At 38.2% G+C, this 142399-nt stretch overlaps 12 protein-coding genes and 1 pseudogene across 16 annotated transcripts; 8 read left to right on the forward strand and 5 right to left on the reverse strand.

Annotated features, from left to right (window-relative positions):
- Nucleotides 1–9660: 9660 nt before the first annotated feature.
- LOC112171463 lies at nt 9661–10416 on the forward strand. Its single transcript, XM_024308646.1, has one exon. It carries the CDS (start codon nt 9661–9663, stop codon nt 10414–10416), a length of 756 nt encoding a protein of 251 aa, XP_024164414.1.
- An 11215-nt stretch (nt 10417–21631) lies between these two features.
- On the forward strand, nt 21632–34622 carry LOC112172241 (chromatin modification-related protein EAF1 B). 3 transcript variants are annotated; one of them, XM_024309507.2, is made up of 23 exons: nt 21632–22035; nt 22873–23073; nt 23183–23237; nt 23326–23423; nt 23534–24977; nt 25061–25180; nt 25316–25540; nt 25763–25951; nt 26355–26435; nt 26763–26820; nt 26907–27418; nt 27527–27580; nt 27865–27922; nt 28027–28223; nt 28364–28417; nt 28517–28597; nt 28803–28940; nt 29089–29205; nt 30017–30117; nt 30248–30460; nt 30589–30967; nt 31858–33653; nt 34098–34622. In XM_024309507.2, exons 2-22 carry the CDS (start codon nt 22931–22933, stop codon nt 33571–33573), a joined length of 6033 nt encoding a protein of 2010 aa, XP_024165275.1. In that variant the 5' UTR covers nt 21632–22035; nt 22873–22930; the 3' UTR covers nt 33574–33653; nt 34098–34622. The 3 variants fall into 3 exon arrangements, with proteins under 3 accessions (XP_024165275.1, XP_024165274.1, XP_024165276.1); XM_024309506.2 differs by lacking the exon at nt 34098–34622 and having other exon boundaries at nt 22884–23073; nt 31858–33573; XM_024309508.2 differs by lacking the exon at nt 34098–34622 and having other exon boundaries at nt 22950–23073; nt 31858–33573.
- A 2279-nt stretch (nt 34623–36901) lies between these two features.
- Nucleotides 36902–37345, forward strand: LOC112169539 (egg cell-secreted protein 1.3). Its single transcript, XM_024306578.2, has one exon. The coding sequence runs from the start codon at nt 36902–36904 to the stop codon at nt 37343–37345; it is 444 nt and encodes a 147-aa protein (XP_024162346.1).
- A 3576-nt stretch (nt 37346–40921) lies between these two features.
- LOC112171464 (NAC domain-containing protein 26-like) lies at nt 40922–42643 on the forward strand. The gene has a single exon (XM_024308647.1). The coding sequence runs from the start codon at nt 40922–40924 to the stop codon at nt 42641–42643; it is 1722 nt and encodes a 573-aa protein (XP_024164415.1).
- A 9346-nt stretch (nt 42644–51989) lies between these two features.
- On the forward strand, nt 51990–53179 carry LOC112171465 (egg cell-secreted protein 1.3). Its single transcript, XM_024308648.2, has one exon. It carries the CDS (start codon nt 52145–52147, stop codon nt 52583–52585), a length of 441 nt encoding a protein of 146 aa, XP_024164416.1. The 5' UTR covers nt 51990–52144; the 3' UTR covers nt 52586–53179.
- Nucleotides 53180–53782: 603 nt separating this feature from the next.
- LOC112171466 lies at nt 53783–54652 on the reverse strand. Its single transcript, XM_024308649.1, has 2 exons — nt 54258–54652; nt 53783–54098 (listed from the first exon to the last, which is right to left on the reverse strand). Exons 1-2 carry the CDS (start codon nt 54650–54652, stop codon nt 53783–53785), a joined length of 711 nt encoding a protein of 236 aa, XP_024164417.1.
- A 6855-nt stretch (nt 54653–61507) lies between these two features.
- On the forward strand, nt 61508–71482 carry LOC112171467 (endoribonuclease Dicer homolog 3). The gene is made up of 26 exons (XM_024308650.2): nt 61508–61649; nt 63352–63520; nt 63605–63791; nt 63981–64094; nt 64234–64368; nt 64445–64514; nt 64725–64789; nt 64889–65020; nt 65155–65310; nt 65432–65561; nt 65665–65770; nt 65859–66051; nt 66153–66313; nt 66425–66643; nt 66956–67221; nt 67329–67597; nt 67687–68219; nt 68322–68407; nt 68534–68751; nt 68969–69178; nt 69401–69874; nt 69955–70227; nt 70315–70641; nt 70728–70932; nt 71037–71148; nt 71275–71482. The coding sequence occupies exons 1-26, from the start codon at nt 61508–61510 to the stop codon at nt 71480–71482; spliced, it is 5160 nt and encodes a 1719-aa protein (XP_024164418.1).
- A 1855-nt stretch (nt 71483–73337) lies between these two features.
- Nucleotides 73338–76596, forward strand: LOC112173146 (protein kinase and PP2C-like domain-containing protein). The gene is made up of 2 exons (XM_024310716.2): nt 73338–73442; nt 74236–76596. The coding sequence occupies exon 2, from the start codon at nt 74404–74406 to the stop codon at nt 76378–76380; it is 1977 nt and encodes a 658-aa protein (XP_024166484.1). The 5' UTR covers nt 73338–73442; nt 74236–74403; the 3' UTR covers nt 76381–76596.
- Nucleotides 76597–78077: 1481 nt separating this feature from the next.
- LOC112172907 (phosphatidylinositol/phosphatidylcholine transfer protein SFH9) lies at nt 78078–83562 on the reverse strand. Of its 2 annotated transcripts, XR_002925397.2 has the most exons (16): nt 83206–83561; nt 82932–82981; nt 82536–82839; nt 81740–81839; nt 81330–81596; nt 81143–81220; nt 80950–81051; nt 80818–80867; nt 80606–80705; nt 80377–80466; nt 80153–80248; nt 79827–79917; nt 79013–79401; nt 78842–78916; nt 78497–78672; nt 78078–78335 (listed from the first exon to the last, which is right to left on the reverse strand). XR_002925397.2 is itself a non-coding variant. In XM_024310411.2 (15 exons), exons 2-15 carry the CDS (start codon nt 82936–82938, stop codon nt 78619–78621), a joined length of 1803 nt encoding a protein of 600 aa, XP_024166179.1. In that variant the 5' UTR covers nt 82939–82981; nt 83206–83562; the 3' UTR covers nt 78078–78618. The 2 variants fall into 2 exon arrangements, 1 of the variants encoding a protein (XP_024166179.1); XM_024310411.2 differs by having other exon boundaries at nt 78078–78672; nt 83206–83562.
- A 6291-nt stretch (nt 83563–89853) lies between these two features.
- LOC112171469 lies at nt 89854–98310 on the reverse strand (annotated as a pseudogene).
- Nucleotides 98311–99521: 1211 nt separating this feature from the next.
- LOC112170349 lies at nt 99522–103388 on the reverse strand. Of its 2 annotated transcripts, XR_002925064.2 has the most exons (3): nt 102290–103388; nt 100919–102022; nt 99522–99883 (listed from the first exon to the last, which is right to left on the reverse strand). XR_002925064.2 is itself a non-coding variant. In XM_024307608.2 (2 exons), exons 1-2 carry the CDS (start codon nt 102888–102890, stop codon nt 101010–101012), a joined length of 1614 nt encoding a protein of 537 aa, XP_024163376.1. In that variant the 5' UTR covers nt 102891–103388; the 3' UTR covers nt 100804–101009. The 2 variants fall into 2 exon arrangements, 1 of the variants encoding a protein (XP_024163376.1); XM_024307608.2 differs by lacking the exon at nt 99522–99883 and having other exon boundaries at nt 100804–102022.
- A 9485-nt stretch (nt 103389–112873) lies between these two features.
- Nucleotides 112874–118141, forward strand: LOC112172111. Its single transcript, XM_024309299.2, has 10 exons — nt 112874–113212; nt 113508–113858; nt 114142–114214; nt 114343–114455; nt 114668–114752; nt 116166–116238; nt 116455–116510; nt 117182–117247; nt 117596–117661; nt 117738–118141. Exons 1-10 carry the CDS (start codon nt 113034–113036, stop codon nt 117825–117827), a joined length of 1152 nt encoding a protein of 383 aa, XP_024165067.1. The 5' UTR covers nt 112874–113033; the 3' UTR covers nt 117828–118141.
- A 224-nt stretch (nt 118142–118365) lies between these two features.
- LOC112172110 (probable LRR receptor-like serine/threonine-protein kinase At5g48740) lies at nt 118366–123317 on the reverse strand. Its single transcript, XM_024309297.2, has 16 exons — nt 123049–123317; nt 122427–122967; nt 121877–122331; nt 121663–121780; nt 121487–121555; nt 121314–121382; nt 121156–121224; nt 120990–121061; nt 120795–120863; nt 120477–120721; nt 120188–120393; nt 119895–120021; nt 119695–119763; nt 119386–119575; nt 119154–119286; nt 118366–118873 (listed from the first exon to the last, which is right to left on the reverse strand). The coding sequence occupies exons 1-16, from the start codon at nt 123122–123124 to the stop codon at nt 118661–118663; spliced, it is 2721 nt and encodes a 906-aa protein (XP_024165065.1). The 5' UTR covers nt 123125–123317; the 3' UTR covers nt 118366–118660.
- Nucleotides 123318–142399: the final 19082 nt, after the last annotated feature.

The raw sequence follows: 142399 nt of genomic DNA on the forward strand, positions 1-142399 counted from the left end.
AAAAATATATATATATATATATATATATATATATTTCTAAATTTAGTTTTAATCCAAAAGCATAATTATAAGTATATATAGTGATTGATCAAGAAGTGGGGCAGAAATGTGTTATTGACATCATTTTTGTGTCGTGCGACAGTGTTATTAGGATATAGTGACATTGAACTTGTAATGAAGGGAATCTCCTATGGTGCTTGTAATTATTTGTTGAAACCAGTTAGAATTGAACAACTCAAGAATATCTAGCAACATGTTGTTGATCTGGAAAAAGAATTTCTACTCTAAAGACCAAAAGAAGTTAGACTCCAAGGACCAAAAGAAGTCTTCTAATCAAGACACGGCTTGCAATGGAACTAGAAAAGGTGTACAAATAGCTTTGCCAACAAGTAGTTCATATCAGAATGGAAAACTAAACAAGAAAAGAAAATGAAGATGATGAACATGAGACTTGCACTTACTATATCATAGTCTAGTCGTTAGATGCATTGCTAGACATTGCCACGTAATTAAACTTATACATATAGTAAGTGTTTTGGAAAATAAGTCTGAAATAGTATATATCCAAAATAAGTTTTGGAACATTCTTGATCCACATATCACTAATATATAGTAGCTATGTTTTGGCAAAATATCCACATAAATGATTTAAATGCATTTAAGCCTTCAAGGTTTTAAGCAAAAACATGCTTTGAATGCATCATGATGCTATCATTGACTATATATCATTTTTCCTTCTTTTTTTTTTGAAGAAAATAAGAGATTTTATTCAACACACATGATTAATATTGTATAAAACGGCATCCAAAATAAATTATGGAGCACAAGTAAACCAATTACATTGTACATTGTTCTCAAAACTATGATTAGCTAATCGATGTCCAACTCTTTTTGTTAGTTAATGTGCAAATTGAACAACATATATAGTTAGGAGTCGCTTGAAGTAGGAACTTGATATATTATTTGTTGTACGTATGTCAAAGGGTTGACAGTATAGTATTGTTAGACAGTGATAAGAAATATTTTGTACTGTATAAGAGCGAGAGGAAGAGTGTGTGAGATGCATAATGTGGTGAGTGATGTTGTCGTACATGTAGCTTCTAAAAAGTTTGCCAAAAAGAAAAATGATCGTGTTGAAAAGAGAATTGTGGTGAGAGACAAAACAGAAACTGTGAAGTTAATGGATTAGCCTAAGTATAGCGTTTATGAGCAATCTATTTATTGCAGTTCATTGAGTATATATCAATAGGTTTTGTCAGCTTTTACTGTTCAGATCTGCATTAAGTATTTGGATTCTATTGGAGCCTCCACCTATAATTTTGAACCAAATGGAAGATCTCAAAGTTCTAGAAATTGAGTATATGTCTCTATTGTCACTAGCGCCATCACTTACAGTTTTAAAAAACCTTCAAACACTGCGTTTGGAATGGTGGAATCACTTGGGTGATGTATTTGTCATTAGGGAGCTAAGAACACTCATGATGCTCAGTTTGAGTAGCTCCAACATCAAGCAATTGCCTAATATATTTAAAATTTTGTCTAATATGAGATTGCTTGATTTGTCCCATTGTTGGAAGTTTGAAATAATTTCACTATGTGTGATATCAAGTTTATCCCGACTAGAAAAATTGTACATGTGGGAAAGATTTGACAATTGGATGGTTGATAAACTAACCCAGACCGAAACAACTAATTGGATCTCTCAATTGGAGGCGGAGGAAAGAGCTGGACCCAAACAAGTGGATAAGTGGAAGAGAATCAACAGATTGGCGGTTGAACAACCTGCAATCAATGACAGACTAATTAAATTCATAGTACGTATAACTTGTTTATTAGTTCTTAATTTCTTCCTCCTAAAAATACACACACACACACACATATATGTTAGCGTCATATTTGTGTAATTGGCATTTCCTAGCTAAACAATCAAGAGTCATATGTATTGTAATAGTCCTTAATTGTGGAACTCAGAAGCTCGGATCACATACAAGACTCGCTAATCAACTCATCTCAGCATCTTCAAATGGTAAGTCTGCATTCATGTGTGTTATGTTACTTTTTGGAGTGAACAAGTTCTTCTATCCTAGATTAGGATAGCATAGTATTCTATTTATTGAGTTGCTGAGTCAGATATGTTTTTAGTATAGTAAACGGGCTTGCTATGAGATAGTGTTTATTATCCATGCTCATTAAAAATCGTTTTTTTAAAAAGCCCATGCACAATAGGAACCCTAGCGTAGCTCAAGTGTCTTATTAGTATAAATACATGTTTGTTTATCATGCTAGGGTTACGGCGTCTTTTCAGAGAACTTTAAGCCTAAAAAGTTTTTCGATAATTCTTCATGAGTTGTTCCATGTTTAACTCTTGAAGGATTATTAACATCTCAAATATCCTCTTTTCAAAGCCTTGGTTTTATGCTTCCATGTGTGTTGCATTCATGCATGGTTCGTGCCTTGACGTGATTGACAACCGAGTCTCGTGTTGTGACATTTCAAGATTGACGAAGGTAATCAGATTCAGTAGCAAAGACAAGATCAAGCTGCCTTTCTAGTAGGGTTCTAGTAAGTAGAGTTTGTGTGAGTTTTTTATGTACTAATCTTTTACTAGTGGATTTTTTACCGGCATAGTACCCGCAGTTGTTTATCTCTTAGGAGGGTTTTACTGCGTCAACATATAATGTGTTGTTGATCTAATCTTATACTTGCTTTGTGTTAAATGTTGGCCTCCTGACAACATCCCATTAGGTTGAGTAATTCTGTTTTTGCAATTTCAATAAATATATATATATATATATATATATATATTTCAAAATTTAGTTTTAATCCAAAAACATAATTATAATTATATATAGTGATTGATCAAGAAGTGGGGCCGAAATGTGTTATTGACGTCATTTTTGTGTCGTGCGACAGTGTTATTAGGATATAGTGACATTGAACTTGTAATGAAGGGAATCTCTCATGGTGCTTGTAATTATTTGTTGAAACTTGTTAGAATTGAACAAGTCAAGAATATCTAGCAACATGTTGTTGATCCGGAAAAAGAAGTTCGACTCTAAGAACCAAAAGAAGTCTTCCAATCGAGACAAGGCTTCCAATGGAACTAGAAAAGGTGTACAAAAAGCTTTACCAATCAGTAGTTCATATCATAATAGAAAACTAAACAAGAAAAGAAAGTGAAGATGATGAACATGAGATTTGCACTTACTATATCATAGTCTATTCGTTAGATGTATTGCTAGACATTGCCAAGTAATTAAACTTATACATACAGTTAGTGTTTTGGAAAATAAGTCTGAAATAGTACATATACAAAATAAGTTTTGGAATATTCTTGATCCATATATCACTAATATATAGTAGCCGTGTTTTACAAAATATCCACATAAACGATTTAAATGATTTAAGCCTTCAAGGTTTTAAGCAAAAACATGCTTTGAATGCGTCATGATGTTGTCATTGACTATATATCCATTTCCTTTTTCTTTTTTTTTTGAAGAAAAGAAGAGATTTTATTCATCATATATGATTAATATCGTATAAATATATGGGCATCTAAAATGAATTATGAAATACAAGTAAACCAATTACATTGTACATTGTTCTCAAAACTATGATTAGCTAATCGATGTCCAACTCTTTTTGTTAGTCAATGTGCAAATTGAACAACATATATAGTTAGGAGTAGCTTGAAGTAGGAACTTTATATGTCCTTTTCTGTAAGGGATTAACTGTCACGTCCCGAATTTTGAATAACAAATTCAAATCCGAAACATGAATAATAACCAATGCAAATAACGTCTTTAATTTTTTTTTTCTTAACCAACGTCTCACAAAACATAAAACAAACCTCGTAGCAAACTATCTCTCGAGTCAAATATTACAATTCCACCATAAATAAAATTTACGCTCAAAAGAGTCTATAAAACACACCAAAATAGACCAAGTGCTGACGTCAACCCCGCTGCCCTACTCAGCTCGCTCTCCACCCTGATTATCCTGACCTGCAGGATTATCCACTACACCGTTTGAATAGTATACCGGGATTGCAACAACACAAAACCCGATAAGCTTTTTGCAAAGCTCGTGAGTAAATAAGAAATGAACGATTGATTTAATAAATCACAATTCTTTTAACTCAAGTAAACAACCAACAATCTTAACAACCACAAAGAAAACGTCAAACCAACTCACGGGAAAACAACCAGGAATACAATCTCAAAATCCTCAAATCACAAATATCACCACTTTGGTCCTATCCCACCACACGTTAGAGCTCTAACCACATCGTCACCTGTCACCTTGGCCTAGGTTCAAGTAAACGACCCAAGTTAACTTGATAACCCTCGAACTTTGGACCTCCTTGTCCTCAGAACAATATACTTCGGTTAACATTAAACCGTTGCTCTTTGGACTTTTCCCCTGTCCTCAGAGCACATACACTCCGGTTATCATTAACCGAAGATCCTTAGACCATTCAGTCCTCGGAACCCTACATTCTCTACCTTTTATTCAACTCACAAGATTGTCATGAATATCACAACATTTATCAATAATCATTATCACAATTAATCATGGCAATATCCAAAATAATATCATATCATAACCAAGTTATCACAATTCCACACACACCTCAATGTCACACCATTCCATATATAATCACGTAAATATATATATACGTAATCATCCACTCAGGAATGACCACTAATACCAACTATAGTTCACACGTCAGAAAACCGTGAAATTCATTTTTTTATATATTTAAAAACTCATTTTCTCAAAACCATTTTTCACACATAGGAATTGAATGTAAATAATGAAATTCGGTTCGTAAATGAACCACGTGAGATTTACTCACCTCTAATCCCATTGCGTCTTCTCAACAGCTTAAAATATGGTTCCCAATCGTACACCAATTCAAACCGTCAATCACCTAACCAAATACGATAATTAACTTAGAGTACATTTCAAGAACGCACTTATATGAAGATCCAACGGTCGGATCTTCACCCGTGACCACACAAAGTCTTCGGGACAGCCCTACGATCATTATATCAAAACTATAAGTCTATCGGATGGTCCGATCTTCACATATCACAAATCGAACGATCGAAATCGATCGAAATTGTAAAATTCATAACTAAATCATACGATCTCCAAAATTCACATGCTATATATCGAAATGATTGTATGAACACGTAGAACATAAAAATGGGCAGAAACTGCCCCTGGGATCCCGGAGGTGGCAGGAAAAGGCCGCCGGAGTTAGGGACAGATCCGCAGCTGACCAACACCTATGGTGTCGGGGCCGAGCTTTTCCTCTTCGTTTAATCATTTTGAGCAACTTTCATAACTAGCTCGAAGTCAGAAAATGAACGCAAGTGATCGAAAATACCTCAAACAGTATGGTTTGGCCGGAAAATTTGCAGAAAACGGCGAACTCCAGTTCGTCGTCAAAACTTCCACCACTCGCCTCGATCCCTTCTGGATACTTGTTCAGAAACTCAAGGCGAGTTCACCAGGCCAAGAATCACAAGGAATAGTGGTCTGTAACTTGAGATATCCTGATCGAAAGGTTGTTTTTCGATCTAGAAGGGTTGAGCTCCGACGAACGTGAAATCAATCTATCCAGGTCCGGTCCTTCTTGGTGCTTGTTCAAGAAGTTGAGGCGAGTCCAATGAGCCAAAAATCAAGAGAATTGGTGGCCTGTAGCTTGAGATATCGAGATTGACTCGAAATCGGTTCAAAATGGAGCCAAGTCCACCGCCGCCGCTTCCGGGCTTGTTGCCGCGCAAGGCTACCACTGGCAGCTACGCAAGGTCGAGGCGAAGCTAATGGAGGTGGTCCGATGTCTTGAGGTGGCCTGAGGAGGGAGAGATCGGCTGGTGAAAAATCGCTCTGTTTTGAGCTCGTTTCGGCCGAGAGAGAGAGAGAGAGAGAGAGAGAGAGAGAGAGAGAGAGAGAGAGAGAGAGAGAGAGAGAGAGAGAGAGAGAGAGAGAGAGAGAGAGAGAACGAAGGTGAAGAGGAAGAAAACGGCTAACAGAAATGGAAACCCTAAATGGGGAAAGTTTCCAAAAATATATATACTAAACTTGGAAATTTTTCTAAATGCGATAACTAATTCACACAAATTCCAATCCTTATGTTCCGCATAAGCACGGACTCGTATCGACGAGCTCTACAACTTTCATGAAGGAAGTTTTCCCAAATTCCATACGTATCAAAAGTCAATTTGTCGTAATTCTAAATAATGTTCGGTTTCGAAAATAAAATCGTTCGAACTAATTCCACAACTTCTCCAAGCTTCGTACTCGCTCCCACTACTGCAAAATCATTTCTAAAAAACCACGGAATTTAATTTGGATTTTTCGGGTTATTACATTAACAGTATATATCTCTTAGTTTGTAGGCACGAGATCTTTAATAGGAATGAGTTAATGAAAATAGTACTGTGGCTTAATTAGTGCACTGTCACTAAGTTGGTAAATAAATCTATATCTTATAATGGCGGAGGTAAAGCAAGTTATAAATGCAACACATTTTATTTATTTATTTTGTTTTTCCAACGGAGAGCATGATTGGTAAAGTCTCATTCACATTTTCATATGAGGCCTCCAAAATCTGAGGATAAGCTCTAGTGAGATCCGTCATTGTACAATAAACCAAAGCAAGCTTTGACGCTAAGTTCTTTTTCATAGTTGATCTTCTCCAAATATGATGAAAGCTCAGTGGTTAGAGCACCCACTACCTATGTACGAAGTCTTGGGTTTGAGTCACCATGGGGGTAGGAGTGAAACCCTTTGATCATCTTTTTAAAAAAATGAAAAAAAAAAAAACGTAAGCCTAACGTTTTTCCCATTAATTAAGAAACCCTATATCTCTATCTCTCATCGAGACCCAAAAGACTCAAATATCCATTATCCATAATCAAAGGAGAAAAAAAAATTATTGTTGTTGATAATTCTTAGGGGATATCATATCTGAATTAGATCAAAGATTCACCATCATATTCTTGAATGGAATATGTTATTTGATTAGTTCCTCATCATTCTAAGGGTCAGTGCTTGAAGCTCACCCAAGTCAGTACTGGTGTATGCTCTCTTCTTAAAACAATCTTGGAATGAAAACTTCTCTAATATGTTGCTGCATTGTGTCTCCTGCATATAATTCATAGCATCATTGCTGATGTGGTCAAATGAATCCAATGAGCTCTGAGGAGAAATAGGGTTCATGTAACTTGGATAACTCGGCAAGTTTATGACTCCTTTCATATTCCTTAGCCATTAATTGACTATCCAAGGTCCTTAAATACATAAGGTTTCGATGAGCCACGTATGCCTTCACTTGCATCAATTGTGCTTGTAAGCATGCCACCGATATCTATGAAACTAAAAACACTAAAAGTTAGTATGAGACACCACAGATTTGTAATCATTTTTGACATGTTATGTACTTGGATATTACTATTAATGCTATTGAGTATTGATAGTCTTAATTTGTTCATAAGTTTCCCCCAATATAAACTAAAAATGTTGTTTAGCATGAAGAGAAATAATGGATGGATAAGCTTGTCCTGTTTAGTTTGTGGACAAAGGGCACCACCAAGATCACTAAAGTCTATGCAGAACTACAAAAGGTCGCATAAACACAAGACACCAAAAGTAGTGAAACGATTTGTGACTTCCTTCCAACCATTACCACATGCATCACATCTTCTGTAATTTTTTTGTGTTCAAACCAAAAGAAAAAGCAAAAAGGAAAAACAAATCAAGCTATCTAAAAATTTTGAATTTCCAATACTTGTGAAATGGTACACACCCTACTTTTTCATTCCACAGTAAATCATTGGTGTACAAAACTGTGAAATGTACTTTCTAAATTTTGAATTTCCAATACTTGTGAATGTACTTTCAATGTTGCTGTGTTTCTTGATTCTGCAAAACCTTGGATGTTGCTCTGATTCTTGATTCTGCAAAGCTTTGAATGTTGTTCTGATTCTTGATTATGGAAAATGTTTTGCAAAGGATGAACTATGAAGGTTTGTAAATTGTGAAATGAAAAGCCTACATGTGAGGTTTTAAAGAAGCGAGAGTTCAATTAACCAACTAACCGATTAGAGCTTGGCGGCAAAGTTTGTTATGAAACCAGCAATAATTTCGGGAAACGGCACGTGCGATATATAATTCTATGAAGTTTTGGATGTTGCTCTGATTCTTGATTCTGCAAAGCTTTGAATGTTGTTCTGATTCTTGATTATGGAAAACATTTTGCAAAGGATGAACTATGAAGATTTGTAAATTGTGAAATGAAAAGCCTACACGTGGGGTTTTAAAGGCAAAGTTTGTTAGGAAACCAGCAATAATTGCGGGAAGCGGCACGTGCGATATATAATTTTGTGAAGCTTTAAATGTTGCTCTGATTCTTGATTCTGCAAAGCTTTGAATGTTGTTCTGATTATTGATTATGGAAAACGTTTTGCAAATGATGAACTATGAAGGTTTATAAATTGTGAAATGAAAAGCCTACACGTGGGGTTTTAAAGAAGCGAGAGTTCAATTAACCAACTAACCAATTAGAGCTTGGCGGCAAAGTTTGTTAGGAAACCAGCTAATTTCGGGAAGCGGCACGTGCGATATATAATTCTGTGAAGCTTTGGATGTTGCTCTAATTCTTGATTCTGCAAAGATTTGAATGTTGTTCTGATTCTTGATTATGGAAAATGTTTTGCAAAGGATGAACTATGAAGGTTTGTAAATTGTGAAATGAAAAGCCTACACGTGGGGTTTTAAAGAAGCGAGAGTTCAATTAACCAACTAACCGATTAGAGCTTGGCGGCAAAGTTTGTTAGGAAACCAGCTAATTTCGGGAAGCGGCACATGCGATATATAATTCTGTGAAGCTTTGGATGTTGCTCTGATTCTTGATTCTGCAAAGATTTGAATGTTGTTCTGATTCTTGATTATGGAAAACGTTTTGCAAATGATGAACTATGAAGGTTTGTAAATTGTGAAATGAAAAGCCTACACGTGGGGTTTTAAGGAAGCGAGAGTTCAATTAACCAACTAACAGATTAGAACTTGGCAGCAAAGTTTGTTAGGAAACCAGCAATAATTTCGGGAAGCGGCACGTGCGATATATAATTCTGTGGAATTTTTTTCTTTTCTTCGGTGAATAAAACTAAACACAAATAATGAACACATGACATTCTGATTTTTCAAATAATGACACTTTTTTTTTGTTGGAGCTGGTTAATAATAACAATTGACATAAATTTTGAAAAATATTTCTATGTTATATATTTTTTAAAAGAACATGTTAAATTTTTTGTGCTTTTGAATCTTACTTATTACACCTGATTTTTCACCTTTTTCCATATTTTGCACATTATGTAAGAAAAAATGAATAAATATTAATATTTCAAAATCTAAAATTTAATTAACTAAATAAAAATGTTTAGCCGAATTTTTCAACAAATTATTGGATGAAATCAAAATAATACACATCCCCTATTTATGGTGGAATAATTAATACATGAAGTGATGGAACGTGCGTCATTAGTACAAGAAAGAAGAACGCCGCTCTCTCTCTATCTCTCTAGGGTTAGGGTTTTCACGTTCTGTTCAAGTTTCAACTGCCTCATCATGAGTTCCGTTGATGCCATGGCTGCCCGACTCGCCTCCTCTCTTGCACTGGCAGAGGGGAAGAAGAAGGTAGATCTCCATCCATCGCAAGGCAAGGGCTTGCGACAATCTGAAGTTTTTATGGTTGGAAAACTCCTCACTGCTAGGGAGTTCAAGGTCTGTTCCTTCCTAGGTATGTTTCGATCTGCCTGGAGGGTCAATGGGACACTACAAGTTGAAGAAGCTGAAGGAGGTAGGGTTTTGTTCACTTTTTCAGATCCTACAGACCGAGCTAGGGTTTGGAGGGGCGCACCATGGGGTTTTAACCGTGCTCCTGTGGCTTTGGCTGAGTATGATGGGGTTATGCCAATTGAGAAGGTGCTATTGGTGAAATCCTCCTATTGGATCACGCTGCAGGGTATTCCACCTGCGTTTAGATCTAAAAGGCTGATGACGATGATCGGATATACGTTGGGCGACTTTCGGGAGATTGATAAGCAGGGGAAGAAGGTTGGAAAGTACCGGATTCGGGTTGAGATTCCTCTGCTCAGGCCATTGTCCTTTCAACGTTGGTATTGGGTGGAGGACACGGTGAAGTTTCTATGCAAATTCAAGTATGATAAGTTGTTTGGGAGGTGTGGAGTGTGTGGATTGATCACCCATGTCGGACTGCCGTGCTTGGGGCCGCCGTTGCACGAAGAAGATGATGCTGCAGAGAGCACAGTATTAGGGCCGCCGCCGGTGGCGCAGGATACTGCCATGCAGGTCGGCATCACCGGCTTGACTACGGGGTGAGGTTCTGAAGGTTGCAGCCATGAAGCTGCTTTCAATCCTAGGGTTTCTTTCAATGAGCACAGTTTGATCTTCAAGACTCAACTCCCTAGGATGATCCCGGAGCAACTCCTGTGCAATCCTACATATTTGGTGCACAAACCACGTCGTAAGGTAAGCATTAGAGAGATAGATGAGTCTGATGGTATGGTGGAATCATTAACAGGCAAGCGTTGTTCTAGGGTTGAGGCATAAATCACCATATCTCTAAAGAAACTCAAATTGAGTTTGGCAGTTGGTAAAAAAAATCTGGAGCCTGCTGATATGGGGCTGGTCTCACTGCCACAAAATGTTCTAGGCATGGTGAAGAAGAAGAGAGGGAGGCCGGTGGGAAGCAAAAATAAAATCTCATCTGGTACCGCGACAAAGATGAAGGACTTGAAGATAGATGGTGTTGGGAAGCGGCAGTATGCTAAGAAGAGTCTGTTGTCTAACTTGAATGGTGCAGATGCTACTGCAAGCTCTAATCAGAAAGGAAAGGAACTAGTTGTGGCATAGATCTTCATTGCCTAGGGTTTCAAGCCTGTGTAGGTTGGGAGAGCTTCTATAAGTTTTCTGAGACGTTTCTGGTTACTTGTTTGTACCACAATTGCGTGATTGGCAGGTAGGGACTAGTTGAAGGATTTCCTTTCCTTAGAAGACGAGGTAATCCTTTCTTGTATAGGCTTGCATCAAGCAAGCGCTTTTAGAACTTTAATTGTTTGCATTTTCTTAGATAGGTTGTATCGGTTGTTACTTACCTGGGTTCTTATTTGAGGGTTTGTAGACTCTGGCCTTTTCATGGCTATTGATTCTAATGATATCAATTTCTATTCAAAAAATAAATAAATAAAATGAAGTGATGGAACTTCATTGTTATTTCAAATATCGAAGTTAAAAAGAAAAGAAAAAAAAAGATTTTTTGATCGAAAGAGGTCAGCCCATTCATTAAGTTCAGCAAGCAGTATAAAAACGAAACACCCTTGTGGGGTCGGCAGAAATAATCGTTCCTCATAGCATTCTAACATCCTATCCTAAAAAAAAGAATAAGAATCCAATATACCCCCAGTACACCCACCTTTTAGAAAGTCCACGAACCATTATTTTAACAAAAACCTAGAAGCATCGAAGCGGACATAAAATGATTTCAACTAAAGCTCTGATTTTTGCGACCTAAACAAAATTTAAATAGTAATATGGGTCATATAGACCCATTCCATTCTACCTCACAACAAAGGGGGATTCCAACTCCCTAGTCCAAAGAGCCCAAGGAAAAAGCCCACAAAGTAGACCAAGGCCCAGGTGGTCCAATCCATCCAGAGTAGGCCTCATCAAAAAGCCCGCGGATCAAGTGGGCCGATGGAGGCCCGCCGGCCCGCAGGGCTTTTGGCCTGGCCCGGCCCGTAAAAAAACCCGCAAAAGCCCGCCTTGGTGGGCCGATGGAGGCCCGCAAAAAAGCCCTCAAAAACCCGACCCGGCCCGCCAAAAGCCCGCTAGGCCCGGCCCGTAAAAGCCCGCAAAATATTATATATATATGTGTGTGTGTGTGTGTTATATATATAGATATATCTATATATGTGTGTGTGTGTTTATAAATATATATATATATATAGACACATATAGATATATATTTGTGTGTGTGTTTATATAGATATATATATATATATATATATAGAGATATATATATATATATATATCAATATATCATATATGTGTGTGTGTGTTTATATATATATATATATATGTGTGTGTGTGTGTGTGTGTTTATATATATATATATATATGTGTGTGTGTGTGTGTGTTTATATATATATATATATATATATATATATATATATAGAGAGAGAGAGAGAGAGAGAGATATATATATATATATATATATATATATATCAATATATCATATATGTGTGTGTGTGTGTGTGTGTTTATATATATGTGTGTGTGTGTGTGTGTGTCTAGAGAGAGATATATATATATATATGTGTGTGTGTGTGTGTGTGTGTGTGTTTATATATATGTGTGTGTGTGTGGAAGTTCTTATGCTATTATACTTCTATATAAAATATGTGCATATATATATTCTAAATATCGGTTGACCAATCCGATCGTATTCGAAAATATGGTGAAATTGGCTAAATTTTTTACCACACTCATAATTTATTGTAATAAACTAATCCATCGGCCGGTTTTTCCATTTTCTTTGAATTAATAGGGGTTGCTATTTGGAGTGTTTGATATATAAATATAGGTTTATAAGAGTAACTACGTTTGACCTAGTTGATCGAATTCGAAACGAAAACCAAATTGGCTGGATTTTCTACAACCACCATAAAACATTACAATCTCTCCATCGAGCGATTGGTTTGTCTGAATTCATTTTCCACTTCATAGTTGCTTTAGAATGAACTTAAACAATTTAAATGCAATGTATAAGTCATACAACTTTAGGAATAAAATTGGTATAGTCCAATGTGTTTGTAATTAAAATTAATTTTTTTTATCTTATGTCCACGCACATCCATCAATGGAATATATACAAATGTGATGTGAAAAAATAAGCACGTTTTGCTGTTGTCACGGCATCGGTCAACCAATAAAACATATAAGTGACTACGGTTGACCAATCTGATCGGATTCGAAAATATGGTGAAATTGGCTAAATTTTTTACCACACTCATAATTTATTGTAATAAACTCATCCAATGGTTGGTTTTTCCATTTTCTTTGAATTGATAGGGGTTGCTCTTTGGAGTGTTTGATATATAAATATAGGTTTATAAGAGTAACTACGTTTGACCTAGTTGATCGAATTCGAAACGAGAACCAAATTGGCTGGATTTTCTACAACCACCATAAAACATTACAATCTCTCCATCGAGCGGTTGGTTTGTCTGAATTCATTTTCCACTTCATGGTTGCTTTAGAATGAACTTAAACAATTTAAATGCAACGTATAAGTCATACAACTTTAGGAATAAAATTGGTATAGTCCAATGTGTTTGTAATTAAAATTAATTTTTTTTATCTTATGTCCACGCACATCCATCGATGGAATATATACAAATGTGATGTGAAAAAATAAGCACATTTTGCTGTCGTCACGCCATCGGTCAACCAATAAAACATATAAGTGACTACGGTTTACCAATCCGATCGGATTCGAAAATATGGTGAAATTGGCTAAATTTTTTACCACAATCATAATTTATTGTAATAAACTAATCCGACGGTCGGTTTTTCCATTTTCTTTGAATTGATAGGGGTTGCTCTTTGGAGTGTTTGATATATAAATATAGGTTTATAAGAGTAACTACGTTTGACCTAGTTGATCGAATTCGAAAAGAAAACCAAATTGGCTGGATTTTCTACAACCACCATAAAACATTACAATCTCTCCATCGAGCGGTTGGTTTGTCTGAATTCATTTTCCACTTCATGGTTGCTTTAGAATGAACTTAAACAATTTAAATGCAATGTATAAGTCATACAACTTTAGGAATAAAATTGGTATAGTCAAATGTGTTTGTAATTAAAATTAATTTTTTTAATCTTATGTCCACGCACATCCATTGATGGAATATATACAAACGTGATGTGAAAATATAAGCACGTTTCGCAGTTGTCACGGCATCGGTCAACCAATAAAACATATAAGTGACTACGGTTGACCAATCCGATCGGATTCGAAAATATGGTGAAATTGACTAAATTTTTTACCACACTCATAATTTATTGTAATAAACTCATCCAACGGTCGGTTTCTCATTTTGTTTGAATTGCTATATATAGCTCTTTGGAGTGTATGATGTATAAATATAGATTTATAAGAGTAACTACGTTTGACCTAGTTGATCGAATTCGAAATGAGAACCAAATTGGCTGGATTTTCTACAACCACCATAAAACTTTACAATCTCTCCATCAAGCGGTTGGTTTCTCCGAATTCATTTTTCACTTCATGGTTGCTTTAGAACGAACCTAAACAATTTTAATGCAATGTATAAGTCATATAACTTTAGGAATAAAATTGGTATAGTCCAATGTGTTTGTAATTAATTTTTTTTTTTTTTATCTTATGTCCACGCACATCCATCGATGGAATATATACAAACGTGATGTGAAAAAATAAGCACGTTTCGCGGTTGCCACTCCATCGGTCAACCAATAAAACATATAAGTGACTACGGTTGACCAATCCGATCGGATTCGAAAATATGGTGAAATTGGCTAAATTTTTTACCACACTCATAATTTATTGTAATAAACTCATCCAACGGTCGGTTTCTCATTTTGTTTGAATTGCTATATGTAGCTCTTTGGAGTGTATGATGTATAAATATAGATTTATAAAAAATTAGTGTCTTTAAAAATTTATTTATCAATAAATTAGTATCTATATATAAATATAGATTTTTTTTGGTACAATATAGTTATATAAATCTATTATCTTTGGTTGTATTTGATCATTATCCATTGAATTTCCAAAGCTTGATTAAAAAAAAAAAAAAACTTGTGTCTTTAAATATTTATTTATAAATAAGGCCCGCAAGGCCCGGCCCAAAAAAGCCCGCAAGGCCAAGCCCAGCCCGGCCCGAAAAAGCCTGCAAGGCCCGCTTTATATGGACGGGCTTGGATCCTTTGATTTTTAATAAAGCCCGGCCCGGCCCGGCCCACAATTATTTAAAAATATAACAAGGCCCGGCCCAAGCCCGCTATGAATGCCCGGCCCGGCCCTTTGACGACCCCTAATCCAGAGTTTGGGTGGAGGAGAGGACGCAACGACGCTGCCGCCGGACTAACCACCACCTCCACATGCATCTTCACCATCAATGCTGCCATTTCCGACTCCGTCATCAGTAGCCACATCGTCGCCGTCATCACCACTAGACGCCGCATCAAACCTAGGGCCACATGCTTGCCGTTTTAAGCCAAAGAAATTAAAGCCATGCTCACCGCCACCATCACCTGCAGGAAGAAGACCCAGACGCGCACCACCCATAGCGACGCCGACAACATGAGTCGCGCCACCAATCCTCCACAAACCATTGCTGGCCTTGGATCCATGCTCCCCATCGTTGTCACGAGGCAACCACTCCGATCGGGAAACCTGAATACCACAATCGCCAGTGCAACCAACCTCGCTGTCACTCAACATGGTCACCATTCCAGGATCCCGATCCGGCAAAATCCAGAACGGATCCAGAAACCATCCCAAATCAATAACCTCACACATAGCCACCAGATCGGCTGTGCTTCCTTTCGAAACCGAACGGACCACAACGCCTCCAACACTGATCGCTCCACACATACACATTACATAGTATAAGCAAGCCGAAGCCTGCCATGGACACATTGATAAATTAACGGAGAAGGTTCAAGAGAAAGCAACACCCAAAAGAGAGACTCTCTCAAAACCCTAGCAGAGCGCTGGGTCACTGTTTTTTACTCTTTAGTATAAAAGATGGCAAAAGGCCTGTGAAGAAACAACTTCTAACTTAGAAATAGTCTATTTGACCCATCATCACTAGCGAGTCATTGATAAAAAAAGAAGAAGATAAATACATAAGTAATAGAAAATGATATTTGGATATGGTCTCACTTTACCACGCATCTGAAATAGGCGAAACTTTAATCGGTGAAAGTCAGTCTATGATTCTCTCTCTTTTCAAGTTCCCTTTTCTAGTAAGGGGAGCCGTCATCAGGGCATATGATCCAATCGGTGCAGATTCAAGATTGAGGTGGGCTAGATTTATTAATTTTTTTATTTTTAATGAAGTGATAGGAAAATTTAGCGCAACGTCTATATTTAATTAAGATGAAAAAAATAAAAGGGTCATTGCCCAAAAGCACCAAAATAAGGAAAAATTATCCCATTTACTCCAACAACAGATTTTTGTTCCCACATACACAATTTAACTTCAAATAACCATTTTGCCCTCAACTCAATTAAAAAATTACAATCACTGCCACTTAATATGCTCTCTCATCCCGCACAGACTCAGAGCTCGTCGCCAGTCGAAAAATCTCTGGTAAGTTTATCCTCTCTCTCTCTCTCTCTCTCTCTCTCTACCTTTTAGTGTAATACAAAAATTTGCTCACTAAACTTTCTTTTGAAATCCTCAAATAACCTTAGTTATATTATTCACATACAAAAAAATAAAATACTCATTATACCTCTAATTCACTAACTACACCTCCATAAACGAGGACCTCCGCATTTTCAGGAGCAATCTTGAGAGGCGAAACCCAGCTAGGGTTTCGTTTAGTGGCGGCAGCGACCTAGCAGTCCCCAAACCAGGCAGCAAGGACTACAACGGCGAGGGGACCAAGTGCAGACTTCGTTAAGCAGAGTCGCTGTTCGGGTGGAGTGCTCGACGGAAATCTAGTTGAGATAGTAAGGCTTCAATCGCAGCAGCTCTCGGCTACGGCGGTTGAGTGTGTGTGATACGGATCGTGCTTGTTGGGGATGGTGATTTGATCGTGTTTAGTTAAGAAGTCGAGGTCTTAGAGTTGCTGTGGGTAGATTTATGAGCGCCGGGTAGTAAACAGAGGCTTCGGTGGTCTTTGCTCGAGATGGTGATGCACAGTTGGAGACGCTGGCTCTAGGGATCTTCGAATGGTGCGTCGTCGGAGAACAGAACGGCGGTGGCGACAAAGGAGTAGGGAGTAGTAATGCTCCTCCCTTGTTGGTTTGGGTTTGGGCCTGGGCTCAACATTAGGCTGATGGGGCAGGGGATTATTCCTGCTAGGCAAGATTTGACTTGGGCTTGGGCCTACGGGCTTGGGGGCAAGCCAAGGCAATCTGGGCCTTAATGTATTAGGGTATGAGTCTGTGTGAGGTTGGATTAACTTCTATGAGTCTTTTTTTATGTTTCTAGTTTCTTGTTTGTACCATAATTGCGTGATTGGTAAGTGAGGGCTAGTTGAATGATTTCTTTTCCGTAGAAGGCGAGGTTTTCCTCATTCTTGTATAGGCTCATTTAAATGTGAGCGTTCCAGTGATCTTTAAAGGTTTGCTTTAGCTTAGGTAGGTTACTTTGGATTTTCTTGTCAGATTGCTTATGTAAGTTTTGGTGGACTTCAACCATTTTGTTGTTGATCTAATGAATTCAACTTCTATTTAAAAAAAAAAACTAACTACATCTCCATTCCTTTTTTTTTTGTTTTGTTCTTTTTTGTATGCAAACCTAAAAATGCTCAAAATAAATGTTTAGAACTTTAAATCATGAATCAAACGGTCATAACACATAAATTGATCAAGCAGTCATAAATCAAACGGTTAGACAATGATTCCTATGTTTCTGTCCCTTATAAAAAATGAAAGGTTCTTCAACAAAAAAATGAAAGGTTATAGAAATTGATATAAATAAATAAAAAATCCGGAACAAAAAAAAACAAAGAAAGAAACACGCAACTCATGAAGGTAGGGAAAAAAAAAACACCAAAAACCACAGTCTCCCACCCAAAACTCATCATCCAACCAAACCTTGAACGAAGTTTAGACTAGGAACTCAATAAAAGTTTGGAACAATTTCTTAGTCTTTAATTTGTGTTAAAACTAGGTGGAGAGGTTTGTAAAGAAAATATATATTAGTTGATTATAATTCATTGTCTATATTTGTTATTTTATAAGGGGATATATATGTAATTCAATAATTCAAAAGATATAGAGGTCAAATGAGTAAATTTGGAGGTCTCAATAGAAATCCTCAAGAAAACCTTTTTTGTGTTAGGAAAGGGTTTATGACTTTTTGGAGAAGTCTGGTTGTGTACTAGTAAGCATTCTAAGCATTATTTCTCTTATTTCTAAGAGGAAATTTAATAATGTTTAAGTAAATAAGTCACCTTAAAGTTGGTTTAAACTAGTAAGCATTCTAAGCATTATTTGCTCGCACATTCCATTGCACCACTCATAAAAGTATAAGACTTTCAGGCAAAGATTTGTGCCTTAGAAATGCAAATTATGTATCTTTATTTGTGCTTTTAGCAGTTCATGTCTACTTTTCTAATAAAATTTAACCTTTTTTTTTCTTTTGTGTGCTAAGAGCAACTCCAACAGCTTCCCTATAATTTTTGTATTATAGAGAAGCAAAAGTCAAACCTTTAGCCTATTTTTCTTCTCCAACTCCAACAGATTCTCTAGTTTACAGTAATCTATAAAATCTCCATATTCTTCTTTAAAATTTTGGAGTTTGCTGTAAATATAGGGAATTTGGTTTTCTCTCTCCTCACTTTCCCTAAAATAGAGATAATTATAGGGAATCTGTTGGAGCAAAAGAGGCTTATTTTTCCCTAAAGTAGAGAAAAATCAAAATATAGGGAATCTGTTGGAGTTGCTCTAAGAACAATTGACATCCTTGTACAAAAAATGCTTTTAAAAATTTTTGACAAGTGCTTTTAGGAATCTCAAAAGCAATTTCAAAGAGACCCCAAAATTCCTTCTAAAGAATAAATAAAAATGTAAAAGATATTTTAGTAGAAATGACAATTTTCCCCCACCCACTCTTCCATGATTTTTCAATGAGATTTGAACATTTGACCTCCAAGACATATAATAGCTCACGTGGTGAAATGCAAAAGATATTACGAAACCAATGAGTATGATTTGAGGTTAATCTAAGTCAATCACCATATGTAGTTGAGTTGGTATGAGCCTCCAGGCAGTGGCGTAGCTAGAAATCTTAGTTAGGAGGGTCAAAATTTAAATTATAATATTAAACAAACATAAACTTCATGAAATAATATAAAAATTATAAATCATCACAATACTTAAAAATAACAAGTCTATCAAAAATAATTATAGTTGTCCACGACGATTACTCATTTCTGAAATATCATCATTTGATGTATTTCTTATTTGAGGAGCTTCGGGTGGTGTCAACTGTTTTGTTGCTTTTCTCTTATAATACCTCTCTAAAAAGGCTTTCATATTCCAAATTTTCAATTACGAAGATTTCAACTTGCTGTTCAGAGAGACAAAAGACGAAATTGTAAGAGGAAACGACTTAAGAGAATGAGCAGGAGACCAAAAAAAGCTATACAAGTCTAAATATATATAGCCATACATAGGAGAAAATAATCATTAATTAGGAAAATATATTAAAATATTAAAAGAATGTGGAAGACCGTTTTCTGTCCAAATTGGGACAATTTTGATTAGGAAAATATATTAAAATATTGGAGATTGTGGGATACTAGGAGTATGACTGTAGGAGAACCGTCCAAGTTGATCATGATAAAATAATTAAAAGCAAACGTTTTTTTTCTTTGTCAAAAGGGTCAATTATTGGATTAAAAAGTCACTATCACATATTTCGACCAACCATGGCTCAGTTTGGAAAATTGAGACCCTTCTCGCCCTACTATAGCTACGTCCCTGCCTCCAGGTGTGGAACCCCCACACTTGGGTTCGAATATTGCTGACGTTGATTAGAGTTTAAACTCCAATCTATTCTTTGTGGCCAAGAGAGTGGAAACATTTTGACATGAACCCTCAGCACGAATTAGTCTCTATGTAAAGAAAACTTTTGAGGATACCGTGTGATCTCGATAAAAAAAGAAAAGAAAAAAGATTAACCTAAATTAAAACAACTATCAACCTCAAATATGTTTATAAACAGAATGTCAAGACATGATCATATTTGAATCATTAAAAACCGAAATCGGATCAAACTAGATTTTAACAATAATTACTTGAGTCAAATTTTGAATAAAATCTCCAATAATTACTTGTGTCAAATTTTGATTAAAATCTATTCAAACTGTACTAAGATATCTTGACTTGGCTTGTGATGAATGATATTATTGCCCCTCGAGCCGATTCAAAAAAGAAAAGAAAAGATATCTTGACTTGGCATCAAAGCTTGCCTAATGGGGCTTCTAGTTTGGTCTTCAATTTGATTGGACATTTGACCCATTTTGGTTCTTTTGTCGATTTAGGGAGATGCTGCAGTGCTTGGGCTGCTGGGATTGGTTTTCAAGGGTGGTGGTGCGACTGTGTGTCTACTCTTGGCGGAGGTCCTTGGGGAGTGCTAAGGTTTTGTCAGTTGTTGGCGACGTGGGTGTCCTAGATCCGAGCTTTTGGCAAAGTGATATGGAGTGCGGCATGGCTGTGCCGACGTTATGATGGCAGGATAAGTTTCAATCTGAATTGACGATGATGTTGCTTGCAAAGTTCTGGAGACTTTTCACCACCGGCGACAGCGGTACTTCAGCTTGGAACCTACCTTTGGGCTTTGGGTGCTGGGCATCTGATGTTTGGGCTTAGCTGTGGGCCATGGGCCACCAATTTAGTTTAGTTGTTGTTTTTTTTTTCCTTCTAATAATTCCCTACTTGTGTAGAGACGTAAGCTTGCTTGTTTTAGTGAGCGTAATTGGTGACTTAGCCTATTTACTATGTGGTTGTTAACATAGTTTATAGACTTGTTTTAATTAATCACCACAACTTATTGTCTGTCTGTCTGTATATGACAGCGAAAAGTATGTAATGATTATTTTGACCTTACATTCTTATCAATGAAAATATATGTGATGATTTATTCAAAAAAAAAAAAAAAAAACTTTACTTGGTGAATTAATTTGTCGGATTCTCTCATAGAATTTGATTGAGGCATTTAAACCATTATAGAAACTGAGGGCTATTTACACCAAGTAAGGTTGGATTCATTAAATCCTCGTGGAGCATTCACACAATCTTTTGCACTTGGATAGTAAAACATAACCTTTTGCATCTACCAACCCCCCAAAGTCCTGTCATGCATTTAATTATAATAGCATCAACCAATCAATAACTTTATTTAGATTCAACTAATTGTGATATAAAGACATACAAAAAGTCCTCTCTAATTTTAGTCTCCCAATTACGGTATCTTATCCGTAAAAAATAAATACAATTAAAATCGTATACTTTTCGATACTGTTCATTATTCTTTTAAATCATGTCACCTAACATAACCAAAATTTTCGAACACATCGGTGCATATCATCTAACACTTGACCAATTTCTTCACATGTCAATCTATTTTGATTTTTGATTTTTTCGCAATAATTAATGAACTGCTATGGTAAGGAGGATTTAGGAAGATGTGTCCTTCTCGGCCTGTTTCTTCTTCCTCATCGAACCCCAATAGGTTTTGCTTGGAAAAAAAAAAAAATTGGAAAAAAAAACGTAAAATAATAAAAAGGCCCAAAATGGACGTCCAATTTGTGTAAGCAAAGCCTAAAGCCCTCTTCTTGTTCTTGTTCGTGTTCGTCTTCTTCCCCATGCGTAGCCCACTATTGTTCTCAGAGGTCGCATAGTCCCAACACACACGACCAAACCATTCCCTCATATTAACACAAACCCCAATTTCCAGGGAGGGACCAAAATTATACGCTCACAGTTTCGAGATTCAGACTCTCTCTCTCTCTCTCTCCGCAACCCTTCCATGTCTGACATTTGCACCCAGGTATTGCGTTCTAGGGCAAATTCGTCCCCTTTTCATTTCTGACCCGCTGCGCCCAAAAAAACCCTAGGAGAGAGAAATTTACGCGCAATTCAACTCCCCCACTGCTGCCCCTGCTCTGCCCTAGCTCCCAATTTCGCTACCCTATTCCTAATTTCAGGTATTTCCGTTGCTCCTTTTCCTGTCCTGCAAACCCTAGAATTTGAAATTGGGCGTTTTCAAGGGGATTGATGGAATTAGGGTTTCGTTGGTTGGGGAATTTGTGGGGAGGTGTTGTTCGTTCGTGATTGTGCAATGCATTGTGATTGAATGGTTCTGGTTTATGTGGCAAGTCATGGTTTTTGTGCGTTTATTGTGTTGGCATGGAACTAGGTGCCGGAATTTGACGTGAGCATTTGTAGGTTGTGTTGAGTTGTGTGTGTGAGTTGCATGCTGGTGGTTTTGAAGCTGTAGTGGATAAATGTGAGGGTGCACATGTGAGAGTTCAGAGAAAACTATTGGCTGCCAAGCCTCTTGTGTGTGAAATTGCTACTCATTCATAATCATAGTAGTACCAGATCACCTGGTCACCAGTGTCTTCGATGCAAATTCTGGCAGTTGCTTTTCGTGTTCCTAAATTTGACAGAACGCATATCTCCTTTTTCGTACTTAGCTGTTCGAACTAGGTTGCACTCTTCATTCTTGAACCTGAAAAACACTGTGCCATGCAGTATCTTGCTATATTCTGAGGGGCTTGATGGATCAGTAATGTGGCTGTTTTTGTTAACCTTGTACTGTTGTTCGAACTTTTTAGGGTCTTGTATACTGATGCAAATTTTGATATACCTTTGTACCCTGAAACTGTTGTTGTCTATATTGTTATTCTAACTAGTGTATGAATAATTTTATTCTGGATTTAGTTAATAGTTATTATTTGTGTATCAGTTTTGAAGCATCCTTATTATGATGTATGTAGTCAATTCTTTAGTCTAATATGATACTTTTACTTCTATTTTAGAGATTTTATAGAATTTGGATTAGATGGGAGATTAAAGGTTGTGGGCATTAAAGTCGGAATGCATGGATGTGGCTCAGGATCTGCTCTCCTAGTAAATGCAGAGGTGGATTCCATGGGTGGAGTGGTTGACGGCGGAGTTGGTGTTGGTTTGAAAACATCTCCGCGCCGAGCAGCAATTGAGAAGGCTCAAGCAGAGCTTCGGTATTCTTTTCTTATTATTTCTTTCAATTCTCACGCCTTGTAACTTCTGCCTTTGATACTTTTCCTACGTGCATGATGTATATAATGACCTGTCATTTGCTGCTTACAGACAGGAATATGATGTGCGGGAGGAAAGGAGAAGGGAGCTAGAATTTCTTGAGAAAGTATGCAAATTTGATCTCTCAGTGGTTATTTATCCTTCACTTCTATCTGTAGTGATCATCATCATGTGATTTATCTCCTGAATTTCAGGGTGGCAATCCTTTGGACTTCAAATTTGGGAATGCAGCTTCTGTTAGTGTCCAGTCTACTTCCCTCACTGATCAGCATCCAGAACAGTTTGTGACCAGGTAGGTTCAATGGTACATAATTGGATCATGTTATTGCATGATTTTTTGTTGATTGGCTAAATTGTATTCACCTTTTCTTTTTTTTCAAATTTTGGTTGCTATTTTTTCAGTGAAGCAAAAGGTAGTTTTGCATTGACTGCATCACCTCGTGGGGACTCTGTTGAAAGTAGTGGTCGACCAGAGGTTCCTACACTTTGTGAACCCAACAGTGCTGATAATCTCTTACTTTTTGATGGGGACAATGATACACCGGAAGGGGAAAGGAAATCTATGCATATTAGTAGAAGAAATAAAATTGCTCCATCAGAACAGTCTTCCCAGATGGATGGGACTCAAAATGCCAAGGAATCAGAAGACTCAGCGATTTTCCGTCCTTATGCTCGAAGGAACAGGTCCAGACCAAATCGTGATGGTACTCGTTCAAGTTCAACTGATGTACAGGGCCGTGGTGGTCAAGGGTCTTCATTACCTTCTCGCGGGACGTTAAAGAATCCCAAGGGACCGGTATTTGAAACAAACAACCAAAAGGACCAGAATATACCTTCGGTCACTAATCTAAAGTCTGTGAAGTCTAATGGTGATTTTGCTTCTAGGGTTGCAACTTCTGATAATCAGTTGGATATGGACTTTGATGGGGTGCAGGCTCCTGAAATATTTACTGGTCCAGCAAAAGATAGTGCTGAAAAAAAATTGGATGTTACAGCTACTGAAAGTTTGAAAGAGAGCCAACATAATCAACCATCTCAGACTGATACTCAGGAAATTCCAATTGCTGCGGTTTCGGGGAGATCTGATGAGAGGGAGCCGTTAGCTTCGTCTGTTCTTGAATGTCTTCGTTGTGAAGCTACTACAAAGACCGAAATTGATATTAGTTCTGTCCAGGTGAATGGATTTAGTAATTTAAATAGAGAGAGTAAAAGTGTACCAAATGAAGGTCAAATTAGCAGTGCAGCGGGCACAAAGGGGTTAGATTCAGAATCTTCTTGTACCCAAACTAGTGTAGGATTAGATGTAAATAATGATACTGACGTATGTACTACAAGGAATGCTGATAATGCAAATATCATGGAAACATCAGATGTTGATGGGGCACAAAATCCAGCTGGTGATGAAATGTTACTAGAAAAGAATGAAAGCAGAGCTGTTGACAGTAGTCCCATGATTAATGATCCTCATGCTTCTGATTTTCAGAACAATCGGTCAGGCAATACTGAAGTGAAAGTTGAGGAAGATATGAACGAAAGTAGATCTGAAGTGCGTAATGAAGTAAAGCTTCATCCAAACACTGAGGGAGAGCAACAAAGTGGTTGTACTGTATCAGAAGCTGAAAAGAAACTGGATGATGTGGTGGATAATGGTTCCAACATCAAGAAAGAGAACTCTTCTGGCAGACCCCAGACTCCTCAGGATTTATCTATGTGTGAGCCTCCTGAAACTATTTTGCCAGGGATAGACTCTGCCAAGGGTTCAGACTGTCAGACTTCTAGTAGTCACTTTAAAGTGGTAGACAAGGCACATGAAGATTCTATTTTGGAAGAGGCTCGGATGATAGAGGTTAGTTACCCCTGCGATATTTATGATGTCTTACTTTCAAACATTGAGGGAGCACCTTACTTAATTCATGAAATGTAAATCAGGCCAAGCGTAAGAGGATTGCAGAATTATCCGTTCGTTCTTTACCCTCGGAGAATCACCGAAAGTCTCAGTGGGATTTTGTCCTTGAGGAAATGTCATGGTTGGCCAATGATTTTGCTCAGGTATGACCTTGTGATTATAGCCATTTTGTGGAATTTGTCCATGCATTATATTCCTTCCCTCCTGTCTTTAATTTTTGGGAAAGATGATTCTGCAATGAGATCGTAAATGTATATCCATGTTCTTTTTGTTAATAGGAGCGCCTTTGGAAGCTAACTGCTGCTGCTCAAATATGCCATCGTGTCGCTTTTACATCACGGTTGAGAATTGAAGAGCAACAACAACAATGGGGGATTAAAAAAGTGGCTCATACCCTGGCAAATGCTGTCAACCAATTTTGGCATTCAGCTGGGACCCTATTGTATGCTGATGATTCAAGTGATTGTCACAACATCACCAAGAGCAATTTGAATTCGAGCAAAGTAAGATTGCTTTCTTTGTCTTAGGTGGGAGTGAATACGCTAAATTATTTGATTGCTGCTTAATGTTGAATTCATTTGCTAAAAATGTTTGGTCTATAATAGTTTATACGCCATTGATATTGTGCATATGGGGCCAGAAGATATCAAAACTTATGTCTTATTCCTGTGTTCATATGCTGGTTATTTACCTATTCAAAAAATATGTTGATCTAATCATTGCAGGAGCCTTGCAAAGAGTTGGAGCTACAATGGAGCAACAACTTTTCACTTTCTATGCAGCGGTATGCAGTGAGATTTTTGAAGTATAACAGCTCTCTTGGTCCTCAACTTCAAGCACAAGCTCCTGCTACTCCTGAGAGATTGTCTGATTTAGGCATTACAGAAATGTCATGGGAGGACCATCTTACAGAAGTATGGTCATGTTTCTTAATGTTCTTTTTGATTCAGTGAAAAATATAAATGTTGACATTTACCAGCCATTCTCTCCCCCTCTCTTCTTTCTCCTCTCACACACAGACAAAAGCACACAACAAAGGTGATTATTACTACAAATAAAGAACAATTAGTTACTTATTTCAGATTCCTATGTCTTATATCTTGGAGAAATTGTATTGGCGTGTTTTTGAGCTGTACTTGCGTTATATAAATTGGTGTTTAAAATCTCATTAATTTCACGGGGACTTGTACCTCTAACGCGTTAGAGGCTAGCTATCCATCTAAACCACTAGATAAACCTAAGGTCTGCTTTAAACTTATATGTTTTTCGTAGATTTGTAAGGTCATTTTAAAAAAGTTGAGCTTTTCCCTTTGGCAGGAAAACCTCTTTTATGCAGTTCCATCTGGGGCACTGGAAACCTACAGAAGATCAATTGAATCTCATTTGGTTCAGTGTGAGGTAAATGCATGACCATCAATTTGACTTATGTGTTGCCTTGATCTGGTTCACGAGGGAAATCTTTGGAATTTCAAGTAGCTGTTGGTGCATGATCTGTATGGATAGGTTGCTGGTGTCTAGGAGTACTATGTACTCTAGAATTTCTCTCATATGTTTTGTTTATTAAAGGAATATATATATATATATATATATTTATTTAATTTATATATTTTATGTTTCTATAATATAAACCATTGCTTTTGCGCACAGTTGCTTATGATGATTTGATAATGTTGTAATTATTTTATTTATTGTTATGCTTACTGATTAGTGACCTGAAACTTTCAGAGAACTAGCAGTAGCATGCAAGAAGAGGTTGATACATCCACGTATGAGGCTGGAGCTGGTACGTGCTCGTACAATTTTGATATAATTAATTTTTTATTGTGTAGCGAATCTTGTGCTCATTTTAGTTTTAACTGTCAATGTCAGAGTTTGATAGTCGAGAGACTTCCGCATACGATGAGGATGAAGGAGAAATAACATGCACCTATTATTTGCCTGGGGCCTTCGAAGGTAGCAAGTCATCAACATTTAATCAGAAGAAGCGGAAGTATTATAAGTCATATAATCCTAGGACACATGAAGCAGGAGCTGATTTTCCCTATGGACAAACAGCAAATCAACAGTTCATGTTGATGGGGAAAAGGCCTGCTAGTCTTAATGTTGGTTCAATCCCAACAAAACGTGTGCGCACTGCTTCCAGGCAGAGGGTTGTTAGTCCATTTGGTGCTGGAGCTACTGGGAATGTTCAGGCTCAAATTAAGACAGATGCTTCTAGTGGAGATACTAATTCTTTTCAGGATGATCAGAGTACCTTACCTGGCGGATCCCAGTTCCCTAGAAGTATGGAGGTGGAATCTGTTCGTGATTTTGAAAAGCATCCACAATGTGACTATGCAGAAACATCAAAGCATAAAAAGAAGAAGAAGGCAAAGCATCTGGTACATAACTGCTCATATTTCAACTGTACTAGCTTATCCTTGGAATAATATTGAAGCTTCTACAGTTGTTTGCCTACTTGAAATTATTTCATTTGTATATGGTTGCAGGTTTCCGCTTATGACCAAGTATGGCAGGTGGATTCACCTACTCATAATGAGCAGGTAATTCCTATATTCGGTAGAGATGATCTGGGGGTCTGCTCTCTTGATTTTTTTTTTTTCGGTTTTCCTATTATTTCTTTTTTATTTTTACTTTTTACTGTTTACTTTCTTTTATGTTTTACTATTACTATATGTTTCATGTTTTATATAATAGGCATCTTTTTGTTTTGTAAGCCTACTCAACATTTTTTATATTCTTTTTTCATTCGTTTCCTTCAATCAAGAGTTATTCTCTGAACATTCTGAGGTGGTATAAAATAATTGATGGTGCCTAAATCATGCAGAGGGATCATTCAAAAAAGAGATTAGAAAGTCATCATTTTGAGTCCAATGGAACATTTGGTAAATGCCTTGACCAAGATATATTTAATTTTTAAAATTTATCATTTTATATAACAAATCGCGTGCTATTCTCTGTCACTTATATAATACTGTGTTCTTTGTAGGTTTATATGGGCAACATAATGCAAAGAGGCTGAAGATATCAAAACAGTCTCTAGACAATACTTATGACGGTATAACTCCAATGACTGGGTCCATTCCTTCTCCAGTGGCGTCCCAAATGAGTAATATGACCAATCCGAGTAAATTGATGAAGTTGATCGGTGGTCGGGACAAGGGACGGAAAGCTAAATCAATGAAGGTACTCCTGGTGATTTCCCATTTGAGATTCTGCTAATGTGCTACTTTTTAATGATATGGTTTATTTGTTAGCACTATGTTCTTACCTATAGTCTTGTACTGCTTTCTTATACTCTGAGTTTGCATTAAACTTGGTTTCAGATGCCTGTTGGGCAGCCAGGTTCTGGAAGTCCATGGTCACTATTCGAAGATCAGGTTAATACATCATTATTATCTTTTCTCAAATCGTTCCTTCTTCAGTTGTTTTAGAGTTGCCAGTAATACTCTAAAACCTTTTTGTCTTTGCTACATTAGGCACTTGTTGTTCTTGTACATGATATGGGTCCAAATTGGGAACTCATAAGTGATGCTATCAACAGTACTCTGCACCTAAAGGTTGGTATTACTACTCCAACATCTTCTTTAATTATCTTCACTGATGATGATCTATGATGTATATGAAGAGTCTAGAGCGGAATACTATTTTCTTTATAGCGAAATTGTTCTCTATTTTTATATTCATCATTTTCCCTTTGAAGTAATCCTGTTAGTTTTTAGTCTAATTTTTGGGTGTCTATCTGATTGACTTTGTAAAATACAGTGTATCTTCCGCAAGCCCAAGGAATGCAAGGAGCGTCACAAAATTTTAATGGATTTGAATACTGGTGATGGGGCTGACAGTGCTGAAGATTCAGGGTCATCACAGCCTTATCCATCTACAATCCCTGGCATTCCAAAGGCAAGAGTTTTTAATTTTTCTTCCACTTCAGTATTCTTCCTCTGAAGTACAAATCAGCTAAATGTTGGTCCATGTTGAGCATGAGAACTACATACTACAGATCTAATTAAGCTACGTTTGCTCATTGGTGTTTCTGCACTTAATGCAGGGAAGTGCTAGACAGTTATTTCAACGCTTGCAAGAGCCAATGGAAGAGGACACTCTCAAGTCTCATTTTGAAAGAATAATTAAGATTGGGCAGAAGCATCATTATAGGAGGAGTCAGGTTCGTGACAGTAACTATGGATTTAATCTCTGCAGATCCTTTTGTGGTGGCTCGTTTTGATTATAATTTATATAGGTGTTTCTGTGTAGCCCATTCTTAAGATCATAACTTTTCACTGTGCTACCCAGAAATCTCCAAACCCTCTTTGCATTCTTCTGCTGGACTCCAATAATCATACAGTCTTTAGGAGACAGGAAACTCTAGCAAGTAGCTAGGTGGGTACCTTGGAGGGGTTCAGACCCAGAATACATGGGAGCAAACCTTGGGCCTGACCATGCACTAAAATATCAGAAATATCCCATAAATGTCATAAAGGGAAAACTCACAGCATTTAGTTTTCTAATATTTGGCTGTTTGTTACACTCAAATTGCATAATTGAAGTTTTAGAACTTTGCCATGTTAATCTTATGGTGGGATTACATTCTACATGTGAGATGTGAATTGTTTTAGTTTCTGTACTCTGACCTGGTAGTTCTCTATATTTTCTTAATCAAATCAGTATTTATAGAATCCTAAATAAAGTATAAGGTTTGCTATAACAATAAGGAGTAATGTAGCATCATAAGTAAAGTAAAAATGGCATTGTTGTTGGTTTCCTGTTAATTATCCTGTTTCCAAAGAAAAGGTGCTCGCGTTGACTATAATTATTTGTTTGGAGAAAGAATTAGTTGAGCATTGAGATAACATAATGTTGAAATGTCGAGGAGAATGCTTCATTGTTGAACCCGGAAGCAATTTAGTTACTGTTTTTTTACGAGTATTATAGATCTCGTTCCTGACTACAGTTATGTATGCGTTTTACTTGTGAAGAGTGATAACCAGGATCCAAAACAAGGAACAACAGTCCACAATTCTCATGTTATCGCTCTTTCCCAAGTATGTCCGAATAACCTGAATGGAGTTATTCTAACGTAAGTTATTTATTTAAGTCATTCTTTGTTTTATGTTCATATTCATGAGTAGATTTCTTGCATATTTCTAGTACGTATGCTTGTTTCTCATTGGTGTCCGTGATGTATAAGTATTTGAATTTGTGTGAAGGCCTCTTGATCTCTGTGATGCCACATCATCAAGCCCAGATGTTCTTCCGACTGCATATCAAGGTTCTCACACTAGTGGCTTACCAATGGCAAATCAGGGCGCTATGGCGTCATTACTGCCCTCTGGGCCAAATGCCTCATTACAGGGAACTTCTGGTATGGTTCTTGGTAGCAACTTGTCATCACCATCTGGCCCGCTTAGTGCGACAGTCAGGTAGTGTGTAGCTCAAATTGTGACTTTGCCTTTGGGGACCGGTTTATGTATTTATTTATATTGTATTAATATTTACTTTTAATTTATTTATTGATGATTCCCGTGGTATTCATTATTCATGGTTATAGGGATGGTAGGTACGGTGGTCCAAGGGCATCTACTTTACCAGTTGAAGAGCAGCAAAGAATGCAACACTACAATCAAATGTTATCTGGTAGAAACATTCAGCAGTCCAGCTTGTCCGTACCTGGGGCTCTTCCAGGAGGTACTGATCGTGGTGTTCGAATGGTACCTGGTGCAAATGGTATGGGCATGATGTGTGGGATGAATAGAAGCACAATGTCAAGGCCAGGGTTTCAGGGAATGGCTTCTTCCTCGATGCTGAATACTGGGAGTATGCTTTCATCCAGTATGGTTGGAATACCAAGTCCTGTAAATATGCACTCTGGAGCTGGTTCTGGTCCAGGAAATTTGATGTTAAGACCTCGCGAGGGTCACATGATGCGGGTGAGTTATTGATACTCAATAGTGTACTAGATTAAGGTTGCTTCTTTAATACAAACATATGGTATGTTGCTTTCTACACTGACTAATTCGAATTGCAAGAATATATCGTCCGAGTCATAGTCTGTACAGTCCTCCTTTAGAATCCAATTGTTAGATATGGCAATAGTCTTTGCAACCATCTGTTTTATTTTTATGACTTACTTTTATTCCCACCTGTGGGGTGGGAATTGAGAGAAAGGATGTTGCAATCAAATGAGCAAATCTCTCTCCCTCTTCAGTTAGCAACTGCATATATGAGTTTGTAGTCCATTTCATTTGGCGCTGTTGGTTTTCCTGCATTTAAAAAGTTGCTCAGACGCACACAAGCGACACTCATATTTTTGTTTTGAAAAAGATACAGATACTTGTGCATATATGTTTTATCTTTGATTGTGGAATGTGGCGTGCCTTTGCTGCGAATCAATCAAATTAATGTCATCCAATAGCATTCAGCTGCATTTGCATCACTGAAGTTTAATGGTTTGAGTACATGCTGAAACATGAGACTGAGAATAGATGAGCCTCGGTGTTTTGAGTGGAGGCCTTTTCTTTTCCTTGCATCAAAATACAACTCGAATTCTGAAGTTTTGGTATGTACCCATTTACGTGCTCATTCCAATGGAACATAATTGATTTGTTTCATGGATCAAAACCTTAGCCCCAGACTAAAGTGTTGATTCAGTTACCCTTTTAAGTGAGTCACTTAAATAGTATCTCGCCTATTTGGTGTTTCTAAAATGTTATTGTATGTGCTGAAGACACTATTTTGGAAGGTCTCCTTTTTGTTTTTGCTGTTACCCTTTACTGTCTAATTCCGCTTATTTGACGTAGAGTTTTTTTTATTATCACAGCCTGCCCATAATCCGGATCACCAAAGGCAACTTATGGCTCCAGAGCTTCAGATGCAGGTCACGCAAGGGAATGGCCAAGGTATTGCTCCGTTCAATGGGTTGAGTTCTGGCTTTCCTAGTCAGACAACTCCATCAGGTGCACAAATGTATCCAGGCCATCCCCAGCAGCAACATCAGTTATCCCCACAACAATCTCATGCAGTCGGCAGCCCTCATCACCCTCATCTTCAAGGCCCCAATCATGTGACAGGGTCGCAGCAGCAAGCCTATGCCATGCGCATGGCTAAAGTGCATCAACAGCGGTTTTTGCAGCAGCAGCAGCAGCAGTTTGCATCATCCAATTCTTTGGTGCCGCATGTCCAACCACAGGCCCAACTCCCCATTTCTTCAACTTTGCAAAATAGTTCCCAGATTCAGTCACAAAGTTCACCTCACCCAGCATCTATGTCCCCTAGTACACCTTCTTCCCCAATGACTCCGGTATCATCCCAACACCAGCAGAAACATCACCTGCCACCTCATGGGATGAGTCGGAATCCTGGTGCAAGCGGGTTGACTAATCAAATAGGGAAGCAACGACAAAGGCCACAACAACATCTTCAGCAATCTGGGAGGCACCACCCTCAGCAGCGGCCATTTGGGCAATCTCAGCAGCAGGCTAAACTTTCGAAGGGAATGGGAAGAGGGAATCCAATGGTGCATCAAAACCTTGCCATCGATCCTATAAACATCTCCATTGATCCATCTCATCTGAATGGGCTTTCGATGCCTCCGGGAAGTCAAGCTCTGGATAAAGGAGAACAGATCATGCAGTTAATGCAAGGTCAAGCTGCATATTCGGGGTCTGGCGTCAACCCAGTAACATCAAAACCATTGGTTCCTCAATCATCAAACAACTCTCCGATGCAGCAAAAGTTGCATTCTAGCTCAGCTACCTCTTCGACGAAGCAACTCCAGCAAAAGCCATCTCATTCTGATAACAGCACTCAAGGCCAGGCACCAGCTGTTCCTTCTGGTCATGCAATATCAGCTTCACATCAATCTGCATCTCCAGCAATTGTGTCTTCCAATCACCAGCAGGTGCAGCCACAGCAACAGCAACAGCAACAGAAGCAAGCTAATCAGACTCAACCATATGTTCAGAGAGTCCAGCAGAATCGTCAAGTGAATTCGGAGCTTTCAAGCAAGCCTCCAAATGATTTAGCTTCAGCCGAAGAGCAGCCTGTGAATAGTACTTCTCTAATCGGTTCGAGCATGGCAATTCCTCAGTCCTCTATTGATTCGTCTAATGTAGTACCGGTTTCTTCTGGCATTACTCAATGGAAATCATCAGAAGCAGTATATGATTCTAATCTGCCAAATTCAACTGCTCAAGAGGGTTCACTTGGGAGCCCATCACCAACAAATTCATCTGGGAATGAGCCAGTGCCCCCTTTTAGTCAAGGTTTAGGCCCAAGGCAGTTATCTGGTAACTTTGCCTCTCATGGACATATTGCTGGTGCGCAATGGCAGCAGAAGCAGCTACTGCAAAAGCCTCCTTCGCTACCACCCCTGTCCCAACAACTCTACGAGCAACAAGAGCAACAGCAGCAGCAGGAACAAGAATCACCCCAACATCAACTGCCTTTGCCACAGCAGTCTCAGCAACAAATGCAGCATCTGCCAGCAGGGCAAGGTGGTTTGTATATGATGCCTAGTAATTCAAAATCAGAATGAATGATTCTAAGGAATTGAGAAGCTGCAGCAACTGGTACTGCCAGGGTTGGATCCGCATGCCCTTGTTACACAGTGTACAGGTAATTACTGCTCTTTAAGTCCTCGTATCTTCACAATGTTTAGCCTGATATGTTCCAGTGTGGTATAACATTCAAGAAATAAGATGGTTCTCATATGGTAGGGATTGCAATGCACTTGAAAGTGTAGCTAACGTTATCAGAGTATCAAACTTCCTCTGGCTTAGTAGTTCTTGATTATTTTCAAATGTTTGGCAATGAAGTGTCATAGGTTTTTTTTACCTCCTGTCGAAAGGACATGCTTTATTTTGGTTGTGTGTGTGTGTTTCTCCATAATAATTTAACTTTGATTCATCTTTGCTTAGTTTTGCATGAGGGCTTGGGTGTTGGCTCATATTGCATTATGTTGGTGCAAATACTTCCCCGGATTGCCTAGTTGATCATATGGGATATATGGTGCTCCATCTCAGTATAAAGTATCTGATTTAAGGGTTGGGTTTAATGCAGATGAAGCTGATTATTCCATGAGGGCATCAACGGAATTAGGTGGTCATTGCATTGGCAGGTTTTGTTATGGCTTTAGCTGAACTGCTGAAGTGATACTGCAGGGCATTTCCCTTTGTTTTGGGAATCATGTAAATTACCACTGGGCTAGAGCTCTGGGAAGATAGACCAATATAGAGGTATGTGTACAGGGTCTTATCTTTCCCTTTCTAGTTTCTAGTGCCTTTTTCATTTATTTTTTTCTTTCTTTTGTTTATTTTCCCTGGTCTCCTTGCTAATTTGTGAGGGACCTTATTTCTTTTTGGCCCAGTAGATTAGTGCATGTATTATTACCCTTTCAGATTAAGGGGGTGCAATCATTTTTATGGGCAAAGCCTTTGGAAATTTTGTGAATATTAGATGTCTGGTGTATACATTGGTCAATGGAATTAGAAACTGTCACTGCCATGCGCCCCTGTGGAACAATTGTAATCTGTACTGGTTCTCAAATCTATAATGCAACGAGTCTTTATAGTTGGTTGATCCAAATCTGATACTTCTTTTTGAACACCTAATTGTTTCTGTTGAGGTTTATGTTGGGAGCACATGCAAAAACATTGAGGAAAACAAAAGTAATAATAATAGTGGATCCTCTTCTGGCGATCGGCATTTATTTTCCTTGTTCATCTTTAATGAGCAGTCGAATGTTTTGTATCACTCATCTTAAACGGAATCTTACGCTGTGAACCAAAATCATTTCTAGTTTCTTAGAACTGCTTAGTGCATAACAAAAATGGGAAACCAACTGGTGTCTAGCAGACTCTGCCCCAGCAAAGCAAACCTAGCAAATAAAACAAGGAAAACAAACCCAGCAAATTTTGTTCAAACTTTTATATATTTATTCTTCATGGAAAACCATCAATCTTTAGAAATGATTCAGCTAGGCACACAAAATAGCAAACCGCCCGACAAATGCACTACCAATGTACCTGTACCTTTCTAGCAAAAAAAAAAAAACGTAGTAAAACACTAAAACCTAAAAAGTAGAAAATAAAATTCCCAGGCCTGAAAAAACAGAGATCCATTCGGGACCCTTATATGCTGTTCTACGACACCACCCTACGCAGAGAGGGGAGTCTGTAGATACCATTCTCACATTACCAGCCCCTCTTGCTTTTGTCATGCTGCGCAGCAGCTTGCTTCTTTCATTTCCCTCTATCCTTTGCATAGTTCACGCAATGGGAAATCATCATCATTCTTGAACTTAGTTCTTGACTTAAACGCTCTCAGGTTTTCTTCTTCTTCACCAGCACGATGACAAGTGTATCTGCAACTAAAGGAACAGCTAGTTGTGGTATGAAAGGAAGAATCATGGATTCGGTAGTAATGACAGGTTCGCCCGTTCTGGCCTTCTTGTCCATGTTCGGTAGGGGCATGGAGTCCTTGTGCACCCCCCCAGAACTGAAGCCCTAAACAGGGCAGGAGCTGCAACCACTTGGAGTGGTGCCATGTCAGGCATAGGCTGGAAGATCTGTGATCGGAAAGCAAGACATTGGACTGTAAAGCACGAAATACATAGTAAAGACAAGGTTTCAGTTTCCCAAGATTACAGACCCGTGCTTGAAAAACCAAGTTATCGTCGGGTGGGAAGGACTCCCTGATTTGTGTCGCCCTTTAGGGATGATGAAGCCGTTGAGAAATTGAAAGTACTCAGGGTGGCACCAAAACATGGGATATTAGGATCCAAATCCCCGAACAGCCAGAAGGATAATGCTCTAAGAGGCTGCAGGTTTTGCAACCTCCAACAACAAACTTAAACTTGAGCTTGACCACTGTTTTAACCGCCCATTAGCCGTGTTTCAGATAAATAAGGGAAGAGCAACTTTACCTCTTCCGATGCTAGGATGAACTCACTATGGTACGTAGCTGCCCCATCATCATCAACACCGGGATAAGGCCATAGATTTGCACATTGCACACTTACTCCAAAGCCTTGCAGAGGCACACTGCAAAGGGGTTGCGACCGTCAAATGGAGCCACAGCTAAATTAAGTACGTTAAAAAACCAAGGACCACCATTGATGGTGTCGTCCCTTTCTCCCTTGCGCTTAAAATCAAATACGTACATAGAGGCCAAAACCATGATGTCGGTTTAAGAGCCTGTTACAAAAGCTGCACAAGAGATTGTAACCGTGACAGCTTTGTGATCCACCTTATGAGAAGATGTTCCACATCAAAATCGGATTTCAGAGCAATCGCGGTGGCCCCAAAATCAATGACGCCATTATTGGAGATCGCAAGGGAAATAGCAAACCTAACATATGTATCTCTTCAACCATGGTTTCGTTAAGGAAAGAGTTGCTAGGCAACCATGGTTTCTGCGTTTTTTAGATCAAAGTGGTCCAAATGTGAGATAGTGCTAAATTTTTAGGATGAAAGTCTTAATCTGCACTAATTTGAGGTATTTCTTGTGCAATAAGTGATTATTACTATATAATTTTTTTTATTTTTTTTGAAAATGTACCATATGATCTATTTAAATGCCACTAGTTCTTAGACAATGATATGTGCTGAGCCGGTTAGCCCTATCAATTTCCCCTGTCGTTATGTTAACCACATAATTATTACCATATTCATTAAATTTTTTTTTTTTGAAATGACCATATTCATTCATTAATTGTCATGAATTATGAATTGACATGAGCCTCTTCATCTCCCATTCACTAACGTTTTTGTAACGCTAATTACTTCCCACTCTACATAAACCCTTGCCTCTTCTTTGCCTTTACACACCGATCTCTCACTCACGTACGAATCTGACAACCGAAAATGGCTTACACATCTAAGCTTTTCCTTCTCACAGCTCTGCTTGTTCTGACCATGTCATTTGTGGTCAGTACTTCTCGATCATCGAATTACCCAACTGGGAGAAAATCAAACCTTGCAGCCAGATTGAACTTGGATGAAGAATCATCAACCTGCTGGGAGTCTTTATTTCAGCTCCAGGCATGCAGTAAAGAGGTTGTCTTGTTCTTCCTCAATGGTGAGACTTACTTAGGAGACGGCTGTTGCAAAGCCATTAGAACCATTGAGCACCAGTGTTGGCCAGCCTTGCTCGGGTCCCTAGGGCTTACCACGGAAGAGACTGATATACTAAAGGGTTACTGCGATGAAGCTGATCAAATCCAATCACCTCCGACATCGCCTTCACCACCATCTGTTCATCAGCCTACTGGAAAACTTGTTCCGGATCTGGACAAGTTGATTCCGTGAAGATTTTACTTTTGGTTTATGTTATGTAGGATGAGTAGGAGCCTAGTATGTATGCTCCATGTCTTAATTACTATCACGTTTAGTTATATGTGTACTTGCAACTAATTAAGACAAAGGAAATAATGAAGTGTTATGATACAAGGTGTCCGATGTCCGTTCAATTCTTAAATCTCCCTTCAAGATCGATCATATGTGCAAATTGATCGGCTAATTTGAAGTCGTTTAGTCCCACTGTGATTAAACGACAGAGTGTTCCGGATAAACATTGAAACAAATTTGATCATAAAAAAAAGGCTGAACGATTAAAAATGGACGTGGTGGAACCAAAATGGCCAGGGGGCTAGCTTCGAATGCAAAAGCTAAGTAGTCACTCCAGAGTGCAGCACACCATATAAAAGAGAATACCAAATGTTGATTATGCTCAATATGTTGCCGCACGTATGGAAAAACATCCGGCGACACTCCGTTTCATCTTGCCACTAGGAGATAGCTCCATCTAACAACAGTACTCCACCTCACTAAGCTAGACAAGGCACGTTGAAAGCCCATTTAGCCCTACTAAACAACGGTAGAGGGATTTCAATACAAGGTTAAGAATTGAAGAGTTCTTATTGGGACCTCTTAATCTACTTACTACTCCCCCATTTTTTTAATTATTAAATGACCTATATGTACTTATATGAAAAGACAGACAATAAAATATTAAGAAATTTTTTTTTTTCTCTCTCCACAGCTTTATATTACTTTTATCATTTATTTCCATTTTCAAATCTCATTTATGATTTTATTTGTTCATGAAAGCTTTCGAAGAAAAAAAAGATTCAAAAGATAATGCATTCAAAATTACTTGGTGGATTATATAAGAACAAAATTATGATGCAATAGAAAAAATATTAGATAAATGGTTTTCTCATTAGTATTACAAGATCATGAAATGAGGGATATATAGAGAATCATTGTGTAAACTAAACCAAATAAGCTTGTGAAGCGGCATATAAGATAAAGTTAAATAAAAATAATTAAATGAGCAAATTTAATTTTTGTAACCATAAAACATTTAAAATTAGGCTTGAAAACAATTATGGTAATATTTTTTAATTAGTTTTTTTTTTTTTTTTGAGTTGAAGAGGTCAATCTCATTATGCATTTCAGCAAGCAGTACAATAATGGTCTGCCCATAGGGCCGTCAGAAAAAGCCATTACACAGAGTACACCCAACAAGAGGCATACCACTAAGTACACCCTTAGCACACTCACCTTTTAACCATGAAGCACAAAAACAAACAACAAATAAACTCCGAATTTTTATTTAACTACCTACGAAATCACTTGTTGTTTGCCGATTCCTTCCACTCAATAGAAGATAAAGTCACCACACTTCCCAGAGTTGAGGTTTTCACCTCCCCAATTGGAAGTTGGTCCTCGTGAATAGCTGGAGTCACCTCCGTCTCCTCCATCGAAACCTGCTGACCTTCAGGCTTCCCCATCACGGCAATTGAAGTCATCACCTCTTCACTTGAAGCTTTCCCCACAGCTGAAGTCATCACCTCATCAGCTTGAGTAGGTTTTTCCCTCCCCGGAGAGGAATCACTCCCTTCCTCCTCCTCAAGAAGCTTTAGAAAACGCTTCCGCCCTTTCACTTTGACTCGAGCATCCTTCTCTGCAGACCTTTAATCTTATTCTTTGATCCCTTAGGGCGACCTACCTTCTTCTTTTGTGGCGAAATGATCAAGCGATCATCCTTCTGAGGTAGAGCCAAGGACAAATTCTCAATCCCATCGAAAGCAGGAGAAGGTAGGGCTAGTAACTTCTTGCCAGGCCGCACAAGAGAAAGATCAGTACCACGCTTATGGCCACTAATAACATCAGAAGCTTCCTGTGTCTTGGTAGTCTCAAACGTTGGCATCTGAAAGCCTCCTTGTTTGCATGCTTGTAAGAACCGATCCCCAGGTGATCCATTAAGCATACAGCTAACCAGACTACGTTTCGGTTCCACCGAAGGACCCGGTTTCACCAACTTTTGAAGCAGACCCGTAGCCTTGAGTCCGGAATTGAGGTGTTCCGAGAAGAAAGCTGCTTGACCACGATGCTGTGCCGCACGCTCAGCCACCTCCGGAGACAGGAGCCCAGCCCTAACATCTGTATCTCTTTGCACCATACCAGTCCGAGCCCTAGAAGTCCCAGTAGAATTGAAAAGAGTCAGCCCCACCATTGCATCCACAGCTGCAGCAGACTTGCGGGCTTCCTCCTCCTTAATGAACAGACGATCGCAACCTTCCATTGGGTGATCAAACAACCCACATTCACGACAAAGCCCTCGGACTTTCTCATATTGGATTGTGACATCCACTTCAATCGAGGAAGAGAAAGAAAAGCTTCTGAAGGCCCTAAACCTTCTCCTGGTGTCAATAACCATCCTGATCCTCTGTTCCTCATCCTTATGCTTCAAGGCTACCTTATCAAGCCTCAAAACCCTACCAATAGCAGATCCGATTATGGATAGGGATAGCTTGTTCCGAAGCGTAGGAGGAAGCCCTCGAACAGTAATCCACAACTCCAGATAATGAAGAGGGATTGAATCCACATTAGCTATCCCATCATACGGGGCTAAGAGCAGCATTCTGGTAAAACCACGGGCCTCCGCTCAAATAAAGGTTTCGATCTTCTTCCCGATCAAACTGAAAAACAAATCGATTTCCCACCGCTCTGATGGAGAGACCCCCCCTTCATGTGCCATATGGTGGGCATCGATCCAATGAAACCTGCCAGATTTGGCTTCCGAGTAAGCAACTGTCCCACCATGTAATGGTGAGAGTCTTGCAACGCCGCTTCCCCAGCTAAGATCAACATGAGTGTCGTCGTTGAGAGTAAAAGCAGCCGCAAGGCTGGAGATCGGATCCGTCATGATTTGAAGGAACAAGGTTTTTTGAAGCAGAGCAAAGGAGCGGCTAGGTTTTTTGTTCACCGTAGTTGGCAGACTATATTTTTTTAATTAGTTATCAAGATATGACTTCCTCCTTTTTCTTCAATAATTATTTCAATTTTTCTTTTTTGGCAAACAAACAATTATGGGAGAATTAAAACTCACCTTTAGTGCTTGGAACATTCCATTTATAAGATTAAATTAGGTATTTGAAAGAGGTTTAGATAGCAAATTTTCAGATAATAGGACTATTTTTTCATTGTAAAGTTATTATTTTACTGCAGAGCATTTTACGGGTCCAAAGTACAATCATAATCAGACATGGATTGGAACAGTAATACCTATGTGAGCTGGATTGACAGATGTACTAATTACACACGGGTTACCATATGAACGGTGAAGAATTAGAAACTACAAATTTTAGTCACTTTGGACTATATATACCCCTCCAATGCCAGTAATACGGTGTTCTCTCAAAAAGCCTTAACAATCTCTTGGATTGAAAACCCTAACAAAATCTTGTGGAGTCTTTCTCAAGAATTCTCTAAATTCCCTAAAAGCACTCTTCATTGAATTTCTTCTTTAGAATTGAAAGCATCCCATCAAGAAAACCGCCTGCTCCTTTCTAGAGTGGTTTCCCGCTTCATTGGCTTATGGCGTCTTCATGTGTTCCTGGTCTTAATCTTCCATCGGGTTTTAAGTTTCTTCCAACCAACGAAGAACTATTGGGATATTATCTTCTGAACAAGGTCCGCGGCAAACCATTCAAGTATGACTCTAGGGTTATGAATGAGTTCAATCTTTACAAGACGGAACCCTGGGATCTTTGGACTAGGTTTGGCGGCCCAAGACTGAACCAGGGTGAAGACCTCTTTATCTTTACCGAATTGAAGAAGGTGAATGATAATGGATCAAACGTGTCTCGCACGGCAGGTTCTGGCACCTGGAAAGGTGACACTGCAGGGGCCAAAGTATATGATTCAGAGGATAAGAAGAAGATCTTAGGATCGTGGAAAAGGTTTCATTACGTGCCGAATGAACCAAATGAGAATGGTTCTTGGATTATGTTCGAGTACAAGCTTGATGATTCACTGATCCCCAAATCTTGTATTGGTCGTGATCTTGTGCTGTGCCGGATTCGGAAAGACCGAAAGAGAAAGTTGATTGAAGATCAGATGAATGACACTCCTCAGTCCTCCCGTAGAAAGGTTCCAAGGGTAGACAAACATGATGTCATGTTTACTCATAGGAAACATATTATGAATGATGATACTAATCTGCCGGCTTCTTTTACTCAAGGCTTAGGTAGTGAGGATGAGGAGCAACAATCACAACAACGACAACAACTTGATTCTAACAAGAGCTTTGAGGAACAAGAAATACAACAAGAAGATCCGCAACCGAGAAGGCAACATTATTCTCATTTTAATGAGCGGCAGCAGCAGCTCCTCGTCAATGATCTGATGATCTCAAGTGATCAATACATATTTGGAGAAACTTATGATCCTATGAATATTGTTCGACCTAACCCTAATGCTGTCATCAGTCATCAGCCGAACAATCTTGGCATTCCTTCTTATTTTCATGAGCAGCAGCAGCAGCTCCTTAGTGATGATCTGATGGTTTCTTGTCATCTTGACAAATTTCAGAGGGTAGACAAACATGAATCTTATGTTATGTACACTTGCGAGAATCAGATTTTGAATGATGAAGATTATAACCTCATGGCTTCATCTGTTACTCGATGGTTATCCAGTGATGAGGAAAAGCAACATCCACAACAACAACAAGAAGTCGAACCTAACAATATGTGTGCCGGACAGCACTCCTCGGTGAGCTTTGAGCGTGAGGAACAACAACTACAACAACAAGATCAGCAACTGCTGCCCTCTACCTCTGATTTTCATGAGAAACAGCAACAGCTCCTCGGCAATGATCTGATGGTTTGTAATGATCATGACATATTTCGAAGGGCAGAAACATACGAACCTATGAATGTTCAACCTAACCCAGATACCCTCATCAGTCATCAGCCTAACCATCTTAGCATTCCCATTGACATAGATGCAATCCAATTTGATGATTATTGGACGCCGAATGAATTACTTTTGGTTGACACCAATAATGATCCTTATACCGCGGCACCTGATTCAGTACTAGACACATCAAAGCCGTTGCAGATGCAAGATTCTGCAGCTAACGATAACAACGAGATGATGAGAATTGATGAGAGTCATGATCAGACTCAACTGGGTTTCCCTCAAGACTCAAACACGACGGAACTTTCTGACAGTGCTGCCCATAATGAAGCGCTCAACTTTAGCACCCTTGATGACAATGTGTTCAATGCAATTGATCTTGACAACCTTTGGTAGAGGAAAGCCAGTTTCAAGTGTTGGCCTATTGTACCTAGCGTTGGTCTGTAAAAGTCAATGATAAGGAATTTCAGTCTTTGTATTACTGTTGCAATTGTGTTATCAATTTCTAATTGGGTTTTTAAGTTGAATTTTCTTATTATATATGCTCATTGCACCAATTTATGGAACTTGTCATGCATATATAGTCGTGGAAGTTTGCACGTCTTGGAAGCATCTTTTTGCATATCATTGGCCAAAGGAAGATGGGAGACAAGACAATAATATATAAATATACATTATATCTATGTATGTATGCATATATATATATATGTATATTTATAGGGATATGCAATAGATACTAGAGGTGTGTAACAATGAAGTTTTAGGAGTAACCCTGACTTTCTAGTGTCTTTTATGACTGACAGCTGGTTCCTAAAGAACTGAATGGCTATGACAAGAAGAAACCATTCTGTTCTGTACGATCGAGAGTATGATGTCTTTGGAACCTTTGTGTAGCTTATTAGTCATGTCATAAAGCACCATTACATGCATGCATGATAGTGGGTTCTTGATGGGAACTGGGAAAGGGGTGCTATTGCAATGTCCTCAAACAGTAACTCAGGCATATAACTTCAACTTTGGATTCTATCTGACTTGCTTTAGTACTCAAAACAAGGGAGTTCAAGAGAATTCTATGAAACAAGAGAGTTTTTCATTGTTACCTGCACTGTGTAATTTCTTGAGTACAGTTCTTAGGTAGAACGAGTCATATGCCTCATAAGTTCTCAAGAAATGTGAGGTGCTACTATACCATGAAGAACCATGATTTATAAATCTGCATGAAACCAAATATGGGGCATTGGTCCCCTGCTTAGGGTCAGCGAAAAGGTTTTAGCACCAAGAAACTAATCCTATCACTGTTTTTGACGAAGAAGTCCACGCTTTCGCTTCATTTGTTAAGTGGCAACAAAATTCAAATGAGAGAACTATTCAAATAAAGTCGGTATGACCGGTGACAAGCAACTCGTCGTAAAAGGTGCTCCATCCAATTGTATTGTTCTCATCAGTATTGCTGCATCAATGGTGCCTGTACTATCGATCTCTCGGAGACTCAAGACAATCATGATATAAGATATCAAGTAAATATGTGCTTGCTTTGATAGCTGCTCTTTTCGACATGTGTTTAGAGAAGTGAATTTTCCGGCGGGAGACAATGCGAGAAATCAAGTCAACTTTGCATTCATGACCTTAATTATTCAAATATAAACTTATACAAATCTCAAGAACTTTTTGGATAAAATTTTCATGGTCGATTATTTGTATTTGGGATACAATGGTCCTTATAATAAGAACTCAATGTGCAATTAATGCGAATGTAGAAGGCAAAATGAATTCTTTAAAGTATTGGGAGGGTCAACTTTACCATATATAATTTTTTTTTTTTGAAAGGGGTCCCCCATATTTTTTTTGCCAGAAAAGTTGTTCATTTCCTTATACATACTTAAGAAAAGCAATGAGTTTTCTTTTTTCAATGACTCAATTCTGCGAACCAAACGAGTTATAAAAGTAGAATTGAGAAGTAATAAGGAGAACCACAATAAGGCTAAAAGATTAGTTCATGGATGGTGTTTTTTCAACAAGTATAACCATGACACGTCCTCAAATTAGATATTAGACTAGTGAAACAATAAGTACTAAAAACTCTGATGCAATAAGAAGAACGTACAAAAAAGGATAGAGGACATGGTAAATCAACCAACAAGAATAGGAGTAGACCGGGTGTTTTGGCTACAATTTAATTAGCCGATTGTTTTATAAATCAAATCCATAAATGATTGTCATTAATACTCGAGACAAAATGACCATTACATACCTCTCTGTTGCCATTAACTAGACAAACAAGAGATTGTGGGGTTATCATAATGATACATAGGAATAGACCACTCATTATACATCTAGTGCTCACTAAACAAAAGAGAGTCTATAAGTTATGATAAAACTAAGACATTGCAAATAGACAAATTACTACACTCAATAGCACTCATTAAGGACTAACAAGTATCCTTAGAAAAGTAGAGAATTATTACAATAAAAAAACTAAAACTAAATACGGGCCACATCACAAGGGCCTGAAGTTTTCCCTAGCCCTAGCCCTAGCTTGAGCCCAATAACATCCAGCCCTAACCTAGTTTGTCCTGCACTGTGAAAATTCATCGAAAGCAGCACCACTCGAAGCCACCGCCTTGAGGAACAAACCAGCGAGCGAACTCGTGTAAGAGAAGACCCGAACCAAAGGACACAGATTCCCAGCTCACCCAACCACCAACTGAAAACCACGCTTCTGACGCTGTCGCTGCCACTGCCACCTGGATGTCCCTTGAATTGCTGCTGCTATGGCTGCCATGCCATCGTCGAACTCCATGATTTAGCGCAAAATTGAGCCAGAATCTAGCATTGATGCCGTCAAACTCCAAGCAAAAAAAAAAAAAAAAAGGGAACAAACCCGAAAAACCAAAAGCCTAGAACCCAGCGCTAGTAACTAGATAGATGCCAGCTGCCGCGGGACGAGCAACTCCAACCATGGTGTCAAAAGCCAAAATGGCTCTCCCAATCAAAATCCACCATCTCCAACAATAGCCAAGGTAGAGTCATTTTGGCTTTTGAGCTAAAAGGGGAGTCAAAATGACTACACATTGTAGAACGAAAGCCATATGTGGTGAGACATGAATTGAGGTGGGCTCCAGCAGCATGTGATGAATTTATGAAATGACTTTAGCTTTTGATAAAGATGGTTGAAGATGCAAAATATGAATGAATAGGGATGACACTAGGAGGGGAGTGTATTCCATGCACTGTCAGTGCATGGGTACTTGCAATATGAATGGATGTATTTTTTTGATATTAAAATATATAAAGGAGTGGATTAAATGAGTGGCTGCTATTTTTTTAGAAATTAAAATAACCGTTAGTGCACTTGCACTGTCGGTGCATACAATCCTCTCCACACTAGGAGAGCCAAATTTTGCAAATGACTTTGACGTTTCACTCCATTGTTGGAGACGCTCCTAGAAGCAGGCTAAAGGTAACTTAAAACTATGAGAGAGAGAGAGAGAGAGAGAGAGAGAGAGAGAGAGAGAGAGAGAGAGAGAGAGAGAGAGAGTTTTGTTGAACGTGCTTTAATGTAGCCTTTTTTTTTTTTGTTATCAGATAAACAACTCAAATGCTACAATTAGTCTTTCGTGAGTCGAACTCACAATCTCTCACTTATAGTGTAGCCTATTTAATTAGCCAGACTTTTTTTTTTTTTTTAACAAAATAAAAAACTCATACAACAACTAGTTTTTTGTGAGTCGAACTCATGACCTCCCACATATAAAGGAGGTTAGGAGAGACTTATGCCACTAGACCAAATGGTACTGAACAATTAGCCAAACTTAAAGTCTTATATTTAAACTAATTTAATTTTTTATGAATAAAAATTATTATTATTATTTTTTTGAATAAAGGAATTATCTTCATATAATAGAAAAAACTCAATAGAGTTAATTACAATCGTATTGTAATACATCCAGGAAAAATTCATGGAGTATTAACAAATGATAAGAAATTTGTGCTCGCCTTAAACCAGAATGGCCATTACATATCATTCCGCTGTCATCTAAGGACAGAACAAGAAGATATGGTAGTACCCACGGTGGTACATAGAGATAGGTATACTCATTGAACATCCAGTGCTCCGCTAATAGTCTAATATAGAATAGTTCGAACCCTCATTTATTACTATTCCAGAAAATTTGCTAGTATCACTATCACCTATGTCAACCTAAATGAATTTTGATGGATCAATCCTCCAGGATCTCAAATATGAAACCCTAGAGAAATAAAGTCCATCAGTTTGGTCCACAAATGGGCTTGAATCCAACATAATTTGGAAACCCAACTCCTTCCAACTGATCCGGGCCTCTGACTTGAGTTGGGCCTCAAAAGTGATCTGGGCACGCCACCCAAATTGGGTGGTCGCTCCCTTGCACCGGTCACCGTTGCACATACGGGAAGTAGCCGTTCCCATTTTCCAACCCTTAAGCACGTAGCCCCGGCCCCCACGATCTGGTAGCTTCCTGCCGCCGCTGTTGTCATAGTCACGAAGCCCATCGTCACTTTCCTCAGCCACTTCGTCGCAGATCCAACCTCCCTGCCACGGTATTCCACCACCGCTTCTACAATTTGAATCCCAAAACCCCCCGACGCTGTACGCCGAGCGTAGGAACCTTGAACCACTTGCCCCATCATCCCTCACAGCTCTTCAGATCTGCTTATCATCTGCAATTTTGACTAATCATTCTTGAGACGCCCTCGTTGTGGTCGGACCTGACCCGAACTATCCTTCCCAGCGATCAAGCACGGGAATGCCACACCCCAACACCGAAGGCCGGTTTTCCGCTGAAATTCTCCATGAGAAAAGGGGAGTTCTGGGTCGAGCGATTCAGTTTGATAGAGAGGCTGATCTGTTTGGGAGTTTACCAACAAGAGGCAGCATTGGAGGGCTGAAAAACTATTAAACATAGAGAGAAGAACTCCCCTTAGAGAAGAGGACGGCGTTGGCCGCCATGAGAGAACCCCGAAACCGGGGCGACTAGGTTTTACAGAGAACATATTCAAGTTCCAAAACACTGAATAAAAATTATTTTGAAAGCCTCAATTAGTAAATAAATACTGAAAAATAGTTTCTTATTAAAAAAAAATATTTCAAAAAATTAAAAACCCAAGTTTCTAGTAGTAATTTTTACAATTTTTGCTTTGACAATAATAATAATAAAAGCTAAAATCATTTTATCACCCTGAATTTTTTCTTCACTTCCATACTCATTTAAAAAAAAAAAATTTTTTTATCAAATAAACAACTCATATACAGCAACTAGTCTATTGTGAGTCGAACTCACGACCTCTCACTTACAAAGGAGACTTATGCCACTAGATCCAATGATACTGCCTAGACTTGTAAATAGACCGGATTTAGAGCGAATCGACCTAAATTCAAATCCGTTTAGTAGTAAAAAAATTCAACCCGACCCGCTTTGTTAACCCAGTGGATCGTTGATAGCTCAATCCAAATCTGTATTCGCCAGATTAACGGATGTCTGATCCGCTAATTCTATCTGTCTATAATTACGAATATTTGTTAATTTTAAATAGTAATATTAGATTTTTATCATGATACCTTATAAGATATTAATAAAATATTAAAACAACATGAACAGTATCGCCAAAAGTTGTACTGCAGTATCAAATATTCCCTAGAACAATAAACTAAGGTAACTAAAATACTAAATTTTCAAAGTATTCTTAATATTTTATATTTTTGAAAACTCATAATATATAAATAAAAAATAATATTTTATTTGTTACGTCCCGAACCTAGATTTATCGATTTGCTCACCATTTAGACGGTAAAGGTCGACTATTACTAATTTCAACTTTTACCGATACTTTAGTAGCCCTAAAAGGTTGACTTTTTGTTCGGGTCAATTTATGAGAAAATTTCCTTCATGAAAGTTGTAGAGGACTTTAAACTGAGCGCGTGTATATGTGGTACGTAAAAATTGGGATTCGTATGTGAAAGTTATGAGTAGAATACGAAAGTTACTGTTCATGGTAACAATTGGTTATAAATGAGAAATTTACTGTGGTAGGTTTCCAAAACCGGAAACCCACCCTTTTCTCTCTCTTCTCCCCCGAACTCTCTCTTTCCCTTTCGGTCACTTCACCTCCCCCTCGATTCCTCGCCATCCGGCCACCAACCGGCGTGTAGCGGGCCACCATAGGAGCGCCACCCTCCTCTCTTTACCCTAGTGGCCTTTGATTGGGACGATTTGGCCGAGAAATCTTGGATCGAAGCAAAGTTCTTCATAGCTGCAGTTTGGGGTTTTGTCGATTTCTGGCAATTCCGGCCACCTCCGGTCACCAAACTGCTGTCGAAGGTTCGGTTTTTGCCAGAGATCATTTCCCCTAAGGTATTTCATTCCAATTTGCAGTGTGGAGGCCGGATTAACAATTGCAATTTCTAGGGTTCTTGAGTTTTCTGGGTTTTTCTTCACCGGCCTGTTTCGACTGTTTTAAGGTAAAATTGGGTTGTGTTGTAGTTGAGATAATGATCAGCGTGTCGAGTTGTTGTCGTACATGAAATTTGGCAGCTGGTGGTGGGGGTTGTTACCGGCGCGTGGGCGCCACTCGCCGCCACTTTGGGTGGCGCGTGGGATGGTGTAGGGCAGGTGTTTGACTTCTATTGTTTAGCTAGATATTCACTTGTGCATTGTAGTTTTTATTTTTACGTCTTTGGGTAGAATTGGAGAAGTATGAGTATGGATTTCGATATATCGTTCCAAGGGTGGAGTTTGTTAATTTAATTACGAGGGATCCATTCATCGGATTTCCTTGATTCTGCCCTAGAACCCTTACCTTAGATTAACGGAATGACGTTAGTGGAAAAGATTTGGAGGTTTTGGGCATATAAAGAAAATGTTGGGGTTTGGTTTTTATTTGTCGTAATTTAATTTTTCATCCGCTAATTATTGGTTTACGAACGTTATATTGTACAGGACGTGAAGAGGATTCCCTCGAGGAGGGTTTGAATCGACGGCAAGCTTAGCCGTACACTGTGAGTAGACGTTTGATTTTTAAATAATGCATGCAATTAAGTTCCTTAAGCAAGAATTGTGTTATTTATCAATAAGCTATCGAGCATTTTATTTTTGGTCTTGATTACTTGATATAATTGACTTGGACTTTTGAATCGAGAATTATTATGCTTGATTTGAGACTCATAATTTCTGCTGAAAATTTTGGTTGAGTTATTATGCCTTGGTAATTTTCAAATATCAATTCTTGAGCTTTTAAGAGAATTTCGGGAATGGGGTTTTCTTCAAGAGAATTACGTCTATTTATTATTTCCGCTTAAGTTAGTTGGATTGAGAATATTTTGGGTGTGCGGGGTCACACCATTAGCTTCTATATTCTCCTTGTGAAGTATTGGGGAAGCCCTTTTGTTTTCGATTCTTTTTCGTGATTTTAACCCACCATACCTGGGTCGCTATATTATATTGCTAGCTAGCCTATTAGTACTCCTCCTCACTTACTATGTGTTTTTGGGTGAGTAGAGCAGAGCATGGGATGCTCAAGAGTGTGGGACACTCCGACCCGAGCCTAGGAGGCTCCCTTTCATATGTATGGTGAAAACGCTTTCCCCATACTTTTTATTTATCTTTGACTAGCGGGGCTAGTCCAGTTTTCACTTTTACCAGCGAGGCTGGCTTGGTTTTACTGGGGGCTTATTTATTTTGAGATAATTATCTTTATTCACATTGCATGCATCGGTTTTTAATGAAATAAATGTGGGAAAGTATAAACTTTCTTTTCCGTTGTGCTTATTTATTTTTGTCCACTCACGCTAACGTGTTTTTATGTACTTTCCCCTGGGCCCTTTGGTTTCAATTGCCCAGATCGCAGCGTTGCTGTCTAGCTTAGGAGTTGAGGCCTAGCACCAGCATTGCCATCTATCCTCAGTAGGTTATCTATTAACCTACTTTATGTATCACGTTTTATTTGTTTTCTATAGCTTGCTCTGATGACCTTGGGAGGATTTATTTAAGCATTTGTATAATTATGAATGTGACGGAGTTGTATAATTTGGAGGAAGTTAGAAGATTTGACTTGCTGGGTTGTAATTTTTATAAGTGGTTATGTTTGTGTATCTACGGTGTTTTTACTTGGAATTTTTGCGGATTGTTTCTGGGAAGCAGGGTGGCTTCAGGAATTGGAATTGAGTTAAACTTGGAAGTGTATTTCAACAGGTTTTGGGTTGTCCACTTTTAGGAGAAGTTCTGTAGAATTTTCTCGAAAAGTGGGCCCCGCAGGTCCATCTTGGAGTTAGGGGGTAATTCCGGGGTGGGTCCTGACATTATTATTATAAAAACAGACAAGATTATTAACGGATCAGATTAACCTAAATCCGTGTTTGATCTATTAAATAAACGGATTAATGGATCCGGATCATTAACAGATCAAAATTTTCAATCCAAACCCATTAAATAACTACGGATCCGGATCAAAATCCGCTTTCTTTACAGGTCTAGGTACTAGGCACATACCCATTCCTGATTTTTTTTTTTTTTTTTTTTGAATGAAGGCAAAGCCAATAAATTGATCAAAAGTCAGAATGACTATTATATACCCTTCCGCTGCCATCGAGATAGACAAGAAGATGTGTTAGTACCCATAGTGGTATATAGAACTAGGTCACTCATTTGATATTAAATACATCGAAATAGCATGAATCCTCCATTTGTACTACTCCGGATGATTTGCTAGATGCACAAAAGTGTGTAGGTCCATAAGAGACGTAGAAAATTATTGAAAGTAAAACTAATTACTAACCTAGAGTTCCTTAAAAAAAGGAAATAAAATAAAAATAGTAAAGTAGGTTGGGCCCAAAGCTAAGCCCAAAGCAACAAAAACCCTAGCCCAATCCCATGTCAAGAAACGGCAGCCACCGTACCAGCGCCTCGCTTGGAATCCTATCGCCAGCCTACCACCATCCACACCCCCACCTCCGCTTGCCACTATCTAGGCGGACCAACCCAAATCCAGAATGGAGCAGGCAGAGCCCGGCGTGCCACTGCAACCTACAAACATGCCGAGCCAACGGCAATCCAACCCATGTCTGCTTCCATCCATGTCGGTCGCTTGGATGTATCTCCACTGGAAAGAACCCCGAGATGAAGGCTACAGGACCTCGTCCTGGAGACCACGACCACCGTTGCCAGCCACTGACCCACCACCGGCCTTGCCTACCATCGCGTCTGGATCCCAGTGAAATAACTCTGATGCCGGCAACACCCAATCTCCACATTGACTGGGATATTGAAGGACCAAGGATAGGCATTTACACCTTGAAGAGCGCGTCCAACACCGCTGCCATTAGGGCGTGTCGTCGGACAAGGCAGTACAACGTTGTGAAGAAAATCAAGCGCTTAGGGTTCGCTTAGGAAAGAATTTTCTTTTTCTCTTGATGAGGGACTTGCTTTAATACAGTTTTTTTGTTAGTGTTTTTTTGGTATTGAGGATAAATCCTCCAAATTTGATACGCTCTAGCAATTCTGAAGTAGGTATACACGAGAGAGGAAAGAAGAAGACAAGTTACCTACTCACCAACCCCTTAGGTTCATATATTAAGTTCAATTAATATTAATTGCATGTACGTACTACTTGTGTTATTACTTATTAGTGGGCATTCTTTTTGTGATCTCTAAAAATTCCGTGTAACAGTGATACATAATTATATATACATGAGCCCCATCAACTTCTCCTGTCTCAAGTTAACCAGAGTATATTCATTCTCATGACCCTCTCCACCTCCTCTTGCACATGACGTTTTTGTGACGCTAAATACCTTCCCCTCTATATAAACTGTCCTTCTACGTCCCTTCATACATTCTCACATATTTACAACTTTAGAAACCAAAAATGGCCGACACTTCCAAGCTTTTTCTTCTCACGGCTCTTCTAGCTCTGACTATGCCATTCATGGCTAGTAGCTTTCGGCCTTTGAATAACCGAATTGGCTCTAAATCGAATCTTGCAGCCAGGTTGAAATTGGTTGGAAAATCGTCAAATTGCTGGGACTCATTGATACAGTTGCAGGCATGTAGTAGTCAGGTAGTTCTGTTCTTTCTCAATGGTGAGACTTACTTGGGACATGGTTGCTGCATAGCCATTCGGACCATTGAGCACCAGTGTTGGCCTGCCTTGCTTGGCTCCCTAGGGTTTTCCGCAGAAGAGGTTGACATTCTCAAAGGTTTTTGCGATCAGGCCATTCAACTCGAAATCTCACCGCCGCCACGACCACCATCCATTGATGAGGCTACTGGAAAAGTTGTTCCTGATATGAAGAAGTTTATTCCTTGAAGATCACCAATCATCAAGAAATGCTACATTGGGTCAATTGTAACTTTACTCGATCGTGACGGTGTTTGGTTCATGTAGTTAGTATAAGTCAGTCAGTGTTCTATGTGTCTCAAATGCTCCCGTATTTAGGGTGTGTTTGGTTCATCTATTGGGACTTATCCTTTGGCCATAAACATTATGTATCTTCCCTTGTATCACAAAAGGAAGAAGAAAAGAAACAAACTGAGCATTGACACATTATCGCTTTGATTCGGATGAGGAAGGAATAAAAGGAGTTTGGAAATTTGAAAACTACAAACAAAGAAGGGAAAGGGATCGAGAGGAGCCTTGGGACTGAATCCTAATCTTTCACAACCAATCCTAATTTTCTTGGACTCTAGTCTTATGGCAATAACATTGGAACCTAGCCAAATGCCGTGTAATCCAGTTCCACTAGTAGGAATGCCCATGTCTTACACTTAGGTCACAGTGTTTTCCTAGATTTCCGAGGACACGTCTAAAGATCCCTCAGGCTTCAGCCTGGTACAGCTGCATTTCATCATAACTTTAAGAGAAAGCTTTCTTTCAGAAATAATAATCGACCATATGAGAAGTGACCAGACGATACATTTATTGCTGTGGTACAGTGATCTTAGAGCGAATTTGACACTAAATCCAAAAAAGGTCTGCTATTCGTAAAAAGCTTCACCAATGAAAATGTCTTCTTTCTCAAATCTCTATTGGATGAGAGAGGTGCAATAACCATGGCCACTCAAGGTACTATAAGCAGAAGAAGAAAGACAAAGGAATCCTAAGCAATGTGAATGTGCAAATAAAACAAAAAACAGAGAAGCTCTTCAACCCAAAAAAAAACCAAGAGAGAAGCTTAGATCCAAATGAAGCTGTTTTATTTCAAATCCCAAGAGAATTTCTGACTAAAGCATGAAACTTTCTTAGAGAAATTAACACTAATCACTAGAATTGAAGACTATCAGTTACAAATACTTGATCAATGGAAAAGAAAAGATTGTAATTGCTTCTCAGAGGACTGAATCTTCAACAAGATGAACCAGAACTCGTTGGGTTCATGGGTTCAACCGTTAACTATACAAATCCAATTTGAACAACACAACAACCTAGTTACTGTACATTGAAACAACAAAACCCAGAGACAACAATTCAGATCGAAACAGAACAGAACTGAACCGAACACCCCTTTCAATCAAGCCCAAAAGCCCTGTCGATGGAATCAACAATTTTGCGCTGCGATTGAAGAATCATATCAATCCGTTTATTCTCCATCTCTAATCTACACCTCTCCGTTTCCCTCATGATCTCCATCCTCATATTCTCCACCCCAATCAGCCTTTTCGCAAACCCCCTTATCTCCGTCGCCAGCTCCACCACCATCTCTGTTCCTCTCTGCCCATCCACCACATCGCCGTAGTAGCCGTCGTCGTCTGCGGCGGACTCCCTCGGCCTTTTCGCCGCCGTCGAGTCCCGAAAGTGGCCCTCTTTTGCTCCGGAAGAAAATCTGTTCACAATTGCGGGTCTCCTCAGAATGTAATCAAGACTCTGCAACTTCCTGTAGTTGTCTTCCTCCTCCTCATCAACCTCTTCTTCTTCGCCGCCATGATCCTCCGCTTCTTCTTCTTCTTCGGCTTCTTCGTCCTCTTCCTCCTCCTCCTGGTACGGCCGTCTGGCGGAGATGGGCATGGGGCCCTGTTCGAGCCGCTCCATGAGATCGAAGTAGGGCCAACCCGACCCGAAGCTGAGGCCGAGGCGCTTCTTGACGGAGCGGTGACGCTGGCGGAGCTTCTCCATCTTGTGGCGGCACTGGGTGGCGGTCTTGGAGGGCTCGGTGTATTCGTAGCCGCATCGGGCGGCGACGGTGACGGCGACCTCCTCCCATTGGCTGGCCTTGAGCTGACCTCGGCGGAGTTCGTACCATTTGTCCTGGTAGGACTGGATTAGGTGGACGGTTTCTTCGTGGGTCCAGGGGATCGGGTGGGGCTTCTTGGTGGCGGTGGCGGTGGCGGAGACCGGGGAGGCGGAGGGCGAGGCGGTGGGTGAGGGTGGTGTGGCCATTGAAGATGAGAGTGGAAAATAATTTAGTGTCAGGGTTAGGGTTGGGGTTGGGAGGGGAGTAGGGAATTTGGTGATTTAGAGGAAGGGGTGGTGGCGGTGGCGGTGGTTGTGATGTGTGAAGAGAGTAGTAGGTTTATGTCGGTCAATGGACAACAACCCGAACCCGATTTTTAAACCTGCACGTTTTATTTCCCATTGCTTGTATATAAAAAATAGTATCTTCTTCCTATAAATAATAAAAATGAAAAATAAAAAGGCATCATCTGTTCTACGTCTTTGGGGTTAGCCTAAGTGGGAAGGGAGGTTGAAAATTGGATTAATAGTTTAATAGTTAGAGGTTCGATTTTTCTCCAATATAACAGAAAAAAGAAAAATATATATTTTGTAATTTGATCTTAATGCCAAAGGACTCATTACCATATGGCATAGTGGGAGAGGACATAAGTGTCTATGATGTAAAATTGATTTTATTCAAAAAGACATATTTGGTATAAGTAATTATGGGATGCAATCCTAATTTTATGTCGCATTACAGTTTCGTGATGTCAACGAGTCTTGACCGATTTGTTTGTGTTGTATCTATACAACAACTTTCTAAGAAAGAGCATAAGCAATTTTTATTATAGCATTTTTAGTGATAGTGTTAAATGAGAATGTATATTTTAGACACTTTGAGTTTGAGCTTGATTTTCAACCAATTTATACGTATTTTTGGAAGGAAGCATAAATTTTACTCAATTATAGATTCAGAATGCGAAATTGGTCAAATTACACAATTTGATACGGATGATTTAAAGTGGGAGTGGGACCTGCTCTAGCTTAAACTTCAAAACAACATTAGTTATACGTTGGATTTAACATTTTAATTGGAGCAACTATATATATTTGTCAAATGTTACCGTTGGAGCTCCACCTTGGCACTTGACGTCTCACGTGAAATTTCTTTAATTGGCTTGTTTCTACTCAAAATGATTGATAATTGTATTAGAATGCCGTTATAAAGTTCACTATTTTTGCTATTAGAGACCTAAATACTGACAAGTTGGTATCACTCAAAAACCAATTGTGGCTTTAATTCCTGCTATTAGATTTAGTTTTTGAGAAGAGATATCATTAACTTAGGTGTTTTTGAGTGTTTAAGGAAGGACCGAAAGATGTTATTAAGCACGAGCGACTCTAACGTATGGTGCCAAGTTAATAATCGGACTAACATTCTACCAGAAAGGTATATGCTCTTCGGTTTCACATTAAATGGATTCAGAATGTGAAATCACACAATTTGAGATTCATGAACCAAAGTGGGAGTGAGACCTGCTCTGAAACTTCCAAACATTAGTTATATGTTGGATTTAATATTTTGATTGGAGCAGCTATATTTGTCAGATTTTACCGTTGGAGCTCCACTCTAGCACTTGACGCCTCACGTGAAATCAGTTTAATTGGCTTGTTTCTACTCAGAAGAATTGTTAACTTTATTAGACCGCCAACATTTTCATTGGAGTGGCTATATTTGTCAGATTTTACCGCTGGAGCTCCACCTTGGCACTTGATGCCTCACGTGAATCGCTTTAATTGGCTTATTTCTACTCAAAAGAATTGTTAACTTTATTAGACTGCCAACATTTTGATTGGAGTGGCTATATTTGTCAGAATTTACCATTGGAGCTCCACCATGGCACTTAACGCCTCATGTGAAATCACTTTAATTGGCTTGTTTCTACTCAAAAGAACGCCGGGAGGGTCGAGGTTTTTTTTTTGAGTGAAAAGTATGGCCTGTATCAATTATAGGTTGTTTCTGCTCTGTATCAATTAATTTGGTATAATGATTGTTACAAGAGCTCTTGGATTTATTGTTAGCTTTTGAAATCAGTCTCGATCTTGTACTGATTCCATTATTATCTGTTATATTGTGATTGAGAGTCTTACCAAAAGAACCTACCAGTATATGTTGGTTTTGTTGAACTCCACTGATATTGAGAGTGTAATCATACTCTGAAACTTTTGAATGTGTGTTAGAGTACCGATGCGATTGTGTATATTTATGGGTGTTTGATGACCTATGAATTATATTGTAGGGGCATCAAGACCATTCTGATATTGTTTCTATCTATTAGTTCTCTAGCCAACAAGAGAGGGGATGTTGGCAATGTGCACATTACTTATGACGTGACCATGATTAGTGACACGGTCATTAGGCTTAGGTAGCCTGGGCTTTGATAGTTAAGACATAGCTAACGGGAGTGCACGGCAGCCCAATATAAGAATCAAGTGTGCAATGGCAACTCAGACATAGCTAAAGAGCATTCTTTAGCAGCCCAAAGTATTTATTACTTGAGTGGATTTGTAGTGGCATCATGATTTGATGTATGAGCTTCTGGCAGCAACGTTTTACTTTAGTGGAATTGTTTGTTTCATTAACAGCTTTCGCTTGTGATATTCTAGAATGGTATTTGTTTTGACTGGGTTAATACTTAAGTCACTCATTGAGCTTGAGGTTTGCTCATTTCTCATTTGATTGTGCTTGCAGGTCCCTTTAGAATAAGGATGACAAAAATCCTCATCAGGGCGGAGCTCCACTGGATACCCGCCCCTAATGGGAAGAGAATTCGGGGACAAATGGGGAATGAGGATGAGAATCCCCAATCCTCGCTATCTAAGATCTCCAATCCCCGCTATCTAAGATTGGGGATGGGGTGTGGATGGTATTGAGATCCTCATCCCCAAATCTGCCCCAATAATATATACATATATTTTAATTTATTTTTTATAATATAAATCACAAATATATACATTTACTACTTTACTTTAATGGCTACACTTTTAGTTTAATGGTATTGTGACTTTTGCACTCACTGAATTATGATTTATGAATTTAATCATGTTTTAAATTTAGTTGTTATAGATTTTGAATTTAAAAAAGGTAATATGAGAAAAAATTATTGTGTTTATTAAATTTTTATTGGGGATTTGAGGCGGGTTTGGAGGCTTGGTCTCCAGTGGGGATGGAGACGGGGAATCCCCAATATATTTTTATTGGGGATGAGGGGAGAGAATGACCCCGGGGATGGGGATGGTATTGTGATCCTCATCCCCAACCTGCCTTATTGTCATCCCTACTTTAGATTTATTTTCAAAGGAATTTGGAGCGAGTATTAGAGAGTAGAAGTTTTTTTTTTTTTCATTGTCTTTTGTTTAGGAAAAGGTTGTAAACATTATTTGGATTACTTTACATGTTTTAGTTGGTGTTCTTGTTATCTTTATGATTCTTTTGTCATTTTCTCACTTGTATTACTTGTTTTACTTTTCTAATTTAATTAGCAGTAATAATGCTTTGGTCCAATTTCGGGATTGGGGAGTTTCATAGCAATCACTAAAATTTGTAATTGATTATACGTAGCATGGTAGATAAAAAAAAATGACGCAACCAATCATGTCAAAATATTGTATTTGGTTCAATTAACTTCGAGTTCATGATATTATTCAAATTACTTATATATTCGACACAATACCTATGAGATACTAAAAATTTTATCCAATCATATTGGGGTTACTTAGTATGACAATATTTCAAATTCGGTAACATGATGAAACCTCATTCAGAGCTTGTTTAGGTGCTTGATTTATTATACATAAATATTCATGGAGCTGAAATGTACTAGATCTGGTACGTGTCACATTCATCAATATTCATGTAGAATAAATCAAAGTAGTTTCACCTCACACCCACTTCAAACATATTGGATGTGAGGTGAAACCCTAACCCCATCCTCAAACCCTAATCCTTGATGAATTGTCTAGTTCATCAATTTTCATGTAGAATAGATCCATCAATGTAGTTTGATTTTTCTTTTTAAACCCTAACCCTAATATGCTTTTCTAATTACTTTGTTTTCTCTTAGTTTTTACTTCTTTAACTTTGCAACTATGTCATTTCAAGGTTACAATCCTGGGGATCGTAACAGATATATTTGATATGCTTTTGAATGAATATCACAGCCATGCGAAGTAAACTTTCTTCACATTATGTATTGTGACTGTTATGCATTACTCTAGCACATTTACCTCTTAAAGTGATAGCAAGCCAACAAAATGTAGTTTCTATATATTCTCATTCTAATCACATTTCTGTTGTGGCCATGCTATTACTCTAGTTTTAACCCTAATCTTTTAATGTGATTGCAAGCTTAGAAAACGTAATTTTTATTAAAAAAAAAAATTATCGATTGTGAGGAGATATTGCTTTAATTTATTTTGCAAAGTAGTACCTTGAACTATTGTCCCATTAACATAATCCGACAACAATTTTTTCAAAACAAACTAATACTTAGAAATACTAATCCAAAAAATCATTCAAAATATTATTCTCGTTGCCGAATTCATTCTCTATATGTAAGTGGTTAGTGGTGTCACCAATCATTCATCCCATTATAGCAAATGAATTTTTATCTTTAATATTTAAGAGGGTGTATTGTATTTGGATTTGTGCAGATTTTTTTTAAATTAATGACAGACTTTTTGAAAAGTCCACAGACTCTTTAAAAAGTTGATCGACTGCTATTGATTTCTTAAACCCATTGATTTTAGCAACAGACTTTTTATTGATTCTTGAAAATCTATATACTTTATTATGAATGGCTTCTATAGATTTTCTAATAAATAAAAATAAAAAATAAAAAACACAACCAATGCAATCCAAATGCAGAGCAAGATACTAACTCATTGCCTCTTCAATAGTCAAGTATCTTCTAGTAGAACTTGACTCAAATGAGATAAGTCTAGCTAGTTTGTTCTCATTTCTAATCTCTCAATCAACTTAAAGATACAATATAGATCACTTGATGTTTATGGTTAATTATTCTCATCAATTTTGTTTTCACCTATTAACATATAACATAGAAATATTGATCAATATCTGGATCTATAATCAATCAATCGAAATTCAATTGTTCAAGCTTTCCTTGAACCATGATATAAATTCAAATCGATGAGAATAATTAATAAGACAAAACTCAGTATTTCATAGAAACACTATTCAAGGTTTTAGGGGTAGACCACAATATTTGGGTCTTAGGGTTTCATAAATCATTTTTTATTGCTATTAGGGTTCCACGTATCACAATTGAACCAAAAAAAAAAAATTCACATTCTACAATGAACATGTTGGGTATCAAAAAATATTGATATCATGAAAGATTAGAGAAAAGATAAGAAGAAACAAGAAAGAAATATGATAGATAACCAACCTCTTTGCGCGCATAGAGAAAACTTTGATAAATTAAAAAAAAAAAAAAAAACTTTGATAGACATTTTCAAATCTTTGGTTTGGTGACTAGAAAATTATTGGAATTTGGTATGTATAGTTAACACTACAAAGTCCATGATTATCCTTGATTTTCTAATTCTATAAGTATGAATGAAATTTTGAATACCTCTGAATTTTTATTCATTTTTAAAAGTCCTAAATGAATACCCCTAGATTTTGGTGGAATTCATAAAGTCTTTAAAAATCCTAATCGAATACCCCAAGACTTTCATGGACTGCTGAAAGTCTATATTGAATACACCCAGACTTTTAAATTCCATAGATTTCTTAAAAAGTTCCACTAATTCTATATACAATACACCCCCCTTAATATCTTCACATGCGTAGTTATTATTATCATTTTTATTTTCAAAATTTTTTTGTAAGATTATATATGCTAATAGGACCAAGTGATTAAACAATTCAATCAAGGAGCTTTAACCCAACATTAATATGTTTCAAGGAGTAAAGTACTGAAAGCCATCATCAACAAACTTAAAGATACGTTCCTTAAAAAAATATCTCCAGTAGCTTTATATCACTTTGTATTAACCTGCGTTCTGTCTTATATCTGCAGCCCAAAGCATCTGCTGCTACTATCCAGGAGGATCCACCAGAAGCTGTCTATGAAGCCCTCAAGGCGTTCTCGCTTCGGAATCCAGTTATGGTACACTGAGTCACCCCCGATGATTTGGTCTATTTCCTTGGGAAAGTGTATCCTGAGATTTGTGGAAAAGATGTTTTTATTTTGCATGGCTAGGTCAAAGATCTGCTAATAATAAGACCAATGGAATAGGTCAGCACCCCACCCCAGATGTTCAAGATAACTACCTTGTGTACTATCATGACCCGAAAAGAGCAGATAGGCGATTGATCCGCCTGGAGTGTCTAGTGCTGAGTATTGAGTGGGACTTGTTTGATTTGCTTTTAGACGGCCTTCGAGCGTATGACATGGATCTTGTTGATGAGCTAGTCTTAGATAATTTATAAAGAGAAATATGGATGTCTCACTGAGTCATTGTTATCAATTTGAGATTTTGGGTTTAGAAAGGTGTTAACATCTCAGTTGTAATACCCCGGAAATTCGTTATTATTTTTTTGAGGATTTTTTGAAATTAATTCAGTGGTTGTTGGTACGAGTACGTAGTTCGAGGATGAGGCGGAAGTATTTCGGACGAATAATTACTCGAAACGTTTTATTTTCGAGAGGTCATAGGGTTGACTTTTATTTGTTGGGTTCTCGAAAACTTCCTTCACAAAAGTCGTAGAGCGCGTCTACACGAGTTCGTAGATATGTGGAACGCGAAAGTCAGAGTTTGTATGTGGAAGTTATGGTCATTGGAAGTTTCATATTTTTTTGGAAACCGTTATAAATAGAAATTTCCGTTTTCGGCCTAGAGGGAGGGTTCTTATAGGGTTCCTCTTGTGTTTTTTTTTAAGTTTACTTTACTTTTGTCTTCTCTTAGTTATGGGAATCCTAGGTTAGTATTACTCCCTAATTTTGTTAGGGAACTACGCACTTTCGTGCCTCTAACAAATCCTCTAGAGTAGTAATGACAGAGGATTCTCGAGATAAGGGCAAAGGGAAGCTTTTGGTTCCCGGGTCTCCTTGCCAAGTATTTGAAATTGATTCTTTTACGAATGGCTTCTTAGTTCTCTCTAGTTGTACACCCATTGAGGTCTCTAGGCGACTAGGTTTACTTTTCATTAAGAGGCTAGTGAGGATTTGATCTCTTGTATGTAGGCTCAATAAGTGAGCGCATGTGTTAGCAGTGAGGGTCACCTGTCCTTTGTTTGGTAGCTTATACCTAGGGATGGCAATGGGGCGGGTTGGAGATGGGGATCACAATACCATCCCCATCCCCATTCCCGGGGTAATTCTCCACCCCCATCCCCCCCCCAATCCCCAATAAAACCCCATCCCCACTGGGGATGAAGCCTCCAAACCCGCCTCAAATCCCATATAAGAATTTTAAAAATAGAATAATTTTTTTCTCATATTGCCTTTTTTTAAATCAAAATTTACAACAAGTAAATTTAAAACATGATTAAATTCATAAATCATAATTCAGTGAGTGCAAAATTCAAACACCATTAAAGTAAAAGTGTAGTCATTAAAATAAAGTAGTAAATATATATATATATATATATTTGTGATTTATATTAAAAAATATATATATATATATATATAAATTATATATCATTGGGGCGGGTTTGGAGATGGAGATCATAATACCATCCCCGATCTTAGATAGCGGGGATTGGGGATCCCCATCCCCATTCCCCATTTGTCCCCAAATTCTCCCTCCATTAGGGGCGGGTATCCAATGGAGCTTTGCCCCGCTGGAGATTTTTGTCATCCCTACTTATACCATTTATGCTTTTGGTGTAAGACAACATTTGATGTACAAGTCATGGATAAATGAATGAAGTTATCTATTTAAAAAAAAAAGAATTGTTAATTTTATTAGACCGCCTGTTATAGAGCTCACCATTTTTGCTATTAGATAGGACCTAAACACTGACAAGTTGGTGTCGTGCACTAACCAATTGTGGCTTCAATTTCTGTCATTATATTTTGAGAAGAGAGATCATTAGTGAAGGTGTTTAAGAGTCTAAACACTGAAAAGGAAAGACCGAAAGATGCGGCTAGTATGGTGCTAAGTTAATCATCGGATTTACATTCTACAAGAAAGGTATATTGCTCTTCTATTTCATTTTGCTCAATCGATGTTTTTTTGGGAGGAAGCATAAATATGACTCATATTAAATAGATTCAGAAAGCGAAATTACAAAATTTAATATACATGAATCAATGTGGGAGCGAGATATGCTCTTAGAAAAATTCTACGGTATATTAATGTACCAATACATCGTTATGACTAGAAAGACGGACTCTTTGTTACTTTGTATAAGTAGACTAACTTAACTTGATATAAAATTCTTTAATTTCAAAACATGCAGATACTACCTTCCATCTTCACAATGATATGACTTTGTTTTGTTCATTCGTTTGACTTTGACCATTAGACATTATTCTTCCTCCTTTTCTTCTTTAAAAATACTTGATGCATTCCATTTTTCAGCAAGAATTCTTTCCCCAAAATAAAAAATTAAACAGAATATGCAGTACCATATATACAAATAACAATAAATATATGTGTATGCATCCTTGACTCACACATTTTGGCTTCTTTTTTCTGGGTGGCATGCACAATTCACGTTGGTTGCATTTGATTTTTGAACAATATTGCTCTCTCTTTCTCTTGTTTTAGGATATAATTTAAATTTTGATCCATTTCATCTTACCATGCCATTATACTGAAATTGTCAAAGTCATACAGCTGAGAGAACAGTAGTGCCAGTATATAAATGAACCATTTTTTGTTTGTTACAGAATCTCACTCACACATTATTGGAGGAAGTTCTACATATCTTTGGAAGATCAAAAGCTCCAAGCTTGAGCTGGAAATCGCCTCCAACTCCGATATGAGTCTCACTGCTCTTGACATTTCCCTTGAAGGATCACAATCTCCCCATGATATCAAGCATTTCGTCCCCAGAAGGTTAGTTCTGCATGTTTTCACTTTTGTTGGTTTGTATACCGCTTTGAAAATTTAGTACTGAAAGTGTGTTTGCACTTTGTACAGGTATCAAGTGAAAGTGTTCGAAGTCGCAAAGCGTAAGAACATAATTGCAGTGTTGGAAACTGGTTCTGGGAAAACTATGATTGCTGTGATGCTCATCAAACACATTGCTGATCAACACATCATCAAGTCCATTGGCCACAAGAAGTTGATAATTTTCATGGCCCCAACAGTTCATCTTGTCATTCAGGTAATTACTTCAATTGAATTCTGAACTTTTAGCTATTTTGTACACATTCTCCTATGATTACAGTTTATCTACATTCCGAGAAAGACATTGCTTTTATGCTCAGGCATTTGGGGAGTAAATGCATGTTTCATGGCATGGTACTTTTTATTCAAATGCTGAAATATGTGTTTTTTTTTCCTTATATAACAGCAATATGAGGTTATAAAAAAGTCTACAACTCTTGAAGTGGGAGTATACTACGGAGCTAAGGGCGTTGATGACTGGAGTCCAGAATATTGGGAGGTGGAAGTGAATACACATAATGTAGGCCTCGATTTTGATCAGCTAGTTCTCTATCTGTGCCAACATTCTTTGCTTATTAAAGCCAGAATTTCGTGTAATATTTTTCTCAAAGAATACAGTATATTCAAACTTGATGACTGCTATGTTTCTTCTTTTGTAGATAATGGTCATGACACCTCAAATTCTCCTGGATGCTTTGCGGAATGCATTTTTGAAGATAGAGATGATTTGCTTGATGGTCTTTGATGAATGCCACCGTGCCACTGGCAATCATCCCTACACGAAAATAATGAAGGTACACAGTCATACAGAACATAGCTGCTGTAAATTTCATTGAAAACATCTGAATGTTAATATCCTTCTTTGAAAAGGAATTTCATCACAAATCAGGAGACAAGCCAAAGATTTTTGGAATGACAGCATCACCAGTCATTAAAAAAGGTAAGGTGTTAAAGGTTCTTAATACTTAACACTGTAAAGCATCATCATTCTCAAGATGCTTATGACCCTTTGGCCAGGTCTAATCACTTACTGCAGCTGGACTCTTAGCTAGGCTCAATGAGAATTTCAGAATGAAGTTTGTTAATCTCTGGTAGGCTTTAGAGTTATGTATATGTGCAATTTGTAAGACAAAATTTCTATGCATACCAGGTGTCTCATCCGCCACGGACTGTGAGGATCAGATATCACAACTTGAAAGCATCTTGGATTCCCAGGTACATACATTTCTTCATGTCATGATATTTTTTCATCAATTCTGAGAATTAATTTATTTCAATGCTATTGTTGGTATGAATGTGTGTCTGCTGGTGCAGGTTTATACAGTAGAAGACAGGACAGAGATTGAAGAGCATGTTCCCTCAGCAGTCCAAATTTGTAAATTTTATGACCCGACATGGTTGATCTCTGTGGATTTGAAAGCAAAAATGGAAGCTTTATGGTCAAAGGTAGTTGATCTGCATCATATTGAATGGAATTTCTTACATGTTTTTGCTCAAACAACGTAAGTCTTAATTGGCTTTGGATTTTACTTATGGGGAAACTAAGATATATATAACCATTAAACTGCATGGTCATACAGTTTGATGCTTCTATCATGTCAAAGTTGCAAGGGCCAGAGAAAAGTGAGTACGAAGACATTAATGATAAAATCAAGATGCTACGAAAGCGGTTGTCCAATGACTACATGAAAATTTTATATTGCCTTGATGATCTTGGTATCGTATGCGCATATGAGGTATAGTAGAACTCTAGCTAATTAAAGTAAAATCTAGTGAAGATTTCTGTAATCAGTTACTTTCTGATCTTTAGTTTCACTTGTGATTTGTTTCTTCTACAAAGTGACACCTCTTTTATAGGCTGTGAAAGTCTGTCTGGAGAATGCCCCTGATGTCAAAGAGGAGTGCACATTTTATAGAGAAAGCTCTTTGCAATGCAGATATTTTCTTGATGAAGTCTTAAATATGATCAGTGAATTTCTTCAAAAAGGTAGGCAGCTATAAGATACAAATTAGTTTTGGGCAGTATGATGTCTAGTTTCTGTTTGTAGTAAAATACTGATTTCTGATACTATTTGCATCGCATTTCTCAGGTTATATACTTCATACAGATCTTGAGTCAGACTATATAAAGGCACAAAAAGTGGGATACATATCTCCGAAGTTACATGAACTTCTTCAAATTTTCCACTCATTTGAGTAATACATTACTATACTAATAGTTCACTGGTCAAGTTTTAACATTTATGTTACAAGTTAACTTATAGGGCCTGCTTTGCCATTGCAGGAGGGATAGGCAAGTTCTGTGCCTTATTTTCGTAGAGAGAATTGTCACAGCCAAAGTAATGCAAAGATATGTGAAGAAACTGCCATGTTTATCTAATTTCACAGCTTCATATTTGACCGGAAGTACCACATCAGTTGATGCACTTGCACCGAAATTGCAGAAGGAAATTTTGGAGTCATTTTACAGTGGGAAGGTACCGATCGAATCTTACACATTATATATAGTAATCAGTTGAATGAAACATTTTGTCATTTGAAAACCACATAATCAGTGAGGGATCTCTTCTGTTATTAGGTCAATCTACTATTTGCCACTGATGTAGTTGAAGAGGGAATTCATGTCCAGAACTGCTCCTGTGTGATCCGGTTTGATCTTCCCAAGACAGTTCGTAGCTATGTCCAGTCTCGGGGACGAGCACGAAAAAATGATTCCCAATATATCATAATGCTTGAAAGGTGAAGGCTTCTCTCTGTTTTTTTTTTTCCCACTCTCTCTTTCTGTGCACAAAAGTCACTGAAAACTTACCAAGTTTGGGAGAATGATGTTTTTGACATATTTATTTATAGGGACAACAAGAAGCAAAGAGACCATCTCTTTGACATAATCAGGAGTGAGTACTCAATGACAGATACGTCGAGAAATCGAGATCCTGATGGATGCAATTTAAGAGCTTGTAACTTTGAAGATGCAAATGCATACTATGTAGAAGCTACTGGAGCATCAATTACTCCAGACTCTAGTGTCAGCCTCATATATCGGTACTGTGAAAAGCTCCCTGGAGATAGGTATGGAGATATAGTTCATTGTCTTCTCTCTTTCCTCAAGTCTTCATTCATTTAAGGAGTTGGTACTACTTTAAAAAGCTTAGTTTGGTGGGACGTGACTCCTCCATTCACTGTTTCGACTTGCAATAGTGACTGTTTAGGTCTTCCACAATTTCATTTTCGTTAGCTAGTTGTTCTTTAATGTTTGGTGTGTTCTACTATGGAGGTCTTGGCTTCATCCCCCTCTTTTTGTATCTATTTTTTCTTTACTAACATGGGGTGGTAAGGAGGTTTGGTTTTCTACATTTTCAAAATGTTTACTGCAAAATGTAGGTACTTTATTCCAAGGCCAACTTTTCATTTCAGACTATTTGAAGGGTTGCATCAGTGTGAAATAACATTACCTCCAAATGCGGCATTTCAAACACTAGTTGGTCCTATGAGTAGAAACGGTCATTCATCAAAGCAGCTTGTATGCTTGGAAGCTTGTAAAATCCTGCATCAAATGGGTGCTTTGGATGATCATCTTCTCCCACTTGTCGAAGTGCCTCTTGATAATGAAGTGATTGTGAAAAGCAAAGAATTATCTGCAGGTGCTGGTATGTAGGATTGATTACATATTGTTTTATGTCCAAATATTGAGTTTAAAATATCTCTCATCTTCAATCTACTGACGCTTTTCAATTTGACATATTTTTGTTATAAGGAACTACAAAAAGGAAAGAGTTACATGGGATGACTTGCATTCGTGCATTAAGTGGAACTTGGGGAGAGAAAGTTGATGGTGCTAGTTTTGAGGCCTACAAATTTGAGTTCTCCTGTAATGTTGATGAGACATATTCAGGATTCGTACTACTAGTCGAGATGAAACTTGATGATGACGTGGGAAATACTGAAGTGGATCTCTACTTAATTGCAAAGATGGTCAAAGCTTACGTTTCTTCATGTGGAAAGGTGCATCTCAGTGCAGATCAGGTGAGTTACTTGGCAAAAATCCTGCTGCAGTTTCTTCCATCTTTTGGAAAGGACTTCTTCTAATTCTGATCTTTCATTTTTGGAACCAGATAAAGGAAGCCATGTGCTTTCAGGAATTTTTCTTTAATGGTTTGTTTGGGAGATTATTTCTTGGATCCGAAGCAAAAGGGACAGAAAGAAAATTTCTACTTCAGACAGAAATAAAATCACTATGGTGCTCATCGTACAGCTATTTACTTTTACCGACTGAGGCATCTGACAGTTCAAATAAGAAATCTTGGAACATAGATTGGATGGGAATCTGTTCCTGTGCTAATGTGGTGGAGTTTCTTAGGAAACACTATTCCAATGGTCTTGAGAATTTCAAAGGCGGTAGAGGAAATATATTACTTTCTAGGACTGGTTCATCCATGACAGATTGCAAGGCTGAAAATTTAGTCCAGTTTGCTAATAGTTCAATTGATGTCAATGATCTTGGAGATATGGTAGTGTTGGCTATTCACACAGGAAGAATCTACTCTGTTATTGAAGTTGTTAGTAGCATTTCTGCTGAGAGTCCCTTGGAAGAAAATGCTGATACTGCCTCATCAGATTATACTTATGTTGAGTACTTCAAAACAACGTCAGTGATTATTGATCTTTTAAAATGTCTTTGGAGTTATTCTGAAATTTTGTTTTATCTCAAATACATATAGAACTTCATAAAAACATGAGCCATTTGTAGGTATGGGATTGTACTCAAGTATCCTAGACATCCTCTATTGCGGTTGAAGCAAAGTCATAATGCACATAACCTGCTTGTTGATCAAGGTTTTTTTAAGTTTTATACATGGATCGTTTGTTACATGTTTCTGCTTGCTTTTTTGGTCTAATGATATTTAGCTATTTAACATGCATGATGGTTTAATAGTGACTAATTTCTTCTAATTGGATCAGGTGTGTCATCACCAGATGGTCTAGTTCAAGAAAAGCAACAAGCTCATGTTCATATGCCACCCGAAATCTTAGTCAGTATTGATGTTCGAGTTGACGTTCTAAAATCATTTTATTTACTACCATCACTAATGTGTCGTCTGGAGTCCCTAATGTTAGCTAGCCAGATCAGGAAAGAGATCAATGGCCAGTCTAGCAACTTTTATATATCAAGCTCATTGGTAAGTAGTTTTCAGTTATTTGGTTCAAGTGTTCATTTCAATTCTTTGTTTTTCTAATTCCAAATAAATCCTTCGAGTGCCTGCCATTGTTCCTGAGCTGCACTCATAACTGAAAAGCACCAAACGAGACTCTTTATAGAAAGACAAAGAACTTGACTTCAGATAGAGTGAGAGTATATATTTTTTTATCTGCAATATAATTCGAAATTGTTATCAGATTCTAGAAGCACTCACAACACTTAGATGCTGTGAAAATTTTTCATTGGAGCGTTTGGAGTTGCTTGGAGATTCAGTTCTCAAATATGCTGTGAGCTCCTACCTCTTTCTTAAATATCCCGAGAAACATGAAGGACAATTAACTGCTCGACGAACAAGAGCTATTTGCAACTCAAACCTGCATAAACTAGGAACGAAAAACAAGTTACAGGTATGTGACCTTATATATAAATATAAGCAGGCAGAAATATTAGTGTTGTTCATGTGACACAAATCAGTTTCTCCATAATTATGTCAAGTTGTTGGAAGATCCTATAATGCATGAGCTTGCGTTAGAGTCTGTAACTTAAACATTGAGACATGAATATTGTTCTTCAATACTTGACTGATCAATCACCTGGAAACATGAATGAATTTATATCACATTTGACAGGGATACATACGAGACGGTGCATTTGAACCACGACGTTGGGCTGCTCCAGGGCAGCTTTCTAGATTCCCAGATCCATGTCAATGCGGAGTGGATACTTTGGAAGTGCCCTTGGACAGTAGATTTCAAACTGAAAAGGCTGTTAAGGTTGGAAAATTCTGTGATAAAGGTCACAGATGGATGAACTCAAAAACCATTGCTGATTGTGTTGAGGCCCTCATAGGAGCTTATTATGTTGGTGGAGGATTGTTTGCTGCACTTCATTTGATGAAGTGGCTCAGCATTGATTCTGAAACTGGACCCTCATTTGCTGATGAAGCCATTACAAGGGCATCACTTCGATCCTACAATCCCAAAACTAATGAACTTGCTAACTTGGAGTTGAAGCTTAGCTATGAATTTGCAGTCAAGGGCTTGTTACATGAGGCCATCACACATGCTTCTCAGCAAAAACTAGGTGCCAGCTACTGTTATCAGGTTGCAATTGATCTTCCCTTCAGATTTTAGTTTTTTTTTTTGTCACATGATGGTATAGCTCATTTTTACTTCTTGGACAGAGGCTTGAATTTCTTGGAGACTCTGTGTTGGATCTGCTAACTACACAGCATCTCTATCGCAGCCACACAGATATTGATCCTGGAGTGTGGACTGATTTGCGGTCAGCTGCTGTTAGTAATGAAAACTTTGCTCAAGCTGCTATTAGACAAAACCTTCATCTACATCTTCAACATTGCTCTGGGTTACTTCGGAGTCACATAACCGAGTATGAGAGGTTGCTTACAGAAGCTGAGCACAGTACCAGCTCAGTGGAAGACATTAAGTGTCCAAAGGCAAGTCTATATTCCAAGTTTCTAACCACCTGCATTCTATTTTTAACAAAAAACTAAACTAAATGGAGATTCATTTTTCTGGTACAGGCTCTTGGTGACATGGTGGAAAGTATAGCAGGAGCTATACTAATTGATACAAAGCTTAATCTTGATGAAGTATGGAGGGTTTTTAAACCAATATTGTCTCCAATTGTGACCCCTTCTAGTCTTCAATTGCATCCGCTACGTAAACTGTCTGAATTATGTGATTCACTTGGGTACTTTGTGAAAGAAACATGTACTAAAGATGATACACTAGTGAATGTGGAACTAAGTTTGCAGCTGGAAGATGTTCTTTTGGTTGGAAACGGCTTTGACCGGAGTAGAAAAGCTGCGAAACATAAGGCAGCTCGTCAAGTGTTGAAGGCGCTCGAGGTCAGTTATTATGGTACTTCTCTTCTAAGTGCCTGAATAAAATTTGTTGATCAATTTTCTCACTCCAAGTATATCACTTCATGCAGAAAAGCATAGAAAGGAGAGAGCATTATTCTGATATGGATAGTGACCACTGCAGCAACCTAACTGATGAAGATTTTTCAGAGCCAATGAACCATGGAAAGCAGAATATGACAACAATTCAATCATCTTCAGAGTCAAAAACAATAGATCCTACCCAATCCAATGACTGTTCTAATGAAGTCTTAAGTCACAACATTGCAACCCCAGGTTTAACTATATATGTACCCTATTAATTATATACATTATCTATAAATATGAAAATAAGCATCCAAGTACTTACGTGTTTGCATGCTTTTGGTTTTTGTTGCCAGTTATTGGTCCAATCGATACGAAAAAAGGTGAACCTCGAAAATCTCTCTTTGATCTATGTAAGAAATTGCAGTGGCCAATGCCTGCATTCACAACAACAGAGCAGAAGTCAAGGTGATTTCAAAATTCCGATGAATCAAATTGCTGGTCTTTTTAAAGAAATTTTTTACTTTTTGTGTAGTGATTTTCATTGTTCGATTTCCTACTAGGCTAATAACTAGTGTACTCCTCTTCCTGCAGAACTCCAATTGAATTCGGTGAGGGTTCTGAAAAGAGAATAGGTTTCAGCAGCTTTCAATCAAAAATCAGCTTGCACATACCCAACTCTTGCACTATTGTATGCACAGGAGATCCTAGAGCCGATAAGAAGACTTCCATGGATTCTGCAGTTGTTTCCATGCTTCACGAGCTTCAACGACGGAGAAAACTTGTCATTCTCCAGTCTTGATATGGTATGTATAAAACTACGTACTAAGCCTCGATCAGGCTCAGGGTTTCATCGTAGGACGAGGATGATGCATGGATTAGTTTGTAAAATCTTATACTCTGCCATTGGATGGGTTCCTCAGTATAGTAGTATAGTTAGTTAGTTACTGATTAATCATAATTATTGTAAATAGTTAATTATTTATGGGCATTCTTATAATTAGTCAATGAGGGCTGAAATATACTTGGTACTTAAACTCTAATCCCACTTCTATACATAGAGTGTACTAATTTTAATTTCTGTTTATCAAGCCTTGATTTTATGAACAATAATCACCATAAAGCATGAATCCTGTTTTGTTTGTTATTTCAAATTCTGTAATTTCATGCTTATTAAAATGTGATTGCATGTAAAAATCCTTCATGATGCATGAACACCAAATCTATATGATTGATTAATTTGGAATACATATATCTATCACCTACCCAGAAGGTGTGAAGTTGTGAGCCACACAAAAATCTGAGCACTAGGCCGAAGTGCAAATTATTTTTGCTCTTACTCAGTTCCGAACTCAGGAACACACGATGTGTTATGATAAATCGATATAATATATGTCTCGAACTCAATGAGTGAACCTAATCTATGTCTCGTTGTGGTACCACCACAAATTTTTTATCTGCCCCGTGTTGGTAAAAGGAGAATATGTAATGACCTATTTTACTTTGAGTTTAATGATAAATTGATATAATTTTATTACAAAAGAAAATACAATTCTATTCTGGCCTCTCTTTCTCTCTTCCTCTAAACTCAATCTTTTACGTTATATTTTACTACAATAATGTAAATATACAAGGAAGCACATACATAATGAATAAGCTTGACTTGACTATTAAACAGTAGTTGTAGCTGCAGAATGCAAAAAGTGACATTAGGTCATACAACAAAAAGGGGTAGGAAACTGGTCATGCACAAGCACAATGAAGCTAGCTGCTAGGAAACTGCTCAGTTTCTGCATGTATCACGCAGTTTCTCATTTCAACTTCATCACTGCATGTATCACGCAGTTTCTCATTTCAACCTCACTACTGCTTCCAAAATAGTACAGGACAATATTCTTCCTTGGATTCACACGTAGAACCAATTTCTTTCGAGGATAAGATTATAGTTGGGATAATTTGAAATCTCCGAAAGATTTCGGTTTTTGCATAGGCCTCTCCTTAACTTGTATTAAAGTTCCCCCCCCCCCCCCCAAACACCGTCTCACACTTAAAACTTTGTGCTGAGAACATGTATAAATTCCTTAAAAGAAAAAGAACAAAAAGGAGAAATTCTCAATGAAATTTGAATCCTCTACGTGTAGATGTGATTACAAAGAGGGACGGGAACTCTCAAATGATCGGTCTATTTTTTCGAGTTTTTAGATTTTTTTTAACAATGTCATTGGGCAACGCAGTTACACAGAAGAGCTAATCTCCCATAATCTCTTTCTTTCTTATTTCTTATTTTCGTATTTTGAAAAAAGAAAATCACTTGCTCTTTCGTTTTTTTTTTTAAATGGCATAATCTCTTTCTTTCTTATTTTCGTATTTTGAAAAAAAAAAATCACTTGCTCTTTTTTTTTTTTTTAAATGGTGGCCGCGTGAGCTACCACTCAGGAGTCAGGAACAACTGCGGTATGACCTCTCCTCAAGAGATATTTTTCACAAGCTGGAGTTCGAACCAAGGACCTCCTATTACCAGGAGAAGTCCTGCAACATCCGCCCTAGTCTAGCATGCTTCCATTGGATCAATTACCAACGTTTTAAATAGGTCGTACACACTAAATCCAAAGATCAATAAAATGCCACATCAGCACTTGGATTCCATATAAGGACGCATTTAGTTCATGCTTTCAGTAGTATCCAGAAAAGAAAAGCAAGTAGAGAAGAAGGAGAAGAACTGAGAAAATCAGCTCGTTTCAAATTCTGAGCGGGATTTCAAGGTGAGTTCAATCCTGGAAACCCATTTCAATTCTCATTCATTCTGTGTTTAGCTTACTGAAGTTTCTATATTGTCTACCATTGGCTTAGTTTTTGAAGTTGGGTATTATCTGAGTTTTGATTCGATTTGGTTCCCAACATAGAATTTACACACAGAGCTCTTCAAAAGCTCCATGCTTTTGTAGATTTTTAATTAGGATTGATTGGTTAAACTTAAGGTTCAAAACCAGAGGTCTGCATTGCCAATAAGTGTTCTGATTTTCTGACCCAGTAATCTAAAGTTGTGCCATTCTTTCCATTTTTTGAAGTCTCTGTATTCTGAAAAGTTGTTATATACATGTCAATGGGTATTTAAGACTTTGGACTCACATGAAAAATCAATTTTGTAGAGTATGTTATGATTCTTCAAAGTTGAAACTCAGCTGTAGGAACTGTTGGGACCTGCAACACTGTCGTGATGTTTAATTGTTCAAATGTGTTTAGGGCCATTAGAAATGAAATGGGCATTTTAAAGTTTCAAAGAATGAAATAAGCAATCATGTTCATATGAAAGAAAGAGTTGGGCCATTGCAAAATTGGCGCATCAGAACTTCTGCAGCATATACACTTTGCATCTTTATTTGGAACTTCATATGATCTTTAAACGGCCTTAGGTTTTAGATAACTTTTTCATAGAATATGTCGTATAGCAAACTGTGCAAAAAGTAGGATTGTGCTTTTCAATATTTTGTACTTGTCAATTGGAGCATGAGTACTAACTGTACTATGTCAAATGTGTTTATATCTATTTTGCAGGGATATGAAGCTACACTATCACTTGGAATCCAGTTATGGACCGAAGCTTCCAATAACCTGAGCTCCTTCCTGTACACTAACACTCGTTACTCTTTTCAAGCCTGTGTTTCCTACCTTAAGTTGTCAGTTTCATCTTTGCCACCCAGAGAGAGGCAGTCAGAGTCAGAGATGGGGCTAGAAATTATGGAGCCAAATACTTGCATTAGAGGTTGCTGCCACAGCAATTCCATTCCTCTACATCTTCCATCTTCCTCTTACACTATCCTCAAACCTATTGCTCGAGGGGCAGAGAGTGTTGTATATGAAGCAGTTTTGGATGGAAAGAAAGTTGCTGTAAAGAAACCCATCTTGTCTACTTCTGAAGACATTGATAAGTTCCACAAGGAGTTGCAATTGTTATGTAAATTGCATCATCCCGGATTGGCAAAACTGGTAGCTGCACATGCAAAGCCACCCAACTACATGTATTTCTTTGAATATTTTGAACCTCCCAATTTATCCGAGAAATTACACGTGGAAGAATGGAGTCCGAGTATCAATCAGGTGCTCATGATTGCTGTCCATTTAGCATCGGCTTTGCAATATCTGCATAACCTTGGGATTGTGCATAGGGATGTGAAACCGGCAAATATTCTTCTTGACAAAGATCTTTGTCCACACTTAGCAGACTTTGGTTTGGCGGAATACAAGGAAGATCTTAAAGGAGTTTCTGTTGAAAACTGGAAGTCATTGGGCAAGCCTACTGGTGGTTTTCACAAAAGAAATATGGTTGGCACCCTATTGTATATGGCACCTGAGTTACTAAAGAAGGAAGTACATACAGAAAAATCAGATGTCTACAGTTTTGGTATAGCAATCAATGAGCTTCTTACTGGTGTTGTTCCATATACCGATCTTCGTGCAGAAGCGCAGGCACACACTGTGCTAGAGATGAACTACACCGAGCAGAAACTTACAGCAGCTGTGGTGTCTGATGGTTTGCGACCGGTTCTTGCTGGTCCTGAGTCTGGTGTACCATCAACTTTAATATCACTGATAGAGAGGTGTTGGGATGCAACTTCTCAAAACAGACCTTCGTTTGATGCCATAGTTGCAGAACTTGGTACAATTTTGGAACATAGAAAGAGAATAAAGGAACCTGCTATTGCCGATGGCGAAGCTCATAATTCTGTTGGTGATCAGCACGCAGATGCTGCAAACAATTATCATGTTTATCAAGAAGGTGTTGATTGGTATAGCCGGGCAGAAAAATTCACCAAAAGAGCTCATGAAACTAAATCTGGTACGACCGTCTGGCTCGATGCTTCAAATGATCCTTTGGCATACCGTCCAGTTCTTTCATGGGGATCCTTTGCTACATGTGGGAGAAGGGAGACCATGGAGGATACACATTTCCTGTTGCCCTATATGGATAATGAAGAGGATATCCATTTTTTTGGAATTTTTGATGGTCATAGAGGTGCAGCCGCTGCCGAATTTTCTGCTCGAGCTTTGCCAAGATTCTTGCAAGCTGTAAGTTCTACTAGCAGTCCAACTGATGCTTTAGTGGAAGCATTCATCAAGACAGATGTTGCATTTAGAGATGAACTTGATTTTTGTCGTAAATCCAAGAGAGTCATCCAGAAGGATTGGCATCCTGGTTGCACTGCAGCTGCTGCTCTTATTGTTAAAAACAAGCTTTTTGTAGCCAATGCTGGTGATTGCAGGACGATATTGTGTCGGGCTGGCATCCCTGTTCTCCTAAGCAAGGATCACGTTGCAAGCTGTCTTGAGGAGAGAGAGCGGGTTATTAATGCAGGAGGACAAGTAAAATGGCAAGTCGATGATTGGCGGGTTGGCCTAGCTGCTCTTCAGGTCACTCGTTCCATAGGTGATGATGATCTAAAGCCTGCTGTAACTGCAGAACCTGAGATAAGTGAGACTATTCTATCAGCAGAAGATGAGTATTTGGTTATGGCAAGTGATGGACTGTGGGATGTCATGAGCAATGCAGAGGTTATAAGCATAATCAAGGACACTGTGAAAGAGCCTGGAATGTGCTCTAAGCGATTGGCAACAGAAGCTGCCGAGCGTGGCAGCAAAGACAACATAACAGTCATTGTTGTCTTCCTTCGTCTTGTATCCACCGCTGAGAGAATTTACTAGATTGGTTGCTTGTTTTTTTACTCAGAAGTGCAGGTTGTGCGGACATTGATTCAAATGTAACAAGAAAAATTCCTAGCCAATAAAAAGAAGAAGGTTATGTATCGGTAACACCTCATCTGGAAGTTGTATGATACCGATAATATTTATAGAATGAACATTCAATTCATTGGATAATATACATAAAATTTGCATTCAAATTATTGGATTCTTCTGTCAGATTCTGGGTTGGCAATTGATCTGGATGTGAGCAGTTTAGCTACTGACCCTAGTTGTATTGAAAGAGATGGTCTTGTGCAGGAGTTTTGGAATGATACTGGTTGGGATTTGGTTATGCTTCAGGCTTGTGTACCTGTATTTCGGAGGTCTTACAATGGGGATGCTGATAAAGTTATATGGACTCAAACTTGAAATGGTTTTTCACGGAGAAATTCTGCCAATCAACAGCCCTCTGCTGTTTTCTGATATCCTTTCACCTTTTACGCCCCCCCCCCCCCCCCCCCATGAGCACGGATGGAAAAGAAATTTGTTTCTGACCCTTGTTGTCGTTATGTGGGGGTCCAGCAGGAGACTTCAGTTCACTTGGTGTGATTGTTCAAAGAATGGCAGATACTTTTTATTTAGCTCGGGAAGGTTGCTGCTGATATTAAGCAAGGATCCTGCAAAGTTCAATGTCTGCAATGGAGTATTCTCTTCATTTTCTGTTGCTGTTTATTTGGAAATGGAGGTGTAAAAGGAATTTTGCGGGTGCTTTTAATGTCCCTTGTTCCACGAAATCATTGTTGGGTATGCTATGGAATGGATTACTGCTGCTCTGCAAAAGGGTCAAAGGATTGAAATGTTTTCTTAGTGTAAACCTAGCACTGGATCCTCTAATGGTCTAGTTGGTGCTGGCGTGTCATCAGAGATGATTCTGGAGGTCGGATTAATGCAGAACATTGGCACAGGGGAGGTGCTACAAATTGAGGCTTGTGGTTAAGCTTGCTTATGATTTCCCATTTTAAAGCTTCAGGTGGAAACTGATTCTGCGGTCTTGCTTAACCTGGTTCAGAGTGAGGATGTGGACTTTCATCTTCTTGCTTATGATCTTCGATATATGGCAAAGGGTGTCGGCTACTTTTCCCGCCCCTAAATCCAGTCATCGATGCTATTCGTGATCCTGAATTATGTCGAGTCTGCAAGGATAATGTGTTTTGCATTAGCTGCTTTTGGGTTTCATAAATATGAGATCTCTCTCGACTCAAATAAAGTCGAACAGAAAACAAGAATGCAACGAACGAATCTCTTCTCTTTCCACGTCAATCTCTGAGTTCAAATATCTGTCCAGGATACTTGCTTCAATTTTTGTTATGCAGAAATGGTCGAGTTCCGAGTCTTCAACAATTTCCTTATAATTTGTTTTTCCTTTAGTTTAGAGAGAAATGTGCACTTTTTTGGTCCAAACATCTTTTCTATATCTATTTCAATTTTAGAGAAAACGAAGGAAAAGAAAGAAAAAAAACATTTATATATTCACAGCAAACTCTAAAATTATAAAGAATTTTTTTTTGGAAGTTATTACCCTCTTCTGTTCTCTAAATCTGTTCCAAATTATTAGTTGACCATAAATGCAAGGATAAATATAGACCGAGAGATAGCACATTGTATATAATCAATATTTTAAAAATTTAACATTGACTTCACTCACAGACAATACAGTATGTAAAAACTTTGTAAACTTCTATTGATATATAAAGCAAAATTGCAATTGGACATGTATTATACTGTATCAGTCACAGAGCCAAGGGGGCAAAAGAAAGAAAATTGGTCATACTATCTATGTACACAAACAAAAAAGAAGGTTTATACACACGTTTTTCTCCATTCTAAATGAGTTGGATGGCCTGATCACCAGCATTATTCTGTTTATGCTATACTCAGTTGATCACTACTTTCAACCGGCAACTACAAAAGACAACCTGAGGAGAAATAAGAACATCACGGTTAGATGATCTTCTGCAAATTTGTCTCTAACTGAGAAGACAACTGTACACTAACCGGCTTTGTGCGCACACGCGCACAAAGAGGGTAAGATGGTGGATAATTCTGTATCCAAGACAATATAGAAGAGAGAAGTCACCTTAAATGACAACTCCATTAAGAATGGATCAATGAACTCAGATGTCGTAATGATTTCAATTGTTGAGTCGATATCATGGTCAGCAATACCAGTAGGGTTTTGTCACAAGAAACTGGTGCTGATCATAACGGGATGTTATTATATCTGCCACTTCTTGGCCAACAAGAGTTTGCTCCCTGCAATGGAGAAAGCCTGATGTTAACAAGTGTATCCAAGTTGTATGCGACATAAACTAGTCATGAGAGTGCATACCCCATTCCCATACACATTAAAAGAGATTCAAAATTTATCCATATTTATTATAGTAAATAAATGAATGAATTTCCACATGTTATAAGGACTTACGTTCGAGTTGTTCTCCTTTAAGCTTTCTAGTGACTCAGCAAGCTCCACTTGTTTGGATGCAGTTGCAAGCAGTGCCTGCAAGAAGAACTCTTGTATTACTAATAGAGAGGAAACAAGAAACCTGATAGAAAAGAACTAAAGTATCCACGGCTAAGAAGAGGGCTGTCTTACTTTCTTCGTCTTCTGTAGGTCATACTCTATAGATTTAATACGGCTCAAAGATTCACAAAGCATGTCTTCTTTCTCTTGAGGAATTTTTGTAGGTTTGTTAGTCAACTCGGTTACCAAACCTTCTAATTGCTTCAGTCTCTGCACTAGTGGGTCGATTTCTGTTTCTTGGGCAATCTGCTGTTCTTGGGAACTCGAATGTGCAATTGGCGGTGGTTTGCGTTGTTTTTTTAAGTTGTTCTCTGCATTACAAGCAGTAAATATTTTCCCCAGCCTCGGGAATACAAGATATATGCATGCTAATATATTGAGTATGAAGTGAATGATTTGGCTCGCTGCATGTGGAATGGATGTCTTCAGTGGCCTTCTTGGAGTGAACATGGTTGAATCACCTGTTAAGAAGTTCAAAAGATGTAAAACACTCCAAGGACGAATGGTTTATAATACATGAGCAATATATGGAAAAATCAGCATTGAAATATAAAAACAGGGTAGAATGAAAAACCACTATAATGTCTTCGTCGAGGGAAGCTCTTCTTTTTCGTATTTAAAGGAAAATTCAACTGGCAGTCAGTACCTAAAATTTGAATTGGCTTGGGAATTCAATGCCAGAGAAGTGCTTGTGTCTCTACAAATGTACCCCTGATAATATATTACTACTTTTTTTGTAAATGTTATTGTTGTTGTTTATCACCAAATATTATGATCCTTATTACCACAAAAAAGATGTTGTAGACCTGTTCAGGTCCCAGGCATGAAAGAATCTAGTAAATGCTATGTCCTGAATAAATGCAAACAGCCATGATAGATGACGTACTTGTTGAATTTGAATTAGCACCATCCACTCTTCCAGCAGCACTAACAGGTTCAACGAGGCTGCAAATAGATGCAGAGTCACTTGACCTCTCCTGAGACAAATTAGACGAAATATAAGAGCATGAATTACACAAATAAATTGATACGTTATCATGTTGGTCTACAGTAAAGGGACAAAGATTACATAGACAGACATAAAACACTTGAGTATATCCTTGGCTTAATCATCAATAAAGTCATTATGGTCATCTAGATGTTATTAATAAATTAGCTGTTAAAGATGCAGTCAGGTATAAGATATCCTCGAAAAGAGACTTGAGAAATTACATTGTGAAAATGAGAAATTGGTAGTTCCATGATGCCAGAGGCACTTGACCTCATATCTGATCCAGACTCTGTAGATATTATTTCACTGTCTGTGACCTGCGTAGAGAACCAAAGAATATGTGATACATAAGCAGAAGATGATAAAGGACAGCATCCATGATAGACTTCCCTTAGAGGCAAGTCAGTAGTAGTAGTAGTAGTAGTAGTAGTAGAATTCAAGTCACCTTAGAGGCACGCAGCTTGACTCCTAAATCATCGCCATCAGAAGAACCATTGATTTTCCTCAAGTACATTGCTTCTCCCATATGTACGAGCTGCAAAATAGAAGTGATATGAGTAATGACGCAATTTTCAGGCAATAAAAGCCCGTAATACATCTACCAATTAGTTCAAAGTATTGATATCTCAAGTATCAATATTTGAGACAGCAACATTACTCCACTAGAATCATACTTTCATAATTTCTGGATCATTCCAGGGTCCCTTGCCAGACCTAAGGCACCCGCCTTCATTTGGACACGAGCAATCTCCCCCAAGGAAGTCAGGAAGTTGACTGTTTAAATAGAAAGTTGCTAAAATCAGTTCAGTAACTGGAACAAAAAAATCCAACCATCTTTCTATCTATTGCAATATAACGACATTAACAGTTGGTAAGATGTCCCAACCTTGAGTCTACAACTTCCAACAACTTGTTTCGATATCTGTTGCCCAACACCTGCAGAGCAAATGCAAAAGTACTTATGAGTGATTCATAAAACCTTCAAATGTGAAAGAAAAAACAACAATTACTTTCATACATGTATCTTGCTGGTAGTTCTTGGATCAAGAAAGCCTTTTGCTGTGTTCCAAAGCAGCTTGAATCCATTACCAGCATTTACCACAAACATCTGATGCAATGTCTGCGAAGAATGAGCTAGTATCAGGAATGAATTGATAGATTCTCATATAAAGTTATCGCTTATCAATTGGTTCATATAATTTTGAATCCACCTCAGGATAATTATCTCCATCAATTTTCTGCATGCGCATAACAAGGTCATGTGCAACCTTGCCAAAACTCACCCAATTCTGCAAATTTATTAAAAAAAATAAATACAATGAGAATAATTATTGCGCAAAAGTACAAAAAGATATGATGCACAGAACAGAGTAACTACATTTGTAAGTTAAGAATTACCAGCCCCTGGACATCTAGTATAGTTGTCGTAGAATCTATATGCCTTTTGGCTGCAATAGAACATGCTGGGAACTTCTCAGCAAAAGCCTTCTCAAAACCTTGGACATGATATTTTAGAAATCGATCCACTGTGGTGACATTCATTAGCTTGCTAGGTTCAACTTTGCCAAGTCTTTCAATATATACAGGCCGTCCCTCCCGGTCTACACCATGATAACCATGAGGATAAAAACGTTGAACCTCTTCACACTCACTGTATGTAAAATCCTGAGAATTTGTCAATAAATTGACACTGCCATTAGAATGATGGAAATCAAATTAAGTTTCTACTAAAATAGGCATTAAAAAGTTTAAATCTCACTGAACCAAAATGCATCAGTTGTTCATCACAATATAATTAAAACAGTTACCTTCACAATATATTCTACTCCAAACTCTTTTCTCCAGTTGAGCATTTCTGCCCACATGTGAAGGGTTTTATCCATGTCAAACTTCCTTGCCTTTAAGAATCTGCATAAACAAGGCTTAATTACAATTCAATGCAAAAACTAAACACGTACGGTGTATGATGCCTCTGGAAAAGACAACTACATTAATAAGAGAAGCAAACACCTTCTTCAACAACAAGAATAGATAGAGAGTTAGAAGAACTATAACTATAAACATTCTTTCCTGGTCCTGTTCATTCGTGGCTTCAAGAATTTGGATTCAATTAATTTCTTTCTTCTTAATAGACCTTCCAGATATCATAACCCGAACGGTTTTCTACTTTGTTGCATCAACTGAAACTGAAGTTAACATCCTCAGAAAAGGTTGAGTGGTTGAGGATTCACCTAATCAACCTAGATTAGTGAAACTTTGAAAGCAAGTTAAATTGGTATACGAGACTTTCCAACAGAAGACTGCACCACTGCCTACATGGAATGACATATATTCTCATAGACTTGTGCCAAAAGCCACTAAAGTTGCTATCTTGAAGGCTTTGACTTTGGCATCCGTCTACACCAAGGTCTAATGTAGGTCGTGACAGATATATCAGCACTCAAATTGAAGGTTATTCCAACGATATATTGGAATATCAGCGGATATGTCAAACCTTGCATCTAACTAACCAACTTCATTCAAAAAGAGCCAAGTCATTAACAGATAATATGGACTAATTATAGTGTAACAGATCTCATGATAGACATAGGATGATCCACTTACCTCAGCATTGTATGATAATCATCATAGTTTACAGGTAGCATATTCCTAGCAACCAATGCCTCGCGAAATGCGATGACAGCTTCTTCCTCCTCAGCATCCCTTACATCATCAACTGATATCAATGCATATCGACAATTGGCGACACGTTTGCTGCTGCGCCTTCTAAGAGTATTTGTTAACCTCGTAGAAGCATTGGCAGTCCTTTTCTTAAGAGATCTGCTACGAGTCCTCCGCCTCTCGTCCTCGGAGGTTTCAATGTCAAAAGTCCTAGACTTGTCATCCTCTTGAAATGAAACTACTTCACCTACAATACCATACCGTATCACATAAAATGAAAACCGAAAGCTAAGATCTGATTCGAAAAAGTATATCTACATAGGCATTGAATTATCATACCTGGCATTGTTGCTAACCAAATCACTTCAAAGTTTGAGCTCAGATTTCATCTGGATCAAATAACAACAATCAATCAAACAAAAATTCACAACTAAAACTGTGGTGATTGAATGCTCATCTCTTACAAATCACTCATCCTCCAAGAAAATGACAAAAAGACCATCAAGATTTCACACGCAGAGACGGCAGAGTCAATACAACCGACAAAAACAGATCGAAAATCCAAAAAAAAAAGCAGAAAATTCAAAGCCACAGAAAATTCAAAGTCCAATACCACAAGCCGTGATCAGCAATCGGCAGCGAATCAAACGGCAAATTGCGGTTGCAGCAAAGCACATTCGCCTGAATCGAGCCGCAGCCGCGGTCCTCCGGTTCAGAATTCCGACTTGGAATTGGAAAATTTTCCCTTCCCTTTCTCTATCTCTCTCCAAATTAGCCGAGCACGCGAGAGAGAGAAAGAGAAAGCGAAATGGTGTTGCTTTCGGTTTCAAAACGGCATTTGTGATTTGCTGTGATGCTTTCTCTCTCTAGAAACCTGAAGAAGAAGCCGAGAGAGAGAGAGAGAGAGGAGGGGGGTAAAGAACGTAGCAGCGGAGAGGAAGAAGGGAAACAAGGCAAGTCGTTGTCCGAAGCATTTAAGTAAAAAAGACGACGTAGCGTGCGACGGCCGCTTCCGCTCCGCTCCGTCACCTTCTTCTTCTTTTGGAATTCTTGAATATATATTTATTGGCGCCGTTTGTTAACGGGAGACGGTGGGGGTTGAGATCCGGTGCGGTGGAGTTTACGCTACGAATGGAGCATTTAGTTTTTTGGGGATGGCGGTAAATTTTGGAGATGCACACGTCAGCAGGTGACACGTGGAGGGGGCGTCGGTGAGGGAATTGGATGCTGATTCTAGAGACTAGAGAGAATGAGATGCTACTGCTAGCTTTAGTGAAAGGTGTAAGGGCGGCCTCGTGTGCCTGGCTATTAACGTCGTCGGGTACAAGTCACTATTAAGGCACATTCTTTTCTTCTCTACTATAGGAATTAGGTGAATTTCCTCATATGTGAGTTTTCATTGGAATCATGAATAACTTTTTGGTAGGAATTTTTAGGGTAAATTTGTTTCGTTGTTAGTGCGGAAAGTCAACATTTATACATAAGTGCGTTTATAGATTCGGAAAGTTATAAGATCAGATTAGCAGAATATGTTCACTTATGTTTAATACGTAGGTTTATAAATAGAGTATGTTCACTTATGTTTAATACGTAAGTTTATAAATAGAGTATACTTGGGAAGTCCGAGAGTTAAAAGAGTGGAATGCATTCACTAGTACTTAGAGTTCAATGCACTTGCATACATACACATTGTTGTTGTGCCAAAAAAAGGAATTCAAATAAGTATAATTCTTCATTTTAGGTTCTTAGCGAAATTCAAATAAGTAGTGACTATAGAACAAAGCAAAATATGTGATTCTCCTCCTATGTTTTTAAAAAAGTAAGTAAAGCCGTGAAAAAGAATATAGTGGTATTTGTCAACTTTCATACTCACTAATATATTTACTTCAAAATTTCTCGTCATGCAAGTAATATGTTATGGGGAAAGTGACATTATGCTGTCCAAAATTAGATTCTCTTAGGAAGATATTGATCGTCATGATGATGCTAGAACGGTAACGATCATGCATTAGAACCTCTTTCAATCTCATCCACTTGTTAGTGCTTACCAATAATTGTCATTTGGTTGGTATTACTCACCCTATCATTAGGGGTTTGTTTGAGGTTCAAGTTACATGAACACGAGGTGGTCTATAAACAAAGAGGAACTTAAAACTTACCCCTCAAGGCCTCAATTGTATACTCAAAAATTGCGACCTTGATAAAAAATTAAAAAGAAAAAATTTCTTCTTGTTTTCCAGATAAGAAAATCTAGAAACTCTCTTTGCACCTAAACATCATCGACCAGCTCCTTATTATATATCTTAATCTCAAACAGCACTAAACCAGTATAACATTATTTCCATCCACATGGAAAGACAAGAGGACATAGCCACAGAAGTCTGTTTCATATATGGCTAAGTTAAAACTAGCCACACTTTGCACTTTTACAGTGCATCACGCGTACTGTATTCTCCCTTATTATTATGTCGACATCTAAACCCAAGTCTGCCATATGATTAGCCGATTGGGCACTAGTTTAATTCGTAAGCATGTTCCTAATAGGGAATCATTGCCCCCAAAGAAACTGGTTCCGTTTTTTGTTCCATTCTCAGAGTCAAAGGTCGCAGAGGGTCTTGATCTTCATTGTTTTATGAATATTAATCTCCCTTTATCACGGGTCAACAAGAAGAAAAAGAATCTAACACGATTAGTTTGAAAGGTTCTTTGGTTTTATTAGACCAAGTATAGGCTTAGGGTTTGTTTATTGGGGGTGATCTTGTTTTACTGGTTTCTGCAGTCTTTGCTAGTGTTTGTTCTATTTTGATGGCGTTGAAATGAAGTTAGGTCAAGTCATTTTCAACAAGGTAAAATGGAAGAAGATGGTACAGGTAGTCTGTACGTACGTACCTTAGGCCTTGACCCATAAGAGTAATGGTGCCTATTGTTTGGGGGGCACTTACTTTGCCAAGGGCAAGACAAGGTGGGACAGATCATTACCTGAGACCATTGTCTGTGATTGTGAAACCCTTTTCACTAAATTCAAAAGCCTAATGCAAAAGTTAGCCACTGCAGGCCACCAACAGCAAAATTCGAACTATACATTCCTGTGAGGTGAGCGTTTAGATCTCAATTATGACTCATTTCAACCATCAATGAAAAATAAATAGACTTTGTACTCCAGGCCTCAGATTGTTCATGTGCTTCCCGGGACATACTTTGGCAGCCAGGGCCGTCCCAATGGTAAGTGAGGCCTAAGGCGAAAATCATAACCTGTTTTTTATTTTTCTGTATTTTTAGCATATTCTTGCTCCTTTTCAAACAAAGTATTTGGCACAAGAATTTTGGGTCTCTACTATGAATATAAGAATAACATAACCTATAAATGGAGCCTAATTTCAATTAGTTAACTAGTTAAGTTCAAACAAATCGAGTATATATGCATTAGCTAAAGATAGACAAGTACAAAATATACAAGAAAGTTTGTTGTAGAAAGAGAGAAAAAAATTGACGAAAATGTATGAGGCCTAGTTCTACAAGATCTAGATAAGTTCAAATGACTTGGTAATATGTTGGGTAATTTAGAAGTTATATTCAATTTTTGTTGGGTTTTAAATAGTATAAAGTACAAAAACTTGTTTCAAAGTGAGGTCTTCACCCAAGTGAGGCCTAACTGCCTAATGTAGTTGCCTTGTTTGCCTTGGGCTAGGACCGGCCCTGTCGGCAGCACCCTTTTGTTCAATTCCACCTGTAAACATAAGGGAAAATACTTTCAGTGGTGTCTTAGTTGTTTTCTTGATATTGTACATGCTGATCAAATAAGTGAGAGCATTTTTCTTGGAGCACATGATACTGTCCAGTGAAAACATGAGGTCACTACAGGACAAAGCTTAGTTCAGATCTGATGCCAGTATACCAAGCAAACAGTCATGGGGTTGATGCCTCATCTAGTATAGTTGCTTACCTAGCTTGCATTTAAATTGACAAGCCTTGTAGATGAGAGCCTTACCAAGGGGTGGGGTGCAATGTAAAACTCACCAGACTCTTATCCTAAGCAAAAGGGATTGAGTGATGAGGATATAATATACAACAATATCGCAACACAAAAATAATCAAATGGAAAAGTATCATCACTTGGTCTCTTTCAGTGACTGAAGATTCTAAAGGTATGTCTATATATAGGTAAGGCAATATATTCAATGAGTTTCAGGTTTTTGAGTTTTTCAATGAATACAACAACAATTAGGGTCCTTAATATTCGCAGTCAACGCCAAAAAATCTATTCTAGACATATGTTATAGCATGCTGCATGCAACATAAGTTGGCACTGAGAGAGGAACAGATCAGTAAACATACAAATTTTCCGAACTTCAGATTAGAATATACTTCAGCAAGATCTTGAGTAGGGCATGTACAATATCAAAAATATAATTAAGATGTACATCAGCAGATCGAATACCTGCAAACCATAGATACGGGCTTTCCTTAAGCAATCACTAAACGAATTATTAGACAAAAACCCAAAAAATGAAGCTCCTTTTAAGGGAAACCCAATCATATGTTTTCTTTTAATCTACACCCATTCACATAATTAAACCTACCATATAGGTTTTAAGTCTATAATTAAGTTTTTTTCTCTTTTTTTAGTTTGACTATTTTACCCTTCTCGTCGAAGAAGGAAAAAATTCCTTAAATATAAGTGTTTTTTTTTTAAATTTAAATATGACATCAGTTATAAACACAAATTAGAATTTAATACCATCAATTTATTTTTCCTGATTTAAAAACGATTACTTGCCTTAATTATTGCATATCTCTTCCTTTTTTATTTGACCTATATATTTGACATTTTTTAGTAGATATGTTTGTGTAGATAATCCTATTATTAAATATGACAACGTGATCAATTGCCTTAATTATTGTATGTAACTGATGCCATATTTTAGGAGATATGTTTGTGTAGATATTCCTTATTTAAAAAGATTAATTGTCTTAATTATTGTATATCTCTTCCTTTCAGATTTGATCTTTATATTTGCTATTTTTAAGTAGATGTGGTTGTGTAGATATTGCTATTAGATTTCGTAGATTTCTCAATCTGATTAAACATCCTTTTGTGGAGGTATTCCTATCATGTAGTGATTAAACATCCTCTCATCAAGGTATGTCATTTTGCTTTTTTTTCTTTCCCTTTTTTTGAATGAAATTTGATTCCCCATTCCAATAGGCGTAGGTATAGAATCAATATTCCATGTTCATTAATTTTCCATAATAGGGTCCATGTTATTGTAGATGATGGAGGGTGCAATCAGATCAAGCTTCACTTCAGTAATTTCAGCCCTTAACTCGTCGGTCATAACACGTCCAAACTTGAGAAGGTCGCACCTAAATTCCAGGTGGGTGTACTCTTTAGCCATCAAAATTAACTTGTAGTATCTATTGAGAAACAAGAAGATGAAACAAAAACCTGCAATCAAGAACTTGTATAGTCTATCATACCTACTCAATATCAAAAACCTAGAATCATCACAAAACAAATACCTCTTCGTCAGGAGCACACACACCTTTTGAATAGATAGCAATCACAATACTCATCAACCGTTCCCATCGGATATGTTGTCGAACACAGGCAACCCACCAATCTCTGATTGTGCAATCCATTTATATCACAAGCTTGTAGAGATATTGACACCAGATTTGAATGTGCAGATTACACTTTTCAATGTGAAGTTACGTAACCTCCAACCCAGAGGAGAATTATCAATTGCTGAAATCAAGGGTTAAGTAATTCTGGGCGACGTCTATGGGCAGCCGTTTCATGATCGACTTCCATAAGCAACATTACTGGATTTTATTATCAATCCTATTTAATAGGTGAATGGGAATTTGAAAGTGGCAGATTCAGTAATTCTTAACAACATTGGGTTTTATTATTTAGTCTATTTAATAGGTTTTTTATTTTGCATAAATCTAATTAATTGGTTTGGGTGTATATTAAAACACTCTTATGGATGGGTTTATTCTAAAAGAGGTGTGTCAATTTGGGTGTAGAATCAAATTCCCCATTAATCTATTCTTCTTCATCAGCCTTAATTATCATCCTATAAACGTACGGGTCAAGAAACAGTTCAAACAACAGACATGTATATGTATTATTTACAATTTGAGAGACTCTAAAACAATCTAATATTTACCTCATAGTTAGACTCTTGACCTCTGTTGCAGTAGTGGATATGAGCTAGATCACCAATTGGGTGCACAACAGTATATAGGAAAACAGCTGATGAGGACTGGATGGACTCCAACTTGATCATTTTTTATCCTTACTCATTGTAGGGTACTTCACTTTTTCTTTTTTCTTTTTTTTTTTTTTTTTTTTTTTGTGGGTGTGTGGGGGAATCTATATCTTTTACATTGTCATGGATCTTGGATTGGATTTCGCAATAGTGAATGGTCATTTAATTTGCAACTAGGACTACTAAGAACTGTCGATGTATAACAACTTGAAGAGCTTATCAGCCCTTATTGGGAATCTATACCTTGTTAACTTGTAACAAGCTGTGGCTGTCCAGGTTCATAGGATATCGAGCTAGGAAATAAGCCTATAATTTCAGAACTCATTTCCCTGAAACATGTCATTGTTCACCCTGGCATCATTGTCAAAGCCCCAGCATGATCATTGGCAGTTCTTTGACTCATGAGAAGAAGATTGGCAGTGGTTTTGTCACCTTAAAGTTTCCCAGGGGCAAAGACAGATGTTGAGATGTATATGCTATTCAATCTTTATTTTAAGTCCAATTAATAATCTTTTATATAGTTCAAGGTATTGAAATGCATGTCTCAAAGGCTGTCAGTTTAACTATGTCGCCTTGAGTTCTCAAATTCTCAGGGTCAGCCATTGCTTTATCCTAAGATCTTGCCATTTGCTACAGAAAATATCTTGGAAATTAAAATTCCTGGTTCAAGCAGACTTAAAAGATCCTACTTGGCTACTTGAAAGTATCATTGGAAATAGCAGCATAGTCAAGCGTGTTTTCACAAGTCATCAAGTATATATCTATATATCTTCCGATATATAAACACCTACACAAGTAACCGACTAATTCATGAATTTAGGTGTGGCATCTCGGCCATTGAAGCTTGGTCAACTTTAGCTATACCTTCCAGTTCTGCAATTTGCAACCTGGAATGGCTCGGCCGTTGGATTAAAAAAAAAAACAAAAAACACGTGTGTGTGTGTGTGTAATTTCGAAACTTTATTAATATCTATCACAGAGACCCCAATATTAATACAGAATTTACATTTGTATCTACTGATCTATTTTCTTTTCAACAAACACATCAGAATTTTTGAAACGAGAAGCCAATGGAACATTACAGGAAGGCATGTAAGCTGGGGGTTCGAGTATGCTAGTTTCAGCGGTGTCCCCATTCTTCACTATGAATGCAGCTTCCATACCCAAAGTCAGGTGTCTCTCCATATGACAGTGCCAAAACCAAACACCTAAGAAAAAAACACATGTTCGTATTCATGGCAATGCAATTAAGTACGTTCTTAATATGAACATTGGGAGGAAGACATGCATACCAGGATTATTCGCTATGAATCTGATCGCCAACCATCCATTTTTGGGAATTCCAAATGTAGTGACATGAGGAGGATCAACAAGATTAAACCCTTTTGGGTCGGTCTCATTGTCATAATTTCCGAAACCATATCCTACGACATAAAACTTATATCCATGCATATGCAGTGGATGATTCACAGAGCCTCCTTGTACATCAGTCCCTTGGAACACAATCTCAACTGACTCATTATAACTTAACACCTTCACCTTTGTTCCTTGTACTGTTAACACGGTATCATTCGAGTAAGTTTCGTCTGTAAAGTTATAATAAGTAGGCGGTTGGTCTGGAAAATCAGTTGAGTAAACCCCACTTATGTTCCTTCATCATCAATAATGAATGTCCAGATTAATTTGCGGTACAGTGTTAACTGTTAGTATACATAAAGTTATAAACTAAAAGCATGCATCTACCTATATTATAAGAATCAATCTATTGGAGCGCACATGATAGAATTTTGTCAATTACTAAATTGTAGAACTAAAGTTATTTATAGATTCAGCGATTGTTTAACATGATATATTACTTCTAGGGTCCACTAGTTGTCTAGCAAAGAGAATATAGGGAAAGTGTTTGGGAGAACCTGTAATAAGCTTGCAAGAGATCTGTATTCCTCGGGTTCACCCAGCTAATGTTATTTACGCTTGTAGCGATTGGTATCTCTGTGCAGCTCAAGAAGCCTGAATCTTCACAGTAAAGTGAATTCATGGAAGCTGTTATAAACATTCTGGTAGTAATGTCATTGTCTGGTGGGACATTTATTGGATATTCTGGGGAAGCTAAGCTTTTAATTTGGTAAGTGAAGTTTAATGCTGCTGAAAAGTCTGAGTACATAGGAAGTGTTTTGGGAAAGAGAGGTGATGTTGGATAAGTGTAGTCGCCATTGTATTCCAAGATTGCAGTAACATCATGGCCAAATTGAGAAACTTTGGCATTATCACTAGAGAAATGTCTACCAGCCATGTAATAGCGCCCGAGAACCTGATCAGTTTTGAGCAAAACATCCATAGTTTGTCCAGGGCTTATGACTATGTAGGTTGTGTATATGGGTTTGATATAGGCTCCGTCTAGTCCGACAACTGTGAGGTTGTGTTGAGCAACTGCAAAGAAAAGGGATGAATCTATGTTTGCATTGACTATACGAAGAAGATAGGTCTTGGCATAATCCACTTTTAGACGATATGCTGTCCCTGCAATATGAACATTGAAATTTGAGCTATTAATTATCAAATAATCAAACCAAACAGTAGAGCAATTAATAGTCCATTTATTTAGCAAATATACCCTTGGAGCATGGAAAAAGATCCCCCGGCTGCCCATTTATTGTGTATGCATCAGAACGGGGTAAAGATGTGGCTTCTTTCATAGCCTCATCAACCCGTACTTTCAAATCTCCTAAGTACCAGGATGCTGAATGCAAGGATCAACATGTCATATATAATGAAATTGCAACAAGAATAAGTTAATTTGAGAAAAAAATGATCTCATGTTTCATACATAATATAATGACCTCATCTTCATCGGTTTGAGGAAATGGATATGTGCTTCCAACAGTAGGCAAGATGACAATGGCCCCATGAACGCTAGCTCGTGTCCAGTCACTATGAGCATGCCACCATACGGTTCCTTCTTCCGTAGATAACAAGACCTCGTATGTGAAATTAGTCCCTGGTTGGATTGGACACTGTGTGATATACTCAGGACCATCTGACCATGGATTTCTTAGTTGCATTATTCCATGCCTGGAACATTGATCATTTTTGTGTTAAACAGCATCTTAAAGTGCATGTACTGAATTGAAATTAAAGTATGTACCGGTAAATGATTACCAGTGAATAGTGAGACCATAATATGCTTGATTATAAACATTTACATAGACCATATCCCCTTTATGAACTCGTATCTCCGGTCCTGGGAAAATGTCGTTTACAACAAACATGCTCTTTGTTTCGCATAATCTGGTGAAGTTTTTCTCCCTTAACTATATAATTAAATCAAGAAAAGAAAAGAACTAGTTAATACAAGAACAATGCATGGAATTAGAGAGTTTAAGTGGAATGGAACTAAGCACTTACTACAAAATCGTAGACATGTACTTCGCCTTGAACCAGAGAGATCATCAAGAACTGCAGGACAAGAAAGATATCAACTAGAATAGCCGTCCTTTTCTTTTGGGATTTCATTATCACGTTTATATACTCCTTTCAGCAAGTACTATGAATGTTTTGGACTTCCCCTCAGAAGTAGTCTTCACGTTGCGGCGAAGCACATTCGCCGGATTCGAGCAGCCGCCGTCCGGTTCAGAATTCCTACGGGAATTGAAATTTTTTGCTTCCCTTTCTCTATCTCTCTCCGAAATAGCTGAGCAAGAGAGAGAGAGAAAGAGAGAGAGACAAGGCAAGTCGTTGTCCCAAGCGTTTAGCCGTCACTTTCTTCTTTGGAATTCTTGTGTATTTATTGGCGTCGTCTGGCAGATGGTGAGGAATTGGATGCTGATTCGAGAAAATAAGATGCTACGGCCTTCGTTTTGATTCGGATCCAACAAGAAGAAAAAGAATCCAACATGAATAGTTTGAAAGGTTCTTTTTTGTTTCGTTAGATCAATTAGTAGGCTTAGGATTTGTATATTGGTGGTGATCTTATTTTACTGGTTTTCACTTCTTTGCTAAGTTTCTAGGATACTGTTCAATCAGTCTGAGTCTAAGGGGAAATGTCTATTTACTCAAATTTGAGCTATATCAACCCCATTTATCCAAACATCTTATAAGAATGCCCACTTACCAAACAGATTACATATTTTTTGTTCTAATACCCAATTAAGTTATTTTTTTAATTAATTTTTGGGACAATTTTGTCATCTCTCCCTTTGTTACTTAGAGAGAGACTTCACCGGACTCCGGTGCCTGCAGCAGTAATCCGGTGACAGGCCGCAGGACTCTGATCACCGGTCACCGGAATCCTATCACCGGCGGCTGAAATCTGGCCACCGGTATCCGGTTTTATTGCCCCCCAATAAACTTTTTATTACCCTCCAATAATATCCAACAAACTTTTTATTGCCCCCTAATAAAAATTTATTAGGGGGTAATAAAAGTCTCCGACGAACTCTTTGCAAACTTCCGGCAACCTCCGGTCCGGTGACCAGAGTCCGGCATCCTATTTTATTGCCCCTCAATCAACTTTATGAAAATTTATTGGGGGGTGATAAAAGTCTTCGGCAACCTCTTTGGAAACCTTCGGCAACCGGTGATCGGATTCCCGCGGCTATTGACTGGATTCCGGAGGCCGGTGATCAGAGTCCCTCAAAGTCTTCAATGACTTTTTAATTATTTAAAGGGCAAACTTATCTTTTTACAATTAAATTAGATAAGTGGGCACACAAATCTTTTAGTGGAAATAAATAGACATTTGTTGGGCCCAAATCGAGTAAATGGTCAAGAGCCAAGTCTAATTCAAGCAACGAACCCTAGATGGCTCTCCGCCTCTCTCTCTCTCTCTCTGGTAAACCCTAGCCACCATGTCTTGGGACTCTATTAATGGTGTACGACGCCGACACGAAGCACACCGTTTATCTCTGCCTCCCACTGACTTCTTACGGTAACCCAACGTGGATTTTGTTGGATGAATTTTCGTTCAGTTTTTCTCTCCACGAAGACTCACTAAAGTGAATTTGAAACATACAACGGGGTTGTCGTGGGTACGTAGCCTCTCGAATTGGCTATCAGATTAGAACCTGGATGGTGTTCGGCCATGCAGGAAGTGACTAAAGGATCTAATCAGATTGGTGATGCACAAAGGACGGCTTCTAGCTGTTGCGAGACTAGATTTGCAGTCGATGATCAGATCGATGCAGACGATCCAATCATGGCACAAGCAAGGATTCCGTGCCCAGAGAAAGGTGGTGGACGTCTTGATCCTACCTGCAGATGTGGCGACGCTAGGCTATGGGCTCCACGATTGGGTGGCGGTGATGCAGTTTTGCCCCCAACCAAGATGTGTTTCCAGTACCCAAAGAAGGAAAGAGAGAGCCTTGGCGCTCACATGTGCATGAGCACAGGCGGCGGTTGGCGTGGCAGATAACAAAGTGCAAGGGGCGGCGGCAGTGTTGGCCGTGACTAGGATAGGGGGTGCCTAAGTGCAAGGTGCCCAGATCATTTTGAAGGCTCAACTCTAATTGTTGGCCCAATCCAACCAGGGTGCTAAAGTCAATTGGGCTTTGGGTGTCCAAAATAGATAAGAGTGCTTTTTTTGACGTAGCTTTTTGTGAACCAAATCAATGAGCTCTGGTTTTCTAGGATTTTGTATTTGGGATCCGGAAGTAGCTGGGTCAATCATCACACTTATGTTTTTATGTCTATAGTGAGTCTATGTATGTACTATGTTTACGTTTCATAGTTTAATAGGCTTGCTAGAAATAAGTGAGAGTTGAATGTTTAATGAGTGTACCTATACCTATATACCACCCTAGTGGTACCACAACTTCTTGTATGTCTATTGCATTATACTAATAGCAGTGGAATGGTATGTATTGGCCATATTGTCTTGAGTTGAATGAGAAATCGTTTTGATTTGATTCAAAAATAAGCCTAATTCTAGCTAAAATATTATTCCCAACAATTTTTCCATAATTCTCTTCTTCTTTTTTCTCCAACACTTTTTTTTCTTTTTCAATTTATGTTTTATTTTTTGACTGTTTTGTGCTCTCCCCCTTTGGAGAGAGAGAGAGAGAGAGAGATTTTGTAAATTCATAATTGAGGTTATTAGAAAGGGGAATTCAATTCATATTGAGAAAATTGGAGGTTTTATGTAAAAGTTAGGAGAGGAGGTCCAAACAACAAATTTGGAGGTATGAATGGAAGCACTGTATTAGAAAATCATTTTACTCTGTTTTTAGATTAAATGGGCTCATGGGAAAAAAAATTTCCTAGAATTAGACTTATGAGTCAAGGACCCTTGTTCTATTTTGATGGCGTTGAAATGAAGAATTAAGTCTTTTTCAACAGGGTAAAATGGAAGAATATGGCACAAGTAGAGTCTCTGTGGAATGAAATGTTCTTTCCCTGTGCACCCTCCCATCAAAATTTTAGTTGAAATAATGTGCTATCCAATCTTTATTTTAGGTCCATTTGATCATTTTTTTATAATCGGTTAATTAGTTACAAAGATAGCTCAATGTATGCAAATGTCTCGATCAGTTTTCTCAGGGTCGGCCATTGCTTTGTCCTAAGATCTTGGCATTTGCTACAGAAAATATCGAGGAAAACTTCTTGTTCAAGGAGACTTACGATCCTAATACAACAAAGTATCATTGGAAATTGTAGTAATCCTTGAAGCATTAAAACCATATATAGTCAAGCGTGTTTCACAAGTTATGAAGTATCTATGAACACCTACCCGAGAACCCAACAAATTCATAAATTTAGGTGAGGCATCTAGGGCATGGCCAGACATATATTGAAGCTTGGTCAACTTTAGCTATACCTTCTAGTTCTGCAATTTGCAACCTGGTGTGGCCCGGCTGTCGGATTATTGATTGATTTCTCAATCTTCTTATCTGAGGCCGTTGCAGGTTCAGATGATATGGCATGGCAGTGTGCATGATAACATGATAAGCCATGTACATATAGTTGGCCTGTGGAAATGTAGTTGGAGGCTCCTTTTATTAGGTGATGAATATATAGTAGCTCGCACAATTTCCAAACTTAATATGTGATAGAGATACCCCCAATGTTAATATATAGCTCGCACAATTTACAATTGTATGTATCTACTGATCTATTAACTTTTCAACAAACTCATCAGAATTTTCGATACGAGAAACCAATGGAACATTACAGGAAGGCGTGTAAGCTGGGGGTTCGAGTATGCTAGTTTCAGCGGTGTCCCCATTCTTCACTATGAATGCAGCTTCCATACCCAAAGTCGTGTGTCTTTCCATATGACAATGCCAAAACCAAACACCTAGAAAAAAATTACACAGGATGCATGGTAAAAATACTCAAGTTATTCATCCTGTAATTAACATTTTGTTAATTAAGTTCCTAATATAAAAATTGGGAGGAAAATGTACATACCAGGATTATTTGCTATGAATCTGATAGCCAGCCATCCATTTTTGGGAACTCCAAATGTAGTGACATGAGGAGGATCAACCAAATCAAACCCTTTCGGGTCAGTCTCATTGTCATAATTTCCGAAACCATATCCAACGACATAGAACTTATATCCGTGCATATGCAGTGGATGATTCACAGAGCCTCCTTGCACATCAGTCCCTTGGAACACAATCTCAACCGACTCATTATAACTTAACACCTTCACCTTTGTCCCTTGTACCGTTAACACGGTATATTTCGAGTAAGTTTTGTCTGTAAAGTTATAATAAGTAGGCGGGTGGTCTGGAAAATCTGTTGAGTAAACCCCACTTATGTTCCTTCATCATCAATAATGAATGTCCAGATTAATTTCCGGTATTATTGTTAACTATTACTATATATAAACTAAAAGCATCTACTTTACTACATATATAGCTATATTATAAGAATCTATTGGATTACACATGCATATCATGAGTTTTTCAATCAGTAAATGCTAGAACTAAAGACCTAAAGTTCTAGAGATTGACCGCTTGTCTAACATGATATATTACTTCTAGGGTTCACTAGTTGCCTAGCAAAGAGAATATATGGAAAGCGTTTGGGAAAACCTGTAGTAAGCTTGCAAGAGATCTGTGCTCCACGGGTTCACCCAGCTAATGTTATTTACGCTTGTAGCAACGGGTATCTCCATGCAGCTCAAGAAGCCTGAATCTTCACAGTAGAGTGAATTCATGGAAGCTGTTATAAACATTCTGGTTGTAATGTCATTGTCTGGTGGGACATTTATTGGATATTCTGGGGAGGCTAGGCTTTTAATTTGGTAAGTGAAGTTTAATGATGCTGCAAAGTCTAAGTACATAGGAAGGGTTTTGGGAAAAGAGGAGATGTTGGATAAATATAGTTGCCATTGTATTCCAAGATTGCAGTAACATTGACATGGTCAAATTCAGAAACTTTGGCATTATCACTAGAGAAATGTCTACCAGCCATGTAATAGCGCCCAAAAACCTGATCTGCTTTGAGTAAAACATCCATAGTTTGTCCAGGGCTTATGAGGATGTAGGTTGTGTATATGGGTTCGATATTGGCTCCGTCTAGTCCAACAACAGTGAGGTTGTGTTGAGCAACTGCGAAGAAAAGGTAAGCATCTATGTTTGCATTGACTATACGAGGAAGATACGTCTTGCCATAATCCACTTTTCGACAATATGTTTTCTCTGAAATATGAAAATTGAAATTTGAGCTATTATCTTCCACTACCGTAATCAGATAATAAAAACAAACAGTAGAGCAATTAGTCCATTTTTGTTAGCAAATTTGCATACCGTCGGAGCATGGACAAAGATCCCCTGGCTGGCCATTTATTATATGCATCAGAATGGGGTAAAGATGTGGCTTCTTCTATAGCCTATCATCAACCCTTGCTTTCAAATCTCCCAAGTACCAGGATGCTGCATGCAAGGATCAACATGTCATATATAATCAAATTGCAACAAGAGTAAGTTATTATCAGTGAAAAAAATGATCTCATTTTTCATACATAATATAATGACCTCATCTTCATCGGGTTGAGGAAATGGATATGTGCTTCCAACAGTAGGCAAGATGACAATGGCGCCACGAACGCTGGCTCGCGTCCAGTCACCATGAGCATGCCACCATACAGTTCCTTCTTCCGTAGATAACAAGACCTCGTATGTGAAATTAGTCCCTGGTTGGATTGGACACTGTGTGATATACTCAGGACCATCTGACCATGGATTTCTTGATTGCATTATTCCATGCCTGCAACAATGATCAATTTTGTGTTAATTATAACAGCATCTTAAAATGTATATACTGTATTGAAAAGTATGTATGGGTAAATGATTACCAGTGAATAGTGAGACCATAATATCCTTGATTATGAACATTTACATAGATCGTATCCCCTTTATGAACTCGTATCCCGGCCCTGGGAAAATGTCGTTTACAACAAACATGCTCTCTGTTTCGCATAACCCGGTGAAGTTTTTCTTCCTTACCTATATAATTAGATCAAGAAAAGAAAAGAACTAGTTAATACGAGCACACTGCATGGAATTAGAGAGTTTAAGTGGAATGGAACTAAGCACTTACTACAAAATCATAAAAATGTACTTCGCCTTGAACCAGAGAGATCATCAAGAACTGCCGGACAAGAAAAAGAACAACTAGAATATCCGTCTTCTTTTGGGATTTCATTATCACGTTATATGCTCTTTTTAGCAAGTACTTTGAATTTTTTGTAGTAGTCTTTATATAGCATAGTGTTTGTAGATATATTTCCCAAACCGTCATACAAGCCTAGCTATAAACATGCATGTTTGACTGTTTCTTGTCCTACTGTATTTTCTAGCTAGTTAGCTCCATAATTGGGCATGAAAAGACTGAGTGATCGAGTGATGAAAGCAATGAAAGAAAGGTGGGTGGTAACCATTTACGTCACAGAGAGAGAGAGAGACCGTGCCTCTACATAGGATAATAATTTGAAGATGCTGGTTACTGATACTAATGCTTCAGTACTTCAATTTTAGTCGGTTGCATTGTGCAGTACCGTAGGGTGCCTTTTAAGATATAAGACTGCAAATATTGTGCACCACATCTTCGTCATCAAGAGGATTCAAACTCAGAGACTTAATATTTGAAAATAAATAGCTGGAGGTTGAGCCCAAGTGTGATGGGGAAGCAAACTCAGATCTCAACAGTAGAAAAATAAATAGTTGGAAGTTGAGCACAAAGTCCCTGAAAAAAATGTGGCTTTCTACCCAATGAAAAACACCAGCATCCCGAGTTAATTAGGCACTCCACGTCACAAGAAGTGAATTCTCTTAGTGCGACATCAACATTTACCAAGCAAAATTGATAGATCAGCTAACAATATTGGGGTAGGGATCAAATTGATCAATATAAAGGTGTTGGAGTAGGGATTAAATTGATCAATATAAAGGTGTTGTTGATAATATTGGAAGATTATGGATTGACATGATTTTCAGTAATAAATGGTAGAAAACTGAATTTAGTCCTATTTTTAAATTGTACATGCTATAATCACAGGTCCAGAAAACCCTGATAGTCAAATTATTATGAAATCTTATGTGATTTAAGGCATTCCATCCTCAGAGAGGAAGAATCGATATCTGATCAGTGAGGAACTCACATGATCCACCCAGCTTTTACAACCAGACATGAGTGCAACGAAAAGGTGTAAGGAACAAAGAATAGTATATCCATTTCATAAGAAGCTAGCTAAAAGGCAACACTTACATGCATCTACAACCTTTGCCCGTACAATTCGAGGTAATTTCCTTTTTCGAACTTTTCCCAGGAAAGACGAGGTGGGGGACAGATTCATCACTTGGGAACATGGCTCTGAAAGCCAATTTCACAGAACTGAAAACTACGATACGCAAAAGTTTATGTGCACAACTGAGCACCTAGGGGGCATATCCTATTCATTCACCCTTTCAACCATCAATGAGATACAAATAGACTTGGAGCACCAGCCCTCAGATATTCACACATCTGGGGGTGTTACATACTTTGGCTACGTCTTGTCTTCAAATGCACCTACAAAAGAGTGAATTATGAATGAACATAACGTTTAACGATGATAACAATGGCCAATGAGACGGGAAGATGACATGGATAGATGTCACTGTCAATCTCACTAATCAAATGCTTCAGTCAGTCCAATTCCTAGAACAAATCATCAAGCAAATATGATAATATGCTTGATGACTCGATCATGATACATTGGTTTCCTAAACTGTATTTTTGATCCTTAACATGACAAGTCCCTCCTAAGTGTAGAGCTTTCAAGGGAAAAACACAATGAAGAAACTGTGTAGGTATCTGTAATGTATAACATACCAAACCTTTTCCTAAGCATAAGGGGTTGAACAATATAACATGACCACATTACAAATTAATCAAATTTTAAAAAATACCATCAGTTGTCCTGGTCATTCACTGCTTGCCATATATATGAAGTGGGAATCTCTGCTATATCATCACAAAATTTTAATAGCAATTATAAACCATGATATGATATTGACTTCACATAGTTTCCCTCTATCATAGTTAGCCATAATGAGCAGCCATTTAATTCTCCAAGGGGACTGAATGCATTAGTTTTACACCTTTTGTCGCTTTATTTGTTACAGATTCTTACTCTTCAGACCTAAGCATCTGTAGATTGTTTAGATAAAAGCAGGCTATAAATGAGTTTATAGCTGTTACTTGTTTATCTCCTTGGTTAGGTACGGACACAGAACCATGAAGAGGTTCTACAAGGGAAACCTTAGAAGCCTGTATCCACTCTTAGTACACCAATCTCTTTCATCTCAATTCTCAAGTGATGAGGATTTACTAGTTTTGTCTAAAGTCTAAACACACTCTCCTACATCAGTGCATCTTTCAATTTTGGATAGGTGTACCAAACATTATGTTTCTTAATGTAATATAAAATAAACCTGTTGCTTCCGGAATGAAGAAAACAAAAAATCACTGCACAGACTTTGTCATAACTCTAATGCACTGACAAACACATGTTGATAACTAAAACAAATGTATGAGGGGCAACTTGGGAACACTAATATTTACCTTAGAAGATAAAGCCAGTAAAGAAGCAAGTCACATTCGATCTCTTAGCTTTAGAATTACAATAGCTGATTCCTGATCTCCTCCGAAAGTTTTAAGGAGGCGTTTTGCCTTTCCCCATGCTCAGCAGAGGTTCCAAGCTGCTACAGACTCCAGAAGCCCCACATCTCGGATCTTGGAATCCATCCAAAGCAGCATAAATTGATGGCCTACTTTCTCCTCTTACTATTTCAGTTTTACCATCTATGACATGAATGTCATGAACAGCTGGCTCTGTATCAAGCAATGGACTATGATAATGGCTTTCAAGATCCCCACCTTGCTGCAGCTCTCCTCCATCACTATAGAAACTTTTCTCAATCCCTATCTTAGCTTGGACTGCTTCAGTAGTCATTCCTGGGCACATTGCATTATCTGCGTATTGTTTTCCTTCCCATCCTGAAAGGACACTTTTCTCAACAACATCATGTCCATTGGAATGGATTTGTTTTTTGACAAATGAAGCGTCAAACTGAGAGGTACTGTCTGCAATATATCCCAGTTCCATATGATTAGATTTAGTTTCATTAGTCCACGGCATCATCAGTTGTGAATCTATATTCGAAGAAAGTGCAGTTTGTCCCCATTCACGCAGCTTATCATTTGAATCACCATTACACTGTTCATTTCCTAAAGAATTCATCTGTCTATATGCTTCAACTTCCTTCTCCAAATAATGATTCTCCTTCTCCCTCCTAAGAAGTATCTCTTTCAGAACATCCATCTCTTCTTCATCATAAACAAATTTCTCTTCAATCATCCTTTGGTACTGTCTCACTTCCATTTCTGTCGATGCTTTATCCTTCTGCAGACGACTTATCATGGCCATTGCTTCATCAGCAGCAGTTGCAGCAGCAGATCGCTCTTTCTCCAGCTCTAAATAGAGAGCAGCACAAGCAGCTTTCTCTTTTTCAAGTGCTCCTTCCAACATCCTGATTGTATCACTTTCATTTTCAAAAATGGGAAACTTTTCTTCACCGTAACTTGCATCCAGACCTTTACTCTCAGCAGCTGATTCACTCAACTTAGAAAGTCCACATATTCCTTCCCCTCTATCATCTCCGGATGCTGTTTTGACATCATCAGAAATGAAAAACGACACAAACTGAGTAAGTATTATCCCCAATATGGTACATCTATAATTAATCATGCAACGACTCCCAGTTTTTAAGTAATTTTCGAATTATCCTCTTTGATAATAAAAATGTTAAACAATACATTCTAACAATTAAACTAGTAAATTAAATCCAAACCTATAGAATAATGCAGAGTCTATCAAATACATGAACTTAAGTAATCAAAACCACTAAACAAGTTTATATCTTTCTCTCTCACCTTGAGGCTCATCGTGTCTTGCAGCTACAGCAATTGAGCTTTCACCAGATATCTCTCCTGTACCTCTTTCATCAAGAGGAAAGGGGAATATACGAGGAGATTTTGAACTATCCCTCCTAGAACGCCGAATTCCAGTCCTTTTCTTCAGAATCACAATTCTCTTCCCCTTAGCATCATACCCACTTTCCTTATCAACCAGACTTTGCAATCTCGGGCTCGAAAACGGACTACAACATGACTCACCTTCCAATTCAAGAACACCATTCCCTCCATTCACATCCCTAATCAACTTCTGACTCAAGTTGCATGTTTGATCCTTAAACCGAATATCAAAAGGGAACCTACTCTTCACCAACTTCTGAACAGCATAAATCTTGGCAACAGGCCACTCATTAAGCAACTTATGCAAGCAAAGATCACGATTTCTATACCCGAAAACCCCATTACAAGGACAAGGCAAATACACCCAGAAAACCTTCAACAACTTCGATACGAAAAACACAAAAGCTGATATGCATAGCAGGAAATAAGCAAGTAAAAGGTCAAGAAATGCTACTGTAAGACCACCAAAGCTCCATGATTGAACTTCCTGACAAGCCATCCTTCCTTAAACAGATCAAGATCCTAGAATTCAACAGAATCGTGGGTAATCAACTAAGAATCCTAGAAGCTTCTGATGATTTAGGCACAAGTTGTTCGCCAGACAAAGTAGAAGAACAGTAAATTAAAAAGCTTCAAGATGGTTCTAATTGCACAGTGGATCCTGATGATTAGAATTCTTTTGAGGTTAAAATAATCCAAGATTCTCTAGAACTTGTGGGCTTATGATCTCATCCTAAGAAACCACCACGTAATTAATGATCCAATAACTAAATACAGGTCAATCATGTAATGCAATGATACAAGCTTAGTCAATAAGGAAGGAAAATAGAAGAAAAGTAAAAGGTGTCAACTTTTACAGAGAAGATTGAGGATTTAACTTTTGGGGAGCTGATATGGAAAACCCACCAAAGCCCTGGTTGGATTAGCTGAGACTACTGCAAAGGTCGGAGCAAGGAGACGACTTTTGAGTTGGGAAAGAAGAAAGACAGAACGTGAAACTTGATGAGTAGTATGATGTTACGGCGTCGTGTTGAAGTTGAAAGCCAACCGCTTTTGGGTTACGCGCACGTGATTTAACAATTGCGCGCCAACCGCCGCCGACCACATCATTAGCTCACAGTCTCACACACATTATGACACTCCTACAAATGCTACGACGTCGTGCTGAAAATAGTACCCCCTCTGTTGGGGTCAGGAATTAGAGTACAAGGAATATGTTATTAGGCTTCTCAAATTGAAAGGACTTGAAACCAACTTTGGTAGGTTTTTAATAGGGTATATTTGATCTTCCGGCTATACACTAATGAGTGTTTCTATTGAGACATCTAAATCTGATCAGTTGATCTCACTCAATTATGAATTATTAAATGACATATATAACATCTTATAAAATAACTATTAAGGACAATAATTATACCCAAAAAAATATTATATTTAATTTATCTAGACTTTCCAATTCAATAATATTATATTGCATTCTTTATTATTTTCCTTATATATTTTCATTTTCTAATTTCACTACATATTCATTAAAGCATTCATATATATATATTTAATAAGAATTAAAACTACAATCAAGATCATGCACGTGACATAAAAATTCCTATCATCATATACTAGTCCCTTAACATGTGCTCCGCACATGTCAATTAATTTTTATTTTTTTAAATTAAAAAAATTTACAACAGTGAAGTTTCTATTTTTTTCATGGGAGGTATTGCAATATTTTGAAATATGATATACTCAATAGACTATCTTATCCTCATATAGAAATAATTTTTTAATTAATATCTATATTATGTGAGGGCATATATGGTAGTTCAAAAATTTAACCATTCCCTCAAGAATTGGCTTAATTATATAAGATATTGAACACATATTGGTGAGGGATGACAAAAGAAATCATATTATGACCTAAATCCCAGCCTATCCATTATATTTGCAAAAAAAAAAAAAAAAAAAAAAGCAAGCAGGAAAAAAAAACATAAAAACTATTAAATAATTAATCATGATTTAGAGAAAATAATTAAACATTAAGAAAAATTACTCTTCAGTTTTTTTTTGCACATCTTCAAGAGAAAAAAAAAGTAAAAAAAACAAAAATTCTTTTTTATTAGAAATTAATTTTTAAAGCCCAATACCTTGTGTTTGAGTTTTTTTATTATTGGATAGGAGATTTATGTAATCTGGTTAAGAAATGAATATGTAATTAATAGTTTGATTACAAATTATATGAGTGAGGTTTATTAAGTAAATTTAGTATTTGATAGGAGGTGTAAAAAGCAAAGAGATCAAGTGAGTAAATTTGGAGGTTCCAATAAAAAAAATCTACATAAATTCACAGTAGAGAAGCTAATTTTGATTGTCTACGAATCTTCTTAATATCTATAATATTTTTAGTGATGATTGTAATCGTAGAATAAATGATCATTATCTTCAAAATAAATAAAAATGCCGGATCCGCAATATAAGACAAGTTTATAGGACAACAGTGAGAACTCTAGTCAACTAGTCAAGTTGGTAAAATAAACATTTTCATTTTCTTTAGAAAACGAATCTTTAGCAAGCTTGAAATTGTTAACTTCTAGAGTGTTTTATGGGTATATAGAATAGGTAGCGTCACTTGTGTACAAGGATCTATATCACAGTTATCACTCGCCATTGGTCCTCCTTATCCACTAGAAGCAGTGAATGACTAAGCTGTTCTTTTTTCTTTGTTGGGATTGTTTCTCTGTTTGGCCTGATCTATGTTGATTAGTTTCGGAGGCTACTTTCTTTGTCCGTTCTTTTTCAAGTACTGGGCATGTTCAGTGCTTTGGTTTGGCAGACAAAAGGATCTATATTAATAGTACAATAATCCATATCCTTACAGTTTTGAGATTCATTATACCTTCGAGATTGAAGACACTACCTCTTTACTTTGTAGGTCAAGGCGTGAATTTGGTCCGCACAAAATTGTCACTGCTATCCTATTTCTTAGTGAAGGGTGGAGCTGCTTGTTCTTTTTGGTGGCGAGTGGCGACCTCTTTGGCGTTCAATTCACAGTGTAGATGGTGTTGCAGGGCAGATTGTATCCTACTTACGTATATGGGTGATGGTCCTTGGAGGTATCTACCATCGACTCAATTAGCGGTTTTCCGACATCGATGACTCAAACTACTAGCCATCTATTCTTTTTTAGGGTAACTACTAGCCATCTTTATCTTAGGAGGAACTTTGATTTTGGACTCAAGTTACTAGTATCAAGCATTGTCCTAGGAGAAACCATAGACTTAAGGCTCAAGATACCAAATTAAGGAAGAATCATAGAATTTAGGATCAAACATAACTTTGTTTGGTTTGCACATTTGGGCTTAATTGGCTTTAACGTACTTGAGCCGCTACTTTCAACACAACATCTGTATTGAACTCTTGTCACCTCAGTTGCAAACGGTTGGCGGTGTCAAGAATTGCTAAAGACCTTAATTTTGGGACTAGTGACCTTTTCTTTTCTTTAATAGGTGAAACGACACAGAAAATTCCAAAACCTGAATTCAAGATTTCCTTTTTTTTTGTTATTGATCGATGGTTCTAACTTCTATGTCTTTTATGTACTGGCTGTGTTAGTGAACAAAGTTAGGTGATGTCATCCATTAGCGTATATATAGATTTAATCACCATAGGCGTATATATAGATTTAATCAAGAGTGAAGTTTCGCTTTGAAATTAAAGTGTGCATTTAGAGTTTAAAGTCACTTTTCGGTCGCATATTCACATCTCGACTGTTCAGTTTTTAGGTATTAATGTATAGATCACCTCTGCAAATTTTCAGCCAAATTGATGATCGTTAAGGTATCTGACTCGCTTAAACCAATGGACGAATCTGTCCAACCTGAACCGTACTAGCTTTAAGGCAGTTATCAATGCCGTAACGATCATCAATTTGATTGAAAATGTGCATAGATGGTCTATACATTAGTACCTAAAACTGAACAGTCAAGATGTGGATATGCGACTGAAAAGTGACCATAAACTCTAAATGCGCACTTTAATTTTAAAGCGAAGTTTCACTCTGCATATGATCTGTGTATGTATGTATATATATATATATATATATATATATATATATTATATACAGGCCGGTTCTGAAGCGGACGTCCGCACTTCACTAAAGTGTGAACGGCAATGCAGCAGCGGCGTTCCAAGAGGCGACGGCGGCTCGGGGCTTGGCGGACGGAGGCCGGAGGCTTCCCAGACTGTTTTGGGCAGCGATCAAGGTCGGAGGAGGTCGAGATTGCAGGTTCTGGGCAACGACTCAACCTGCAACTGCTACTTTCTGGGCAGAGCTGCAACCTCGTCGCCGGCGACTCCACCCGACTACAGACTAGTCCGTCCTACCCCTGGCCTCCTTCCAGCAAGCGGCGCCGCACCATCAAAGCTTGATCGAGGCTGCTGCGTCGACGTCCGCACTTTAGCAACACTGCAGACGTCCTCTTTGGAACATCTCCTTGTATGTGTGTGTGTGTGTGTGTGTGTGTGTGTGTGTGTGTGTGTGTGTGTGTGTGTGTGTATCAATTTGAGAGGCTGTTCCTAAGGGGCCTAACAAATTTGTAATTTGAATTAGGGAATCCCTATCTCTTTTAATTGATTCTTTTATCCCATCGTAATATTTTACATCGTTGAATGGACTCATTTGAAAACAATTATATGATGACAAAATTATCAAAGATTGGGATTCCTTATTTCTATTCAACAACGTATGAAAAGTTCCTTAATTTTGTCTAAGAGATTATATATATATATATACAGATCCTATCCAGAGTGAAGTTTCGCTTTGAAATTAAAGTGCGTATTTACAGTTTAGGGTCACTTTTCAGTAGCATATCCACATCTCAACCGTTCAGTTTTAGGTACTAATGTATAGATCATCTTTGCAAATTTTCAGTCAAATTGATGATCGCTAAGGCATTGATAACTACCTTAAAGCTAGTACGGTTCAGGTTGGACAGATTTAGTTCGCCCATTGGTCCAACCTGAACCGTACTAGCTTTAAGGTAGTTATCAATGCCTTAACGATCATCAATTTGGCTGAAAATTTTCATAGATGATCTATACATTAGTACCTAAAAACTGAACAGTTGAGATGTGGATATGCAACCGAAAAGTGACCCTAAACTCTAAATGTGCACTTTAATTTCAAAGTGAAGTTTTGCTCTGGATAAAATATATATATATATATGGAATAAACATTCATAGATATGTTCAGGACTACACTAAGTCACTATAACGATATTACATACACCAGAGCAAAAGCTCCAGAAGCATAACCTTGCTTTTGCCTATTCGGCCTAACGGGGAATAGATCCTTAGCAAATAACATTCATTCTAACAATACATGCTCATTTATTTCACTATTAACTACAACGAAAAAGGCTCACAAGTTTAAAACAACTGTCAGAAGAATCACCAAGCCTTTGCCTAAGAACACAATTATTTTGCGATTGCTTGCCAATTCAACCAAATAGCCTACCATGACGTCTAGGATCAGACTTATCAACCTGAACATGCTAAATTTTACTTTTACCCTTCCCCACAATAGTTGAAGGGTTAGTAGGAGTGGTTGCTGTTGGGCCAGAGTGTTAGGATTGTGGCTCAATATCTAATTCCTTGTCTGTTTTGGATTCTTTACTTCTGAAGGCTTTAGGTAAACTATTCTAGTGTGTTTAGGATTTATGGAGTTTTTCCTTGGAAGTAAAGGTTTAGGATTACCTTCTATGATTCTGAATCCTATTATAAGTCTGACTAATTGTGAGCCTATAAATAGGACCTTAGAGGCATAGCTTTAGGTGTGGATCAATTGAGAGTTCTGATAATTTCAGAGATTTTAGAGAGTTGCAAGCTTTGGAGATCGGGTGTATTTGGGAATTCTCTATTGAGAATTTGGGTTGTGAGGAGAGAGGTTATTTGAGTGGAAGAACCAAAACGTTCTTCAAGAGTTTGTAATCTTCTTCTCGTTTAGTGGATCCACCATCATCATCACCCGGGGACGTAGGTCAACTGTTTGACCGAACCTCGTCAACAATCTTGTGTTTGCTTGCATAGTTTGTGATTATTGTCTTGATTCAGTTTCGGTATTGGGCTAGGGAATTCGGAAGGTGACCTGAATTTCCTAACAAGTGGTATCAGAGCCAGGTTTCGAGAGCTAGAGGAAAGATGGGGATTGAAGACGTCGAGACAAGAGTTGATAAATTTGATGGGCATGATTTTGTTATGTGGAGGTCTCAAATAACTGACTATTTGAATCTGAAGAAATTGTCCAAGCCTTTGCTAGGAGTTAAGCTGGAGGGCATGAAAAAGGTGGATTGGGAGGAGCTTGACACTCAAGCTTTAGGAGCTATTCGACTATCGCTATCAAACGAAGTTCGGCGCGATGTGATTAATGAGAAAACTACTAAGGGGTTAATGGATACTTTGTCTGAGATGTTTGAGAAACCAAGCGCTGTTGAGCAAGTACACTTATTAAGAAAGTTATTTTCAATGAAGATGAGCAAAGGTGGTTCTGTGCGAAAACAACAAGCAGTGGTTTGCGATATTGTCGAACAATTGGCCACGGTAGATATCATAATTGGAGAGCACCTCAAGGTGTTGGTACTATTGACCTCCATGCCAGATACTTGGGATGTTACAGTCAACTCTATTTGCAGTTCAGCTGGGAAAAATAAGTTGGTCTACAACGAAGTTCGGGATACCCTTTTGAGTGAGGAATCTAGGAGAAAGAAAAATGAAGAAGAGACATCTACAAATACATCTGCTTTGGTTGTAAGGGGAAGATCTAATGTGAAAGAGGGTTTGAGTCGTGGTAGATCAAAGTCGAGAAATTTTAGAGATCAAGATAGAGACAAAGATAAGGAGTGCTATTACTGTCATGATTTTGGGCATATCAAATATAATTGTCCAAAATTGAAGTCAAAGAGAGTTATTACTGCAACGGTGGCGAGTGAAGATGATGGGGAATTTTATGGAGATGCACTCATGGTCACATCATGTTTAGGAAAGCCACAAGATGAGTGGATTTTGGATACAGGTTGTTCTGAACACATGTGTCCCAATAGGGATTGGTTTTCTTCCTACAAGTATGTGAAGGAAGGTCTAGTAAAGTCGGTGGGTGCACATACCTACAAAGTTGCTGGTGTTGGAACAATCAAATTGAAGGTACATGATGGATCGGTGAGGACTTTAGAGAATGTTCGTCATGTTCCTAAGTTGGATAGGAATTTGATATCTCTTGGCACTTTGGATTCGGAAGGCTACAAGATTGTGGGTCATGATGGAAATATGAAGGTTTTGAAGGGAGCACTCGTAGTGATGAAGGGTAAGAAGGTAAATGGTCTCTATCGTTTGGAAGGGAGCTGTGTTCAAGGTGGAACAATTGATTCTGTTGAAAGTTTTGTTCAAGGTGGAAAGATTGGCAATCTTGGTTCCTATAGGCATTCAGGGAAGATGAGCAATAGTAAATGTGGAGGAACGAAATTTGCTTCTAAGAAGGTAAAATTTCAAGAGCAACTAACATTGTAGCAGTCCTTAAAGGAAGGCAGACCCATAAGGATCCCAACACAAGTTTGTGGTGGAGATATGCTAGCTCATGCATATTCCACAATTAAGGTGTCACCTACTTTGGAGAGTAGATTTAGTAAGGACAATGAGAAGCAAACTTGGTGTTATGAGAATGATGCGTCAAGAGAAGGTACCATTTATGGTGGAGAATTCGTTCAAGGGGATGTTGCTCGAAGTGAGTTGTGCAAACCATTAAAGATCGCTCCTCTTAGGTTTGGCAACTTTGATGGAGACTTGGATTGCATGCAAGCGGCTGCACAGTGCATGTTTGAGGGAAAGGGTTGTTGTCCAAGGGTCAAGTTTGAGTGCTTCTCAAACTTGACTAACTCATCTTAATATTAAGCGCGCCAAGAGGCGCACTGAGGTGTGGTGGTGATCGCGGTTCGTTGAGAAGACCCAAGGAAGCTTGCGTTCAGTGAAAGTTCAGAGATTTTGAGCCGAGGTGGAAATTGTTAGGATTGCGGCTCAATATCTAATTCCTTGTCTGTTTTGGATTCTTTACTTCTGAAGGCTTTGGGTAAACTATTCTAGTGTGTCTAGGATTTATGGAGTTTTTCCTTGGAAGTAAAGGTTTAGGATTACCTTCTATGATTCTGAATCCTATTATAAGTCTGACTAATTGTGAGCCTATAAATAGGACCTTAGAGGCATAGCTTTAGGTGTGGATCAATTGAGAGTTCTGATAATTTCAGAGATTTTAGAGAGTTGCAAGCTTTGAGAGATCGGGTGTATTTGGAAATTCTCTATTGAGAATTTGGGTTGTGAGGAGAGAGGTTATTTGAGTGGAAGAACCAAAACGTTCTTCAAGAGTTTGTAATCTTCTTCTCGTTTAGTGGATCCATCATCATCATCACCCGGGGACGTAGGTCAACTGTTTGACCGAACCTCGTCAACAATCTTGCGTTTGCTTGCATAGTTTGTGATTATTGTCTTGATTCAGTTTCGGTCTTGGGCTAGGGAATTCGGAAGGTGACCCGAATTTCCTAACACAGAGACCCCAGCACCATTATTCTTTGCCTCGTTAAGACTACCCATAGGCCTGTCTCGAGACTTCTTCTTGCCCAACACACAGAAATATATTCTTCAAGAGCCCCTCCGTAGACCAAGTCAACCCCAAGTTCTCCTCTTCTAGCATTTCAAGGGCCAATAGTGCATGGTGATTGCGCTTGGGCTGCGGACCTTCCTCATCTTCTCTTGTCTGATGCGCCCCCGTAACTCAGGTCATCGTCCCCTTTGCTACTGCCGCTGTCGAATTTTCCTCCACAACAACCACCATAGCATGAAAAAAAAAAAAAATTCAACCAGAGAGACAACAATGATTTAAGTTATCAACAAAACACTTATGTTTGTCATGTATCTCTCTATTTAAAGAATGTATAGTTTAAGTCCCTATCTGTTGCGTCACCTTGCTCCTAGAAATCTTCTCCATCACTTCCCTTCCCTAGAACTCTTCGCCTTGCCTTCGATGTCTCCTCACTCTGCTCCGATTCTTTGTTCAACCTCCTCTGATAAACCATTGGCTTCCTCCCTTTACCATCGATGCCTTGAAATCTGGGTCCTAAAAGACCTAGAGATGATGGACTCGAGGAGTTGGCGCGGAAGACCAAAGATGGTAGTCAGGGGCGGAGACCAAAATTTTTTTTTAGGTAAGGCAAGACAATGGTAGGAGGGGAAGAGAGGAAAATTAGAGGGAAGCTATAGATTCTGGATGCAATTATGAAGATTTTGCCATGTTTTTGCCCAATTTCTGTCATTTTCACATACCTTGCCTACACCAAATCAGTGTAAACTCAAAAACCCAGTCTAGGCAAGTGCCTAATATGGGCTCTATGTGAATCCGCCCCTGACGGCAGTCTGGTTGCAACCCTTCCGCACATCACCGTCGCTCCATTTACACAGTCGTCCGACCTAGAATCCGCCACTAGCTGCATGGGGCACACTGCACCCACATGGTTCAAAGGACAACTCTAGGGTTTCAGATGCCGAAACCCTAAACTTCTGACTCAACCTCACTATCTCGTTCACGCACAAAGCAACTCACACCCGTGCCCGCCCCTCACAGAAGCCACGCCGATCCCCTCCAGTACCATTCCAATCTTTTTTCCGATCAATGATACAGCTGCCGACATGAGAAAAGCCGATGACAGTCCATGAATTCAGATCCAAATCTAGATGTGGTCTAAGTGAGCCCTGTTGAAAGTCCATGGACCTCCTTTTTTATTCTTAGAATGTCCTTGGCATTGCTAGAGATGAAAAGATACCTCTCCTCTAGGCGTTCATGCATCTGTAGCGTTCCATTCAATCTCCACATCGATTGAAAAGTACCTATGAATGAGTAATGATTGAAGGCTCTGCAAGTATTAAGCCTTCCCACCATGTATGTGTTGTTAGCAACAAACTCCTCTTTTTTCTTCCTCAGGTCACCGAAATCCACAGGTTCATCATCGCCTTGCAAAGACAAAGCCTAGGCCAACCAAGTAGTTATGGAGGCAAGGGCGCCCATTAGAAAATCTTGGTGTGTTGCGCAAACCCTAGCCACGCCATAGATAAGGGCGACTAGAGCAAACGCCTGTCTCCTTAACTCATTTTTCTATCTAAGAATCGTAACGCATGAAGTCTTTTTTATCTTATTATTATTATATTATTATTATGATTATTATTTTCATAACATAACATAAATAAATCATGAAGAAAAAAACATTTGAGTCAACTATTCAGTGTCACACAAATATGAATGCTCATAAAGAATGATAAATTATTTGAAAATCCAACTCATGTTTGCCCTGAATCAGGTTGAGAAGTTAATCAAGTTTCTGACTCAAATAGTTACTTTTGAAAACTATAAATAGTGCACAAGAGTCCACGGCCCAAGTCTCGACCTTTCTAAGCCGCAAGAAGGTCGCCTTCAATGGAGAGTATCTAAAGTTTAGATTCTAAATTCTTCCTCACTAGCCACTCACAGCCAGGCACATGGAGCAAGAACCGCCAATCTCTCTGGTTCAAACCCACATCCAAACCCAGTTGCCCATAGCATCATCAATACCTCCAAATGTCTCTAATAGCGGATTTTGCACCTGGGTCTTGTCTATTCCCACACACCCCAAAACCCAAATCTTCAAACCGACTACTTATTAGGCATTCAAGCTGTTTCAATGTCAAACACAGATTGCTGGTGAATGGGAAACAGTGTGGGCTAGTTTCCCAGCTCTTCAGACCCCAAACGTTCAGGTAAGTTTAGATGTAAAGGAAGGTCTAAATGCTATAAAGTTCACTGAAAAGGGTGTTGAAAATAAAAACCCAGTTCATAATAAAGCCAATATTTGGAGTAGAGGCTCCAAGCTTCAGGCTTTGTCTTAGTCACAAGCACTTTCTCTATTGTTATTTTGTGTGCTCATAGCTTAATGTGTAAAGTTCAAGATTGCTCTGTATTGCATACTCATAATTGAAGGTCTGATGTTCAAGATATTCAAATTTTCAATATTTCCTGGTTTTGTTGATTGTTAATTAACTTTTTTACAAGCAGGATTAGAAGCTTTTCAAAGGAGGAGGATACAGAAAATGAAAGTGATGAGGCTGCAATGTCTAATGACATTCTGAATGGGCAAGATGGGATTGATGATGAGCTGCTTGGAAATGTTAAAGTTACTCAAACTACTACAGAAAGTTCATTTCTGGCTAAAATAGCAATTGCACTGGGAATAGCTGCAACAATCACATTGATATCTATTAGCACCAAGGGTCCCACTCTTGGATCATCGAATGGGCTTCAGTTCTTGCCAGAAAGCTCATCCTCTTCAGCAATGGCGGCGGCCCCAGTTGGTTTCACTTTCAAAGCTTTTGGCTACAGCATTGTTCTTCCAGAATATGCACCAGGGTATATGATTTGTTTTGCCTCTTGCTTGTTGGAAAGTAACAATTTTCTTTTACAGTTGCCTGATGGAACTGTTCTAACATATCTGGTTATAATTGATTGAAAAAATTGATGTTTCTATCTCGGTTAAAAGTATCAGTAGTAAATGGAATATATCTTTGTTAGTTCCCTGTTCTTCACAGTGCAAGCTGTGGTTCTTGGTGAGTTGGGCTAAAATAGAAAATATGTATGCTAATTATTTAAACTCTAGTTGTATCTTAATAGATAATCATCTGATGCATTGCAGGTGGACCTACTTTTGGTTGCTTATGGCTGCAGGGTTTGGGCTTTTCATCAGTGAAGAGGCTCTAAATATATGGGTCTGTCCTCTAATCTGGTATTTCTGTTTCACAAGCTTAGATTTACCATGTTGAATTTATTACTGTTTGATTTCCATGGCTTCAATGCTACTTAGAACTTGTGAATACTCATTTAGAAGACAATATAGGTTGGCATATCTTTGGCCCGGAGGCTATCTTTGGATGGGACCTGGCAGTCATTTGCTGAATCTTTCTCGAGAAATGCTCCATACATTGTATCTACAACTCTTTGGGTGTATTGGTAATTGACTAAACATGTGATCTTTAGCTATACAACAATTCATGCTTACCATTTCTGATTCTGAAAAAAGTTATGTACGGGTTAGTAAGGCAATGGAGCTTTTCTATAAGATTGTAGGCATAACTCTTTAGAATTTTCTGGTTTACACGCAGTCTTTGTATTGGTTGACCTTGTCGGTTTTAAACGTGACCCATGATGCATTCATATTTCAGGGGAGTATGCATTAATGATCTAATACATTTTTATATGGGGAAGCTTTTTAGACAATCCAGGGCTTCTGATGATATTTTTTCAAAGGTTAGTCCTGCACTCCTGCTCCTACCTTCTTGCTTATGGGTTATTTTTCATTATCATGCCTAAACATCAACGATACGTACACATTCTGTGCTCATTCTTGGTGCCAGGAATATGAATGGGGTGGGCTCACTAAACTTTTTGTAGGGACTTAGTAACTCACTCTTTTTTTTTTCTTTCTTTTTTTAAGTTTTCATACTATTAAGAATTGTTAGTTTTATCTTATTGCATATCATCTTATTCCTCAAACTGAAGGGAAAATTTTTTTTTATAACTGCTACCTTCTTCACAGTGGTGAGAACTAAATAGCAATCAACCTTTGCCACTTCGTGACTGATGAAATGATTCTTTGTTGCAGAGAACAACATAGAGTTTGACTCATATGTGTGATCAGTTAATTATAATCAATACAGTTTCTATTCCTCATAATTAAAGGTCTTAAATAACTTCAAAAACACCCAAAGTCTGCACCTGTCATCCCTGAGCTACAACATACAAACCCAAGTAAGTCACCCAACCATAACACTTAGCACTATGGATAGAGTTCCAAATGGTGACTGCAAACAGCAGAAGTGATTCTCTTGAGGAGAAATGTTTGGAACTCATGAAGAGATTCTGGAAAGAATTAGGGATTGAGTTCAATGTGTTTCCTTAAATTTGTGGGGGTAGTTGTTTAGGAAGGCTGGATTGGGATGAGAGATAGCAGGAAGCTAAAGTTCTCTCGATTGCATTGTGTTAGCTGTCATTTGCATGCTTTGGATGGAAAGAAATAGAAAGATTTTTGTCTTTTTAAAGACTACAGAGGTGCCGTGATGGCGGCATAGAGTATAGTTTTGTCAGCTTTATGGGCTTCTGTTTCGATAGATGTCAGAGACTACAGATGTTCTTGTATTTTGCTTGACTTGAAGGCAGCTGTAGTTTTCGATCATTAGGGTGCTTTCTCTGCAGCTGTCTATGTGCATTTGGTGTTGCTTTCTAGTTTTTGCTGTTGTTTCTCTCTGAAGTGTACCTCTTGTCTCCTTTTGTAGCATCATTTGTTGATATTGATATACTGTTTCTTTCCCAAAAAAAAAAAAGATAAAAAAAAAAGATAAAAGAACTGTTCTCTATTATGTTTCTTATTTCAACATGCTGTGTCTTTCTTTTGGGATAGAACTAAGTTAACAATGTTTTTGGGCTGGGTTTTACGAACTTTCAGTTTATTTTAAAAAATTTATGGAAAATAGGGTGGACTACTTGGCGCACATCCTCGGCATCATTTAGAATAGCATGGATGTATGTTATAAAAACAAAAAAAATATTTCTGAGCACAGGCTACCAGGCTACTTGGTACTGCCCAGGGTAGTGTAGCTCCACTTGTGTTAACTACCAATTTGAGTGTTTATTTAATGAACTTGATCTTGATGATGGATGCAGTTAGGGATTGGCAAAGAGAAAGCTTTAAGCATAACCCGTGCAGTGCAAAGATATGGCAACCTCATTGGTTTTGGTGAGTTGTAGAGCTTAGTTATTATATATCAGTGCGGTTCTATCATGAGTGTCTGTATATAACTAGATACTTGCTCAACCTAAAACAGAATTTGTTGCTTTCATGTATGTATATAATTATATACTTTGCTAGTTCTCATATGCAGTATACTGAATCCTAGTTGAACTCACTATTCTGCTACTATTCAGTAATGCTTTTGTGCATTTTAATTTGCAGTTGAACGCTTTTCCCTTGGAATGAGAAATCCAACAGCTTTTCTAGCCGGGACCTTAGTAAGTTATCTTGAATACATGCACACATAATCATTCTGGCTTATATTGAAACTCCCTTCTGTTTGTTATGAAATCTTGTTGAGAATACATGTCCTGGTCTGATCTTTTTTATTTGTGATTGTGAGCATGGTGGGACATGTACATGTTAATGATTGTGAATCTTTGTCTACAAGAGCATCAGGTGTGGCATTTGAGTGTTAAATATTTCCATTTAGTTTATTGTGGGAAGTTCTACTCATGACTGGGGATGGATTCTAAGAATTTTCCAAGTTCATGCCCAAGTACCCATTACTTCTTGGGTCATAATTGTGGTTTAGCCATTATACGGATCCACAAAGGCACAAAACCTTCCACAAAGGCACAAACTTCAACTTGAGCTTTATTATCATATATTATCAGTGTTTAACTTTTGATGAACAAAAAGGTCATATTGTTTGATGTCAAGTTATAACATTATGTGGTCAAACCGTAACTGCAGTGAAGCTATGTAGGACATCTGAACTGTTATATTTAGTTACAGAAAAAAAGGAAGAGGCTAGAAAGTGAAAATGACAATCCATCCTGTAACTTGACAAATATTCTACTGCTCAAGTCATATACACACATGTACTCAAATATGAAATATCACTCATTTACTGCTGATTGCTTGTCATGCTTTTTTCTGAGTACAGGGTATATCTCCAGAGTGTTTCTTTGCTGGAGTTTGTTTGGGTGGCTTGATCACCCTTCCGATCCAGGTCAGTCCCGTGCGGTTACAAATTATGCTGCCTTGTAATACATTCATAATCTCGTGCTCAACTCTAGTGTAATCTGAATTTATTTTGATACATTTGCACAATCTATGCTTAGCTAGGGAGAAGACAAGTCATATGTAGCTACCTAGAATGCATCCACTTATTAAACTGTGTAGCATTTTGGAAATTTCATACGTTATTGGTTTCTGAAGGGTTTCCATACGAAAGATGTTGGAAAATGTGACAACAGTTGTATAGACTTTGTATTTTGCGGCTATAAAGAAAGAAATTGATAACCAACTTTCTTATTTGGCTACTAATTTTAGTATTCTCTTTGCTTCATGACCTCAGTTCGGGATAGGATTCTTCTTGAGGGAGCGCCCTGTCTTTGCCATAGCTACTGCTACAACAGTTGTGGTATGCAGAGAAACTCTAAATCATATATGAAATCATAATTTTGTTTTTACATGAATCTAACATGGAAATTATCCAGGGCATTTGGACTATTTTCCCTTATGCAGTGGCTGCATTAACAGCATTGTTCCTTTACCTTCGACAACGTTACTCAACATTGTCAGAATAGGATCCCAGAAATAGTAGACAAAAGTTATTCGTATTTGTATGTACAGAAAAGTTACTGTGATTTAGTTATGGGAAAAGACCCAGTAGAAAATTTTGATATTTGACATCACTACATGTGTAACTCATCATTTAGACTTTTCTTGGAGTCCCGTTTTGAAAATGTAATTTACATCCCCACATAATGCAAAAAGAATTTTAGAATTTAGCCATGGAGTGTGGATGATGAAGAGCAACAGCATTCATATTGGTAAGTCATTCCATTGTCCATGTATCTGAAAACTAGCCTGATCTATGTTCGTTACTTAGCACGTCCTGATCTCAGGAATATTCTGAGTTTCATGTAATACATACATAGATCTTGTAAATTCCGGAAGAAATCGAAGAATTTCTTTGGAATCCTACAAGATCAATTCGTTCTTTGTTTTCTTTGAGAACTTCATCTGGGTTCGAATCCTTGGTCCACTAGAGATCTGAAGTTGTTGAACAGGGAACAAGATGTTTCTTTTGTCCCTTTGGGATGAACATCTCATGAAATATTGTTTCATTCCAAACCGAAATATTGTTTCATTCCTAACCAAATGCTTTCCTCATAATAATACTGGCATAGTGAGGTAAGCAATAAGCTATATCATTTGCTTCTCCAAAAAAGACGACACACTTGAACTTCGTTAATCTGAGGAAAATACATACTGTCCTAATCTCCGAGTTATCATGTTCCATCGGAGTGTGGTACACACGAAGGGAGCACTCATTCTAGTAGTAACTTAATCATGAGATGAACTTGTGCAACAAAATGCAGCTCAAAAGAAATACTGTAGTGAGCAGGATTCATATTTATATGTCGCGAGATTGGAGATATGATAGCTGAATGATATAGGCTTCTTTCAGCTCAGACAAAACCTCTGCTATGGTTGGTCTTTTTGATGCATCTCTTTCGACGGACCTTACAGCAACCAGGGCTGCCTTTCTCATGCTTTCAACATCAAATGTTCCCTCTAGGCTCTCATCCACTATTTCGTAAGCACCTGCTTGTAAATAAGGCTTGGCCTGCACACGTAAATTGAAGAAGGGACAGAATAAGACTAACAATGAAAATATATTTTCATGATCAAAACCATTCATTTTCAGCCTCTCAGTAATATCTACAAAAACAATCAATGAAGTTGAAGTAGTTTAGTCATCTAGCTCTTAGCAAACGTTGATCTAGAAACTGAAGGGCGACAACCATGCAATTACTTCGCAGATGCGAAGAAGAATGAACAAGGTTGCAAGCATTTCTCTTACTAAGGCAGGGAATTTTACGAAAACGATAGAAAGTTTGCTTTACCCATAACACCAAATTAAAGGAGTCTGGAGTGCCTGAGTGACTTAATGGTTCTCTTCCACAAATGAGCTCCAGAAGAACAACTCCGAAGCTATAGACATCACTTTTCTCAGTAAGCTGTTGTGTTGAGTAATATCTGCTCATTGAGTTCAAGTACAAATCCAGCCATCAGTCAATGAAGAAAGTGATCCTTCAGAATCAACAATATATATTATGCAATGTTTTAAAGACCTACTCAGGATCAAGATAGCCAGCAGTTCCCTTGACAACAGTGGTCACGTGGGTTGCATCTGCCTGCGTTACTTGCTTAGAGAGGCCAAAATCACAAACCTTAGCATTCATCTGCTTGTCCAAAAGTATGTTGCTGCATTTTATATCACGGTGTATGATTCGTGGTTCATTTCCATTGTGTAGATAGTCCAATCCTTCAAAAGAAAACAGAGTTATAATTCATATAGAGCTGTCAGAAAATTAATAATATAAGAACCTAAGGAAAGGAAAAGAAAGAAGGATTAATATGGATGAGTAGCTGAAACAAGCACACCTTTTGCAGCATCAACAGCAATTTTCAGTCGGCGAACCCAGCTCAGTGAAACTTTTTTACTCTTTGGACCTGAAGTAGAATTTCTTCATAAATTATAGAATGGGAACACCCCTTGGAGTACTATATTGGACGAATATAAAGGGTAACTTTGCAGCAAGGAATTAAAAGTTCTTTAATAGGTGCACAATGTTTAAACATACCATAAAGGTGGTCAGCCAACGAACCACAATGAAGATACTCGTAAACAAGTATTTGCTGCTTTGATTCATGACAGAATCCTTCCAAGCATACAAGATTTTGATGGCGAATTCGAGACAAGAGATGCACCTATAACAATGAGAGGCAAGGATAAGGAAGCAACACTGCAAGAACTTCACATTTCTCATGCATCTTTGCCAAATGTAGCACTTCCATATAGACTCAGAAGTTATTAAGGGCTAATGAGTGTCATAATAATTTCTCTTCATATGCTAATAGAATCAGAATAGGAAACCTCATTGACAAAGGAATCAGCCCCAAGTTGGCTTTTATCAAATCGCACTTTCACAGCCACCATTCTTCCATTGGGAAGTTTTCCAAGGTAAACTGAACCAAAACTTCCACGGCCTAAAAGTTGCTTGAAATTGTTGGTGGCTGCTTTAATTTCTTTGTGGCTAAAAACCTTTGCTGAATTCCAGTTACGCATATCTAACATTGCCCCTAAACAGCCAAAAAGAAAGTAAATGTAAGATCTAAGTAGTGTCCACTGAAGTCCCACATACATAATCGAAATGTCTACTTACTCTCCATTGATGTGACATCAGTTCTTCTTTTCTTCACATACAACATTACAGAAATGGTGGCAAGTATCAGCAGGGCGAGTAAGGCTCCTCCAATAGCACCAAGTATAACTGCTATATTACTGTGCCTCGTGTGTTTCTTTCCGGGAAAGATAGTAACTTGTGGTGCCTCAATAGAAGAGTTGTCTGAGCCTGAGAAATCATTGCATGTCATTGTTGAGAAAGATAGGCACAGATTTCCGGATGCTCTGCACAAATTTGGTGCGTCAGAAATAGAGGAAAATAATGCACAGACAATGACAATTCTAATTTCAATATTACCTAATTTCCAAGCTTTCTGTGTTCAAAGACTGGGGAAGAACACCTTGCAGTTTGTTATTTTCTACATTCCTGATGAATGCATGAGTGTATATAACTGAGTGAAACAAATGATCTTATCCAAACGGTAATCGGAAGATTTACAATTCATCTCCTCGTTAATATATCTTAAACTTGTTCTTCCAACGTTAGACTTACAACAAGTGAAGATCCTCCAACTCTCCCAAGCTATCCGGAACCATTCCCTGTAAAGTATTGTTTTGCAAGTCCCTATAAGGAAGAGAGAAATGAAACTACAAGTATCAGCTTTTGGATCCGAAGCTATCTTAGTAATAAGAATGCTGTTGTAGAGAATTAAACTTACAGAATTTGAAGGCTAACCAAGCTGTCCAACTCAGTTCCAAAGGAAGTTAACTGATTGAAGCTCAGATTCCTGAAAGTTTTAAGCAATGTAAATCTTGATGTCTTGGCAAAGGAAAGAAAATAACTTGAGGCCATGAAGGAAGAGGACTAGTTGATTACAGTTTCTCAAGACGTGTCAAGCTACCCAGATTCTGTAGTTCACCGGTAAGCGATGTGTTATGCAAATCCCTGGAGCATAAACATATGCAGACATAATTGATTAATTTTGACACTTTACCATGATTAAGACTATTAACACCAGTCCTAACTCCTAAGCAGTCTCAACGGCTTACAGTGTTTTAAGATCCAGCAAGTCACCAATGGCTGGACTAATTGACCTCAAGTTGATGTCTGAAAGCTTCCTGAACACACAAACAGTTAGACCATATCAGAGATGCCTAGGAAAAATACAAGACACCATATTCTCCAATAAGAGATGAAATGCACATTATGTTCCTTGTGACCATACAATGAGGTAACTATGTTTCCTTCACATTCAACTTGATCCCATTTTGTCGGAGAGCAAGGGTCACCTTGCCATCCCAAATCTAAACCAATTGACTGTTGGATAACCTGAAGGGCTGAAACTGCAACATCATGTAGGAAGCGAATAAGTGACGTGTAGTCAGTTACAGAAATTAGAGTGGACCTTCATTATCAAGTAAGCAAATCAAAACTGTTACCTGTGGTGGAGGAGGCTTCTTCTGGAATATCAAGAATTTCATACACCTCAATTGCATTGATTTGAGGATAGAAGCTGATGCTCTTAAGTGTGATGTTCAAGCTGTTTATTCCTCTCTGCGTGAAGTATAGTGCACTAACTTCTGAGCTTCTTACAGTATAATCCGATTGTGCAACATCACCATTAATCAAGATGTCGAATGAAGGAAACACAGGCAGAATCCCAGCAAAGTAGAGGACAATGTAGTAGTCTGCCAAGGTGTCAAGAGATAAGTTATATGTCAAGGCATCCCTCCGTGCCAAAACTCTTGCAGTTTGAAGGATATCAGCTGGGAGACTCTCCTTTAACCCCAAAAAATTGAAGGTAATAAGTTGAGTCTTAAAACCAGTTGATACATGAAATGGTGCAAAGCTTTGATCAGCATCCCATATACGATCATATGGATCCAACGGATACCTGAATATAAATAAACCAGTGACCAAAGCTCCTACAAAAGGTTCAAAGGTATATCAATAGTAAAGAGGTCTGAAGTAACTCTAAACTCTACATACCTCAAGGATCCATTTGTGTTGCCACAATCTATTCGATAACTTTTCCTTAGTGACTTATGTGGGAAGTCTTCCATGCCACTTGTGTAAGCTCCTTGGGGAAGTGGCCTAACTTCAATTGAAGTAATTACAGGAACCCCACTATCTGGTATATTATGCAAACAAAAAGAGACTGTGTCCTTATCAACTGGCCATAAAAACTCTTCTATCCAAGGATCGGTTTTTCTGAGATCTATAGTACTAACAATGGCTGTGCCAAGAGATACAGAGAATGATGGGGGTTTCCCAAGTCCATCATAGTCTTTGTACACAAATTGAGCTCTAACAAGAACCAAAAATGACACATTACTCACTGGTAGCCTATAACAGTTGTGAGATTGGAGAATTGGGAAAAACCGAACCGGGACACTAAATGAGGAGGTCCCCTCAATGTAACTGATGGTAGTGGTCTTTCCAGTGGCTATGAATTCATTGTCTGGAATCCATGAGATATTGGAGGAATCGGTGTAATTCGTAGTTCCACCACAAGTTAAGCTCAAGAAACCTGTTACATATGCATGAATAAGCAACACTGGACTGCATGAAAGAATACTATAAACCAAAACTCTGTACTTGAAATGCATACCATCTTGATCAGAGAAAGCAACTACCCAAAATCCAAGGAACAGAAAGAAGCCAACCCAAAAACACAGAAGGTCCATAAATGGATCAGCACCAGGAAAGTTAACAATCTTGAGAAACCAGAGAAACCCAAAAGCATTGATACAAGAAAGAAACTAAATAGACTTAACTTGGTTTGTATACCCAACTGGTCCATCATTAAAAGTTAGAGGAGGATCAAAAAGGGTGAAGAATTCAAAAGATATTGGAAGAAAAATGATTATTCTTTGGTGGGGGAGACAAATTGATGAGTTGGTAATGAATAAGAAGGGTAACTATATTACATTGAAGCTGTAAAAAGGAGAAAAACAAAACTGTGATTGAGGTCCATGGCACAATGTGATGATGAAGGCGTGGTGAGGGAGGCATATATAACTAATCATATGCTTTATGCGTATATATACTAGGGTGATAAAACAATAATTTCTTTCCACCATGCACGAATAGTGCTAATGGTTAGCACCGTAGTAGCTGTTGAAAAGCAGCTTTTGAAGAAGTTGACCACTTTCAGTTGAAGAAAACCAGTAAAGAGCATGACCTGAATCTGGGTATATACCAAAGTATTAATTTGGAATAAATAAAATTAAACGTGGAATATCGCTATTAGAGGGTAATAGTAGGGAATGCTCTCATGCTAGATTAGTGTCAGAATGCGTATAATACACTATAAATGTTTTCTTGGTAAGACACATATCTGACGATAACAACATCAAATATTTGATGATCATAGATGCCCCTTCTGCAGGTTTTAGCAAGCATAAAATGGTTTGAGGTTGGCCCCATCAACAAGCAACACTGAAATGAAATAGGTCAAATGCTTGAAATGCAAGGTTCAGTAGTCTTTAAGGTGGTTTAGTGGAAGATGATTATGCATAGGATGCTTAATGGAGGGTGCATCAAAGCAATGATCTTTTTTAGTTCTCTTTTTATGTTGCTTTGCTTGCAGATTCAATTTCATTCTGCTCCAAATGCTATCTTTAGTGAAAAGGAAAGGTGCTTTGTGACTTTGTGGTGGGAACCAAATCGATCATTCGGGATATAGTGACATAAAGATGAACCAATACCTCATGTACGTTGCTCATGCATCGATCATGTATGTTCCATTAATATACGTATTTAATATTTGCAGATCCAAGGATGGTAAGCCCTTCGTGCCACATAGAGGTGGAATATAAGAACTGCATTAGGGCCATTACGTATCCGCTTTGCCCATCTGGAAATCCTACGATCTTCAATTTTTAGTCTATGGGGATATCAAAAAACTTTCAAGCCTCAAACTCGACGTCCTCCATAATCTCTGTTGCAATGCCGTGGTCTTTCGAATGAAAAATACTCCTTGTCTCACATGCCTCAACTATGAGTTTCGAGGAATTCAGATCCATGAGACCATGAGATCGATAAAGGGTATGGATACCCTTCATCGGATGGAATGGCATTGGATTGAAGCCATACAAACGAGCCAGGCACCGACTTGACTGAGTTAAATTCAAGGGGGATGATGTGCTAGTAGGCTTGATCCGATGGAGTTGCCATGTATGAGCATTACTCGGGAGAAAAAGAAACTTACGCTGAGCAAATTAGATTAAGCAAAAGAAACGCTAGCTTCCTACACTGACTGCACTTTGTGAACTTGGCTAGAATATATGCACATTTTCAGGGCAACCTGCCAATGTCTCTTTAATTTTAAATAATGAACCTTTATCCCATAAAATAGGTTGAGTTCGTGCTTAATGCCATATCCTAGCTAAGCATAGTGCATAGTTTTGCACTCGTCCTTGTAGAACAGAAGGCTTCAATCACCTCCACCGCTATAAAATATGGAACTTATTTACCAACGCAGCGGTAGTGCACGAATTAAGCCTCACTTGTTTAAGTATAATGTATTTGAGAGAGATTGATGAGAGAGATGTGTTCTTATTATTGAGAATAGGAGCCCTATATATAGGGATTACAAAGTGCTAGTTCTAATGTTACAAGGAATACCAATCCGTGTAGGATTGGGAAATCTAGAACCTTCTCTCCTATTGCTACTCCTAGTTTGATAAGGCACACTAAATCGATATTCCTTCAACACTCCCCCTTGTGCCGCTTCAAACTTGGTGGTGACGCTTCATCCGTTGCCTCGTTAAAAACCTTGCCAGGTAACAAAAACCCTGTGGGATAAAAATAACCCTGGTCGAAGGACAAAAAGAGCACAACACGTCCTTCACTCTTCGAGATCGAACATGTAGACATCATAACTCCCCCTGATGTCGATATCTCCCCCTGATTGCTATAATCGTGGGAGTTCGGATAACTTTCTCAATCCGATGCTCTTCACATGTTTCTCGAAGGTGGATTTAGGTAACGACTTAGTGAATAAGTCCGCTACATTATCCTCTGATCGGATTTGATTCACTTCAATCCATAGGAGTGATTGTTGTTGCTGATTATAAAAGAACTTAGGCGATATATGCTTGGTGTTGTCGCCCTTGATGAAACCTAACTTCATTTGTTCAATACAAGCTGCATTATCCTCATAAATGCATGTAGGTTCATTTGTGGTAGACTTCAAACCACAACTTCCTTGAATGTGTCGAATTACGGACCTTAGCCATACACATTCACGTACAGCTTCATGTAGAGCAATAATCTCTGCATGATTTGAGGAAGTAGCAACAAGGGTCTGTTTTGTAGACCTCCAAGATATCGCAGTGCTTCCCATGGTAAAGACATAACCAGTTTGGGAGCGACCTTTGTGAGGGTCAGAGAGGTACCCTGCATCAGCAAAACCCATCAAGACATCATTGTCGTTTTGATGGAGGGAGATAGGAGAATGCCGGCCACCATGAGCGGTGGCGGCGCCGGCGGCGGCAACATGGCCGGCGGCCATTCCATGGACGGGGGCGTTTTGCCTCTTGGGGTCCAATCCCAATTTTCCGTCATTCCTTTTCTCTCTGTAGGGATAGAATAGGCCCATATCAATCGTACCTCTTAGGTATCGAAAGATTGTCTTTATACCAATCCAATGGCGGCGTGTTGGCGCAGAGCTATGTCGAGCTGACAAGTTCACTGCGAATGAGATATCCGGTCTTGTGCATTGAGCTAAGTACAATAATGCGCCTATTGCACTCAAATAGGGCACCTCGGCCTCTAATGGTTCTTCGTCCTCATCCCTTGGACGAAACGGATCTTTTCCGGGCTCAAGACTACGGCCGATCATGGGAGTACTCGTAGGCTTTGCTTTATCTTCATTAAAGCGCCTTAGGATTTTCTGAGTATATGCAGACTGATGGATCAAGATTCCATCACTACGGTGCTCGAGTTCTAAACCGAGACAAAACCGTGTTTTCCCAAGATCTTTCATCTCAAATTCGGATTTCAAGTATTTAGCAGTTACCTTCAACTCATCTAGAGTTCAAATTAGGTTCATGTCATCGACATAAACTGCTACGATTGCAAATCCGGAACTTGTTCTTTTAATGAACACGCATGGGCATATTTCATTGTTAATATATCCCTTCCCAATCAAGTAGTCACTTAGACGGTTATACCACATCCGTCCGGATTGTTTTAATCCATATAGTGAGCGTTTTAATCTTATTGAAAACGCGCTCCGTGGTTTAGAGCCACTTGATTTGGGTAATTGAAGTCCATCTGGAACCTTCATATATATCTCTGAATCTAGATCCCCATAGAGATATGCTGTAACCACATCCATAAGCTGCATGTCAAGTTTTTCGGAAACTACCAAACTGACAAGGTAGCGGAACGTTATAACGTCCATTACGGGAGAATATGTCTCCTCGTAGTCAATTCCAGGGCGTTGTGAGAAACCTTGCGCCACAAGGCGGGCTTTGTATCTAACAACCTCGTTTTTCTCATTACGCTTTCTAACAAAGACCCATTTATGGCCAACAGGCTTTACACTTGGGGGTGTCTGCGTTACAGGCCCAAATACCTGTCTCTTTGTTAGTGAATCCAATTCAACCTGGATTGCATCTTTCCATTTAGGCCAATCCACTCTTTGTTGACATTCTTCAACAGAGCGAGGTTCGATATCATCAAATTCTATAATTCCTTTTGCAATATGATATGCAAATGCATCATCAATCGCCATAGAATTTCTATCCATCATCTCATGTACACTAGTGTAATTTATGGAGATCTCTCTATTCTCTGGAGTTGGTTCTGACATTGGAGCGTCCCCCAATGATGTCTCTTGGACATAACCATAATCCGGAATATTCTCATGAGATGGATTATTTACATCGATGATTAATGGATTATTTTGTGCCGAACTCGCTTTCTTTCTTGGGCGAGAATCCATCGAACCTATGGGCCTCCCGCGCTTCTTGGCGGGAGCCGTGGGCCTAGCCACAACGTCACCATCATTGAGAGATAGGACGTTGGCGCCATGCTCATGCATTCTTGAGTTGGCGTCATGTCCTCTACTTTTAGGGACATCAATCCTTGCAGGCACGTTTGCAGCAGGTATGTGTGATCTCGTCACTTTAGCGATATCAGAAAACGCATCAGGCATCGAATCTGCTACGTTCTGAAGATCGAGAATTCTCCGCACTTCAATTTCTGACTGTGCGGTTCGGGGATCAAGATGAGACAGAGTGGGGACAGACCACGACAATTCCTGTCGTTCCTGTTGAACATTAATGTTCTTATCTCCCCCTAACGACGGGAAGACTGTCTCATCGAAGTGACAATACGCAAATCTAGCGGTAAAGAGATCGCCTGTCAAGGGTTCTATGTAGCGGATAATTGTTGGAGAATCATATCCAACATAAAGGCCTAATCATCTTTGAGGACCCATTTTGGTGCGCTGTGGCGGCGCAATAGGCACATAAACTGCACACCCAAATATGCGTAAGTGTGAGACATCAGGCTCATACCCAGTAACCATCTGGGACGCAGAGAAGGGTTGAGTGGCAGTGGGCCTCAAACGAATAAGCACAGCTGCAGGCAATATTGCATAGCCCCAAGCAGAAATAGGGAGATTGGTGCGCATCACCAATGCTCGAGCAACCATTTGTAGTCGTTTAATGGTGGCTTCTGCGAGACCATTTTGGGTATGAACATGAGGAACAGGATGTTCAACATCAATCCCAATGGACATGCAATAATCATCAAAAGTCTTTGATGTAAACTCCCCAGCATTGTCTAATCTTATAGACTTAATGGGATGATCAGGGTGGTGAGCCCGTAACTTAATTATTTGTGCTAGGAGTTTAGCAAATGCAGCGTTCCTTGTGGAAAATAGCATGACATGTGACCAGCGTGTCGATACATCAACCAACACCATAAAATATCTAAATGGTCCGCATGGTGGTTGAATAGGTCCACAAATATCACCTTGGATTCTTTGCAAGAATGGTATATTTTCTTTGGTGTCCTTTGCATAGGATGGTCTCGATCCTAACTTTGCTAAAGAGCAGGCTTTGCAGAACGAATGATGGGCTTTGGAAACAACCAATGAGGATTTTGGTTGAGCCATGAAGTCACAATGGACTTTAGAAGTCGAAATTTGAGTCAGAGGAGCAGAGGTGGCGTCAAAGCCACCCTTGAGCCGCAGGGGGATGGCGGCGCCGGCTAGTGGTGGCCGGACTTGAAGGGGGAAGGCACCGTGAGGCGCAGGTGCTCCTCCTTGATCCAAATTTCGAGTTTTACTTCCTTTCGTTCTGAAAAAGGGATGTCCGGGTGAAGTCTTTAATATACGGATCATCATGTCACGACCTGGGTGTCCCAAACGGTCGTGCCAAAGCCTATACGTGTCGGAATCCCATAAATCATCTCTCATGACATGGTTGGATTCAATGACTCGAATAGTGGTTGCATACAACCCACTAGAGCGACACATAAGTTTCTCTAATACTCGTTTATGTCCGTAGTCATTAGAGGTGATGCAAAGGAACTCTTGTCCATTCTCACAATGTGTTTCCACATGAAAACCATTGGCTCTTATATCTTTGAAATAATAAAGTTCGAAAAACATGTCTACGACATGAGATAAAATAAATCGATACTTTATTAATAATATCCAATGATGACACCAAAGTTTCGTGACCATAATCTAATCCAATATAAAAATCAAATCGTAGACAAATCGTAGTCACTCTATCCGTTCGGCAATTTCAATTTAGTTGTGACCAGGTAAGGTAAGGCGAGATTTTGGTGGAGCGTTGCTCACTTTTAAAACCGTTCTCTCAGATCAAACCTTGCCTAGACATCACAAGTACTCTTGAGTACGCTTAGAGGGAAAGAGTTATTTTATTGATATAAGGCATAATTGCCATGACATAATTCTTGGAAAAATAAAAGACTATAAATAAAAATCTGCGGTATTTTGTCTTCATTGCCAGATTTAAAGTCTTTGTGAACTCGAAGTCTTGATCACCATGATGCGACTACCTTCGTAGGTACATTGCAAATTCAGGTCCATTGATCAGACGTTCCATATCAGAAATAGACACCATAAAGAGGATTCTCCCTTGATTGAGGCGCATTGGCGCAATATGCATAGTCCCTAGGACTGGTGGCGTTGGAAAGTGGTGCCCATGGCCAACGTTGGCTCCATGGTTTCCAACCCTATTTCCCTCAAAATCACGCCTCCTACGGTCGTGGGATTGTCGCCTTGAGCGATTACCTTCTTGAGCATTTCGATCGTATGGATCATGACGTCGATGGCGACTTTCTCTAGCCATAGGACGATGCTCTTGATAGCTATCTTGAAGCCTATCAAATCTTCTTTTCACAAGTTCATTGCCATGTCTTTCAGTAGTGACCATAGCTTCAATAAGCTGTTGAAAACTTGTGATTCGCCTTGCATTTACATGAGTCCGGAATAAGTCAGAGGACCTCATAGCATAGACGGGGAAGGTATTGAGGGTTTTCTCAATCAATTGGTCTTCTGTGATTGTTTTTCCACAGAGACGCATCATTGCTTTGATGCTGAGAGCTTCCGAATAAAATTGCATGACAGTGTCAAATTCAGAGAAGCGAAGATCGTTCCATTCTGCTTCTGTATTCGGAAGGATGGAGTCACGAACATTGCCATATCGTTCGCGAAGCGCATGCCAAAGCTTTATGGCGCTATCCTCATTTATGAACTCAAACTGGAGGTCACTATCCATGTGACGTTTCATAAAGGCAAGTGCCTTGGAATTATCTTTCTCAGTTTGAGGGTCTGGAGCTGTTTCTATAAGACAAAGCTCTTGGATTGTATGCAATAAATCACGGGCAATGAGGTGGATCTCGACATCAGTGACCCAAATTAAGTACCTTTTGCCTGCATAATCCAATGGAACAAAATCGAGTTTGTTTGTGTTTGACATCCTGAAAGATGAAAAAAACAAGTTAGTTTCGGAGTCAATGCTTCCACGAAAACTAAATAAGATTTCCGAGCTATGCTACCAAGAAATCGATTTCCAAGAATAATTGGATTAGACCGAAACAATGATGTTTAAATGGTCAAAATCTATGCTCACGAACGCTCTTAGTCCGTAGCTTACGAACGCTCTTAGTTCGTTAAATCGATGCTTACGGACGCTCTTAGTCCGAAGTCTTACGAACGCTCTTAGTTCGTTAATTGCGTGAATCCCCACGATTCCGCTTTTCTCAAAAATCGAACCCACGTTATAAGAAAGGTGGGATGTAGAAGAAGGGAGGTTTTCAAGTCCCCGAGAAAAGAAGAAGAAATATAAATTCTGAAATTATAGGAACTTCAAAACTTACTCTTTTGAATACTTACTTGTATTTGGATCACGCGCGTGTCGATGCAGGCGTGATGGAGCGAAGCAATCCGAGTAGATTCTGTTCTGAACAGCTTGTACCTCGATTGGTGTACAGATCTCAATATGACTCCGATAAGGCTGAAATTCGGAGGTTAGATGGAGGAGACAGAGACGAACAACTTTGATGAAGAAAGTTTTTCGATCTGAGCTTCTTAACTAGACGTTTCGAGGCTTGCAAGAAGACGGATGTGCACAGGAACGGGAAAAAGATGCAGTGGGTGTGCGTTGGCTTGTTTGCGCAGCAGGGATGCTTCGGTGGCAGCAGGCTGGAACGCAGGGCTGCAGGGAGGGGGCAGCAGGGGCTGCTGTGCAAGGTTGCAAGCGCACGGGCGCTCGGGCTGCAGCGAAGGCTCGGCTAGCTCGGGCTAGGGGCTGATTTGTGAATGAGTTTTGGTTTTCTGTTTTGTGGTTAGAGTCGTGCTGATAACGTGTTTAAGTATAATGTATTTGAGAGAGATTGATGAGAGAGATGTGTTCTTATTATTGAGAATAGGAGCCCTATATATAGGGATTACAAAGTGCTAGTTCTAATGTTACAAGGAATACCAATCCGTGTAGGATTGGGAAATCTAGAACCTTCTCTCCTATTGCTACTCCTAGTTTGATAAGGCACACTAAATCGATATTCCTTCAACATCACTGTTATTTTCATTAGTTCCTTCCCATTGAAGATATCCGTATCTACAAACTAAGAGATATATATATATATATATATATATATATATATATATATCCACATCTCGACCATTCAATTTTTAGGCACTAGTGTATAGATCATCTCTGCAAATTTTCAGCCAAATTGATGATTGTTAAGATATCTAACTCTCTTAAACCAATGGACGGACTGAATCTGTCAACCTGAACCGTACTAGCTTTAAGGCAATAATCAATGCCTTAACGATCATCATTTTGGCTGAAAATTTGCAGAGATGATTTATACACTAATACCTAAAAACTGAACGGTCGAGATGATGTGGATAAGCGACCTAAAAGTGACTCAAAACTCGAACTTCACACGTTAATTTTCAAAGCGGAGCTCCGCTCTAGATAGGATATGTATATATATATATATATATATATATATATATATATATATTGTCAATCCCTTTGACATGAGATATCAAGTTTCTACTTCAAGCTGTTCCCAACTATATTGTTCAATTTGTTCCATCAACTAACAAAAGAGTTGAACATCGGTTAGCTAATCATAATTTTAAGAATAATGTACAATGTAATTGGTTTACTCATGCAGGGAGGGGCGAAGGCACATATATACCACTATACCACATGGGTCCGTGCCCCACCCCATTTTTTAAAAAATTCTTTTTAAAATTATTTTGTGATATTTTACATTTAATAAACTTAATTTTATTTTTATTTTTTTACGTTTTTCTTTTCCTAAAATAAGTAGGGCTGCACACAGATTGGGTTGGATCATTTTTGACTCCAAACCATCTTTATGCCAAAGTGAGTGGTTTAGACATTTTGGAGAACCGGTCATCAAAAAAAGTAAGCTTAATCCTACTCAATCCAATCCAATCCAATCCAATTAAAGATGGTTTGGTTCGGTCGGTTAGGCGGTTTTTACCTATATAATATTCACATGTTATTTATGAAAAAAAAAATCATAGTAAAAATTCAATCTCAATAATTGAAATTATGTTAAATTATCTAAATTTAAAATTCAATAATTAAAATCCAAAACATATAGTCAAAAACTAAAATCTAAATTAGATTCAAAGTGATTCACTTATTTAACGACTTAGCCATCAGTACCAGCTTAATATGATAGTATTAAGGTTCAAAGAATGAGAGATTGAGAGATCAGAGATGTGATGTGAGAGGATCAAAAAAATTGTAGTGATTATATACTAAGGTTTTAGGTATTTGGGCCTTGAATTCATTATGGTAGTGTATCATTTAATAATAAAGTTATAACTGGAGATTTATAACTTACTTAGAACAAACCGGACAAATGAATATATATATTTATTATGTGTATATATAAATTTTTTTTCTCTTATATTTCAAACATATTGGTCGGTTCGGGTTCCGCTGTTTAAGCACAAGAGAAACCAAACCAACCCAATTCATAAATGGTTTGGTTCGGTATTGAACCGATTTTAAATTTTTAAAGTTAAAAAACCTTAACCAAACCATATTTATCGGTCGGTTTTGACTGGTTTGGCCGGTTTGTACCATGTTTTGCACACTCTTTAAAATAAGCATTTTTAGCAAATTCTCTATTTTCGCTCCTTAGCTATTTTGGAGAGCAAGTTTAGCTTTTTATCTATTTTAGTAGCTGCACCAGACTCTTAAGTAAGTGGTTCTCCATTATAACTTTTAGTTATCTTGCTCCTAAATATAAAGAGCAAGATGAGGCTTTATATAATTTAAAACATTTATTTTTAGTTATTTTATGTAATTTATAAATACATTTAAACTATTTAATCTTCATTTAAAAAAAAATATAAATCTAAAATTAGCTAAAATAGAGAATACTGATACAGTTGTATTTCTAAAGTGACTAGCCAAAATGACTTTTTAGCTATTTTAGCTAAAATTTTGACTCAAAATGGCTAGCATTGCTAAAGATGCTCTAAGTACTTTATTTATTAGACTTATGTAATTATTCTCTCATTGAGTTACTTCCGAAAAACAAATTTTGATAACTAATGCTAGAAGTAATGATAAACTAATTTTCATTCATGTTCTTAATATCTACTAGTCTCATATCCGCGTGCCTACACTATGCACATAAGAAAAATTAATATATATAAAATTTCATTTTGTCTTGATTAGAAAAATATCGAGATAATGAAATTATCTATGAGTTCCCACTTGCGAAGATATGCTTAGAAGAAGATGAATGAGTGGAAAATCAGGGATTTAGAGACGGAATTGGAGACTGTACAAGGAGAATCGCTAATCAAATGCATATCCCTCATTCTCCATAAGCTCAACAGAACGGCGTTGCGTGTGTTAAACCTCATTTAAAATGGTAACTAGATAGTTATTTGGATGTTCAGGGTCTTTAATTATCCTGTGGCTTCCATCCGTATGCAGCTCATGTATTCTTAAGAAAGTCTAAATGATAATGTCTTCATTACTACTTCAATGTCTAACAATTCATAATCTCTAAATATGAATTACCTTATTTGGCCTTCTAAACTTGGAAATTATGAATTTCTTGGTAGAAAAAAGAAGAAGGAATTGATTGTCTGAATTCCTCACTTCAATTTCCATCAAAACAATTTTCATCCCTATGTAACGATGTATTCTTAAGAAAGCCTACATTATAATGTCCTTGTTACTACTTCAATGTTTAACCGATGTGTTTTGGATGAAGGAAAAAAAGATGAAATTTAAATGAAAATGAAAAATTCATATTTCTAAACATGAATTGGCCTTTTAAACTTGGAAAATATTATTCATACCAACATCTGTTGAGCCAACAGAGTTTTCTCTCTCGACAGCCGCTAGGGTTTTCAAGAAAATTTCCTCATTCCGTCCGGCGGCGCGTCTGTTGACGCTGTCGCCGGACGGGTTCTGTTCCATGGTGGGTGATCATCCTTGGCGCTTTCTTCTGGACCGCTGGGGGCTGTGGAAGTTGTGTAGGGAGTTTGCGGTGGCGGGCAAGCTTTGGTTCAGTGAGTATGGGTCGGGTTTGGGGAGCGAGCAGGGGTCAAGATCGTCGGATCGGGGATCGATTCGGTGGCGGGTTCGAGTTGGACAATCAGATCCTTCCCTTCCTGGTCGATCGGTGGCGGTGGTTTGGCTGTAGTGCGAATGGGATCGCCGAGATTGGGATCGGTTGACCTCTGGAGTGGTGGTGCCTTCTGTTTTGGATCCGTCGGTCTACTGCTGTCATCAGTTTTCTGTTTGCTTTTCTCGTGCTTGAACGGGGGTGGCTGCAGGACATTGGTGGAGGTGGTTAGACCGCTGGGGTGGTCCGGCAGAGGCGGCGTTACAGTGGTAGTGGCCCGACAGAAACTGGATTGGGCTTGGCTGTTACAAAGCGGTGGTTGGATGTGGTTTGGATGGTGGAGCGCCGACGGTGGACTGATTAGGGCGGTGGTGGTCTGGAGGTAGTACGACGGAACCGGTGATGCCACGGTGGTGGGTCTAGTGCAAGGTTTGTTGGCCTAGCAAATGGGCTGCAGTGATTATACAGTTGGGCCGAGTTTAATTTTGTTGGGCCCTTGGTGGTGGGCAGTTATCACTAGTTTTTAGGGTTTGGTTTCTTTTGTTTTGTTTAAAGTATTAGCTGTTGGGTCGGGTGCACTGCAATTTTTGGCATAGACAATCTTCTATTTGGCGGTCTAGAGGTCGTTCCTGTTCTGGAGTTAGGTCAGCAGCGGTGACGAAATTGTCTGGCGGTGGCATACTGGCATAGACAACCATCCTTGGCCTTCTAGTGGGAATGTTCTTGTTTGATCTCGGGTTGGAGGCGATGGCGTGTTGGAGCAGTGGTGGATGGATGGTGTCGACAATTAGGTGGTGATGGTGTTGGGTTTTCTTTAGTCCCAGGTTTGAATGTCCGGCAATCCTTTTGGTCGAGTTTAGGTCACAACGAGTGTTGGCTTGGTCGATCAAAAGCTGGTCAGGAGGACTCTGGTTGGTGCGTTTGTGTTGACACAAGTGAGTTGTCTAGTCTTAGAGTTCTTACTGGCTGGACGAGAGGCGCGATGTCAAGGATTTACTGCTCCTACGTTTATTGTCTTTGTCATACAGTTGTAGTGCAAGTTTAGAGTCAGTATATTGAGTTCCCAGTGGGAAGTCAAGTGGCCATCTCTGAGTAAGAGATGTCGCCAAAAACTCGTTGTAAGCAGTTCATTATTAATGAAGTTCTTATTTGATCAAAAAAAAAAACTTGGAAAATATTATTTTTTGTGGAAAAAAAAAATGAAGGAATTGATTGTCTGAATTCCTCACTTTAATTTCCTTCAGAATATGTGTCATTTCAAATTTTCTTGTAGGGGTTTTTTCTTATTTCTTTATAGTTTCCAAAACAATATATTTTTTTTTCTTTAATTATTTAATTTGTTTGAAACTTTCTTAGTTTATTGCGAAACTCAAAAAGTTATTCTTTATCAAGCACTTGAGGTAAGGAAGTTGAACCAATCACAAGCATCTGATTAGTCTCTCATTCAACAACTTGCTTTTCTTTGATAAATTGTATTTTTAGCCACCCAATCAACTCATTTCCACCTTCCATGTCACCCTGTGAAAAAATTGAGTCCACTTTATCATTAAAGATTATTGTCGGCTGCTTACATTTAGCAACTCCAAAAAGTACAAAAATCAAATTCTCACAAATTCTCACCATATTCAATTTTCAATGATGAAGCATCAATATTTTAAAATGTAGTTTTTGCTTCGCTAGCAATTTTTTGGGCAAACATCAATTTTCCTACTCCCGGTGGACAAACAGTAAAAGATTATTTCGAGGATACCAACAATTCGAAGAGCGATCATAAATGTCTGGCCATAAAAAAAATGCCATAAGGACATATCTGTAACGTCCCAAACCTAAATTTACCAGTTTACGAGTCTTTTGATTCGTAAACGACATTTACATTTACTTTTTGGCTCTATTTCGACCTTTTATGGGGCCCTAAAAGTTGACTTTTTGTTCGGTTCAAAATTTGAGAAAATTTCCTTTATGAAAGTCGTAGAGGATGTTAAACCGAATTCGTGGACATGCAGCACGTTAAAATTGAAGCTATAACGAAAAAGTTATATAAGTTGGAATGCAATGGCAATTTTGTAAATTGGGGGATTTTTTTTTGGTATATGGGGGTTTCCCCTTTGGGAAACCCATTATTTTCGGGGGCTTCCATTTCTGGAAGCTGAGGAGAGAAAGAGAGGGAACTCGAGAGAGAGAGAGGGAGATAGCCGACAATGGGCTTCCCGGCCTCACCACCGGCGTTTCCGGCCACCCCTGGCCGTGTAACCGGGCTCCCATGGACGTCTCATCTTCCTCTTCCTCCCTGTGGCAACGATGCACGATGATAATGGCAGAATACAGCGTAGCAAGCTTGATTTCCGGCGAGCTCGTTTTTGGTTTTTCGACCAATTCGCGATTTTTCGGCCATGTTAGACAACTCCATCATCTGGGATTTTTAGCCCCTTCCTCCACGGTCCTAATCCATCAAGTTTCATGTTCCAATTTAGCTGGAGGAAGGTGAATTAAAGATTTGAGCTAAATTTGGAGATTTCAGGTTTGAGGTAAAATCTGCCCTATACACTTGAAATTGATCAATGTTGTAGTTATGAAAGACGTTTAGAATGATGTGACGATGATGTGGATGAATTTTGGTAGCCATATGTGGTGGTTGACCGGCGGCTCGTGGGGCCTGTGTGAAGCCGCCTGTGGCGGCGCGTTCGGCCGTTCCTGGTGGGTTGTTTTGGTCTATTGGGTAGTATATGTTGTTATGAATATATAGATAGGTGTTTAGTGGAAATTGGAGGAGGTTTGGATATTAATCGGAATTTTCAAAATTTTGGAAGGTTCGGATTTTGATTTGGGAAGATCCGACCATGGGATTGATCCTATTTTTTGATATGTTGATGTAGTTATTGATTGGATATAATATATGAAGTTTAGGCTCGTTCCGTGTTGATTTCGAGCATCCAATGATTTATTGGTTTTAGGGTATAGAATTTATTATCGTAAATTAAGTCTCGGTTCTTGAGAAACAATTATTTATTTTATTGATTGTTCAGGACGACGGATATGCGAGTTGAGGACAGGAAAGTTGGACGGCCGTTGTAGCCGCAAACCATGAGTGGACATTTATTTTAAATTAATTGTGCATGCAGTATATTATTATTTTCTAATTGAGTTTTAATTTATTATTTGAATTATTGAGTTTATGATTTTATGAGCTTGATTTCTTAAGAATTATTGATTTCGAATATCGATTTATATGAGGATACACGAGTACGAATGTTTTATCAAATATTTGAGCATGATTGAATTATCGAGATTTCTTAAGTTATGAGCTCCGAATTTATCAGCTTTGAAGTTATATATTGAGATTTCTTTCCAAAACCATTTATTGATTTATCGAGTATTGGATTTGTGTTTTCGAGGATTTGTTGAGATATTGAGGTTGAGTTATCGAGAAATTCCTGAGTTATGCTTTCGATGAATTATTGATGATTTAGTGAATTAATATCGAGTTTCTTTCCAAAAGCAATTATTTGAAGAGGTTGATTCCAGTTTATTAAGGAGGTAAATAAGTCAGTGCATGCATGCATTACCTGGTCGGCAGTCCCCTCCAAGTAAGTCTGGTCGGCAGTCCCCTCCAGATGGCATGAAGTAGTTAGTTGGCAGTCCCCTCTAACCATCACCTCCTCGTCCGGTCGGCAGTCCCCTCCTATGCGTCACTGGTCGGCAGTCCCCTCCAGGTGGCATGAGATGACTAATCGGCAGACCCCTTTAGTCATCGTCTATTTTGAGATATGATTTGAGATTTTAAAGAGATTTCGAGATGATTGACAGGACATAGTTGAGATTTCAATAAAGATGATGATTAAGAGTGTTTCTAAGATTTTTATTGCATGTGAGGTTTTAGAGAATAACTTGGGAAAGCATTAAGTTTCACTTGCTTATTCGAAATTACTTATTCTTCGTCCACTTGCTCTAACGGTTTTCAAATGCTTTTCTCCTGGGCCCTTCGGTTTCAAATGCCCAGTTTGCAGGCCAGATTAGCTTGAGGTCGAGCGTACATGGGATTGAGGCATAGCTGCCATAGCTTCCAGATTATAAAAGTATTGGTCCTTTATCTTGTATTCTATCTTTTTGTACGCCTGTACATTAGATTGCTCTGATATTTTTTTTGTGAAATGGGAGATGTTGTGATTTAGGGAGCAGGGTGGCTCCAGAAGATTAAGGGTGGATTATTTTAGAAGTGTAAATGTCTTTCTACAGGTTTTGGGTAGTCTACTTTTAGAAGGAGTTCCGCCAAATTATTGGTAGAATTTCTTCTAAGGTGGGCCCCGCAGAGCCACTTCAGATTTCAAGGTGAAATCCGGGGCGGGTCCTATCAATATCCCCACAACTTCTTTAGGATAATAAGATTTCACAATGTCATTCCATCTAACAACCAGATACTTGTCCATACTCTTTATGGATAAGCTTAATATGGAATTGGTTCAAATTCTTCAACTTCTAAGGGAACTCCGCACATCTTTCTTGCAGAATATCCATCAAGAACTTCAAAGAATATGTTTTCCAGAAATGAAAAAGTGAAACCAATCCATTTGAATCATGTAAGACTGGACTCATGGACAATAAACGACCATCAAACCACTGTATATTAGTCCCTTGTATAACCGCAATTGCTTCCCCCTCCGCTTGAAATGATACATATCCAAATAAAATCTCAGAGATTTTGACACTAATAACTCCATCAAATCTTGAAAAAAAATCACGAAATCTTTGCTCTATAGTACCCTCCCACAAACCAAGCACAACTAATTCATAAACCTTTCCATTCGACTGAAGAATAACAGGGCAATCATTACACTAAAACTGCTGGAATTTTTTTTGGGGTAAAAACGAGGAGAGTACAATACCATGTTCTCCCTTGGAAATTTATTAATAAATAAGATATTACAAACAGGGTGGAGGGTTAAGCCAAGTCCAAACCTAGAAGATTACAAAAATTCTAGCACAATATGATAGAACATTCTAGAAACGAGTCATAGAACGTAAACAATATTATAGAAATTGAGCAGATTCTTATACTGTTGAATAAGAGATATTTACAAAGGAGCCAAGAAATAGGTACTAGAAATGATGAGTCTAGAACCACAAACTGCTAGCATACTTGGATCAAGGGAAGCAAAAGCCTTCCCACCAAGTATGTAATCTATGACCACCTCACCAAGATCTGATATTATTTCTTTGACTACATTGAAAAGGTGGTTGTCTTGATTGACCTTCAATTCCCTCAAAACATCGGCTAGAGTAAACTCAATATCTGGCGCTGCTTGGTATCAAGTACAAAGACCAGATTTAATCAACAACCTAAATACTCCACATGTGAGAGGGCTTGGAGGAGAAGGAGGGCTTGGAGAAGGAGGAACATTAGTGCTTAAAAAAGAGTACTTTCTCATTAAATTTTCAGTACACAACATTGCTAAGGGGGCTCTCTTGAACATATTGAGAGCCGTCATGGTCTCTCAGGGTTCAAAAGGTCAACTTTCTTAGTTTATTACACATTTCAAATTCTAAAAAGATACAAACAATTAAAATTGAAATTAATGGAATTTTAATTGATGGAGTTCTAGATTCCATCATTTCAAAATTTCCTAAGAATTTAAAAGTGTCTCATCCAAACGCAGTGTTATTGAAAGAAACATGTAATGTTAATACTATGATATACCCTCACAATTATTAAGTTGTGCATATTGGAAAGAAGATGAATGATGGGCAATTCACAATTGTGTATTTGTATCCTTTATGAACACAAGATACAAGGACAAACTGCAAACAAAGACGTAAATCAAATGGCTAGCATTCAAGAATTGCTTCACAAGGGACTAACATTTTAGAACCTTTAAGCAAAGACATAAATCAATGGACTAACATGCTAGAAACCTTAACCAAAGGACTGACTATTTTAAGTATCAAATATATGCTTCCAACAAAAGAATTTTGTGTGGCAAATGACCTCGACAGAAATTAACACTCAAGTGTGTTAAATTTTTCTAAGAATCTCTTAAATCCAACACATGTCAATGAGCAGCAAGTCTTTAAACCAAATAACTTTGCAAGAACAATAAAACAAATGACTTGATCACATTCACCAAACATCAAACTATTTACTATCTTTTGAATTTGAATCATATGTCACCAAACAAATCGGTACAACATATTCTTAGATTCTTAAAGTAGATTGAAACTAAACAAATGCCACGTAAAGATCTAATGTAGCAAATGCTTTATATTTCTCTATATCACAAGTATGTTAAAGAAACTTAGAATTCTCGGAGATGTGATTTCAACACCAAGAAAATGAAATTACCGTTAATGAGATTCTTTCGAATAAATTGACACAGTAGTGCTTTAACATGTTATTAGCTAAGTAACATAATAGTGTTGAGAGAAGGAAATATATGATAGAGGAGTATATATATGTTATTAACTAAGTACCACCATCTTAACTTATTGTAGCCGCAAGACAATTGCATGTAAGGTGGGTGGTTATTGGCGCAGAAGAAACTATTACTTTAAAGAAGAAGGAAGGTTGGTTGCTATTGTGATATGGAATGGTAGATTGCGAAGGGAGATTGACTCTTGCACTTGACATTAGATTGAAAAAAAAGTTACAAGCATGAAAATCAGTACTACTACTTGGGGGGTTCTGATCATCGTGTAATAATGAGTAGAATGGTCGAGGACTCATGAAACCCTTAGGATAACAAAGAACATTGTCAACCATGATCAATCACCCCTCAATCAAACTAACACAACCCCATCTACTCCTAAGTGGCAGACACAACTGGTAAACCTTCTTTTCACCTAGACTATAAAAGAAAATATACATGTTAGATAAGGCGTGAGAACCAATCATAAGCCATGTAAGTGAAATAACTCTAGTGGCTCGCCAACACCAGCATACTGCATGAGACTAAAATTGATCTGAAATGGGCAGCCATTATTGAATCAATCACAACATATCTTCTGGTAATTTTTTAGACTACCTGCTATTGTTGTTGCTGCAAATCTCCTTTTTGGCCCATTTTATCCTAGTTTGCACATGTGTAATCAACTTGGAGAACATTTTAATCAATCTAGATGAAATTGTAGTAGTGATCACCAGCTTGTGGCGCAATAAGATTGTTCTTGACAGACGAGGATGTATGCATGTATGACATGGAAGCTTCTGTTGGTAACCATTGGCCATCTTATCCTAGTCTGTTGAAGGAAGAAGGCGAGTCATTTGGTATTGGTGAATAAGTATATAACAATCAAGTACTTTGTAACTAGAAGATCTATGATGAGGAATACTTCGTTTACATGTTGGAGTGACCTTTTTGATGCATATAATATTGTGCTAGTGAAAACTATAAACTCACAAATTGACCGACATGGATACATAATGCTTTAGAATTAATTTCTTAGAACCCCTGGCGAACCTAATCTATCCAACATGAACTATTCATGCTTATAATTGTAAACTGCAGTTATGAATGCCTTAACGATCATCAATTTAGCTAAAAATTTGCATAACTGATCTACTCATATAGACCTAAAAACTAAACGATTGAGATCATCTCTTACTAATACACACACACACATAGATATTTTTGAATAGAAAGCATCTCAATTTCATTCATCTCAAGTCAGAATGGTCATTACATACCCTTCCGTTGCCAGCTATAGACAAAATAAGAAGATGTGGTATTTAAAAATAGGTCCACTCATTGAACATCCGATGCTCACTAAAACTAGGAAGCCTAGAACAAAACACAAAGGGTGCACAAAAAGTGCATAGCTTCCTAAAAACAATAGGA

This window comes from Rosa chinensis, chromosome 6 (assembly GCF_002994745.2).
Source record: "Rosa chinensis cultivar Old Blush chromosome 6, RchiOBHm-V2, whole genome shotgun sequence".
In the NCBI taxonomy this organism is placed as follows: Eukaryota; Viridiplantae; Streptophyta; class Magnoliopsida; order Rosales; family Rosaceae; genus Rosa; species Rosa chinensis.

What these genes read in the sequence shown, in the direction of transcription:
- LOC112171463 (XM_024308646.1), top strand. Translation starts at nt 9,661, where the DNA reads ATGGCTGCCCGACTCGCCTCCTCTCTTGCACTGGCAGAGGGGAAGAAG.
- LOC112172241 (XM_024309507.2), top strand. Translation starts at nt 22,931, where the DNA reads ATGCATGGATGTGGCTCAGGATCTGCTCTCCTAGTAAATGCAGAGGTG. An exon ending in GCAATTTGAATTCGAGCAAA is followed by an intron (nt 25,541 to 25,762) that starts GTAAGATTGCTT and finishes TAATCATTGCAG; the next exon opens with GAGCCTTGCAAAGAGTTGGA. An exon ending in GCGAGGGTCACATGATGCGG is followed by an intron (nt 30,968 to 31,857) that starts GTGAGTTATTGA and finishes TTATTATCACAG; the next exon opens with CCTGCCCATAATCCGGATCA.
- LOC112169539 (XM_024306578.2), top strand. Translation starts at nt 36,902, where the DNA reads ATGGCTTACACATCTAAGCTTTTCCTTCTCACAGCTCTGCTTGTTCTG.
- LOC112171464 (XM_024308647.1), top strand. Translation starts at nt 40,922, where the DNA reads ATGGCGTCTTCATGTGTTCCTGGTCTTAATCTTCCATCGGGTTTTAAG.
- LOC112171465 (XM_024308648.2), top strand. Translation starts at nt 52,145, where the DNA reads ATGGCCGACACTTCCAAGCTTTTTCTTCTCACGGCTCTTCTAGCTCTG.
- LOC112171466 (XM_024308649.1), bottom strand. Translation starts at nt 54,652, where the DNA reads ATGGCCACACCACCCTCACCCACCGCCTCGCCCTCCGCCTCCCCGGTC. An exon ending in CCCATCTCCGCCAGACGGCC is followed by an intron (nt 54,099 to 54,257) that starts GTACCAGGAGGA and finishes AATTGTGAACAG; the next exon opens with ATTTTCTTCCGGAGCAAAAG.
- LOC112171467 (XM_024308650.2), top strand. Translation starts at nt 61,508, where the DNA reads ATGACAGAGGATTCTCGAGATAAGGGCAAAGGGAAGCTTTTGGTTCCC. An exon ending in GTATCGTATGCGCATATGAG is followed by an intron (nt 65,311 to 65,431) that starts GTATAGTAGAAC and finishes CCTCTTTTATAG; the next exon opens with GCTGTGAAAGTCTGTCTGGA. An exon ending in GTTGAGTACTTCAAAACAAC is followed by an intron (nt 68,220 to 68,321) that starts GTCAGTGATTAT and finishes AGCCATTTGTAG; the next exon opens with GTATGGGATTGTACTCAAGT.
- LOC112173146 (XM_024310716.2), top strand. Translation starts at nt 74,404, where the DNA reads ATGGGGCTAGAAATTATGGAGCCAAATACTTGCATTAGAGGTTGCTGC.
- LOC112172907 (XM_024310411.2), bottom strand. An exon ending in GAACTACCAGCAAGATACAT is followed by an intron (nt 80,868 to 80,949) that starts GTATGAAAGTAA and finishes TTTGCTCTGCAG; the next exon opens with GTGTTGGGCAACAGATATCG. An exon ending in ACCTACAGAAGACGAAGAAA is followed by an intron (nt 78,917 to 79,012) that starts GTAAGACAGCCC and finishes TTCTTCTTGCAG; the next exon opens with GCACTGCTTGCAACTGCATC.
- LOC112170349 (XM_024307608.2), bottom strand. Translation starts at nt 102,890, where the DNA reads ATGGCTTGTCAGGAAGTTCAATCATGGAGCTTTGGTGGTCTTACAGTA. An exon ending in AAGACACGATGAGCCTCAAG is followed by an intron (nt 102,023 to 102,289) that starts GTGAGAGAGAAA and finishes ATGTCAAAACAG; the next exon opens with CATCCGGAGATGATAGAGGG.
- LOC112172111 (XM_024309299.2), top strand. Translation starts at nt 113,034, where the DNA reads ATGTCTCTAATAGCGGATTTTGCACCTGGGTCTTGTCTATTCCCACAC. An exon ending in TTCAGACCCCAAACGTTCAG is followed by an intron (nt 113,213 to 113,507) that starts GTAAGTTTAGAT and finishes TTTTACAAGCAG; the next exon opens with GATTAGAAGCTTTTCAAAGG. An exon ending in AAGAGGCTCTAAATATATGG is followed by an intron (nt 114,215 to 114,342) that starts GTCTGTCCTCTA and finishes AAGACAATATAG; the next exon opens with GTTGGCATATCTTTGGCCCG.
- LOC112172110 (XM_024309297.2), bottom strand. Translation starts at nt 123,124, where the DNA reads ATGGACCTTCTGTGTTTTTGGGTTGGCTTCTTTCTGTTCCTTGGATTT. An exon ending in TGCTTTCTCTGATCAAGATG is followed by an intron (nt 122,968 to 123,048) that starts GTATGCATTTCA and finishes CATATGTAACAG; the next exon opens with GTTTCTTGAGCTTAACTTGT. An exon ending in TTGGTTAGCCTTCAAATTCT is followed by an intron (nt 121,062 to 121,155) that starts GTAAGTTTAATT and finishes TCTTCCTTATAG; the next exon opens with GGACTTGCAAAACAATACTT.